The sequence below is a fragment of the Lepidochelys kempii genome, chromosome 3 (assembly GCF_965140265.1).
Source record: "Lepidochelys kempii isolate rLepKem1 chromosome 3, rLepKem1.hap2, whole genome shotgun sequence".
Taxonomy (NCBI): domain Eukaryota; kingdom Metazoa; phylum Chordata; order Testudines; family Cheloniidae; genus Lepidochelys; species Lepidochelys kempii.
The window spans coordinates 156,461,481-156,605,659 of NC_133258.1; the positions used below are offsets into that span (position 1 = coordinate 156,461,481).

Consider the following 144,179-nt stretch of genomic DNA (forward strand, 5'->3'; position numbering starts at 1 on the left):
GAGCCGCAGCGGTAGCTAAGCGATAAGCATCCCGCAGCTTTTCTTTTAGTCGGGATACATATTGCTGATGAGTTTCATAGCTATCTCCATCCTCTGATACACCAAAGCACAAGTCTATGGGTAATCTTGGTTCTCGCCCAAACATCAAGAGATATGGGGTGACTCCCGTAGCATCGTTCTTTGTGGCATTGTAGGCATGCACCAGAAATGCGACATGCTGGCTCCAGGTTGCCTTCTGCTCTGGTCGCAAAGTTCCCAACATATCTAATAGGGTTCGATTGAACCTCTCTGGCTGAGGATCACCTTGGGGGTGATAAGGCGTTGTCCTAGACTTTTTAATTCCTGCTATCTTCAGCACCTCCTTCAGAAGGTGACTCTCAAAATCCCGCCCCTGATCAGAGTGTATCCGAGCCGGGAATCCATAGACTGAGAAATATTTGTCCCACAATACTCGAGCAACGGTGGTGGCCCTCTGATCACGTGTGGGATATGCTTGTGCATACCGTGTAAAATGGTCAGTCACTACTAGAATGTTTCCAACATTCCTCTTGTCTACCTCTACAGACAAGAAATCAATGCATACCAACTCCAAAGGTTTGTTGCTGGTGATGTTCTTGAGATATGCAGCCCTCGTGGGCAGAGTTTTCCTTTGAACACATCGAGCGCAAGTCTCACATTTCCTGCGAACATCTTCAGCCATTCGGGGCCAATAGAACCTACTACGAATAAGTTCCAGGGTCCTCTCCATCCCTAAATGCCCAAAGTCATCATGCAGGGCCCTCATGGCCAGGGCTCTGTACTTTTTTTGGCAGTACTAGTTGTGCTCGTTGTTTTTGTAAAGGGTCAGTGGTCATTCGGTGTAGCACTCCCTGAATCAGTTTTAGTTTGGTCCATTCTCTCAATAGTAGTTTACCCTCCGGGTTAGGTGGGACAACCGCAGTTGGGCTTCGCCCCTCCCTTTTGGCAAGTAGTGTATCACGAATGTCAATATCTTGCCGCTGGGCTTCTTGCCAGTCAGCCGCATTGAGCATGGGCAAAGGAGATTGGTCTAATGCAATATAGTTCACCGAAGCAGAAGGCATGCATTCAGGGGGCAGGCCCAAAGCTTCTGCAACACATCCCTGAAAGTCTTCACGGGCCTCTGGCTCTCGGCGACTCACACTGCAAATAGCTCTCACTCCATCTGTGGGTATCACAGCAACTTCTGGAGCCTGCGGACGCCTGGACAATGCATCTGCATCTACATTGCTTCTCCCTGATCGGTACTGAATGCTGAACTCATAGCTAGCCAAGGCGGCCACCCATCTCTGCCCTGTAGCATCCAGCTTAGCACTTGTTAACACATAAGTCAGTGGATTGTTGTCTGTCCACACCTGGAACTGAGCACCATACAAGTAGTCTCGAAATTTCTCAGTGATGGCCCATTTCAAGGCCAAAAACTCCAGCTTGTGGGTGGGATAGTGAGTTTCACTATCAGACAATCCTCGGCTGGCAAAGGCTACAGGTTTACATTTGCCTTCCACTTCCTGGTACAGGACTGCTCCCAGACCCTCCAAACTGGCATCAGTATGCAGGATAAATGGTTTGCTTGGGTCAGCAAAAACTAGGACTGGAGCATGAGTTAGGCAAGTAATGATTTCTTGAAAAGCCCTTTCACATCTCTCATCCCGGACGAGCCCCCAAAAATGTAACCCTTCTGCCCGTCAGAGTTGGCAGCAACAAGGGCCGGGTTCAATATCTAGGGGTTCCATTCCAATAACACAATGCAAACTGGCTCGAGCCCCCACCCAGTGACCTGGGACAAATATATACCACCCCCGCTGGGCGCCTCCAAGAGGCAATACTTCCCCTCTCGCAAGCACATAGTCTGAGTGTAGCAAAAGTCTTTTAATAACAGAGAGAAACAATGTGGCATTATGTTGGGGAAACACCACCAACCAGATTCATAACACAACCCATGAGCAAAAACAACCCACCCCAGGCAAATTGGGGCATGCCCTTTTCCCTTTGGTTCTTGAGTCCAGCAACCCCAAAAGTCCAATGCCCCAAAAGTCTCTGTCCCTGGTCAGGGCAGCCCCAGAGTTCGAAAGTTTATCGGCGGAGCTTTACCTCCCAACCTGGGTGGAAATGGGACGGGGGTAAGAGGCACCTTACGTGATCTGAAGCTGACCGCCCCATAGCTCCATAGCGGCGCTCCGCTCCGCTCCGCCAGCCGCCCCACAAAACTCCTTCGCGCAGCTGCACTCCGCTCCACCAGCCGCCCCACGAACTCCTTCACTCAGCTGCGCTCCGCTCCGCCAGCCGCCCCACGAACTCCTTCGCTCAGCTCCACGGCCCACAAGCAGCTCCTGCCATCCACACACTGCTCCGTGTCGAACTGCTTCGCCAGCCGGCCCGCAAACTGCTCCACAATATATCTTCAGGCTCCCCCACTACTTAACACAACACTCAGTGATTTCAGCGCTTAGGTGAATTCAGCTTATAATAGGGGAGCCCCAGTGCTGGTGCACTGTCAGCCCAAAGTGAGCTCAGCAGCCTGTAACTAGACTTCTAATGAAATCAAAATTAGCTCTGATATTCCACAGTGGAGAGAGGAGGAAGTGCAATTAGCATGTAAGGCCCTCACCAAGGGGCCCATGCCACCAAGTATTAATACTTGTCCCCAGCCTCTCTCCATTCACACAGTTTTGGAACCCATGACCCTTGCCTAGCGAGTGCTACTTAGATGATGGTGAATCCCTCCATCGTAACAAAAGGCCACGTACAGTTCCAAGCACAGTTCCCATAATCAGGGTAATAACAATTTATTCTTCCTGCCCCAATAACAGAGACACTGGGGATCCCACAGCAGCCAAAGTGCTGCTATGGTCTCATTCTAGGCGTGGTGGGTGTGCCTATGCAAATGAGATCGGCCCCTGAAATTCTTTTCCACAACTTGCCACACCTCACCACCAGATGTCAGGGTGGAGCTCATCCTGACACTGCTTACACATCTATACAAAGAAATTTCTGTTGCAGAGAGAAAAGCCTGTTGGAGCTGAGGCAGAGCACCCCGGTGGGATGAGGCACCTCAAATGTGACCATGGACAGCTTTATTTTATCTTCCCTATATAGCCCCAGGATGAACACCTTTCTGGTCTCTTTTTACTTCTCTCTCTCTGGTAGAAGTGTAGTGAGACACATATCCTGCTCCGCCGGATGTGGTGAGACAAGAGGGGCTCACATCCTGTCCCTCAGAAGACCCCTTAGGATTGGCAGAAGCAGTGGTCCTCACCAAAGTGCCCACCTGTGGGAAAGCAGCCAGCTGGCATGCCCAGAAGGGCTTGGGCTGTGGCAGAGGCAGCTTCTCAGCCCAAAACTCACAGAGGTCCACTGGGGATGTCAAAGGCAGTGACTGGAGAATGGAGGGGTGGCTAGTGAACCTGTGAAAGTTGGCTGAGGCACAGTTCATCAGTGAATCACTCACGCAGACTCAGGCATTTCCCATAGCCCTAAAGAGTCTCTGCCAGGACCAGGCCTTTCTGAGTAGCTGCATCCTGTCACTAGAAAAGGGTCAGCCCTCCTCACAGGAGAGGAAGTAGTTGGGTTTGGAGTGTGGGAAGAGAAGCACCCAACATGACAGTGAGGATTCTTTGCCCAGGTTCCTATGCATCTTAGGTGTCCCTGCCCAAATCCTGTAGCTCCTTTAATAGCATGTATATTTCTAGCTGCGTTTCTACAATTCTTACTGCTCGATTAAAAAGGGGCAGTATTTTTTCACTGCCTCCTTTTAATGCACTGTTAGGAATAAAACCTGGGATATTATTCCCTTCCAGGTTTGGATTGTTGTATAATATCCCACAGGTGAAGGAAGCAAGCACTGTCCACACAGGCTGCAAAACACACTGAGATCCCATGCAACAGAAATGTAGTTTATTTATTAGATTCTCACTAGAGACAAGCATGAACCTCAGAGTTCAGATCTGTAGCCAATACTCCAGAAAGTCAGAGCATTCAGGGTCCATGTGTTGTGTTTTCATTCGTTATAGAATTGGGGATGAAGGCCGGGACAGGGACATTCAGATCTGGAGTTCCCTCAAGTATGGGGCTGTTCAGACTGGTCTTTCACGGTCACAGTCAATTCTTACTTATTTAATGATTTATGTTGATTGTTACTACTCTGTAATGACAGAGTGCCCTTCTGTTGATCAGAGCAACCCGGATAGTCTTCTAAACATTCACAAATAATCAACAGACATGTCAGTTATCCCAAATAAATTCAAAGCAAATACAAACCCAGCCCCAGCATAAACATAACCTCCACACTAGATGCAAACTACATCTTCATCCAAAAATGAACCTACCCAGCAGAAAAAAGGCCGGTGACATTAGAGATCAAACAGTTACAAAATGGTAATGCATCTGGTCTTGACAATATTTCATCAGACCTGCTGAAAAGTGGAGGCCTGGACTTAGTTCACTGGGTTCATAGCATTGTTTTAAAAGATTGGAAAGGGGGCTGTATCATCCCTTTTTTCAAAAAAAGGAGCATACTCAGCTTACTCAAGTTATAGGGGAATTACACTACTGACAGTCCCAAGGAAGGTGTTTATGATCATACTTCTGAACCAACTGAAATACTATCTCAACCCTAAAATGAGACAACCAGTGTGGTTTCTGTACAGGTTGTTCTACAATCCATGCTATATACACTGTGTGGAATGTTATTGAAAAACACTGGAGCAACAAGAATCATAGAATATCAGGGTTGGAAGGGACCCCAGAAGGTCATCTAGTCCAACCCCCTGCTCAAAGCAGGACCAATTCCCAGTTAAATCATCCCAGCCAGGGCTTTGTCAAGCCTGACCTTAAAAACCTCTAAGGAAGGAGATTCTACCACCTCCCTAGGTAACGCATTCCAGTGTTTCACCACCCTCTTAGTGAAAAAGTTTTTCCTAATATCCAATCTAAACCTTCCCCACTGCAACTTGAGACCATTACTCCTCGTTCTGTCATCTGCTACCATTGAGAACAGTCTAGAGCCATCCTCTTTGGAACCCCCTTTCAGGTAGTTGAAAGCAGCTATCAAATCCCCCCTCATTCTTCTCTTCTGCAGGCTAAACAAGCCCAGCTCCCTCAGCCTCTCCTCATAACTCATGTGTTCCAGTCCCCTAATCATTTTTGTTGCCCTTCGCTGGACTCTCTCCAATTTATCCACATCCTTCTTGAAGTGTGGGGCCCAAAACTGGACACAGTACTCCAGATGAGGCCTCACCAATGTCGAATAGAGGGGAACGATCACGTCCCTCGATCTGCTCGCTATGCCCCTACTTATACATCCCAAAATGCCATTGACCTTCTTGGCAACAAGGGCACACTGCTGACTCATATCCAGCTTCTCGTCCACTGTCACCCCTAGGTCCTTTTCCGCAGAACTGCTGCCTAGCCATTCAGTCCCTAGTCTGTAGCTGTGCATTGGGTTCTTCCGTCCTAAGTGCAGGACCCTGCACTTATCCTTATTGAACCTCATCAGATTTCTTTTGGCCCAATCCTCCAATTTGTCTAGGTCCTTCTGTATCCTATCCCTCCCCTCCAGCGTATCTACCACTCCTCCCAGTTTAGTATCATCCGCAAATTTGCTGAGAGTGCAATCCACACCATCCTCCAGATCATTTATGAAGATATTGAACAAAACCGGCCCCAGGACCGACCCTTGGGGTACTCCACTTGATACCGGCTGCCAACTAGATATGGAGCCATTGATCACTACCCGTTGAGCCCAACAATCTAGCCAGCTTTCTACCCACCTTGCAGTGCATTCATCCAGCCCATACTTCCTTAACTTGCTGACAAGAATACTGTGGGAGACCGTGTCAAAAGCTTTGCTAAAGTCAAGAAACAATACATCCACTGCTTTCCCTTCATCCACAGAGGAAGGTAACACTGCGTTTATAGACTCTGCAGCCACTTTTGACTCAGTATATTGATCAGCACAGTGGATACTGCTATTCCAGTTATGGGGTGCCTGACGACTGAGTGCACCGAGTGGAGGAATTGTGTTGTGGTACATTTAGCTGTGTGAAGGACAATGGTTGTCTTACAGACTGACTTTTAGTAGACTCAGGGGTACACCAGAGACGCATACTCTCATCTACGGTATTTAGCATTCTCCTAGACTAGCTGACGACAAAGGCGAAGGAAGCCAAAGAAGGAGGTGTGAAATTTAAGAATCATCTTTACAGGATCTTAAGTATGCAGATGATATTGACTTACTTGGAGAAACTACTGACCAACTACAGCTAATGCTGGAAGAGCTGCAAAAAAAAAAATGCAGAATCTATGGGCGTTCAGATCAGTGGTGACAAAAGCAAAGCAATGCATGCCTTCTATAAATTGGAAATGAATGACCTGCTGATGCTGCCTGTAGATGGAAATGACATTGAATGGGTGAATAGTTTTATCTATCTGGGTAGTTGGTTGACAGCAGGCAGTTCTATAATTGCAGAACTTACATGTTAATTCAGTCTTGCTTCAATGGCATTTCAGAGGCCTCTGTTTGGGCAGCAGGATGTCTATGTGACAACTAGGATACAACTGTTCAACATGATAGTGATAGCAACCCCGTTACATGGAGCAGAAGTATGGCTGTTAACCACAACAACTGAGGAGAGGAAACTAAACAGTTTTCAGTGTCAAAAGTGACGCTGTATTCTTAGCATTTGTTGGTTTGATTTTGTCACAAACAAGGAGATACCCAGAAGATCCTGGCTGCAGTCTAGCACCAGCTGAGAATAGCATAATTGCACTGACGGGGTTATGTCCCACAAGCAGAAGGAGGTATGCTTTCACAAAAGGTGCGTAGAGCTGAGGTTGAAGGAAGCAGAGCACGAAGATGACTATGAACGAGGTTAGAAGATGCAATTCTGAGGGATTTAAGAAGCCTAAACCCTCCCTTATTGTCGAAGGAAGAAGTCTTGCAAGGGACCTTTCCACTTAAAAGTTCATTCTATACACCACCACAGCTATATCATAGCCATCTGAATCTGCTGTCACACACAGCCTCTACCCAGTCCAACCCAACATCCTTACCCTCAAGGGCAGGGGAGAAGAGCTGGCTCCGGCCATGCATCCTGAGGACTAACATACTTAAACTATTATACACCAGGGGAAGTGAGCTTTGGAGGTCTGGAGCCCTCATAGAGAATGGCCTGCCAGCCAACCCGCAGTCATACCAATAAGGCTCCAGCTCGGACACCAATGCTGACCACAACTGTGGGGGTATGTCATTGGGAGAGAGGCCATTTCTCACATAGATAGGTCATCACAACCTGTTGTTTTGCATGTTCATATCTGGAGAGCTGCTACTTGAGAAGTTACACCCTTTGAATCATTCCTATTCAATTGTTTATCCAGAAAAACAGCACTTGACAGAGGAAAAGCCCTGAGGCACGGGGAGAGGAAGAGTGATTTTACAGCCCCAGCAAAAAGCTATTTACTTCCTAGATAAGTACAACTGGAAACATTTTATCTAATCCAAGGACAAAAAAGCTATTAGCTGTGTTTACTAAGCCTGAGATATGTTTCTTCAAAAAGCCTAGTATAGAGGTAAGTAGATAAAAGACAAAGAAATGCACGTACAACAATGAAAATTCTTATGCTACACATCTTTTTGTATTAACAACCTCTTTAAAAACCACATAGGCCAAGATTCTAAACAACCTAAAGTTTAGACTATAATTAGGCTCCAAAATCCATATTTAGGCACCTATATAGGTGCCTTGCATTCAAAAGTGCGAAATCCCCAGGGATGATATTCAAACACAAATGAAAGGAAAGGTGGTCTGTACATTTTTCATTGAAAGAGGAGGTGTTCTCAAGACACTCTCCCTATTAGGATGTGTTCCACACTATGACAAAGTTTGTGAGCTCCTGTACTAAGTCATTTCTGCTCAGTAAATTTTTTCTGAATATATCGTACTATTGGGACAGGAGGAAGTAAGTTTTACTGCTCGTCTGGGGAACTCAGTTAGAAAGGTCTCCAGTTAAGATGCTGACGGAGACCAACTCCAAAGGGTTCATGTGAGAATTATCAGAACACTGGACATGAGACATGCAGTGGAAGAGAAATAATATCCCCTGGGGGGATTACTGTATTTGAAAGGTCATGGTTGGAAGTGGCTACTTAAAGTGAATGGGATAAAGCCTCAGCTGCATTGAGTTCACATGGAGCTGGGGAAGGGAAGGTGGGTCTGAATATTCACTTTCTGAAAGTCTGAAGTGTGGGGAATTGGATCTGGAATACTACTTCGGACCCATATGAATAAAAAACCCTAAAAAACCCAAACCACTTAACCAAACCTTTAAAACCTCAACAAAGGTTCAGCTCATATTTTTAACACAAACAGATTTCCCAGGCTTAATGATAATATAAGATGAACAAACAATGTACAGAAACTTTGATCGCCACTCAGAGCTTTGAAAGTGATAACTGAGAAACTGGATGCTATTAATAGGTTTTCTTCTTTGTATTAGGCATGCACAATACAGTTTGCAGATAATACATAATTCAGTTGTGGAGATATCCATAATAGGCTTGACCATGGTGATGAGAACAATCCAAAATAGTCAAACAAATATAACAAAAGGTATTTAATATTGGGTAGTGAGCCAGTGCTGACTGTTCAGTCAGAAATATTACGCACACTCCAAACCCAAAGAATACATCGCACTCAGCCTCTAAAAATCAGGCCCCTTTAAGTGGTCTCATGTTGGGCATTTCAAAATTGAGATGCTCAAAAGTACTAGTCAGTCCTTTATGAAAATCTTAGCCGTTATATATTTTGATATACACATATATATTTTATACATATACACTATATATATATATACACACACATACACACATTCTTTGTGTTTGGAGCACACGGACACACACATTATTTTATATGTTAAGAGTTTAGCAGATGCTCTTCCAGAGAATTTTATATCTTCCTGTAGCCCTCCATATCTCACATTCTATACATACTGATTTCTATTGAATAACAAAGTCCGAAAAGGCTAAGACTGTATTTTTTAAAAGACACAGGGTCCCTGCTTCCTGGATCTGAATATGGAACAAAAACAGGATCGTAATTTACCATAGAGGACAATGAAAATATTATCAATGTGAATGTACACTGCAAGATAATACAAGCTATTTCCCTTGTCATTTCCCCCTTCCTCCACCCCTCTGCCACTACCCCTCCCTGGCAAAGGGCCACTCCTCCTGTTCATGGAAGGCTTGATGGCTATCTCAGACCATAAATTACTCAGAAACAGCCCCTTAAAGAAGCAATGACCCTAAAGTAACACTTCCACAAAGCAATAGAACTTCCTGCTGAGCTGATAAGAGTTTCCTGTTTTGAGGTTTTTTAAAATAATTGACTCTCTCAGACTTCTGAGAGATGACAGCAAGAGTCACCACTAGGTATTTTTCTCCCCACATTCCTTTCATGCCACATGTACTAATTTGGGTTTGTTAAGTCTCAATTAAGAATTGAGTCTAAATACCCAGACCACCAGGACAATTCAGGGAAGAGGTAAGAAGTTCTCGGTCCAGGTCCATCACGCATTCCAGTGAATGGATTTAGAATGTGGATGGCCTGTAGATCCTACCTTTATCACCTACTGATCTCTATAGCCTTAAGAGCCCAATTTTTTATTTCATAGAATCATAGAAATGTAGGCTGGGAAGGGACCTGAAGAGGTCATCTAGTCCATCCCCTGCACTCAGGCAGGAACTTCTAGGGTGAGGTTAAGCCCACCACTACTGTAACTGAAGAGTGACTGATACTGTGATAGTATTAGTTGTCTGTGCTATACAGGGCACAGTGATGAGGTGTTCACCCCACACCAACCCTGAAGGGTTTAAGGTGGCCCAGAAGAGGCCAATTAACCTTCACAGTTGAACTTGAAGGGAGGCCCAGGAATTTACAAATACTCATTGCTGATGAAGCCCAGCCAGGTAAGGAATATAAAGAGAGGAAGTTTGTAATAACAGGAGGAGCTGCAGGGGGAGAGTCCCCAGTCACTCTCTGAGAGCAGAGAAGTGGCAAGGGGGAAACCCGGGCAGGGGGAGAATAAGCCCTGGCATTCTAACCATGGAAGAAGGGTCAATCCCAGACAAGTTGTGGAGAATGAAAGCCTGAGATGGCAGGGTAGGAAGAAGCCAGGGAAACAGCAGCAAGGAAGGAGACCGTGTCGCCTTTCCCTGCTGATTACAGGGTCCCTTGGCTTGAACGCAGTTTAGTGGGGGGAGCTGGGTTCCCTGCCATCCACTGGGAAGCCACAGGACAGCCTGAGGCACCATCCAAACAGCTGGTCCAGCTAGACTTTGAAACCCCAGAAATGGGGACCATGTAGCAACTTAGCTGGAGGGCTGAGTCAGGAAGAGGCAGCACTGTGAATTACAGGAAGAGAGGCCACTTACAGTGATGGAGGTGACCATTGGAAGGGGGAGCCATATGGGAATTATCTACTTTGCCATGCCTGGCCAAGAGGAGACTTCTTACAGCGAGTGCACCCTGCCACAGGCACTCTCACAGCTAAGGATAGTAATGGTGATTTAGGCCACATAGACCACAAGATCACTTGGTACCAAAAATAACTTTGATGCAAGAAAGTCAGTGCGGAAACTATCTGTATCATAGGGGTCAACACTGGAATGATGGGTGTCAAGGGCATCGGGGTGCACAGATGTTAGTAACAAGAAGTCAGTGCCAGTTGAAGTGTGGATCTCGGCCTGTGACAGTACCATATGTGTTCAGAGACCAGGTTTTGTTAAGGTGTCAGAGGGACCCGATTTGGGCCATTACCATTTAGCTGAGTAGCCTGGAGACATATAAGCCTTCTTTAACTAAGTCCTGAGGAGGGTGACCTAGGCCTGTGCTTACTGTGGGAATGATGTTGCTTCCCACTCCTTTCAGATAACTGGGTGGAAGATGCTCTGCCAGTCTCAGTGGATGAAGGTGCCTCTGAAGAGCAGGCCTGAGAGCTGGGAGTTGAGTGGTAGCTCACAGAAACACTGACAGAGGAAGCCTGTTTAGGCCCAGTAGGCCCCTTCCTCTGGTTCTGAGGGGGCTCTTGTTGAGTGCTCCATGAGAAAAAGTTTAGGATTGGCCTCTCTTGCCTTCTGTGTCCTCATAGAGAAAGGGTGACAGATTGAGCATGTACTAGGGGTATAGGTACTTCACAGGAGGTGCATGTACCAAACACTGGGGACTTTGTTTCAGCCATAGCTCTGTACATTTGACAGTGGATTCTCATGTGGGGGGGGAAGACTGATGACCATCGGCACTGACATTCTCCTTTCATCCATATATACTGGCAGAGGGACAGCGCAAGCTTTACCTTGTGCCACCCTCCACTGCTATGCCTTACTGTTGGGAGTGAGGCCCCGCTATAGATGGAAGAAAGGAGGATCATTTCCATTGCCCATTGATTCCTTGCCCTCTATGCTGAGACTGAAAACCAGCTGCCAATTTGTGCACATGGTGGTTGTGGCTTTTGTAACGTGGACACTTCAGCAGCACTTGGGAGTGGACTGAGAGCATTCATTCAGTTCACACCTACTAGAGGAGAGACATCAGATAGTTGGCTATTTTTGGTCACTGCTGACCTGGCCCATATGCAGACTAGTAACCTAAGATGCAAGTTTTTGTTTGATGTTACCAATCCCGGAGTCACCCAGTTCTTTCAGTTTGTAAGATTGTCTAATATTTCTCTAAGTAGCATAAGGAGGCTGAAGCTACTGTAGGAAGCCCTTCCCATTCTGATACCCAGTCAAACCACCTGACTCAAAAGTTCCTTATTTGCCAGAGGACAGGCAAGAGATACTGTAACTGTGCCAGTTCAATTAAGGATATGTCTACACTGCAATAAAACACCACAGCTAGCCCAGGTCAGGCTTTGGGGCTATAAAATTGCTGTGTAGAAGTTCAGGCTCAGGCTGGAGCCCAGGCTCTGGCACCTTTCTGGGCCAGCCATAGGTGTTTTATTGCAATGTAGACATATCCTAAGATTTCTGATTTAGGTAGTGTACTATGCCTCAAATTCTGCCTTTCCAATTCTGGTTGATTTAAACATCTTCATGTCAGTAGGGGGCATTTAGTGTAGCCCTGCTTAAAAAAATAACCTTCTTCATAGCCATCTATCTATCTAAGGCTATGTCTACACTCAAACTGTTACAGTGTAGACCAGGGATCGGCAACCTTTGGCATGCGGCTCGTCAGGGAAATCTGCTGGCAGGCCAGGACGGTTTGTTTATCCGCAGCATTCGCAGGTTCGGCCGATCGCAGCTCCCACTGGCTGCAGTTCAACGTTCCAGGCCAATGGGGGCTGCGGGAAGCGGCGGCCAGCACATCCCTCGGCCCGCGCCACTTCCCGCTAGGGTGACCAGACAGCAAATGTGAAAAATTGGGAGGGGGGTGGGAGGGTAATAGGAGCCTATATAAGAAAAAGACCCCAAAATTGGGACTGTCCCTATAAAATTGGGACATCTGGTCACCCTACTTCCTGCAGCTCCCTTTGGTCTGGAGTGGTGGACCGCAGCCAGTGGGAGCTGTGATCAGCCAAACCTGCCAGCAGATTTCCCTGACGGGCCGCGTGCCAAAGGTTGCCGATCCTTGGTGTAGACCATATAATGACGGGAGGAGTTGTCCCATCACTGTAGTTAATCCATGTCCCCAAGGGGCAATAGTTATGCTGAACAAAAACTAACAGTGTCTACACCAGAGGTTAGGTTGGCTCAGCTACATTACTGAGGGGTGCAGATTTTTCATACCCCCGAGCAACATAGCTGGGTTGAGCTAACTTTTTAGTGTAAATCTAGCCTCAGGTATATCTATGGCCCAGCGAGCCTCTCACAATTTTTAAAGCATTTACTTCTCAACATCACTGTGAGGCAGTCTCAAACCCAAGTCTCCTAAGTCCTAGCCTAGTACCCTAACCACTGGACCATCCTCCTTCTCTTTGAATACATTGTTGTATATTGAGTTATTATTTAAATCAAAATAAATACTGGGGCAATGAGACTAAACCATTACATTTTAAAATAAACCCATTAAACGGTTATACATTAAAAGGTCCAAAGTCCATTTGAAATATAGTCCAGTGCTGGAAATGAGGTAAGAGTAGTTTCAGGTACTACACACATCCCTGAGTCCCCCAGCCAAGTTTTGTGGCGTTTATGTATCTATTTTCCTCCATGTTTTTCTCTCCCCAGATGTTATGTGAAAAACCTACAAAAGCAAAAAAAAAGCAGTTCTTTTGGCTATACAGGGGAAACAGTGAAATGGACTCCCAACAAAGCGCAGTCAAATGCACAAAGTAAACAAAATGTATGAAAAAGAAATGAAAAATATCTGATTTAGGGTTTACTTTAACCACAGAAGATTTAAAATATTTCAGACAGAAGCCTGATTTTTAAGTTGCTGGTGTCCCCCAAGGAAGTCTTAACACCCTTTTGACTAGTGCTTCTTTAAATCAGAAGGGATTAGACTTTGTTCTATTTCTCCTTTAAAATAAATTGTGAATTTTTGTATAGTGCATGACTAAGCAAGCAACTACTCACATGCTGTAGCTGCATAGCTGGGGCACTCTCATTTTCATTCATTTGGGAGAAGGCTTTCATTCTTCTCCATCCATGGGTCAGGCACATGGACTGGGTTTTCCTAGCAGGAGTCAAGTTCTTGCTTGCTCTGGTAACTGAAAGTTCCATATTTATGATGAAGTCACTTGGCCCATGCCTAATTCAAAGTATGAGGGGAAAATATGTAAAATGAACAATACCAATAAGTTGCAAAGTAAGTAGCTTAAAAGATCAGATAGTAATAGGGGCCTTTGTATTGTATCATCCACATCATTTGCAAATATAGATTTCCCCCTCAAGTGTAGCCAAAGAAACAGCTAGATGATTGGTAATTACAGAATTCAGGCTGTATCCCCACCCAATCAGAATTCATAATTTCTCTCTTTCTTCCCAAACCTGGTGTTCTATGCACTAGTGTCTAACCACACGGAGCTCTCTCTGTGCACCATAGCCTTCTTACTACGAAAACTTTTGATAGAGTTTAGTTGACCCAATCCCTCCCCATGTCATTTTCATTTGTTTCTGCATTTGCCTTTTCTAGTTAAAACTGCAAATACTCCAATGCAAGGAGAAAGGCTGCTCTCGTGACATTTCTGGCCATCTAGTTCTATGTCTCTATGTTCATCTATGTTCTATGTCTCACCTGAAATCTCACCACAAACCGTAGAATTTCCAGTCCAATTTAAGTTAAGGGAACAAGCTAAGCATCAGCCTGTACAGGATTGTTTATAAACACATATTAAACAGGTAGAATGAACGAGCTTCCAGATGAGAAGGTAGAGTCAAGATTTAGTAATGCATTAAAGAACAAAATAGAGCAAGCACATTGAGTTTAATAAATTAAAGCATTTGCCCACTATTACTTCAGCTGTGTTCTTTTTCCCCCTTATAAGTACAAAAAACAGTTAACAATTTGTTGGTTTAAACTTACATTAAGTTTTTAAGATCTTGTGGGATAAAGATAGTAAAGATGTCATCCATCAAGCCATTCCAGATAGACGAGACCTATGATCTGCTCTGGTTTCAACACAGTTATGCACTTACATAGACAACACATTCAGCTGGGCATCCAAACTTTTTGGTGCCTGTTGTTTATCAGATTTGAACCTTTTGTGATTCCCTCTCTACCCTGTTTTTCTGAGTCACTTCTTTGACTCATTACTTTCCTGGCTCTCTTAATGTAACTAATACCTACTTTGTTCTTACACTCACTTTCCTAAAACACCCACTCCTTTCTCTGCTTTAACTCCTTCTTTTAAACTGAGCTGTACTCATCAGTGTCATCTGTGTGGGAGACCCTTCCCCCACTTCTGCACCCAGTCAGCCAACTGTTCACAGTGTTAGCAAGTTTAAGCCATCTTTCATTCATGACTGAAAATCCTGTTTTACCACAAACAACCCGCATAGATGCCTTTAAAAACCCTTCTATATTCAAAAGTCATTTTAAAGTGATTTGTGCAGGGATCTCTAAAAAGAGATTATGTACAAATGGCATCTTGTAAGTCATTCAACATATTTGCCCCTTGGGTGACTGTAATCAGTCACATCTACTGACTTTAATGAGTAAGTTTTAGCTGCTTTTTGCTCTTAATAGCCCTGCAGAGCCAGCACAAATGAGAGAGAATGATCTGGGTTCACTTTGTTCTTCTGTCTGGTCAACAGAATTGTCTACTAAGTACCACTAGTTACACCTGAACAAACCCCAGGTGCTAATGAAATTGCACAAGTGTCACTGAGGGCTTAATATAGTCTGCAGAACTTTTGCTGCCAGTGACAGGCACAAAAGAAGGAAGGCCCAGATTCATAAATGGAATTAGTCGTTGCAACGCTGAGTATCCCGGCCTCTAAATTGTAAATGCCTAGAAAATCACAGGAACAACAGTGCACTCCAGAAAGGCAGGTTAGGTGCTGAGGCTCCCTATGCAAAGCATGGAGAGAGATACCTGTCTTAGAATGCAGTCCACAAAAGCCAGCATCCTAGGGGGACAGCCACCTACCATAACCATTGCAACACCCCCAAGTAAAGGAGTGTGTCCTTAGCCGCCCCCACCCCCTCGGACATAGGTGCTTAAGTCCACACTGCAGGGAGACACCTATCTCTGTTTAGGTTTCAGAGTAGCAGCCGTGTTAGTCTGTATCCACAAAAAAGAAAAAGGAGGACTTGTGGCACCTTAGAGACTAACCAATTTATTTGAGCATAAGCTTTCGTGAGCTACAGCTCACTTCATCGGATGTGTCTGATGAAGTGAGCTGTAGCTCATGAAAGCTTATGCTCAAATAAATTGGTTAGTCTCTAAGGTGCCACAAGTCCTCCTTTTCTATCTCTGTTTAGTCATCCATGAATGGGATCTCTGGCCCAATGACTGTTCCCTTATGGATAAATACACAGTCATTGGGTGTGTGTGTGTGTGTGTGAGAGAGAGAGAGAGAGAGAGACTTTGACTTTTAAAACACTTTTCATAAAATCAGTACAGCAACCCAGTAAAAACAAGAACATCAGTTACAAATCCAAAACAATTGCCCATCCCAAACAGTACGAAGTGCCTTTCCAATAGCCTACTGCTGAATAAATTGATCCAAATCACTTATAAGAGTAAAATATCTAAACTCCACATGAAGGTGTAAAACCAATAAAAATCTACAAAACCGAAGAAAACGGCAACCTCAGTAACAAATAATTTACATCGTCTACTCTTTAAAATGTCCGTCTTTGCTTGCCTCAAATAAAGTTTGCAAGGCACACCACTGATCTATTTGTGAACTTATATTTAACAGTAAAAATAAACACAGTATGAGAAAAATGAAGGGACAATAACTGGAAAATACCCTAAAATAAAATAAATCATGGCTGTAACCTGGAACAAGAAAGAAACATATGAAAAGCAGTTTCCTCCATGTCACAAAAAGGACATGACACCGACACCTCTGGAGTCAGATGATGCACAAACACATTCATGGCAATAGCTCCATGAAGAATTCTCTATTGGAGATCACCCATCCTCTTTGCAATCAGAGGCTTGCACACATAAGAACATAAGAACGGCCAAAGGTCCATCTAGTCCAGTATCCTGTCTTCTGACAGTGGCCAATGCCAGGTGCCCCACAGGGAATGAACGGAACAGGTAATCATCAAGTGATCCATCCCATCACCCATTCCCAGCTTCTGGCAAACACAGGATGGGGACACAGTACAGTTCACCTGGATGGATGGAGTCCGTCACCAGCAGCTGTCTCCTCCATATCATATCAGGATAACCAACAAGCATTTGAAAATGATGACTCTTTTACCACAAGCATATACAATGACTTATGGCCTAAGCTATGAAGAAGACCCATTAAGGGCAAGCAAGCTACAAGGCTTGTCAACATCCCAATCCTCAGCAGGAGCAACAGGCAAGAAGATAGAAACATTAATATATTCAGGAATGGCTCGCTCAAGGAGGCAACTGGCCAGTCTGGCAATACTGCCTCTAGGAAGGGCTGAGTCCACTTCTGATAAAAACCAACAAACCCTGCAAATGGAATGAAAACCAAGCTTGACAGCCAAGCTAGCCACTGAGACCCATGTAAAATTAGTAAAATCAATTAAACGAATCAGTTTCGTTACACCTGCTGCCATAAGGAAAGAGACAAGACTCCTCGAATCAAGACTACCAATCCTCACAGTAGAGTTATAAACAAGGAGTTGCAGCAAGCAGCCCTGGGAAATCCAGGCCCCTGTCCTGAAGCCTCAACTTCAAAAATCTCCAAGCATTAAAAGGAGTTTGATAAAAACTAAGTAACACCTCAAAATTGAGGCACCCCCGGTCCAACAAAAAAGAGCCCAATCAAAACCGAAATCCCCCACCTGCCGAAGAAAAGCAAAGGCCAGTTGCTTCCAAGGGACAGGCTCATCCACAGACAACAGGTGCTGCAGAAACAGTGACCGAAAAGTAACTCTGGTCAAAAGACCAATGAGACCTTGAGCTCCTTCCACAATGGGCAGATACAAGATACTTTGCCTCTGTCAACGATGCCCCCCCCTCCCCCGGAAAAAATTCACAAGAACCTTCTGAACTTTTTCTAAAAGAGTGGAGGGAGATCCAAAACAATACACTGATGCCACAACACAGAGGCAATTCAATTCTTAATGACTAACACCCACCCTTGGAAGGAGAGCCGAGGCAAACACCACTTCCACCTTTGCAACCTCCCCTCCAACATTTCCATAACTCCTCCCCCCCAATTCTGACCCAGTCCCGGCATAATTCCCAGTGTCCTAAAGCTCCACAATAGTCCCTGCCCCAGCAAAATCTCTTTGGCACTCAGTAAACTGGCACTGCGGTACACAGGATTACTCAATTAAACAGGCCGAATTAGGGTCACCTAGCACAGTGAAATGCTGAGCAGCTATTTACTGTCTGAATGATTTTGCGGGGTCGGGAAAGGAAAACATCTTCCAGCTTGTTCTGGAGCATCAAAACCCTAGAGTCTTTGCACACAGCTCATAGCCTGCAGCTTTAGACAAGGCCTTAGCCTCCCTTTAAAATCACAGCCTGGCCTCACTAGAATATCTCCAAGAAGAACCAGTAGTCATCAGCTGCCAACTGACAAATAGTAAGCTAAGGTGGTCTAGACCATCTTACAACATGGGCCTGGGTTCTTTTTCCCAGCTTGGCCACTGGCTGTCTGGGTGGGCTTAGAAAGTCATCATTGTCTACAATGGTGGGATTATGATGATGATAATAATGATACTTCCCCTCCTCACAGGGGTATGGGGTAGTTTCATTAATTCACTCTCATAAAGCACTTTGCGAATAGATGCTCAGAGGACAGGCACTACAGAAAGGCAAAATACCATAGCAGTGTTAATTTACAGTTCAATTCTTCTTGTAGTGCAGCACTGGTTGTTCATGGAGGACGGCACCAAGAATAAGCAGAATGGTTTAATTTTAGCACAACACTTAGACACAAGCACACGCACTTGCGTCTTTCTCCTGTATTTTTAATTCAAACATCAAGTAAAAATAGAATTTCCTGTTGTGCCGATAAGAAAATCCTGTTTTTGCTCCGTCTGGCTTGGGGAGCCGGCAGTTGCAGGGTTATTGATGGACTCTCCGAAGGGTGACAGTATTCAGGAGGGGATAGAATTGCATTTGTTTCTTGCATTGTTCATGATCTCCTTAAATATAACAAGCAGTACTACCCCAAAAGTAACTATAATGGGATTACAAATTTCCGGAACAATCTGTGCTTTGGAAAATCTCTCCCCTTAACTCCCATTGGCTGCAGTATTTTTAGTAGCAGGGTTTGTTTTTGCATTCCTCCCAGGTAAGTATTTGTGTGGGAAAAGAGAGAATCATGAGCTGCAAGTGGGCGCATCCTGCTTTTCAATATCAGTAATTAATATGGGGGAGGAAATATAAGCACAGAGGAACATTGTCTTTCTTTCCCACCCTTTCCGTTCCCCTGCACCACTGCTCCCAGACTCCTCAGTGGATGTGTGAGGCCAGGACAATCCCACAAGCTGGGTGCTGCCCCTCAATGCTATTCCATGTATCCACTGGAGAGCAATACGTGGCTCCCATCATCAGGGCTGAGTGTTTCCCTCTGTGCAGCACTGGCAGGTTTGTCACGGTGAGGAGCAAAAGATTGAACTTGAAGCCCAAATTCAGATCCATAATTCAGATCTTAAGTCTGGATCTCAAACTTAGATACCTAAATTTAGGCCACAAGCCTGTGGACACTGAGGCCCAGATTCACAAAGGTATTTGGGCTTCTAACTTCAATTAAAATGAATGGCAGTAAGGAGCCCAGGCACCTTTGTGGATCTGGGCCTGAGTAACTTCACACTGAGTAACTTCATGTGAGAGCAAAAAGTTACTCTAGTGTGTTAGCAGAACTGGGGTCCTGCTCAATTTAGATTCAAATCTTGACTCTCAGATTTAGCCCCAGAACTCAGATACCACACTTGGATCCAAAATGTGGATATAATAGGATCCAAAATTTGGGTGCAGAACTTGGGATCTTAAATCTGGATGCAGAAATCTGATACCAAATTAAGATCCTGAACTTGGATTCCCCCCACATGGGTATGAATTGTTGCCCAAACTTTGGTCAGGGTTTCAAAAGGAGCTCCATTAGGAAAAAATATCTATTGCATATTGCATTTTAGGATAGTCCACAGATTAATCAGTCGTCCCGTTTCATTTAGCGCCTAGCTATTTATGCAGCTAAACTCACAACTATTGCCTGCATGTATGATTTCATCATTAATCATAAGGGTCTCTTTCTGTCTCCTGCATTCTCTCCCTGCCCAGATTGTTCAGCCCCAGACTCTCACAATTTCATCGGTCTCCTATGCAGTCCTACTGGCTGGAAGGCCCGTCCAGCACAGTTCTTACATCTGTTTAATCTAATCTGCTGTTAGTGTTTCTGGGTTATAGCACTATATACAAATCTGAAAGATTTATAAACCAGTGTGATTTATAAATTGGAAAGGGGCACAAGCTCTTCAGCCAGTTGCGCAGCAGTCTTTACAGGATGGCATTCAGCAGGCTTGAGAAAACCATTTTCATTTTTAACACTGAACCAGGTCACGATGAGGAGCCAGGATTAGATATTTTCAAAAAGGATCAGAGACAATGGAGCTTCCTTGTCTAAATCACCTGTGGCTTATTAGGTAAATAACACAAAGAGAGAAGTTTCAGGTGTGGGAAACACCACTTGCCATGCCATTCAAAGATCCCTGGAAAAATACCAGAGACTGCTAGGTATGCAAGTACCTGAGTCTGCCATTTGACATGATGTCCAATGACTGCCATTTCTAGAACATTCCCAGAAGTGTGATGTTCAATTTCCTTAAAGGCACAGTCTCCATTACCACATATGGAAAACAAGGACATAGTAGCTATGGAATGTGATGCCTTTGTTTTTGATGTACTCCACCTTTAAACTCTAAGCACTCTGTCTGTGCACAGAGAAAGCAGCCATTTTGTCCTCCAACTTGTGGCAGCCACTTCCAAAGAAAACCCAGACACTATGCTCTCTCACATGAAGATTTTTTTTAGTGCTGTTGTTTTTTTTAATCTAAAAGAGAGCTATCTGGAGGGAAAGCATATGGCTGCCCTTCCTAAAGAGAAACATAACAAGAATTCTGGTGACAAGGATGGGGTGTAAAACAAGAAAGTGGCTATTGTCTCTGCAAACAGAATGTTTTAAATGCAGGACAGGAAACAAAGATCTCCCAATTTCAAAGCTCCAGCTACCACACAGTATAGGTGGTTAGGCATGGAAAGCTGTTATCTTCTTCAGTGGCTTGGGTGAAACAAGTTAGCTGTTCTCAGTCCAGATCCTTGCTGAACAGATAACCACATAGAAAAGCCACTAATAACATTAGAATTAACAATATAAGAAAGAAACATTTGCAAGTGATTGTTGCTATCAAGGATCTTTCACTCACAAGCCTCTGCTCACTACTGGGCATTTCTTCTGCTTGAATTTCCCTGCAGCCCCTGTTACCGGTGAGGTAATTGTCATAGCCAGTCTAAGAGCTAAGGAGAGGAGCCAGAAAAGCACAGAAATAGGTCATACATTTCTCAAGCCTCTAACAAGGAAACTTCTCTCAAGCCCTAGTAACCTCCTCATCTGCTCCTGGAGATGAATGGGAAAGGGCTGGTTTTTTTGCCTGGGGAAATGGAAGGTATATGTCTGGTTTTAAGCAGAAAACATTCTTGATTCTTATATGCTGCAGCTAAACTGTGAATGCTGAAATGCATCATAGGCAGTGATGGCTCAAACCTGCTTCTGCTGAAGTCAATGAGAGGGCCTGCTCCTGCTCTTACTGCTCGCATTAGTGATCACCCATATACACAAACACTGATTCTCCTCCAGCTTGCACTGGATTAAATCAGGAGCCTGTCCACTGAAGTCAACAGCACTACATTAGCGTCTGTGAGAAGAGAATCAGGTACAGTGGCTCAGGAATAAACCTGAGTTGAAAGCACTCTGCTGTAGAAACAATGTCCCTTGTGGGAAGATATGCTGTAAAAATGTTTCCATAGGACAATGCCAGAAATCTTGTTCCTGCCGTTTTGAATGTTGGGAAGAGGGAGAGAGAAGACAGAGATAAGAACAGCCTTTCATTAGCCCACTACCTCTGGGAGAAAATTCTGGGGTTCACAATAGAGCGTGGCAAGACAGAAAGACATTTTGTAAAGTTTCATGATGATCCAAACTTACCAATTCTCTGTTAATTGGCCAAACCAGAACAGACTCCAAAGACCCTAAAAGTTTGAGACCGTTTGCAGTTAGAACCATTTCCAGGGCTGAGCTTCCCCATTAGGGGCCTATCTCTACTAAATCTGTAGCATCTTTGTGTGTGTGTGTGTGTGTGTAATTTTCCAGATCCCCCTTATATATCAGTAGCACTTGCTACCAAAATTAAAAGATTTTATTCTAGCAATGAGACCAAGTAAATGGAAACTCTGAAATACCAACAGTGACATGGTGCTGTCAAATCTGACAGTAAAAAAATAAGACTTTGATCCTCCAAACATGTTATCACTGCGTTTTAATGTCTGTTCTTGTTATGCCAGTCACAAAACTAGGTTGGTTTCTATTATGAGTTTTCTAGGCAGATCCCCTACAATCCCATAATACAGTAACAGGTCATGAACTTGTATTGATAGATCTAGCAAGGCTGACTCACCTACTATGACACCAAAATGGAGCCCAATAAAGGCAGTCTGATAGGGACAAGGAAGAGGGGAGTGCTTCCCTTTTATTTTCAAACCTAAAAATAGGATCAGCCTTCAAAATTTGGGGTACAATTTCCAAAAGCACCTAAATGACAAAATAGGACTTGGGCTCCTAAGTGCCTAAGTTACTTTTGAAATTAAACGTAAGCTCCTAGGTCATTTGGGTGCTTTTAAAAATGCTGCCCTTGGTCTGTGCACGGTGTTCAGATCTAGGGCTTGGATTCAGGCTCATCTCCACTGAAATTGGGATTTTCAAAGACCGTCTGGGAGCTATATACTCATCTCCCACTGGAATTCAATGTGAGCTGGGTTGGTTACCTCACTCCCTTAGATGCCTCGAAAATCCCAGGATAAATAACTACAGAATGTAATAAGGCTAATTATCCCCCATCACCAGGTCTGTTCACAGGTTGTATCGGCGGCGCCGCCATGAGGGAGGATGCAGCAATTGTGTCTCTGAATGGATAATGCAACATATTATTATTGTTTAGCATCATAAATACACACACATCGCTTTCCAAGGTACACACAGAGAAAAGCCCCCGCCACAAAGATCAGTCTTTATTGAGGCAAATACAATGCCAGGAGATTTCAGTGACAGCATGGGAAAAATCTAGGGTCCTTGTGAGTGAGAAGAGTGGCATAGACAAAGCCTCCATAGACCATGCGGGATTCGAGGGGGGGGGGAGTAAGAGAGGGTGTACACTGGGCATAGGGAAGTGACAAGCTGGTTTAAGTGTAGCAAGCGGCATGGAAAGAAGAGCAATATCATGAATGAGAGAGGACAAAGGGAGCCATTATATATTCCCCTTACAGTAGTGCACTGTTTACTATGGTAGCAACACCCTTCTATGCAGCAAGGACCTGGAGGCAGCTTTGGGATGCGAAAATTTGTGATGAGCCGAGTCTCTGTCAACTAAACTAGATAGATAAATGATAGTGACTGATATATATATATATATATATATATATATATATATAGTTCCTTACATCCAAAGCTCCCAAAAATGGTCCTCACACTGGTTAATCAGAGTTTACACACACACAGAGCATATGCACATCTCTTCACCCACCTCTGAAATGAGCCATCTTTGAGGCTGACTGCAGCAGCAGCTTTTAAACTGCACAATAGCACAGGAGAGGCAATTAGGGTGGGTTGAGATTTTTCATTCACAACTTTTTTCAGCCAAAAATGGCTTTTGGGGGGGTCAGTTTCCACAGGAAATGTCTGATTTAAATGAAATGTGAGTGGGGGAGGGGGGAGGTTCACTAACAAAACAACCCAGCTTTTGTTTTCAAGGGAAACTGTAGCGACCTTGTGGCTAAGATGGAGTGGGGCTTCTGGCCAAGAAAAGGTACGCACAGGAATGGAGCAGGGAAACTCCCTTCTGACCCCGGGGTACCTGTGCCAGACCCCCAGGATCAAAGACACACACACACACACACACAATGAATACTAGGATGAATATACGAAAGGAAATATTTATTTACAGAGGGATGAATGGAGAAAAACAGGTGGGGGGAAGATAGAAGGAGCAGTAAAATGGGATTACATCCAACACAAAGACCCAGGGCCCAGTGGTACCACAATATAAAAGGATAATAGATGCACCTACTAATGTGCAAAGAAAAAGAAAATTAATTGAACCAAACTGAGGGACACAAAGAATAAGCAACAAGCTGACTTTTCAGATAGTGTTGTTGGCAGTTAGATAAATATTGCAGATTGTGTGGACTAACTGATCCAAGGCCTAATAACTCTGAACTTTGGAACTCAGGCTGGGTCTAGCTCTAAAATTCACTGCTGGACCTTATCTCTCTGATGGATCAGACCAAAACCGAAGATCAAAACACCTTTGAGCATTGGGGGTTCTCAGTTCTGGATCCAGAAGTGAATTTTCCAGGTTAAGCCCATGTCTCTTGGTGATGTTTAGGTGCTTCAGTGATTCAAGTAAAGTTGATCTTGAGATCCTGAAAGAGCAGAAGATGAGACATTGCAACCGCCTGATATTAGAGACGTGTGATATAAACTTGTGTGGGTCACACTGCCCTGTCTTTCTGCCTGCCTGCTCCATTCTTGTTGCTGATGGGTCCCTGGAATAGCATGGGAAACAGGTATTGGTTTTTGGTTTACTGTCAGTGTGTTCTGAAACAATGTCATTTACTGGGAGGGGAGGAAGGGGAAAGGGTGACTTCTTGGCACCACTGAGATTGATGATGGCAGGTTGGGTTACATTGTTTTTCCACTAGACTCAGAGCCTCCAGATTTCCTTGGATGTATTCAGAGGACTTTCATCCCACAAAAACATGCACTCAGAAGGGGGAAGGAGGTGGAAAGTGGGTGATGTCAAAGCTCAGATGATCCTATGCAGGCTTGTGGTCAAACTCTACCTTTCCTGCATGTTTGCCCCAATAACCTAATGTTGCTAACGGGGAAAAACAAGGTTTCATGGCTCTCCTCTTATTCGTTGTCATCTCGGGCTTGGCACTTAATGGGGGTTCAGGCCTGAAAGGCATAGGCACCGGCTCCGTGGGCACTCCAGGGCTGGAGCACCCACAGAAAAAAATTAGTGGGTGCTTAGCACCCCCCAGCAGCCAGCTCCTTCCCTCCCACCCAACGCCTCCCATCCACTGGCGATCCCGCCAATTAACTCCTCCCCCTTCCTCCCAGTGTCTCCCACCCACCACGATCAACTGTTTCGCTGCATGCAGGAGGTGCGGTGGGGAGAGGAGCGAGGGGTGCGCTCAGAGGAGGGGCGGAACTGGGTGGGAAGAGGTGGGGCGGGGGTGGGAAGAGGTGGGGCTGGGTGGGGGCTTGGAGGAAAGGGTGGTGTGGAGACGGGGCCTGGGGCGGAGCTGGAGCAGGAAATGGTGGGGCGGGAGGTGGGCTTGGGGGTAGGGAGTGGGTGTGGGCGGAGCAGGGGGTTGAGCATCCCTGGGGTCTGGAGAAAGCCTGCACCTGTGCTGAAATGTACATCCAATCAAATTCATCCCTGGTGTCTCTCCACTGAGATAAACACAGTTACATCAGGGCTGCCTTTGGCCAACTCTGTTTTTCTTACAGTTCTCATCCAAACAGAGGTAGATGTGTCATTTTCCTTTCACAGGACACTGTACAGCCTGATCCCAATGTAAACAACCCGGGCCTAACTACCAGGTTATTGTCTGGAAAAAAAGAAAAACAAACAGCCATTAAATCCTGTTCCCCCTTCCATTTCTGGTATGGCAAGTGGCAGAGATCAAAGACTCTAGTTTTCCCGAAAACATTATTTATCCAAATTACTCAGAACCTGGCTGGAAGGTAGATGTAGAGAAGGTGCAAGGGCTCATCACTGACTCGATCTAGTACCTATTTGATCTGTAAAATATGCAGCCATCCACCATCTCTGGGCATTTGGACAGTCACACAACAGTATCACCAAAAAGTGATAAATATCTACTTAAAAAAGAACTCATCTCATTCACACCGCTCCCTCAAGACTGACTAGGGCCTTGTGGTATGCCCTGAAGGGGAACACCCCCAGCTTGGCTAGAACAATTCCACAGCTGAGAGCTGCTTGCTGAGAAAGCCCCCGCTGTGTTAAGCAATGTACAGATAAGAAGAGAGAGTCCCTGGAATGGGGAGTTTATAGTCAAAATAGACAAGACAAAAGCAGTAGCATTAGCCCCATTTTTCAAAGGGAAAAGTGAAGCACAGAGGGGTTAAGTGAACTACCCCAAGGTCACCGAGGAAGTCTGTGACATACCTGGGAATTAAATGCAGCTATTCTGTGTCCTAATCCAGAGCCTTCACAGCAAGAATACCTCTCCTCTCAGGGTTTTTGGGGTCACACAATGCCTATTTACAATGACAGAGAGATTGTGCCATATTTATTGTAGTCAAATTGCACGTTTGTCGTCTTTTGAAAGATGTAGTAGTAATTTAAAATGCAGCATCTAGGAAAACCCCTGGTCTGCTTCCTATCTACAAATGGAGGGATCAGTGCAAAATAATTCTTGTAGAAGAAATTATCAGAGCCAAATTTTCCACCAGCCTCAGCTGCACCCTCCATGTGCCCACAAAAATGTCCGTGCACTGGGCAGCCAGGCACAAAAAAAGGGGATTTGCAACAAGGCAATTCCAAGTGTGGGTGCCCATGCAGTTTTTGCTTGTGCACCACAGTGGTCCTGGGCATAGGTGGCCACTTCCACTGCAGCTGGCAGAGTGAGAATGAAAAAACTGATCTACTGTAGAGTGATTCACCCCCAGCAGAGAGGGAGGCAGGATCACGAGTGGCAGTTAAGATCAATCCCATGCTTCTCTGATTTACTGTAAATGCTGTCTACACTTGGTCTTATTAACTGCGTTAGGGCCTGATCCAAAGCCCACTGAAGGCAATGGGAGTCTTTTCACTGACTTCACCGGGCTTTGAATCCGGCCCAAAGGGAGACTTTGTGCTCTGTGATGTTCCATGAGAATTTTGGCAGAACTGCCCTTGCGTTTTTTCCCCTTGTGCTGCATTCGTTCAGTAAGAGCAGGAGCTTGGCCAGGATGTTCCGACGACAATGTTTCAGACTCCCAGATTCTTTTCTCCTTGAAAATTGAATAAATAAAACAAAACTCTGGCTGCGGCTGACACTGAGGTACCTGGGGCTCTTTTTTATTGCTGATTCCCTTGGGTAAATCTTAGCTACATCGTGGTAAATCTGGAATAACCACAGGAGAGTCAATAACTTTACTCCAGCTTTAAATCAGTGAATTCAGCCCCTTGCGTACACTGAGCCGCAGTCCAATGTGTGGAAATGCCCATCTTTCATGCACTATTACAATTCCATGCATCAGGCTCCTGGTTGCCAAAAGTTACTTCCCAGTGTCAAACTGAAGAGACAATGGACCTGATTCAGTGCTCACCCCAGTTTTATACCAGCGTAAGTGGGATCAGAATTGGACTCAGTATCTTGTGGAAAAGCAGCCTTTCACTCGCTCGCTACTGGAAACAGTGGGCCAAATTCTGCTTTCAGTTTACCATGGTGTAAATGGAAAGTACCTCCATAAAGTCAGGGAAGTTACACCAGATTTGGGCCATTATAAATGAGAGCAGAACTTGACCCAGTGGGTTTAACTACCATCTAGTATTTCAAGCCAAAGGGGAGGTGGATGCTGCTAGACAGGAAAGGGCATCTACTCAGAGAAAGGCTGATACTGTTAACTAGAAAAAAGAAAAGGAGTACTTGTGGCACCTTAGAGACTAACCAATTTATTTGAGTATAAGCTTTCGTGAGCTACAGCTCACTTCATCGGATGCAAATAAATTGGTTAGTCTCTAAGGTGCCACAAGTACTCCTTTTCTTTTTGCGAATACAGACTAACATGGCTGCTACTCTGAAAACTGTTAACTAGAAGGCAGAAGGAGGAACACTTCTCCAGACTAGAAGGTTGTTACCATTAGCCAATGGAGGGGCAGTGCTCCTAGCCAGAGGGTAGGGGACACATGGTACTTCCAGCCAGAGAAGATGGCGAGGGAGGGAAGAGATCAGAACACCACCATACTGGGTAGGTTGAAGACAATCCTGTCCACTGCGCACCCCCGTTTCTATGAACACTCGGTGGAGTTAGCAGTCAGCTCACTGAACCAGGCCCTTGTCACCAGAACTGTGTTTCTCTGAGCTGTGTTCTGATTTACAGCGGAGTGCGTCTCAGTGAGAGATGAGAGCCTTTGATCAACTGCCATCCTGAGCCACTCGGCTGCCTCTCTTTCTCTTTTCCCACTTCAGATCCAGTTAGGTTGCATCTCTGCCTTTACTTGACTGTGGCCAAAGGCCAGGGAAAAGCAATAGCAAAGGCAGAATGTGTTCTGTCTTGACCCAGCTCTGCAGTGACATACACGGGTAACAGCCGCAGTCACAAAGCGCTGACTCAGGCCCTCAGGACGTACTTTCAGCTGCGGCCAACCACTATCGGAACAACACAACTTTCATTCAAACAGCTGCTCACTGCCCTGACAGAAAGGTCAGGGCCTGGGAAAAACCAAATGGCGGTGCCATGTAGGGAAAGAATCAGCCACGCACAGCAACTCTCTTAGTCTGGTTAACTCTACAATTTCTGTTTGTTCCGAAATTCACTGGGCAGCAAAATGCATGGCTACTGATAGGACCTATGTGATGGTAAGAGGGGTGCGTTGCATTTTTCACCGTCACAATTTTGGGATGACTGTTTCACACAAGTGCTGGAAAGATCATTACAATTATTTAACTATTATTTATATGACAGTAGAAAATTAGAAGCCCCCACCAAGCTCAGAGCCCCATTGTACTAGGCACTGTACATACACATGGTAAGAGACAGGGACAGCCCTGAAGAACTTACAATCTAAACAGACAAGGCAGACCAAGAGTGGGAGAAAGGTTGTGTTGTTATCCCCGTTTCACAGGTGGGACGTTGCAGCACAGAGAGAGTGAGGGCTTGTCTAGACAAAGTGCACAGCACGCTGGAGTATAAATCGACCGCACACTAGCCTGCCACGCATGAAATATCTGTGTGGACTCTGCTGCCCACAGTTCCCTAGTGCACTTTGATCTACTGCCGTCCCAAAGCAATGGAGGTCAATGCACACTAGGGAATTTTTAGTGCCTGGTAGCAGGGTCCACACAGTGGACAGTGAGTATGCAGCAGACTAGCGCAAGGTGGATTTACACTCCAGTTTACCACAAACTGTCAATTCATCTAGTCAAACCCTAAGGAATTTACCAAAGATCACACAGGAAGCCTGTGGCAGAGCAGAAACACGAAATATGAGGCTGTATGGTCCTGGACCTGTGAGACTCAGTCTGTATAAATGCTGCACTGGTGGTAGTTTAGGGAAGCACATCAACCAGCCTTGCACACCTTTACACAAACTGAACCTCCCCTTCACTTTGGTGCATGGATCACAAGAGAGAGATCAGGCCCTGACTCCGCCAGCAGATGCTTGAGGTTTGACGTTTCCTCTCCCTTCACTTCATTTTCACTTTCTTTTCTAGCAAGCTCTGAGAGCTCTTTGATTTAAACCTTCTCTGCTCTGCAAGAGCCTCAATCCAGCCAGCATTGCCTCAGATGAAAAACAGAGGGCCTGATCCTGCCATCAGTTTGTATGAAGAATTCCCATTGACTTCAATGGGAGTTCCACAGGGGGGGATTACCAATTAATTGGGTCACTCCCAAATCCCACCCCCCCACACACACACACAATATAAGGCTAAGGTGACAAGGTGGGACTCAGACATATTGTGTCATAAATCTGAGTTATTGTGCTGATTATTAGGTGTAGAGGGTTATTTCATAGTTAGCTCCATGGATCTAGCCTGTAATTATCTAAGTCCAAAATAGGATGGTAGTTTGGAAATGAGCCGAGTCTGAGAGAGATAAGTGTGTGGAGACCTAAACTAATCATTTACCACCTACCCTATTCCAGATCTTCATGGATCAGAAAATGTCAGGTCAGTAGATAACCACAGCCTAAAGGAGGAGGTAAACTAATGGCCAGCACAGGAGCAGACTTTTCCTTCCCATTAAAAATAGATGAGCAAGGAGAGGCAGAGAGCTAGATTTTCAGAATTAAGCATCCAGAAATTCACAGCACCTAGTCTGTGTGTGCAAGCACTTGTGGCTTCCTGTGTGCCTGTGCCCAGCACGTCTTACAAGTAATACAGTCGTACAGTCAACCACCTACATGGCCACAGTAATAATCCTCTTTAATAACCACAAGCAGCCAGGAGCTCAGGTTCATGTCTCAGAAGAAAGAAGGATGAGCCCCTTCTCTGTGGGGGAAGGTGGCAGCTTTGAAATAGTGCACAGCAACTCTATGCAGGGGGTCTGACAGGAGAACCCAATGGGAAGACGCAAAGTAGTTGGGAAATACAGCCAGGTAGGAGTCGATTCAAACAAATATCACACGTGCACAAAAACGGTGTTCAAAACCCCCCATTATTAAGGCTGCAAAGTCAAGCAATCAAAGTTAGGAAATGCCACAATGAAGGTTGTCCAAGCAACTTTGATTCACCCCTTGTGTGTATGCCTTATGATACTGTCTTTAATAATTACATGATCACATACATAAACAGGACTGGGACTCAATCAGTGCACAAGATGGACAAGTGCTCACTTAATGAGCTGTAGTAGGTTGTCATCCTGTATGTAAACCAGCATTAGCAGGGTATGAGCCATTCTGCCAGTGGGTTTCACAGATATTTGCTGATATTCCCAGTTCCCTCCACCTGAGCTCCTCAGCCCACTGTCACCAGTTTCCTGGCCCAGACAGTGCTAGTTCCCTCCTCCGAGCTCCTAATACAATCTATTTCCCCATCCCAGGCCTCCACTCATGCCCCCCAATGCCCATGTTCCCCATCCCCACTGTTTCCCAGTTACAATCTTCCTACCAGGCTCCTGTCGCAGCTTCCTGTCCCAGTCTCCTTGCCCAGCCAGTCCCAGTTCTTGCCCTGTACACCAACTCTTTGTCAGCTCAGTCTCCACTCCCCATCACCTCCTTCCCCGTGCCCCACTCGGTTCTCAGTCACAGTCTCCTTGTCCAGCCAATCCCAGTGTGGCAAAGTTATAAATCGCTGAAGGCAGGGTCTTACAATGGGAAGTATCTGGCAACCTTAATATTAGATGGCACTAACCAGCTCCACCTATCATTATGGGTTTTATTCTGTCCCAGAGTAAATCAGGATTAAAACTGCTGAAGTGAATGGATTACACCAGTGTGAATGGGAGGTGAACCAGGCCCTGTGTATTGTAACATTCATGCAATAAACCTACTTAGAGCACATTCTGAAGCATTGATATTTTGGACCAATTTCCAACTCCCAACAAACGACAGTGGGAGCTGAAAACTCGCACACCAGGCCTGAATTTAGCCAACCATGTCCAATTTGTTCCTCTGCTGTTACAATATGCCTCACTTACAAGAACTGCATTTCTTTATCTTCCCTGATAGTCGAGGCTGTGAGCCAACTGGTAACCAATGAGAATAAGCCCCATTGGGTACCCGGTTTTGTTCTAACGTACGTTGCAGATTCATAACTCCTAAAATGGGAGATGAGGGGGGGCATGACATGAATAGAAATGCAATGCGGGGGGGGAGGGTGTCTCATGTGGCTGAGTCTCAGCTGATTATGTTTATCACCATTAAGTATTAATGTTAATGCAGTCTATCTGAGTGGATGTGTTTAACGGCTTACATCGTAATTAAGCAAAGCCTCTCAATGTAGCGTCACTAATGGTATGAATCCACATTAAATTACCAGTAGTTCCCAGCATCTTGTCAAATCCGTTTATAATAGCCTTAGAAAATGACATTCTGAGCTGGCAAGAAGCCAGCCGGCCTGCATGGCAATCGTCAAGAATCTTGAGTGTTCATGGCCCTTTTTTAAAAAGCTTTACTGAACGCTTCCCCCCACCCTCCCCAACTCTGTTCCTGGGAGTATTAAAAGCAGCACCTTGACTCAGTCTGCCATATAAACATCCTGCTGCCCTCATACAACCTGATATTGTCTTCCGCCCAGGATGAGACGCTGAATAAGAAGTGACAATCACAGCTCCTGGCCGGAGGAAAACAGGAAGTGTCTGAGTTGTACAACCCTTTTAAACATTGTCCTACCTGTTTTACGCCTTGAATGAAATGTGAAATGTCTTTCCTTTCCCCTCTTATGTAACCATTTCTGCCCCAGGGAGATGATTCATCTAGCTATACTATTGCCCAAGGTTGCCCTGAGACTGCATAAGGCACTGGGCTTAGATGGAAGACATATTTGTGACTTGGACCAACCATGCTGCGGGTCTCTTAAAAACAAAATGATATTGGGCTAAAGGCCTTGCCCCCAGACACCGTTCTGATGGCCCCTGAGTGAAATGAGCTTGGCGGCATCAGGCCAGGTGCTAGTGGACAAGTGTCCACGTCTCCACCTGCTACTTTTGGTGCTGGAAATAAGCACAGAGAAAGGAGCTCAAAGAACGGACTAATTGCTCAGCACTGCAGCCTGGCTAACTCTCTCAGAAACAAAGTAGCTTCCCAAAGTCCCCTGAGTTTTGCCCATAGTGCCACGCTTCATTAAAGGGCTCCGCCCCCATTTGGTGGAGCCAGGCAGTAGAGAACCCAGGAATTTTGGTACCAGACTGTATCCTTTCTTGATACGGAAAAAGATTCTTCCCATTTAGAATGCCACTCTTGGAAGAGGGCTATTTATATATTGCCATTTCTTTGGAGTGACTGATGATACGAAGAACTTGGCAGCATTTTCTGCTCTAGAGCATTCAACAATTAGATCTCAAATCCCGGTTTCCAAGTGCTGGCCTCCCAAAAAGAAACAGGAGAAAAAATAGGTTTCCGATCTGCTCCTCCTTCAGGCAGCAGGGTAAAAATATCCCATGATGAATTGGATGGTATTTGCCATCACATAACAAAGCTCACATTCCCATAAACAGACACCAACACACTCTGCCCTCCTCCACCCACCCACAAGCCACAAAAGCCATTTTAAGGAGGATTCCGGTGTCCTTTGTCTGTTATACGCAGTGCAGAACAATAGCCCAGGATTTGCATATTCTTTGATTAAGGTCCCAGTCCCAAACAACAAAGCTTTGAAAAAATCTTGATGTGTAGGAGGAACTCTTGGGACCAAAAATGAGGGTGGTCATTGACACACAAAAATATCTTGGAATGGGGTTAGATGCCTATGAGCAAAACAGAATCTAGCCCAAATAGTTACCATGTAGGCATCTTTGGGGCCAAATCTGACAGTCCTCTCTCAGGCGAAGCTGCTGCGGCTTTTTCTTTTCAGGTAGGGACGTAGTGTTATCACATGCATTTCATTGGGAGTTTTGCCTAAGTCAGGGGTACAGGATGTAGCCCTTAATGAGGTGCATTGTAAGCTAAATCCCAGATGCACTATCCAGTATCAACCATTGTATGTTTGCAATGAACCACAGTGTGTGTGTACATTGTCCTTTCTTGGCTGAGTTAAATGCTGGCAGTGGATGCTGCATGGACACACTTTACGCCTGGAGTCCTCTAGTCATCTATTTGGAAGTTTTGGGGGGAGAGAGGGGAGCCGCTATGCGAGTTTTCCCCCATGCTGACCTCACAGTGCATCTCAACTGTGTCCTGGAGGGTCCACCTCAAGGGGTGCTCATGCAGTCTCCAGGCCCCACTCAGTCCATGGCCGCTGTGCTAAGTCAACAAACCAGGAGGCCTGTTGTGGGAATTATGCTGTTTACGTGGACCATCAGGCTCATTTTATACAGGCCACTGAAGAGATTCAGATGGGAACACCCTTCAGGTCCCATTGGCCTGGGTGGGACCCAAGCCCCTGACCTAGGTAGTGACACCACGTTGTCCTGTTAATCACTTTTTGAGGGGCCTTGAAATTCATCCCTGCCCCAGCGCTAAGGCCAGCACTGGGACCTGGAGGTGGTGACTTGCACCTCCACTATTCAAGGGCTTCTCAGTGGGGGGAAGGGGCAGTTCTTCCCCTGGTGTGGATCAGAGCTGTCCTAACTTGTACACTTAGCTGGAATAGCCCCTATGAGCCTTGCATGAGTGGTAAACTGCCAGGGTGCAGGATTGCCCCGGCCACGCGACTTCCTTGCCCCAGCCTGCTCCCTACATGACCCTAGCCTACTGTAGGGTGCCCCAGGCACTGCAGGCTCCTGAGGCGGGCTCTGCACTTGTCCCTGGGAGTGGGCGGTTAGCATTACTGTCCCTATTTGCACTGGCTGTGCTGGTGCATATCAGCCTCAGCACAGAGGTCAACTCCCCCCTTTGCTGCAAACCAGCCAGACTTCAGAAGCATTCATTTTGAACACCATAATCTGAACCCTCATGTGCCAAGAGTTTGCTGTCCCCAGCACGCTTGCTGCCAGAAACAGATGCCGTGAAACCGGTGCCAGACTTGCAGAATCTGTCTGTGGGCATCACTGGTAAATCATAGGGACCCGTGATGGAAAAGACCTACAAGGCCATGTAGTCTAGCTCTGCTAGTCCAGCATATTCACAAGCCATGAGAGGGGACAGGACTGGAGCACACGGTGCTCCAACGATTCACTCATTGGCCTTATAGCTCCTGGGAAGCAGAGCATTGCTAACCAGCAGATGTTAGAGCAACCCTTGGGCTGTTCAAACTGTTGCAGGGGCTAGGTCAGCCACTGGTCAGACCCAAGAGCAGGGCAGGAAGAAAAGGACTCAAAGTCATCTCTTTGGTGGCTGTTAGTTCTTCAGCTCAGGCATGGCTGGGGCTTGAGCCCTGTGTCTCCATGTTACTGGTCTGTGTGAGGACAGGGTTGTTTAGCGGTAAGATCGTATTGTTCAAGTCCATCTGAGAGGCAGAAGGATCAGGTTGGCAGAGTGCTATTGCCAGCATCTAACTGTCACACAATAGCTGCTCCTCACTGCCCCAGCACCTGCCAGCAGAAAACACACACAAAAACCTCCCATCCGCATTTAGGTTCAACCTATTGGCAACCTCTAGTGGCCATAGTGCAAAACTACTGGCAGGGTTTTGCTGAATCAAACAGAGCTTTTTGAAATACTTTTATTGAGCTAGATTAACAAACATGAATCTGAATTTGTGTCATAATCCTGTTGGTGAGAGCTGAGACATTTACTCAGCAGAAACAATAAAGCCCCTCACTGAACTCAGTCAGCTCTTTTGATTCACAGCATAATGCTGCTTATCATCTCTTTGGGGCTTTTTCACTGTACATCAAGCCTGGAATACACATTAGATATAGTTTGTTTCTCGTGTTTCGATTTAGGCTGCCAACGTTTTATATACATCGCTTTCTTGAAATGAATGAACAAAGGTGGAATATACTTATTTTTCAGCCAGAGACTGTCTCTTCACTTTTATCTTATGATTTTACCCTGGTCAGCCCTGATAAAAAATATATTACCCTGTTTCATAGCAGCAGCTCAATTGTAACCCTGCTTGGAATGGAAGAGTTTGGGTTAGGCCTGTAATATGAGAGCATTTTTATAATAAAGGCGGAGGTGCCATCCAGGTTCCAGTGACAAATGCGTAATAGAGGGAATTCTCCTCACGCTCTTCTGGCCCGTCTATTTATTAAACGTTTGCTACTGATTAACAAGAGGTGTTATGTAGCCTACAGGATAGCACACTGGGCTGGGACTCAGGACACCTGGGCTCTATTGCTGGCTCTGAAACTGACCTGCTGAGTGACTTTGGGCACATCACTTCACTATTCCGTGCCTCACTTTCCCCACCTGTAAAATGGGGATAACTATAGTGACCTCTCTTGTAAATTGCTTCAAGCTCTATGGAGGAAATGTGCTTGATATTGTTATTTCCCCTTCATTTGATTCCAGGCCTCATCCTCTTCTGCAGCATGGAGAAAATAGTTTGTTTCTGTTACCTTCAGGACTGGATCGTTCTCTTGCTGTACACTGAAGGTTTTATTCCTTACCATGGCTTTGCAACTGGATGCAAAGTTCCATGCCTGTCCTCCACTAGAAAGCAAGCAAAGGAGCCCACACTGCTGCAGCCTGGGTAATCTAGTCCCTTTGAGGTCCAAACCCAGGTGCTATTCAAACTGCATGTCTGTGAGCAGTGGGTATAATATTAGCCCACTGCTTCCCTGCATGCCCTGCTGAAAGTTCACCTGTGACTCTGGCCTCTTCAGCACTGTCCTCTGTTGAATTTGTCAGTGCAAGTGCCGGGGGCATGCACAGGGGTGATGAGCTGTACTGTATGGGCAGGGATGCTCAGTCCTTGCCTTAAAATGAGGCCCTGACATTAAGGGGTGCTCACTGCCTGGCTTCCTCTGTAGCACTAACATACTGTCACGAAAGAATGTTGCCAATGACATTTCTCAGCAAGTGCATGAGATTACCATCTGAACCTCATGAGCTCATTGAGACCCAGCTGGCTCCTACACCCACCGCCATTACTACAACAGCATCTAACCTACACATTTATTTATATTGCAGCAGGAAAGGGGCTGTGTTATAAATAACCACATTCTGTTCTCTGTTCTCCAGCAGGCACACAGAAGAATATGCAATGATTTCTCATGTCTGGAGCCCCCTCTGGTGGAAATATAGAGCTTAACTGCCTGTGGAAATTACAAGGAAACTAAGGTGCCACAAGTACTCCTTTTCTTTTTGCGAATACAGACTAACACGGCTGTTACTCTGAAAGGAAACTTATAAGAGCCAAGATAGGGAAGGTTCGGTGCAGGTTCTGTGCAGCTATCATGAATGTTCACCATTCCTTCACAGGAGACCAGGGCAAGCAAAATGCCCTATGGGCTTTCAGCTTCATATTCCTATGAGGTTCTTGTGTAACAAAACACTTGTACACACACACACACACACACACACACAAAATCCCTCCCACAGACTTACTACCAAGCTGCTTAATTCCATAACAGCCACACAACCCATGCACGCTAATCAATACAAAGGATGTTTTGCTATCAGTCTAGAGCTCCCTCCCTCCCTTCTCTGGCTGTTAGAAAGTAGCCCTTTTTTCCTGTCTTTAAGTAGCATGGACTCATTGGGTACAGAGGCTAACTAAGCTAAGCTGCAACTAATTCCTTCCCATGGAAGAGTGCCTCCCTGAGCTGAAAACTTGCCAGCATGGCTGGGCCTCTCCCAGGAGGCGACATGGCTGCAGGGCTGTATGCCATGGATGGAAGCCCCTGGCGAGGAGCACGTCTCAGCATTAAGAGAAGGTTAAACAATTCTGATTTTACAGCCTTTGTTAACATAAAGATTCATCAGGCACCATCAAATTGGGCCAGAGCTAATCATAGAATCACAGAATCATAGGACTGGAAGGGACCTCGAGAGGACATCTAGTCCAGTCCCCTGCACTCATGGCAGGACTAAGTATTATCTAGACCATCTCTGACAGATGTTTGTCCAACCTGCTCTTAATAATCTCCCATGACAGAGTTTCCTCAACCTCCCTAGGCAATTTATTCCAGTGCTTAACCACCCTGACAGTTAAGAAGTTTTTCTTAATGTCCAACCTATACCGCCCTTGCTGCAATTTAAACCCATTGCTTCTTGTCCTACCCTCAGAGGGTAAGGAGAATCCTGGAGAATTCTGGTTGAGAACCGCCACTCTAGATGCCACAATAGGACAAATAATGATAACATCACTAAGTGAAAAACAAAACAAAAGCTATTGAGCAGAGTGTCTCAGAATAATCCCATATGGGGGACCAGGCAGGGCCCTCCTCGCCAGTCAGACCCTCAACTTCCCTTAGGAATTACGAGGTCACTTCCTTGGTCTGATGGCAATACATCTGCTAATATTATTATTCATTATTTTTATTACCAGAGTGCTTAGGCGCCCTAGTCAGAGACCAGGACCCCACTGTGCTAGGCAATGTACAAACAGAGCAAAAAGACAATCCAGGGGCAAAGAGTTTACAGCCTACATAGAAGACAAGAGACAGCAGCCGGCTACAGGTAGACACGGGTAGGAGACTCCACTGTGTAACCTTCCTGTGGGAATTGTTTCCCCCCAGAGGTTTCTCTAACACTGGGGATGGCTATCGGTGAGCTGCGCGGTTGGACAAACAGTACTTTAACCCTGCTCCTGAGTAAACACACAGAGAAATATTCTCTTGCCTTTAGGTCGGGCACATGCCTGCTCTTTGCTGTCGTTGTCAGCTGCTGGGGCAGCTCAGAGATGCCCAAGACGCGTTTCCTCCTCCGCCTGCTCACCTTGGCTCTGCTCTGCTGCCTTTCCCTCTTGTGGTGGGGGCATCTTCTCAGGAGTCACCCTCCCCAGCAAAGAGGTAATGTTTGCCTGTTCACGGTGATGCAGGACAGGTCAGAAAAGCTTTGAACATTATTTTCTATTGTCCTTTAACACCCCAGTCTACCCAGTTTGGTGGTGACTGAAATTCATTACCAGCCGGCAGCTCTTTTATGGCTTATGTGAAATGAACTGGTGATTTCCTGTCCAGTTCTCAGTGGACAAATGTCCACATCAGGAAAGACACCCCCCACCCCTGGCACCATTGGCCCCCTTGTCATCAGCAGAGATGCCAAGGACTGACTAGGCCACAGAGACTGAGCTACCCCCTTCCAGCCCTGTGCTTCAGGAGCCTGATTCTTTGTTGCACTCCTCCTTGTACAGTCATTTATACCAGTACATGGTGAGAGCAGTGTGGGGATCAAACACTAGCATTCCTGTACAGTCACATTGAAAACCCACTTTGCACTGAGGTAGATGACTGCACACGGTGGAGGAGGGTGGAGGATCAGGCTCCGTAGCTTCTGGTCAGATGGAGGAATATTGGTGGGACAGTGCAGGAGGGTGGGGAAAAGGTTGCACTTCTGTATTTCATACCTGATCAGTGGATGAAGAGATGAATTCTTTCTTCCTGAGCTGTCAGTCCAGCACTAAATTCAACAGACACCATCCATTTGAAATGTAGTCAGTCAAAAGAAGTTACAAATAGTTCCAGATACCAGTGGTGTCCCTGAATCCCTCGCTCCCTGTCTTTCCAATGTGTCATTCCTAGTTTTAAAGTGTTTTCACTTCCTTGTTGCTGTATGATAGATCTGCCCAAACAACAGTGGAAATGGGAAAACTATCCAACTACCCAGGGGAAACTGATTATCCCCTAAGAGCTGCCAGATGCATATAGGAACGACTGATAAAATAGAGACCAAGTCTTTTTCTCTAATCTCTTTTAGCTAGAATAGACATATGAGTAGGGCTACTGGTTTTGGGGGGCAGTTATTAATGTCATTGTTCAGGCTTTATTTTTAGCAATTTTTGAGTTGTATGTAGCTGTCCAAAAATCAGAGAGGGTTGAGGCTTTCTCTTTGTGTATACTGTAATGAGTAGTGTATATTGTAGACATTATATGTAGTACATACTTGTAATGAGTAATCTCTTTGTAATGTTCCCTAGTGTGCTTTAACGTAGTATTGTTACTGTTTCAAACAGCACTATGTCAAATCTCAGTAGGAAACCTTTAGTGCACAACAGCAGAGTCTACATGAGCCAAATAATACACAACGCGGTCATGTGCTGTAGAAATTACACCCCTAGGGTTCATATGATTGCTCTGTGTAGATAAGCCCTTAGATAAAAATAACCATTTCTGGTGGTTTTCCAGTGTTTATTGGATAAACACCAATTTCTTCCCTTCTTTCTTTTTTAAATGACATGTGTTCTATCAATGTTTATTGGTTAAAACTGAAAAATCAGAAGCCTTCCATATGAGTCACCTGTAACAGTACTAAGGAAAACACATACCTAGCATTCCAACATTAATGTGAGTTTTAAGCTGACAGACTCCCATTCATTTTAGAAATCAAATTAGAAAAAGAAAGCAGTGAAATTGAAATTTGCCAAATTAAAAGCAATCATCACAAAAAAGGACTGGGCAGTTGCTTTTTTAAAAAAATGATTGCGGTAATATTTTCAAAAGTGCCTAAGTGACATAGGAGCATAAGTCATTTGGCGGGTGGGCGGAATTTAGGAGCCTAAGTTGTTTTGTTTTGTTTTTTAATGACAAGCTCCTAAGCCACTTTTGGAAATGTTACCCCTAGTCGTTAATTAGTATCTCGTGATTTAACAAACCTTTGATAGCTCCTGAGTCCATAATGTGTTCTGATGTTATTAATCATCAACTCAAAAGAGGCTATCAGGGGCGGCTATGTTCTAACTCACAAATCAATTTACTATTCCTATGGTTTTTATAAAGTTTCTTATTATTTTTGCTAGTTATTAAACCCATCTCAACTAAAACTTGGAGTCCTTACACAGGCAAAACTTCTTTAGGCCAAATCCGGATTCTTACTCATGTTGACACTTAAGATAGGCTAAGAAAGATTTTAAGGCTTGCCTAGGAGCAGGATTCCCACAATGCTTTACAGTTAAGATAAAAGATGTCTGATGAAGTATGGAGTTTTCTTCTTCAAGCTTATGTCTACCCAACTCTGTAAGCGTCTACACTAAAATGTCTCTTCCGCCAGTGTAAGTCGCTCACTACACCGACTTAATAACTCCACCTCCATGAGCGGTGTAGCGCTTAAGTCAATGTAGTTAGGTCAATTCAGTGTCCACGGAGATACTGTGTTGCTTCCATTGCCTGTCACACACTGTAGTGTAGAATTCTGCAGCGCTGGTCTGGGTGGAGAATGTTGCCCTAGGTTTCCTTATGTAGCTGTCTTGTGGGAATAACGCCCCATATCCAAATGCTGTTTTGCAGGTGATCTGGAAGCAGAGATGAAGGATGATTTACCTTTGACGTTTGACACCCTCCTCCATGTTCAACAGCTCAGGAAAAAGACACTGAGATCCTTCTGCAGCAAAACTGCTAAAGTCACCAAGCTTCCAGCCAGCCAGCAACAAGCAGCTGAGATGCTTTCAAGGATTGCAGTGAGCACCAAGCTGGATTTCCTGTACTGCCAAGTACCAGCAATTGGGCTGGAAAGCTGGGAATGGCTTTTGGAGGTGCTAGAGGAGAAAGAAGCTGTGACACTAGAGGTGGCAGTTCGCCAGCCCCAACATCATGGTCTACAGAAGCGACTCAGTGAGTTCAACCTGACAGCAATGGAGGCTATGCTGAGATTCTACACCAAAGTGCTGTTCGTCAGGGACCCTTTCCAGAGACTCATCTCTGCTTTCATGCATGGACTGGCAGATGGCCTAACTTTCAAAGAGTTCATCCAGAGCATTTTAAACAGAGGACCCCAGAATGCCAGCATGGAGTGGAAGCCACTGGTCAGCCTGTGCCGGCCATGCCTCATCCAGTATGACTATGTGATGATGTTTGGCTTCCTCAACAGAGAGGTGCATCACCTAATGCGTCGCATGGGGTTGCCAATGGATGTCCACCTGCCCGAGTTCACAGACTCCCAGATCTGGAGCACTTATAGCTGGTTATCAGAGCAGTTACTCAGTGAGCTGTCACTCAAAGAAAGGAGGCAGCTGGCCCACTTCTATCGCTGGGACTTTGCTGCCTTCCGGTTTTCTAGCAGTTTGCTTTGGGATCTCCCCAGTACTGAAGGAAGCAGATAATTACTCTGGCTCGGACAACAATTACAGAGAGTAGCCATCCAATGACAGTTCTCAAATATGTTAAGGGCTGTTATAAAGAAGGCGGTGATCAATTGTTCTCCCTGTCCACTGAAGGTAGGACAAGAAGTAATGGGCTTAGTCTGCAGGGAAGGAGATTTAGGTTAGATATTAGGAAAAACTTTCTAACAATTAAGGTAGTTAATGTCTGGAATAGGCTTCGAAGGGAGGTAGTGGAACCCCCCATCACTGGAGGTTTTTAAAACCAGGTTGGACAAATACCTGTGAGGGATGGTCTAGGTTTACTTGGTTCTGTCTCAGCGCAGGGGGCTGGACGTAATGACCACTCAAGCTCCCTTCCAGCCCTACATTTCTTTGATTCTGTTATTCTAAATGCAAATGCTTCGCAGTACAAGCTAATCACCAGCCGGGGTCAGGAGCCTGCAGAATAAGCAAAACAACTCGTTCTATGAGAGAAAAAAAGGGAGAGGCAACATTTGAACTGTGAGGCCCTCTGTGGGGAAAATGCGGACCGTGTTCCCATTCCTGGCATGTCCTGAAGGCAGCCTTGCACTAACCATAGCTCTGCTCTCTCTGTTCTACCATTACCCGTTTCCATTTTCATGGGCTCATATCCCTGCTGCTGCATTGGCTGGCCCAGAGAGACATGCTCCTCAAGGTGGCACAGTGGCTGCTCTCCCTAGAAGCTCTGGAAAGCATTGTGTGTCCTTTCATGGGTCTGGGCTTAATGGGCAAAATCTCAGAGAGCAGGGTCTGTAAGCACTCGCCATTTCACTCTGCTAGGTTACAGGTGCATTGCGCAGATGAACGACAGTTAGTGATACATTACTGTACACTCTGCCTTGTCTCAGCCATCTTGACATGTTGAGATGAATCAAGCATCAGCGCTTACCTTAAGAAATGCTTTTCATAACAACACAGCTAAGTGCTACTGTAAACCTCTCACTGCATAATGTGCACTTCTTGATTGAACATGAAAAGCAGTGGCTCTTATGCTGTCTTTAAAAGAGTGTGACCTCTCTCCAAAAGTCCTGCAATGCAGGTTACCATATGGTGCTGGAGCTACATGGATATTTATGCTCATTATTGGCTCAAAGAAGAAGAACTTGTAACAAGTGTGTGGCTGCCCATATGAAAACATGATCTGCTAAACTACAGCAGTGCAGCATGGGGAACTTTTTCTGCTTGTGAGGTTCTGAATGCCCTCAACTGCTTCTGAGGTCAATGGGCTATTGTGTAGTTTAATTAATAAATGTGTCAACCACTGAGCTTTTTAAATGGACGGTGCTATAAGAAGCACAAAAAGGTGAGGCTGTGTGGCCTAGTGGATAGGGCACATGCCTAGTACTCAGGAGACCTGATTACTATTCCTAGCTCTGCCTCTGACCTGCTGGATGATTGTGCTTCAGTTTCTCATCTGTGAAATGGGGATAATCTTACTGACTCCTTTGTAGAGTGCTTTGAGATCTATTGTTGAAAAATGCTATATATGAGCTTGGTATTAGTAAGATGGCATTACAAAGCTGTTAAAATGTCCATTATTAATGCACTAACGTCTAGAATAACATTTATATGTGTTTTTAGTCTGCGATAATGTCCAGTTAATGCAGAAATTCATACACATTCATGTGACAAAGGTACCAACAACAACAGTGCTAATTAAAAGAATATATGCGGTGTTGTGGTTGGATCAGTCCCAGGGTATCAGTGCAAATATTTGTAATCAAAAATAATATAAAGTGAGCACTGCATACTTTGAATTCTGTGTTGTAATAGAAATCAATATATTTGAAAATTTAGAAAAACATCCAAAAATATTTAATACATTTCAATAGGTATATTGTTGTTTGAACACTGTGATTAATTGCAATTAATTTTTTTAATTGTTTTGAATTAATCGCATGAGTTAACTGCAGTTAATCAACAGCCTGAGTAAATTTCCTTTTTTTCCAGACAGTCTATATGACAGCCTGTGACATACCAAGGTACAGTCCAGACTAATGTGTGGCTGTGTCACCCCCTGCCCTGCAACTTTGGGTGCCTTACCATGGCTTGCTGACATAGCTCCCACTTGGGCCACTCGTAAACAGCCTTCCAGCATGAAAGCCACACCCTGAGTATCTCTGTGCAACTACAGCCTGGCAGCCACGCTTGGATTACACTCTGGTTCTCGCCAGCCTTGGTAATATTGCAGGGTGACCCCAACATACATTTCTGTGGGGGGAAATCTAAGACTGGAGGTATGTCCAGCCCTCTCCTGCAAGTTATATGAAGTCTGTTATTTCTTGAAAAGGAATAATATGTCAACTTATTATTTCAAAAAGTTAGACACTTCCATTTAAACACACTGGATCAGATAAAACAATGAAACAAGTTTATTAACTATAAAGACATTTGAAGTGAATACAAAATTTTAAGTGAGACACAGAAGTCAGAAATGGTTACAAGAAAAATAAAGATAAAATGCAACTCGTGCCTAACTTAACACACTATATTAAATTCAAAGCAAAGTTTTCTCACCACATGCCTTCAACAGTCTTACTTGCCAAGCTTCTTAGGTCAGGAACCCTCTTCTCAGAGTCCAGAGAATGCTTCCTTTGTTGCTTCAAGTGCAGTGAATGTGATGGGCAGGGAGAGAGATCGGAGTGTTTGTCCCTTGTTTTTCTAGTTTCAGTCCCTCTCTGGAAAAACATTTCCAGCTGGGTACCAGGAGACAAAAAGTCTATGTGGAAGGATGTTCTTGCTGCTTTTTCCTCACCTATTTAAGCTTCCTTTGTTTCCATTCCTGCTTACTGTTTATTGCTTAAATGCAAATTAAGTAGAGTACACATTCCTTTGTTTAAGACAGGCCTGTTTGCCAATCTCAGTTTGGAACATATGTTAATAACACTATACAGCGAAATCTTACAGCTTCACAAACAATTTTGCCTTACTTATTTTATCAGGATGATACTGATCAGGAAATTATGAGTTTTCAAATAATACTTAGAAGGCATATTTTGTTCAAAAATTATTACAACAGTGGGTAGTGTGTGAACACAGAGGTATATTCTGTCACACAGCCACAACGTTTTGAGCTGAATTTTAGACATAAATGTTTTAAAATGCCTAACCTAAAAACTTGGTAAATTGGGTGCAAGCAAACAATATGCTTTTTGATACACATAAATGTAAATGTATATATCTAGGAACAAAAAAAATGTAGGATATAGCTACCGAATGGGCGATTCTAATCTGGGAAGCAGTGACCCTGAAAAAGATTTGGGGGTCATGGTGGATAATCAGCTAAAAATGGGCTCCCAACATGGCGTTGTGGCCAAAAAAGCTAATGCCATCCTGGATACATAAACAGGGAAATCTTGTGTAGGAGTAGAGAGGTTATTTTACCTCTCTATTTGGCACTGGTGTGACCGCTACTAGAATACTGTCCCCAGTTCTGGCGTCCACAATTCAAAAAGATTGCTGATAAATTGGAAAGGGTTCAGAGAAGAGCCACAGGAATGATTTGAAAATGTGCATTATAGTGAAACTCAGTGAACTCAATTTAGTTTAACAAAGAGAAGTTATGGGTAACTTGATTACAGTCTGTAAGTACCTACATGGGGAACAAATATTTATTAATGGGCTCTGCGATCTAGTAGAGAAAGGTAAAACACAATCCAATAGCTGCAAATTGAAGCTAGATAAATTCAGACTGGAAATAAGGCATAAATTCTTGACAGAAAGGATAATGAACCACTGGAACGAACAATTTACCAAAGGTCGTGGTGGATTCTCCATCACTGACAATTTTTAAATCAAGATTGGATGTTTTTCTAAAAGCTCCTCTGCTCTAGGAATCATTTTGGGAAAGTTCTATGGCCTGTGTTATATAGGAAGTCAGACTAGATGATCACAATGGTCTTTTTTGGCTTTGGAATCTATGAATTAACCAGTGCAGCCATTTAAATGTCATAAAACAGAGGCCAAATTCCAACCAGATGTAAGTGAGCAACACTCCATTTAAGTCAACCAAGTAAAATCTGCTTACACCAGCTCTGGCTAGCAACTTCAAAATGCATCAAGGAAAAAAGGCCATTTTGACTGGATTTAGCACATCCAAGTCCTCCCCAGTTTTTCACATCTCAGAGTTTTATAATCATACTTAAAAAAAATGCTTTTACAAACAAGCTTGTTGTAAACATTTCTTTGATCCTTGCAGCGAACTTAAATGAACCTTGTAAGTTTTTCAATTACACAGACAGCAAAGCCATCATCTTACTCTTCATTTACATTTTCATCCCAGCAATAACCTGCCAGCAATACCCCTTCCTCATGGAAATGATGATTCCACAATTGAATTATGGAGCTTCATGAATCAGTGGATGAGACACATGAATACAGATTTGTTTTCTGCTACAGTGTTTTTCTTTTTGGACCCCTGGGATAAAACCAGCTTCATGAGCAGACCTTGTTCCTTCAACTTCCCTTTTATACCCTCACAGACCATGGCTTAAAAGTCCCTGGTTTGGCAGATGGACACTGTAAAAAATGAATACAAAAAGTTAAATTGACTGATGGCAGCAACAAACTGGAAGCATACACTGAATTTTTAATGCAGGCAGACTGACCAGATTGTTACCATTTGTGGTAGGTGGGCTTCGTACTGTTAAATATCTAAGCTTAGAATCCCCATCAGACAGAATACAGGATCTGTACCACATGTAACTAGCAATAAGAGAACTGCAACAGTTCTGGTTCAGAGGCCAGATGACAAATATGCTGGGCATAATCCTGATATCCTTACACAGAGCTAGATGCTGCTCATCTCATTCACAAGACAAGTAGTAAGTCACAAGCAAGGCAAGAAGGCTTCGGCCCATTGTCTTTGCCCTTAATTACAATGGGGTTTATATCGGAGTAATGACCAATGCCCCAGTCTTGCAACTGACTGCACATGGACAGATGCCTGCACAGAACCCCATTAAAGTCAACGGGGCTCCACTGGGATTCAGGGTCCACCTGCATACACTCCTACTGACTGTAATGGAGCACTGCAAGGAAGCAGGGTCAACACAGGCAGAGACAGATGCAGGATCAGGGCCTGTATGACGACTTCAGGGTAGGCCCACAGATGATCAGAAGACTGGAGAGGTCATGATATTCAGTGATGGTCATCAAAGCAGAAAGCACAAACACAGGCCTTAGCGGTACTCCTCCTTTCCAGTATGGAGACCAACACTGTTAATGATAGACTTGCTAGATGCATTAATGTTTGGGAGGCAGTCAGAAATAAGGGTGAGGAGCACCAGGGAGATGCCAATGAATCATTTAATCTATGCCTTTGCATTACAGTAAGATGGAATGCAGGTCCTCAAAGAATCAATCCTGAAGCACTTGCATGAGAGGAAAGTGATCAGGAACAGCCAGCATGGATTCACCAAGGGAAGGTCATGCCTGACTAATCTAATCGCCTTTTATGATGAGATTACTGGTTCTGTGGATGAAGGGAAAGCAGTGGATGTATTGTTTCTTGACTTTAGCAAAGCTTTTGACACGGTCTCCCATAGTATTCTTGTCAGCAAGTTAAGGAAGTATGGGCTGGATGAATGCACTATAAGGTGGGTAGAAAGCTGGCTAAATTGTCGGGCTCAACGGGTAGTGATCAATGGCTCCATGTCTAGTTGGCAGCCGGTATCAAGTGGAGTGCCCCAAGGGTCGGTCCTGGGGCCGGTTTTATTCAATATCTTCATAAATGATCTGGAGGATGGTGTGGATTGCACTCTCAGCAAATTTGCGGATGATACTAAACTGGGAGGAGTGGTAGATATGCTGGAGGGGAGGGATAGGATACAGAAGGACCTAGACCAATTGGAAGATTGGGCCAAAAGGAATCTGATGAGGTTCAATAAGGATAAGTGCAGGGTCCTGCACTTAGGACAGAAGAACCCAATGCACAGCTACAGACTAGGGACCGAATGGCTAGGCAGCAGTTCTGCAGAAAAGGACCTAGGGGTGACAGTGGACGAGAAGCTGGATATGAGTCAGCAGTGTGCCCTTGTTGCCAAGAAGGCCAATGGCATTTTGGGATGTATAAGTAGGGGCATAGCGAGCAGATCGAGGGACGTGATCGTTCCCCTCTATTCGACATTGGTGAGGCCTCATCTGGAGTACTGTGTCCAGTTTTGGGCCCCACACTTCAAGAAGGATGTGGATAAATTGGAGAGAGTCCAGCGAAGGGCAACAAAAATGATTAGGGGACTGGAACACATGAGTTATGAGGAGAGGCTGAGGGAGCTGGGATTGTTTAGCCTGCAGAAGAGAAGAATGAGGGGGGATTTGATAGCTGCTTTCAACTACCTGAAAGGGGGTTCCAAAGAGGATGGCTCTAGACTGTTCTCAATGGTAGCAGATGACAGAACGAGGAGTAATGGTCTCAAGTTGCAGTGGGGGAGGTTTAGATTGGATATTAGGAAAAACTTTTTCACTAAGAGGGTGGTGAAACACTGGAATGCGTTACCTAGGGAGGTGGTAGAATCTCCTTCCTTAGAGGTTTTTAAGGTCAGGCTTGACAAAGCCCTGGCTGGGATGATTTAACTGGGAATTGGTCCTGCTTTGAGCAGGGGGTTGGACTAGATGACCTTCTGGGGTCCCTTCCAACCCTGATATTCTATGATTCTATGATTCTATGGAGTCCCTGGTAGTTGCCCTATTCGCATTGGTTAATAGAGCCTGGGAGCAAGCTAAAGTTGAGACACTGTTGCAACTTGTTCTATCCTGAACCCGCATTTTATTAATTAGATCAGAGAGAGAGCTGTGTAGAGAGATGGCTTCTAAGTTTGTTAGATTGCTGTTTTGAGCTCTGTTACTCTGAGGAAACTTTCTCTCTGTTTAATAACAGCAGTGTATTCTTCTGAGAAGGAAATCCAAGTGGCTGCTTTATGATTCTTCAGTATAAAGAATTTCCTCTCAACCATATAATGCAGATAAATAGAAGGAAGAGTTATGGGAGCCTTTCCCCCAGTCTCCAGGTTCAGCTCATGCAATATGGTCTAACAACAAGATTATTCAATTAGAGAGACCAGGTGGATGAGGTAATATCTTTTACTGGACCAGCTTCTGTCGATAAGAGAGACTAGCTCTTGAGCCACACAGAGCTCTTCTTCCGGTCTGGGAAAGGTAATCCCAGGGTCACAGCAAAATGAAAGATGGAAAAGATAGTTCAGCATAAGTAGTTAGCACACATTGTAAAAGGGACCATTCAAGGTAGAGTGGCCCCTTAACACCTCTGCAGTCATAGGACAAAAAGAGGTTAATGGGTTACAGATCCTTGTAAGGAGGCATAAATCCAGTGTCTGTAATCCATGATTAGAGTAGTTTCTCACTAACAGAAGTCGGTCCAATAAAAGATATTACCGGACCCACATTGGCTCTCTAATATCCTGGGACCAACACGGCTACAACTACACTGCATACAAGATTCTTCAATACCTTCTGTATCTTGTGCTCAATGCTGAGCTTTTACTTAATAGGAAATCCAAACCCTGGTATGAAAGATGGTATGTATACATTACACACTTTAAAATTGGACCACTCGTCTTATCATTACTTTAAATTAAAAACTAAAATATTTCTAAAAATCTAATTTATTTTTAACGGTTTATGCTGTATATTTTTCACACTTCACTCATTATAGACGGTGTGCAGTGTAGTTGTAGCTGTGTTTGTCCCAGGGGATTGGAGAGCAAGGTGGATGGGGTAATATCTTTTATTAGACCAACTTCTGTTGGAGAGAGAGAGACAAGCTTTCGAGCCCTATAGAACTGAGGAAGAGCTGTGTGCGTCTCAAAAGTTTGTCTCTCTCAATCACCAACAAAACCTGGCCCAATACAAGGTATTACCTCACCCACCTTGTCTCTTGTATAGACTGGTCAGTTTCACTTCCTGCTTAAAGCCAGGGTCAATACTGAGCTCTGTTGCACTTGGGGTGACCAGATAGCAAGTGTAAAAATATCGGGGCAGGGAGTGGGGGGTAATAGGTGCCTATATAAGAAAAAGCCCTCCAAATCGGGACTGTCCGTAAAAAAATCGGGACATCTGGTCACCCTAGTTGCATTAACAATATGATGTAGGGGTTGGGTTTCCAGGACAGCGGAAAAATGTGTACATTAAGGAGATAAAACCTGCACTCATTGACAAGGCTTCTGTCCATACTAAATTTTGCAATGTCTGTTCCCTGCCATGAAATTTTATTTTGTGGGTGAAGGGTATCCTGAATTAGGCTGATAATGTCCCTTTAATATACTAAAGTCACAATACCACATTGTATAGAGCACTTCTTTGGAAGCTCTCCATAAGCAGCTGATGTTTGGATTTGCATCTTTCTTTCAATAGCATCAAACCATCGAACAAAATAGAAAGCTGCTATCTCTATTAAATGTCCTAATCTGATCACATGATCTGCTCCACAAAATGACTCATCTACCACCTGGGACGGAATGGTGTTGTTGAATTGGATCGTGGAACATTATGAAGCCGAGAGAGCCTAAATACTGTACCAATTTGGTGAACATGTCGATGCAGGCATTGCGGATCCTCTCCGGGGTGGCAGGGCTGTCTAGTCTGAATGGCCCTTTCAGGCCAGATTCTGCCCTTGCAGCGAAGATGGCATCTTTAATGGCATAAAACACAGAGGCAGACAGGAACAGGGGAGGCTCACCCACAGCCTGGACAGATAGAACACAAGAGAGAATCAGACTGACCCCAAACAGACTCCTCCTAGTCTGGATTGGGGGACCATTGGAGGGAGAGGAGGAGCAGAAGCTAGCAGAGGTCATTAGCTGTTCATCTTACTCTTGACTTCCTTCTTTTGTAGGTTTCGACCTTCTTTCCTGCTAACAGCATGAGTACATGATCATGATTAATATAGCCTTACTGATTTGCAAACACATTTTCCTGGGGTCAGGGAAAAGGAGATGAATTGGGAGACAGACAACGTAAAAACAAATATTTAGATGATGTTCTGAGGTCTCTTTTTGTGCCCCCTTGAACTGAAAGTAAACTGGACACTCTTTGAGCCTGTGCTAGGGTCATATGTCAAGCTGCATACTGCTCAGTCCTAGCAATATGACCAGCTAAAGAGAACAGAGACGATCTGCAATGGCAACAGCTGAAAAACATTCACAGTACATTATTAACCCCTTATGGTGAGGGACCCTGCAACCCCAAAGGAAAAACAGCACTCTGCAACCAATGGGGAAAAAGATAATGGAATTACAACAAATCTGTGGGAGTAACTCTTTTGTAAATCTGTAGCTTCACAGTGGTTTCTGTGCTGCATACCACAATTGCTCAGAGCTTTCAGAGTAACAGGAGGCATAGAATTCAGAAAACCTGCTCTGAAAGCACAGGCTACTTGAGCTAAAGAAGAATCATTATTAGTGTTAACAGTATAGGGTTTAGGACACAGGTGAGCAGTTCAGACTCTCTCCAGTACAGGGCAGCGGTGATAATGTATTAGCCATTTCACCATTAAATCTTTTAATATGGGTATTATCATTCATATTAACGATTACTGGTAGAAGGAATGCTAACAAACTGATTATAAAACGAACAGCTAATCAAAATGCTCTGATCTCTTCAAAGCCAGATACACCATTAACCTCCTCATTACTGTAAATGTGGTCTCTTTGCACAACACTTATCAAATACAGCTTCCGCGGAAATAAGGATTAGTAGACGGCATGTGGATGCCAGGAGGATACCTTGGATGAATAAATCGCTTTGCTGTTTGGACAGTCCCGGAGAAGAGAGACATAGAATTCTGTTGGGATGTCTCCAAACGCTGGGATCTTGTACATTCCAGGCCCTCGGGTATACAAGTCTCCTTCAGGGGAATACCGCAACTCCTCCAGGGTAAAGAGCCCAAGGCCTTGGATAAATCCTCCCTCTATCTACAGAAGAAAGAAAGACTAGGTCACATTCTTCTTTGTGCTCCTTCACACAAAAAAGCAATGACCATTCCAAATGGCACGGTCCTGGCCAAATTCCCACATGGATAATTACATTCTGTGTCCTTACATTCCACTTGCATTTTTAATTGGATATGGTGTTCTCCTTCTGTCCCTGCCCTATATTTGCTGTGTACTGTGGCTGTGCCCCACCCAAGAAGTGGCTGCATTTCAGTGGTGGGTGGAGCAATTCCTCTATATCACAAACTGATATATGTAAAGTGATTTGGAATCTTTTTTGATAAAAAATACTATATGCAGTAAATGTAAGATACCATGTTTCTTATGCAGTAAATAAAAATCAAGACCCATAAATGGCAAGCTAGCGATTTCTTCCTAAAAGCTGTTATTGCAGGCCTTTAGCCGTTTAGTGAATCCAATGGTAATTCAAAGATTTAGTGCAAACAAAGCCATCTGAGAAGCTGAAGGTGACAAAAGATTTCTCTGAAAACAAGTTTTACTCATTTTATGTATTTCAAAATAAAACCTACCACTTGCTACACACTGCATATTCCTGCATCATCAGCACAAGCAGAGATACTTGTACATATTTGCCCATTTCTCTGGGTAACTCTGTGGTGGTTTGCACACAGTAGCAATCAGGTAGGCTGAAAGATACTCAGCCATTGCTTAGACACTATAATGATGGGAGCTGTAGAATAAACGATAGTAGATTGGGTCGCTAGAGGGCAAATTTTTCACAAGCATCTAAGTCTCATTGAAAGTCAATGGGACTTAGGTACTTTTGGAAAAATTTGTCCAGAGAATAGAGAGATGAGATAGCAAATACCCTAGAAGAACAAAAGGAAAAGGAGGACTTGTGGCACCTTAGAAACTAACAAATTTATTTGAGCATAAGCTTTCGTGAGCTACAGCTCACTTCATCAGATGCATCCACTGCATGCATCCGGTGAAGTGAGCTGTAGCTCACGAAAGCTTATGCTCAAATAAATTGGTTAGTCTTTAAGGTGCCACAAGTACTCCTTTTCTTTTTGCGGATACAGACTAACACGGCTGCTACTCTGAAACCTGTCATTCTAGAAGAACAGGCTCTGAATGCAAAAGGGTAATCATAAATTCACAACTCATTCCAAAGAAAAAGGTCAGAAGAGGAGAAAAAAGAGCTGCTTGTAAATACACTAGAACTGTCTTTTAGGGGCAATTCCCACTCTCTGTGCCAACCCCAAATACCAGTACATGGAGATTTGATGCAGGGGTGTAATAATCCCTGCATGTCTTGTGCTCCCTTCTTCCCAAAGGCTGCATATATTTGTGGATCGATCAGCCATGTCCCCTGGCCATCTATCACCTGTCCCCTAGCCTGTGCTACCCCCAAATCCTCCTTGTGTGGCAGTACTGAAGGAGGCCCCTTGGAGCAGGCTTCAGTTATCCTGCCCCCTTCTTATGCATTCAGGGCCCAGGATGACTGTGGAGACAGTAAGCAGGATTTTCCCCACTGGGATTTTTGTTCCACAAACAGACTTCACTCTAAGTAGAGATTTCTTTCTAACCGGGATAGCAACCTGTACCTCGTGATGCACTGGGATCACTTGAGACTTTCATCCAACTTCATCATAAATGGAGTTTCACTCTATCCCAGTCCACTATTACTGGGAGAATACCACTGCATTCAGTAGTGCAGTGTGTGCAAACTTCCGCAGCTCCCGGCCTCTGGTGGTGGGGGTACCTCTCAGCTCAGAACCGTGGGGGAGAGGGAAACCCTAGCTCACCAAGCTCCCAGAGCTCTCAGCCAGGCCCCCGCAGCAAACTTCCAGTCATTCAGCCTCCAGAATAAGTAGTAGTAAAAGACGGACAGGTCACGGGAAATAAAGAAAAATTCATGGAAGCCTTCTCTGACTTTTACTAAAAATATTCATCACAAAATGAGGAGCTGCTAGACAGCAGCAGGGGCCTGGCTGAGAGCTCTGAAAGCTTGGTGAGCTAGGGTTCCCCTCTCCGGCACAGTTCTGAGCTGAGAGGACCCCCCACCACCAGAGGCTGGGAGCTGCGCGGTCCCTCTCACCCACAGCTGCTTGGAGCCCCCAGCACCTGTGGCAGCAAGGAGCTCTGGGGGTCCCCCGCCTCCTGCAACAGCCAGGAGCTGCATGGTGCCCCCTGCTACCCATGGGGGCCAGGAGCTCCAGGGTCCCCCAGCACCTGGGAGCTCTGGGGGTCCCCTGCCGGGACCGGCAGCTGCAGAGTATGCCACTGCCCATGGCAGCTGGGAGCTGCAGGGTACCCACACCACCTCGGAGCTAGGGGGCTCCACTGCCTTGGGTGGCGGGGATACCCTGCAGCTCCTGGCCACCCTGGGCAGTGATGGGACTCTGCAGCTCCCAGCCACCTGCGGGCTGAATTCATGGAGGTCTTCGGAAGTCCCAGATTTCATGACTTCCACAAACTCCATGATAAAATCATAGCCTTACTCATTACTGCTAGTTACTGAAAAGTGTTACTGTGTGTTTGTTCCTGTACAAAAGACAGAGGAAAATACGGTCCCTGCCCAGGGAGCTCACAAGCTAAACTATTAATGTAGGTTTTAATACATCATCTCCCAGCACCACTTGGGTACCTGAGCACCTTGGGCACTCATCCTGCAATCCTTACCAATGTAAGTACTCTTTACTCACACAAAACACTCCCATTAACCTTGACTGGACTACACACTGGGGTAAAAGCTGCAGCATTGGGGCTTAAATCAGCCATCATACATTACAGACACAAAACATGCCAGATGAGGATCCAATCTTAAAGCAGTGCAAATCTTCTCTCCTCCCAAACTCAGTATGCTTGCTTTCTCTGAATTCATTCCTTACTTGGGCTGAGGTACAGAAAAAACATCAGTGTGGTGATAACTGAAGGCCACATAGGAGCCTTAATAAACAATACCAAACAAGAGGATATTTCCCTGCGCCCAACCCTGTGTCTATTCGGTTATTTCTCATCAGCCAGCCCAATATGCTTCTCTGTTTAAGAACTGCAGTGCTATATTTGCAAAGATACAGCCCATAGAGAAGAAAAGGAGAGGTGGTCTAAAGTGGCCCACAGCAGCATAATTTCCTGACCAAACAAAATGTGGTTGAATTGGTGATAGTAATGCTTACCTGTCCTATATCTATGGCTGGGTTCAGGCTGGTGCCAACATCCATTACTATGTCTGTGCGAAGGTTCTGAAAGTTACCAGAAGTAAAGAATAAATAAGCACAGAGAATAACTGAAATTGGGCCACTGTGACTTTATACTTCTTAGTTAATATATCCAATACTATCCACATTTTGGCCAGCATTCCTGTTTTCACACATATATATGTATGGTATCTAAAGACTTCTCACTCCCCATGGGTCATATATTAAACAAAGCTGATTGTTGTCTTTAAACTTAATATTGAGCCTGAAACCAAATTCAGCCCTGGGGTAACTCAAATGAAGGCAATCAATTTTTCTCAGAGATCTGTTCGACCCATTATCCAGGTTGCCGGTGATCTGTGCTTTTTATCAGAACATAACAAATGAAATCAATGTCATGTCCAGGCAAGCATTTTTTAATAAAAATTTCCCAGCCCTACTTTTAATGAGTAACTCAATTCTCTAACCAATTTATTTGAGCATGAGCTTTCGTGAGCTACAGCTCACTTCATCGGCTGTTACTCTGAAACCTGTCAATTCTCTAATCTTTTACTGCTGCTTTGTGCTTACATAGTGCTGGCACCTTTGATTTAACAACCTCAAATGGTTTTGCAAGGCTCATAATACACTTGTGAGGTACATAATTATTAATATATTATACCAGCTTTACATATGGTTACATTAAGGAACAGAAAAGCTAAGAAATTTGCTCTGGGCCACAGTGAGTCAATGGCATAGCTGGAAAGAGATTAACTCCCAGTCTTTGATCTAACCACTAGACAATGCTTTCTTCACCTTAACTACAGAGGGTTTTTTAATCATCTACCCCACTCACCTTATGGTCACCTGTCAGGCAGTCTATCTCAACCTCAGAGCAAGCAACCCCATAAGAGAAGTAGTTGAAAGGATTTCCTTCATTTTTCTCATAGTCATACGAAAGGTCAGGAATTCTTAACAGAAAGAAAACAAAACGTCTGATTGCATTCATAAGATTTTCTTATACTTCACCCATTTTTCCTCTGTGTAGACTAGATACGCAGAAAGTAAAAAAATAAAGAAATCCAAGGCTATCTTGCACTTGATAAACGTAGTAAGACTCCTTGAAGAATTTTTATCCATCTTAACTAATCTATCACTTGTTTCTCTGGAACATAAACATTTATAATGCCCATATACAGTCCCAATCCCAGGAGTCCAATATTAAATACTTTATGCAAGGCATAAAATTGTGCATATCCCAGAACTAGTTAAATTCTGTGCTGACGTGAAATGGAGCCAGAGAGTAAGACTGAGTTATGGAGCGATTCATTTTTTTGAAGTAGTTCACAGCAAATCCTGTGTTACGCAGCTGAGACTGTTTATGTAAATACTGGTGTTTTGTTAAACACCAACGAAGCCACTTGGCTCAGAGACAAATGCATTTCAAAGATGCGGTAGAAACTGGCTCACATCATGAATTCCAGTCCCATAGTATCTATTCTCAATATCCAGTTTAATGTTTTGTGATGAGTCCTATGCCTTTTATAATGATGGCGTTGGGTTTGCCTCTGACAGTAAGGCTGATTGATGGGAGAAATGTTTCATTTTAGAGCTTCACAAGAACCAGCACAAAAAAGAAGCGTGAGAATGAAATTGAAAACAATGGAATCAGCTCATGTACTGGAGGCCAGAATGTGGCTTTATTTAATTGACTGCCTCTAATACCATTCTGAAAGCAACGATGATCCCTTTGGAGGTTTTCCTAAGGGGCAAATCGTGATCCCTTCTCCACTGGGGATGGAAAACCTAAAAGGCAGTGACAAATCAGGCAGTTCTAATCTTAAGGAAAGGCAGAAAGCTGGGAGCCAAGTGCCACGCAGACCCCTGGGTCAGATTCACTTACATCTCTTTAAATCTGAACTAACTCCACTGAAGTCAGAGTTACTCCAGGTTTATAATAGTGAAAATGAGATCTGAATGTGGCCCCACACTTGTCTCAGAGCTGTGCTCCACCAATGACTCATCTTCCCTAGCTCAGGAGCATGTTTGAGAGTAGAGGTGTGGCTGATGGATGGGCTGCTGCAAGCATCCCTCAGCTGACTTTCGCCATGTAGGCCAGGGCATGCAGCTGCTGAGATGGCTACTGCAGCCTTCACCAGCCATAATAGCTGCAGAACAGCTTCGTGGCCTGAGAGGAGAGTAATTATTCACCCAGTAATCACCATGGAATGCTCCTGCACATAGACTATGTAACTAGGCAAAAATATTACTGCACTACCCCAGCTTTAATACTCACCTATAAAATCCTGTGGCTGACAGACTAACACAGTTAATGTAGGCTGCTCCCACCTGATAAAATAAGCAGGTTTTTTAAAAGTTAGTATTATTAAACTAATTTTTGTTCAATAACCTTCTGAGAATGCATCCTGAGGAAGCCCATGGCCACATACTCAATAGAGGATGACATTCACAGTAGAGCGGAGTGAATAACTGATTTTTTGGGAGCCAAACATCTTGCAATTTCTTGATTTTCTCATCTTCCTTGAAAGGTCTGCACCATAGTAAAAATAACCTCAAGCACAGGAGTCTTGGAACTTGGAATCTGGCTGGGAGATTAACACACAGAGGTATTTCAATTTGAGTAGTCCTTGACAATACAATAGGTGTGAGGTCTTTTTTAGGAGTGGTGGGTGAAATTCTGTGGCCTGCATTGTGCAGGAGGTCAGACTAGATGATCATAATGGTCCCTTCTGACCTAAATATCTATGAATCTATGAATACAATGCAAGGTGTGCCCACTCTTCAGATGTTGGAGTAAGGGAACTCTTGTCCCCACTGAGGATGGTTGAAAAGTGTCCTGGAAGTTTTACAAAGAAGTCTTCTCTTTTTCCACAGAAACACTTTTCTGTGAGCAGAGATTTCATTCTCATCAGGATTGCAATCTGACCATTGAGATACAATGGAACCATTTGGGATTTTTCTCTTAACTTCATTAGAGATTAGACTTCAGTATGCCCAAATTAGTTATAAGCAGGTTCCTGTGAGGGGAAATCTCCCTTGTAAAACCACAAGTGGAAGCTAGATGTCACCCCCTTTTGAGTTCACCCCTCTCCAGTATCCTTTTCCTCCCAAGCTAAGTTGCTGCACTGTCTATCCCAGAGCCTCCTGGAACCTTTCCTACAGGATGAGCAGGGATAGCGGATTTGTCTACATGTTTGATTTACCAACAAAATAATTCTCTGAACAGCCCACATCTAACCTGTACCAGGTACACCTCTACCCCAATATAACGCGGTCCTCGGGAGCCAAAAAATTCTAACCGCATTATAGGTGAAACCGCGTTATATCAAACTTGCTTTGGCCTTGAGCATTTCCGTTATGAATAGTTACTTCCTGCCCTCTAATAACTGACCCCTCAGAACCCCCGACCCATCCAACCCTTCCGCTTCTTGTCCCCTGACTACCCCCTCCAGAGACCCCCCTGCCCCTAACCACCCCTCCCAAGACCCCACCCCCTATCTAAGCCCCCTGCTCCTTGTCCTCTTACCGCCCCCTCAAGAGACCCCCCCCATCCCTCATCACCCCTAGGACTCCACCCCCTACCCAACCCCCCTGCTCCTTGTCCCCTGACTGACCCGATCCCATCCACATCCCCATCCCCTGACAGGCCCCCCGGGACTCCCACGCCCTATCCAATGCCCCCATTCCCCACCCCTAGAACCTCCGAACCATCCAAACCCCGCTGCTCCCTGTCCCCTGACCACCCCCCAAGACCCTCTGCCCTTATCCAACCCCTTGGCCCTGGCCTGGCACCCTTAACAGGCCACTCAGAGCAGCGTGTCAGACCCAGACACACTGATCTGCCGGAGTGCACAGCCCCGCCCTTCAGAGCACTGCTTTACCGCGTTATTTCGGGTTGCATTATATCAGGGTAGAGGTGTATAAACAACTTACCCAGTCCTTCCAGGATCCTTTGGGGTTTGAATGTTTGAATGGCTTTAGCCTTTCTAAAATAGTCTCACACGCTCTCTAAAAAACAAAACAAAATAAAGAGCACTTGAAAAACTTGAAGTAGGCCTTGAAAATATGAGTTTATTACACAATCATTCACAGTTACCCTCTGCCTAAATCAATGTTGTCCTTAGGACACTGACATATCATTAAATGGACAAGGTTCAGTAATTGGGAGAGCTGATCATAAAGGCGTAGTTTGATTGGGAAATAAAAGGATTCTAAAGCTGATTGGTAAAGGGAGATCCCAGTGATGGCTCATAGCCAAGCCAGTTCTAAGTGTGGGAAAGCAGGGTGGCCGCCCGGAGCACAGACTTGCAGGGGGCACTGTACTGCAGTGGCCTACCATTTTGGCTCAGCTGCGATTGGTTGGCTGTGGTGGTGCTTTTGTTTTGTTTTTTGGCTCAGCCACTGTGGGCAGGGGTGCCAAAAATGTTTTCCATCCTGGCAGGCAAAATGGCTAAGTCCACTCCTGGTATAGGGTCTTGTGAGTCATGACACACAATATTGGATGGATTCTAGTTTATAAAGAAAACTTTGCCTATTTTAACCCCTTCCAGGCCACCTGAAAATATCTAGCAAGGCGAGCTTGTAGCAACATGAAAATAATTCACCATGCCTTCGTGCAATTCCCTGTCCTGTGCAGCATGCCTGTAGATTTGATGCCAATTCCATGTAGTCCCCAACCCATCTACATATTATACTTAACAGTGTACCATGCTTGCGGTTAATACAACAGACATTACTAGGAAGCTATTAATTTAAATGGCTGCCTTTCTTCAATTTACTAATTGGCAATGGACTGAACATGAGAGTTTCATAAAAACCTTGAAATAAATATGGTCATTCATTAGCTGTGGCATCCTAATAATTGTGGCCATCACAAGGAAGTATGAGGTATCACGTGCTTATTATTTCCTTTTCAAGGACACTGGGCATCCCATATCTTTTTAAAGAAACATGTAGACAGCATGTTTTTCTGTTCTGGAGCCCTAGACTATCAGATAGAGGTTTGAGTTATGCAATTGCCTTACAAGGACAGCCATCCCATTAAGGTCTGTGCTGACAGAAGCAGCTGTTGCAGAGGTATTTGGGACCGTATTAGTGCTGGTCTCACTGAGGTGAATGCTGGTGGTGGGGATTCCCAGAGTTCTGCTGGCAACCTGCAGAGCAACAAAAAAATGACTGTTTGGTGTACATATTTGTGAGGCATGCCATTCCCTATCCACAATATCCATGCTGCAACCTTCTCTTCTCTCCCATCCCAAGTTTCACCTCTTTGGGTTATTTGGTGTTAGAGTTAGCTCTAGGTTTGTCATGGTCAAGCATGAGAACTTGTGTGTTTGTCAAATGTCCTTACAACCATTTCATTATTCAGACTTTTTTTTTTTTTTTGCCAGCCCAAGATTCAACAACTGTAGAAGATAGAGAGGAAAAAGTTCCAGTACATCACACAATCCATCTTCTTGCCAATGTAAGAAGTTGTGTCACATCTAGCTTTAAATGCCTCCAAACAATCGGGGCATATGCTACTTGTACATATAAAATATGGAACAATATATGCAGCAAGTGCCCTTTAATTGCTATAACATTTATTGCAGTTATTGTTTCTGTAACCTTCCAGAATTTAAGTCCATCTTGGGTATGGGCACTCCTAAGCTCTTACTGCAATTTTCCAATGGCACTGCAAATTTCAAACTCAAAAACATTACAATCTACTTGTCACTCTAACTGTTTAAATGAGCCATTGTGCAAAAGCTTCTAGTTATCAGAAGATGATGCTTGCTGCAGTACTGACCTGCATAAACAGGTCACAATGACTTCCAGATAACTGGCTTTATATATGTCATATAGCATCACAGACTAGGTTATGGGAAATCCTGGTGAGAAGGAGGGATGGAAGAGCCCGGAAGTTTGGGGTAAAAAGTTTCTAAACATCTCTGTGTTGGACATGAAATAAAACCTTAACATGTTCTACGAGTCTTAGGGTGAAATCTTGGCTCCATTGAAGTCAGTGAAAGTTTTGCCATTGACTTCAATGGAGAGAGGATTTCACCCACAGAATTCTAGAACCCATTAAGTTCTAAAATGTTCGGAATTATGGGTTTCAGATTCTCGCATCTCTAGCAAAGCCTTTTAAAAAAAATTAAGCCAGATTCTGATCTTGCTTATCCCAGTGTAAATCGAGAGTAACTCCATCAACATCCGTGGAATTCCTCCAAATTCACATTGCCGTGAAATCAACATCTATCTTTATTAAAAGTTTTAACAAGATATGTCAAATACAAAAAACAAAGAGAAATATTAGTTTAAATATAATGTGAAAATTACAGTTTTATAGGATCAGAAAGAAAAAATGTAGCTTCTTCTCGCAATAAAGAGTACAACCTTATTAATAGTGCATAGTCTGCACGGCTACATTAAACTGAACATATTAGTGTACACCAGTGTGTATAGATAATGCAGATTATAATCTTCACTTCCTATTACACCATCATTTTAGAAATCTAGCACTGGTGCTGATGCAATGAGGGTGATTATTAGAATTTAGGACCCTATATAAACCTACGAGCCATTACAGCAGCTCCCTTACTGCCTGTTGAAAAGAATATTAGGGAAGTGAGATTGGAATTTATTTTAAAAAAGGTCTCATGCTGATGTGTCTAAACTCATCATTACCTGGATCATCTTGGTGTGAAGTCCTTGACCCATCTCAGTCCCACCATGTGTAAGCAGCACTGAACCATCTGTATACACATGTACCAGAGCCCCAGCCTACAACAGGGATTATTAAAAAGATAGAGGGTCACCAATTAAGCGAGTAAATTACCTGGCAGATTTCAGTTCCAGGGCACACAAATAAAAGCAGACTTTGGGACTAGCCTAAAGAGGCAAATCTGGTATAGAAGCTATCAGAGACAAACTCAGGGGATCATGCTCCTCTTTGTATAACTCTCTGAGGCCAACAGTATTCACGCTCATAATGAATTTGGTCCATGATCATCGGTATAACTAGGCTCAAATTACAGAATAAAAAAAACAGCCACAGTTTTCAGCTATAGGAGCTGGATAAGCCAATCTGAACCTGCTGTTAGTTGCTTGTGAAACAGAGGAGCATTCTCTCATCCAAACCTAACAATGTCACCCAAAACCCAACTAGCCCAAGATATGTATGGACAATAATGATTACTGAATTTCAACAAAGCCAGCATACTTCATACTGCTATTATTTTTGAGGAGATTGGGGGTGGAGGGGCATGAAACTGGGCTGTGTCATGGGGTCTTCTCGATATATGTAAACCAGTAACTGTGGCATATAATGTCTGCATTGGTTTTGAAAGATGCATGTCATTTCTCCACTGGGGACTTTCAGAGAAGGACTAAACCATTTTGATACACAAGGAGAACCTGGACTGGTGAGCATAACATCTAGTTAATCTCCCGCAAAGATTAATGAGACTTGCAGACCTGATTCAAAAAGGAAAGAGTGAAGCTGATCCCAAACTTTGTAGGAATAATGGCTATCCCCCTCTTCTTCCAGCGATTCTGTCTGGAAGAACAAAGCACCGTTAGTACTCCTTCAGCTCTCAGTCAGGCATTCATCCTAAATAGGACACTGTGCTTTCCTCTAATTCAGTAAAGACAAGTGCAAACTATTACACTTAGGAAGGAAAAAAATCAAACACAACTACAAAATGGGAAATAATTGGTGTGGCAATAGTATTGCTGAAAAGGCTCTGGGGGTTACAGTGGATCACAAATTTAATATGAGTCAACATTGTGGTGCAATTGGGGAAAAGGCTGATATTCTGGGATGCATTAACAGGACTGTCATACATAAGGTTGCTTGGCATCCGGTTTTGGACCAGAACACCCAGTCGAAAAAGGATCCTGGTGGCTCCAGTCAGCACCGCTGACCAGCCCATTAAATGTCTGGTCAGCGATGCAGGAGGGCTAAGGCAGGCTCCCTGCCTGCCCTGGTTCTGCACAGCTCCCAGAAGTGGCTGGCATATCTCTGAGGCCCCTAGGCGGAGGGGTGATCAGGGAAGCTCCGCGCGCTGCCCCCACCCCCGGTGCCAGCTCCACAGCTCCTACTGGCCAGGAACCACGGCCAATGGGAGCTGCAGGGGTGGCACTTGTGGGCGCGTGTGGAGCCAGAGCAGGCAGGGAGCCGCCTTAGCTCTGCTGCACCACTGACTGGGAGCTGCCTGAGGTAAGCACCACCTGGCTGGAGCCTGCGCCCCGATCCCCCTCCCGCACCCCAAGCCCCTGCCCCAGCCCTGCATCCCCTCCTGTGCCCTAACTCCCTCGCACATCCCAACCCCCTTCCCCAGCCCTGAGCCCCCTAATCCATGGCCCTACCCCAGAGCCCACACCCCCAGACAGAGCCCTCACCCCGTCCTGCACCCCAACTCCCTGCCCCAGCCCAGTGAAAGTGAGTGAGGGTGGGGGAAAGCGAGTGACAGCAGGAGGGGTGAAATGGAGTGAATGGGGGTGCAGCCTCTGAGAAGGGACAGGGCAGGGCCTCTGAGAAGGGGCAGGGTGTTCGGGTTTGTGCAATTCGGAAGTTGGCAACGTAAACCGTACTTAAGTCACAGGAGCTTATTGTCCCATTTTAGGCAGCACTGGTGAGGCCTCATCCTAGAGTATTATGTCCAGTTTGGGACACCACACTAAGAAAGATGTCGGCAAATTGGAGAGAGTTCAGAGGACAGCTACAAAAATATTAAGAGATTTCAAAAACGTGACGTGTGAGGAAAGGCTGAAAAAATTGGGCATGTTTAGCTTAAAGATGAGAAGGCTGAGGGGGGACCTCATAACTGTCTTCAAATATGTAAAAGGCAGTTTATAAAGAGAACAATGACCAACTGTTCTTCATGTTCACCAAGGCAGGACAAAAAGCAATCTGCTTAATTTGCAGTGAGGGAGATTTAGTTTAGATCAGCAGTTCTCAAACTATGGGGCGGGTCTCCCAAGGGAGGCACAGGAATGTGTCAAGGGAGGCACAAGCTGTGTGTTTGTTTAAACAAAGCAGAGGTCTAGCTGTCAGCCCTGGGTGGCTGGAACTCATGCTGAAGGGCCGTGCACACCCGGGAGGTGGGGATAAAGGGGACAGACGGAGCTCCCCCACCCGGGCTTGAGCTCTCCTTCCCACACCCCCAATCCCACACCAAGAGGCAGTCCAGGCTTAGGATCAGGCTCTCTTTCCCCTCCCCTTCCCACACTAGGAGGCAGCAGGGCTCTGGCTGTCAGCCCCAGGGTTGCAGCAGCAGTGCTGAAGTAAGGGTGGCGATGGGGTGCTAAGTCTGCTATGAAAAGTGATGACAAATATCACTTTTCACATTGCTTCCCTTACTTCTGCACCCTTACTTCTAAGTCTGCTGTGAAAGGGATATTGACAGATCTATATTGCCACCCTTACTTCTACACCGCTGCAGGCATGGAGCAGCCGTCAGAGCTGATTACCCAGCCAGCAGCCCCTGCTCTCCACTCTGCCTTTAGAGCTGGGTAGCTGTATATGTCCTTGGCGGGGGCAGGGCACATAAATGACTACAGACACAAAGACAGGGGGAGCTGATCAACTAAGATTGAGAACCATTGGTTTAGATATTAGGAAAAGCTTTCTAACTCTAAGGATAGTTAGGTACTGGAATAGGTTACCTAGGGAGGTTGTGAAATCCCCGTCATGGGAGGTTTTTAAGAACAGGTTAGACAAACATCTGTCAGAGATACCCTACATATACTTAATCCAGCCTCAGTGCAGGGGGATAGGCTAGATGACTCTCAAGGTCTGCCATGACAATTGGTCTAGAACTTTAGCTTGCTTATAAATTTACCATGGAAAGTAGGTCAAGTTATTTTCAAGAAGGAATGTTACAAACAGATGCAAAAGAACCAGACAGAGACTAAATCAGTCCAAACAAAAAGCCACATTGATATAATCCAAGGGCTGTTGAAATTATGCTTGTTAAAAAACAAATGATGTGGAGCTACAAGTTAATGAACCAAAATTGGTGTGTCAGATATTAGGCCTAATGGATGGACAAAATAATAAGGGGATGGGCTATTCCACCCATTACACCCTTTTGGATCCTTAAAGGAAAAGATTTTGGGGGCGGGGGAAAGAAAATACAGAAAGAGCAGATGTAAAGGAAGATCTGATGGAAGCTACTGAAGTGAGTTTCACCATCCTAGCTCCCACCCCCACTATCGCCTTCGCCTTCCTAATCATGAGGGATGTCCTTACCAGATCAGGCCAGAGAGAGAGAGCCAAACAACACCAAAGAAATGATTGTCTGCTTTGATGAGCATTTGGCGATGAATAAGCCAAATAAAGAAGGCAAAAAGGCAGCATGAAACCCAGCAAAAAATTGCTTTCATGTGCAGCTGAAATACTATGCAAAGTATAGGTCTGATATACCCCTCCTCTACCTCCTTACCCCTACAAAAGTGTAAAGCATTAGGCCAAATTAATCCCTGGTGCAAGTCAATAGGATGACCTTGACCACTATAGTACTAAGAGTCCTTCCCACAATGGGACTGAAGAGACTTCAAGAAAAGAAAAGGAAAAAAAAGCCACATCTTTACACGAATTTGACTCTAAATCACCCAGGTTACCAATTGGACTTTACTGCCTGGTATCCCGGCAAAGAGTTAAACACCTACCTATTGAATTCATCAATGAGTTTCCTTCTGGCCTCATACTTAGAGTTCACTAGACACTCTTCCCAGCATCTCCGCAAAGTGAACTCTTCAAGCTTTTGGTTAAAATGGGTCAGGTCTCCTTCATTGTAAAGATTCAGCTTTCGCACCTTCCCAAAGAAGGAAACATTGATAGGGCTTATTAAGAATAATGAAATCAGTGTTTTAGTACAAGAGTTTTTAATTGAACAATATCAAGAACAAATTGGACTTTAGTTGTTCCTCCTCCTTTTCTGGCTCCACTGAACAATATGTTGAAAGTCCATGACTAGTCATAAGAAAACCTTGTGACAAGAATTTAGAGTGGGATTTTCAAGAAAGTCTAAGTGTAACGGGGCTCCTTCCCCCACTGGGCTGAGAAAGTCAAACAGAGACATTGGTGCAATGCTCACCTGGTGCTTTTATTTACAGGTTGTGTTCCCACCACTTTTCCATCATACACATAGTCCCCTTCTTACAGTTCACCAGCAGGAGAGAGGGGCCAAGCTATCTCTGTCTGCTTCCCCTCACTGCCTTTCCTCTAGTGTAGCTTACAGCCTGTCCAGCTCCTCCCCTGGCTTCTTTCCCCTGGGGCTTTTATCCAGCCCCAGCCTGGTGAGGCAACAGCTGTTCCAGCTTTCCCAATCCAGGGCCAAGTGATCTAACCAGCTCCAATTCACCTCCTTTAATTGGAGCTGGAGTGACGGAGGGTTGGCTACGCAGTTTTCTGCTTAGCACCCTGTCACACGAAGGGATATAGAAACTCAAATTCCTTTTGGTGGGATTTGGGTACCTAATTACCTTAGGTCCCTTTGAAAATCCAAGCCTTAAAGCTGATGTTACAGAATGAGACACAACTGAAATGACAAAAGAAATTCAGGGAGGCAGAAGATAATGATCCAGATCGCAATTTGGCCTATTGACTTCAACAGGCACAGAATTGGGACCCTGATTAGGACTGGCAAAAACAAATGGAGATTTCCTGTGCTTAATATCCAGCTGTAGTTGTGCGTCAAATTCCCAAGACTTAGCTAATATGCTGCACTATACTGTTTCAATTGATTTGTACCTGCTCTGCTGGCAGACCACACGTCAGGATAACGTCACTCATCCAGCACTCAACAACCATCATTCCCTGGGGACCTCCAAAGCCACGGAAAGCTGTGTTGGAGGACAAGTTAGTCTTGCAAACTGTACCCACGCCTTTGATGTTGGGGATGTTGTAAGAGTTATCCATGTGAAACAAAGCTCTGTCCATAACCTGATAAAAAAGAATTACAAAACAGAGGAGGGTGTGGGGGGTGAGAATCACTTATTAACATAAATCCCATGTCAGATTTTACACGTCTTGCTAAAGCAGTGATGTGATGCAATAAGGTGGCAAGGGCTAATTTACAAAAGGAGGACTGCTTTCTGTATGAGTCCCTGGGATGCAAATCACCCCAGAGGAAGGCAGTGACGGAAGCAAGGCCAGGCTCCAACCCGGACTGCATTGGCACATGGAGTTGGCTGGCCCCAGAAGGAGGAGCTTGCTGCAGCTTCCCAAAGGACAGCGCAGAATTGACACACACGCTGTGCTCCACGGAGCTCTAGGAGGCATTGTGACTCCTGAAGCAAAGCCCTTCTGAAAGCTCCTCCTGGGATGGTGCTGCTGCACATTGGTCCCTACTCTGGACTGCAGCTAAATGCCATAATCCAGCCCTTAAATAGGCACTAGTTGTGGGCCTGACTTTGCCACCCTTATGCAGGTTGAGTAGTATGTTACCGCGCAAGTAGCCTTGCTGGCTTCAGTGTGAGTAAGGGAAGCAGAATCTGGGCCCGTGAGAGTGAGGATTACTACATGAGTAAGGTTTCAGAGTAGCAGCCGTGTTAGTCTGTACCTGCAAAAAGAACAGGAGGACTTGTGGCACCTTAGAGACTAACCAATTTATTTGAGCATAAGTTTTCGTGAGTTACAGCTCACTTCATCAGATGCTTATGCTCAAATAAATTGGTTAGTCTCTAAAGTGCCACAAGTCCTCCTGTTCTTTTTACATGAGTAAGGGTGGTCGATGGGACTGTACACAGTAGTGTTTGCAGGATCAGATCCCTTCCCCTCCTTCCTAGTTTTGTACAGCACCAAGCACACTGCCAGCACTAGGGTGAGGTTTTCAAAAGCTCTCAGCATAGGTGCAACTCAGCTCCCACTCAAGTCCAGGGGAGTTCTACCATTGACTTCAACCAGAACAGCGTGAGGCCAATGCTAAGCACTTTTAAAAATCCCACCCTAATTTAATCACAAAAGACCCTTAATGGGCAATGAGCTAATCTCTGCGCTCCCATACAGCATGCCCACCCAGCTCAAGATGAGCATAATGGGAGCAACTCTGATGTAATCCAGGGCAAAATGGGTCCCACATACAAAATGCAGGTCACTAAGAACCTATCTCCAAAATTGTGTTTAAAACTGTCAAAAAGCTACTGCAGCTCTAAAGCTCCATTACTGTACATTTTTACATTTCGTACCATCTAATGTGTTTAAACTAAGTGTATAGAACGAGTGAATCTCTTTTGGCAATATGTTGTTTAACTATTTGTAATTATTGAACAGATAAAATCATGTCCAAATGTTAGTCCGTGGTTGCAGAGTGCTTTGAAAACAAAGCACCTATAAGCACTAATGACAGGTTTCAGAGTAACAGCCGTGTTAGTCAGTATTTGCAAAAAGAAAAGGAGTACTTGTGGCACCTTAGAGACTAACCAATTTATTTGAGCATGAGCTTTCATGAGCTACAGCTCACTTCATCAGATGCATACCGTGGAAACTGCAGCAGACTTTATATACACACAGAGATCATGAGTCACGCAATCACAGACATGAAGGTCGCTATCTTAAAACAAAAAAACTTCAAATCCAGACTCCAGCGAGAAACTGCTGAATTGGAATTCATTTGCAAATTGGATACTATTAATTTAGGCTTAAATAGAGACTGGGAGTGGCTAAGTCATTATGCAAGGTAGCCTATTTCCCCTTGTTTTTTCCTACCCCCCCCCCCTGACGTTCTGGTTAAACTTGGATTTAAACTTGGAGAGTGGTCAGTTTGGATGAGCTATTGCCAGCAGGAGAGTGAGTTTGTGTGTGTGTGTGTGTGTGTGTCCGGGAAAGAAAAAAAAAAAGGTGGGGGGGTGAGAAAGCCTGGATTTGTGCTGGACATGGCCCACCTTGATTACCATGCACATTGTAGGGAGAGTGGTCACTTTGGATGAGCTATTACCAGCAGCAGAGTGAGTTTGCGTGTGTATGGAGGTGGGGGGGTGAGAAAGCCTGGATTTGTGCTGGAAATGGCCCACCTTGATTATCATGCACATTATAGGGAGAGTGGTCACTTTGGATGAGCTATTACCAGCAGGATGGTGAGTTTGTGTGTGTGGTTTTTGGAGGGGGGTGAGGGGGTGAGAGAACCTGGATTTGTGCAGGAAATGGCCCACCTTGATTATCATACACATTGTGTAGAGAGTTGTCACTTTGGATGGGCTATTACCAGCAGGAGAGTGAGTTTGTGTGTGGGGAGGTGGAGGGTGAGAAAACCTGGATTTGTGCTGGAAATGGCCCAACTTGATGATCACTTTAGATAAGCTATTACCAGCAGGACAGTGGGGTGGGAGGAGGTATTGTTTCATGATCTCTGTGTGTATATAAAGTCTGCTGCAGTTTCCACGGTATGCATCCGATGAAGTGAGCTGTAGCTCACGAAAGCTCATGCTCAAATAAATTGGTTAGTCTCTAAGGTGCCACAAGTACTCCTTTTCTATAAGCACTAAGTATTACTATCAATAGCAAATAAAGACATGCAATGGTCATTTATTTCATTTATCTAGTAACTATGACTTTAAGAACTACATTGCTATACTGATGATAGAGCATCCATATTGCACTGTGCAACAAATCTACTGCCACCATTTGTGTTCATCTGTCTTATACAGTAAACTTTCCTGAAGTCTCTTGCAAAGTCTGAATTCTTACAGATGTAGTGAGGATTGTGTACCATGTGCCATGGCAGTCTCTGTTGGAGCTGGCTCAGTTATTGGTATGGCACAATGGGCCCATTCTGTCTTCAGTTACAATGGAGAACAAAATGAGTGAGTGTTGCTGGGGACAGCTGAAAATTGAATGCAACTCTGAAATGAAATGTGGCAGGCCTCAGTCTCCAAGACAAGCTTCTTTCCCAACATTTCTGTCAGGTCAGTTTCTCTAGTTAACAGCCAGGACATTTTTTCCTACTTACGGCCAGAGAAAGATCTTCAGAGTTGCCCCCGTTGCTGTAGTAGGACACCTCCAAACTATTGATCTTGCCATTCTTCATGAAGCCGACCTGTGAAAAACAGTCCCTTCAGGTTTATCCTCACTAGTTGCTTAAGTCCATACAACCCTTCCTACTGACATCTTGACAAGAAGATATCACTCCTCAGGTAGAGAAGACAAAATGTCATAGAAATAACTTTGTTCCAAAAAAAACCCCCAACCCTGAATGGCCCTCATGTTGATAAAAGGTGGCAGCTTGTCAGCCCTGGTGGGTGATGTCTTCTGCTTAGTCACAGAACAACTACATCATGGGCAGTACCAGTGGAGGCTTCTCTCACAAGGGGTCCCGTCAATGAGCCTCAACCTTCCCCCAGAAGGAACACCTCTTGAGTGAGTATCGTTCATTCATGGTGGCCAAACCTTCTTTTTTTCCCCCAAAGAAAAGTCAAATATAAAGAGAAGCTCCATGAGGTTTTGAGAAGGCATGAGGTAACAGAACTTTACATAGAACAATAACAAATTCATGGCCATCTAAAGAGCGTTACATTTGTCAATATGCCACATGCTGTAGTTGCAGTGGAGACAGAAATTAGATACTTCTGCTCCAAAAGCTCAGGCTTGCACTTCTTCAGCTAAAGGAGAATATCAGTTAGGTGTCAGCAGTTTAGGGAATATGACCCAGGTGAGCCTCTCTGATTCTATCCAGTACAGGTCAGTGACATACACACTAGCTAATTCATTACAATACCTAACTGCTCAGTTACACTTGTTAACGTGACATTATCTAGATAATACATGTATATTTTTTCACAATGTCTGTGTACCTTATAGCATCCCAAAAAGGGGTGTCTCCCGCCAGTAATCAGCATATCCTCATCTCGATCCAGCATGCATCGTACAGGGTGACCAGTCCTGTTAAAGGATACGTTGATCATGTTGAGTCTGAAACTTGCTACCTTCTTGGCACAGGGAAAGACTTCTCTCTTTTTGTATGATTTTTCATTACAACTAAGCTGCAGATTGGCAGTGGCTGCTTGAGCTAGCAAGTAAATTACCTGGATTATTCTCTTTCCTCTCAAGCAATTAGCATTATGGATGGGCAGGAGAGGCCAAGATCTGTCTTCTTATAGAGTGGGATTTGGTGTTTTATATTCTTGCAACAGTGCCTAGATACTAGGGCTTCTTGGAAACATGGATACTAATCATTAAGTAATTCATCATTAATTAACATCCTCTAGCGAGCTTAATTATGTAATGGTGCTGAGCGTAACTAGCCTTCTGTTTGACAGCCTGAATTTAGCCTGGTTTTAGTTGTTTAGTTACTTAAGTGAGTTTACATTTCATCCCTTAGGAGGAAGAGTTGTTTTCCCTTGTCTAATGAGCCTTCTGCCTTTCATCTGCTTTTTCTGAGGTTTCAGAGTAGAAACATCCAGGAATATGAAATACTTTATGTGGCTTACAGAGGGCAGAGGAAAAACAAATAAATTGTTTTATTGATTCCTGAGAAAAGGCAAGAGTTTCTCCACCACAGCAACTGTCCCCAGTGGACTCCATCAAAGTTACTGCTGCCGTGCAGTATCCACGCAGTATCCTTGGCAGAGTGCATCCCCGCTTTATGACAGGTTGTACACACAACTCTCACTTCAAAGTACATATTCAGTTACAAAAATGGAAACTGTACAGTTAGAGATGGGCCCCCATCAAAGCTCCAGAAACAAAAACCTTACATTTGGGGTTTGTTTGAAATCATGATCCAAATTTCACAAATGGCCAGGCTCTTTATGATGGGCTGAACCAAAACCCCAGGTCCAAACGCCCCTGAATTTTGGGGCATTTGACATTCGGGTTCAGTATTCTGTAGATTGGGCCCATCTCTAAGTACAATCAAAATGTCAGCGGGTACACAGAAAGAGCAGGCAGCGGTGGTGCAGGATTAGTAATATCAGCGAGAATTAGGGTGGGGAACTGGTTGTCATATCCCTGTTGGTACACAGTGTAGCTGAGGTGAGGTTTGTGCTGGGTTCTGAAAGCGGCTGGGGAATCAGTGAAGTGAAAGAAGGGAACCAAGCATTTCAGATAAAGTAGCTACATGGAAACACAGAAGGATCAACAATGTGGCTTTATTTCCTTCAGGTTCCCTCAGTTGATGTTAGAGATGGCTGTCATCCTGCTGCTCTGCCCACCCTATTCACATGTATTAACAAACCATTCGAGAGCTGCATCTGCTTGAAAGCCGTTAAAACTTCCCTTTCCAGCTGAGGATCCCATCAGTGACCTACCCCAGGGATTCTCAACCCTGTTAAAAGCCTTTGGGAGTAAGAAGCTGAGAAAGATTCTGGTCCAGGAAGCAAGTGCTTCAGCACCAGTCCTGAATCAAAAGCACTCCGACCTCCCTCATCTTGTTAAAAAGGACAATGGTATGTGATCCCTGGGTCTATGCCGTAGGTGGCAAAGGAGCCCACCTCTCAACAGCAAAACTTACTTGAATGCAGCCACAGCTACTGCTGTTGACAAAAGAATATTTCTGGACTCCTTGCCTCCAAAACCTCCTCCCAATCTCTTCACTCGAACTAAAATTCGATTCGCTGGGACCCCTAATGCATTGGCAACACATTCCTAAAGGGAAAAGGAAATAGGTTAGTCATGCAGGCAGCAGTGAGGGCACTTGGGAGCTAGAAACAAAAACAGCCTCAGTCTTAACTTTCTCTCTCCTATGTCTTTAGCATCAACATAGGTGCTCAGACACTGTGGTCATGGGGGGAGGGTCATACAAGAAGACTGATGGATAAATAGATAAGACAAAGCTTCCAGACAAGTTTGCACACCATCTCCACTTGCAGAAAAGGCTCTGTGTTTTTCAGGCAGGAAGCTTGTAATCAAGGAACTGGAATCGAAAGTCATCTGCTTGCTAGGTTCCTTACCTATTAATAGAGTCTTTTTACCAACTTAAGAAGGAACAGAAGAATTGTCATGCTGGATCAGACCAGCAAGTCCACCTCGCCCAGTACCCTGTCTCCAACACTGGCCAGGGCCAGAAGCTTCTGAGGAAGGGGTAAGAGCCCTGCAGAAGGCAGATGTGGGATAATCTATCCTCCACAAAGAGACCAAGATGAGACCTAATAGTTAGAGATAGGCCCAAGATCTGAAGCATGAGGTTTAATATCCCTTCCAAAAGTTTTACCGTAATTAATGATAACTATGGATATTCCCAATAGCCATATAAAAGTCCATTCTCTTTTTGGAGTGATTGTAGAGCTCATTGGAGGCACATTATTGTTCTTCAGTCTTCAAGGTTTTAATTTATCCACAAGAATACAAAAGCACAGGCAGAGCCTTTGCAAGCTCACCCACATTTCCCTGCTTGGTCTGAAGTAAGGTGACCAGATGTCCCAAATTTATAGGGACAGTCCCGATATTTGGGACTTTGTCTTATATAGGTGCCTATTACTCCTCATCCCCTGTCCCGATTTTTCATACTTGCTGTCTGGCCATCCTATTCTGAAAGGATCACCCCTACAGAGGAAAGGATCGTTCCGGTTAATTGGGTTTTATATCACCCCCATCTCTGTAGTGAAATTCAACCTCTGTGCCCATTCAACCCTTGGCCTCTCTGCTGAGATAGCCAACAACTAATGCAGGGGTGGGCAAACTTTTTGGCCTGAGGGAAACATCGGGGTATGGAAATTGTATGGCAAGCCATGAATGCTCAAGAAATTGGGGTTACGGCTGTGGGAGGGGGGAGGGGCTCCAGCTGGAGGTGCGGGCTTTAGGGTGGGGCTTGGGATGAGGGGTTTGGGGGTGCAGGAAGGGGCTCCAGGCTGGGACCAATGGGTTTAGAGGGCTGGAGGGGATCAGAATAGGGCAGGCTGTTGGGGCACAAGGGGGGGAGGTGAGGGCTCTGGCTGGGGAGTATGGGCTCTGGGCTGGGGATGAGGGGCTTGGGGTACAAGAGGTGGCTCTGGGCTGGGATCAAAGGGTTCAGAGGGCAGGAGGGGGATCAGGGCTATGGCAGGTTATTGGGGTTCGGGGGGGGGCTCAGGGGTGCAGGCTCCGGGTCACGCTTACCGCAAGCAGCTCCCGGAAGCATGTTCTCCCTCCATCTCCGAGACGTGGTAAACCCCCGACCCTGCTCCCTGTCGGGAGCTAAGGGCTGGATCAAAAGGTCTGATGGGCCAGATGTGGCCCGTGGGCCATAGTTTGCCCACCCCTGGACTACTGCAAGCTAAAATGGAAGGGTTTTTTGCAACATGAACACTTGCCATCAGGAACTGGATTACCACTGGTGACCTAAATGTAAAAGACTTTATAGCCTAGTCCCATCTCTCTGAGCCAGCTTTCTATTTTCACACAAGAGAAATCTAGCATCTATTGCAGATGTACAGTTTATCCCAGTCTAATAGGAGTGATCTCCATAGCACCAAATTCACCATGGACAGATGGGTCAATAAAAGAAGTTACCTGTGTCTTCATTGGATTCTGGGTGGACACAAACAGTTCCATCTCTCCATCTTCACCTTTAGGCACGGCAATGGTGCAGTGAGTCTCCAGATAAAAGTGTTCCTGCCCACCAATGTACATTTCCCCTACAGAACCAATGAAAAGGTGTGAAGAAACATGCAGGCCCATTGCTGCTACAGGGCTGTTTGCAGCTCTGTCCCCTTTCTGGTCTCTCTGAGTGTACCCCCTCAAGTGGTAGGCCTCATGTCTTTATCTGTTTTGGGGTGGAATGTCACAAGTCTCACACTATTGGACCAGGTTATGGGTACAACAACCCATCTATGACTGCTTATTACCCTGCAGGTTCAACTGGACACCTGTGTTTCTTTCCTTCGGGAGCCAGTGACCAGTGATATATAGTGAGCAAACACCCTTCTTAAAACCACCAGTAGGAACAAAGCATTAGGGAAATGGAATATTAAAACAACAAGCAAGTCTACACACATGGCTACCTTAGCTATGGTCCTACCATCCCACGACGGCTACCCAAGGCAGACACCAGACAGCAGGTTCCTGTGTCTGATTCTCCCTTCACCTTTGGGAGAATGTCCTTTTAAAACCCTGCCAGAGTTCTTTGTTTTCCTGTGTTTGGCAGGCCGTGGCTATTCCGGGTCAAACTAGTTCCAGTGGCTGGCTGGAGGCTGAGGCAGGCATTCCAGCTAACACTTCTGGCACTGTCCCTGAACAGCTCTTAAGTGTTTGCTGATAAGTGGCTATTCTTCTCCTTCCTGCCTATATTCCAGAGAGGCCCCTTTTGAGTTAAATCAAGATATTCATACAGACCCCAATAACTAGGTGTGATGGGGTGTCCACCCCACACATGACTTGAAGGGGTTACGGTAGCCAGGTGGGCCAATTAACTCCCCAGGCTGCACCTGGAGGAGGAGTCAGGGAGCAGGGATTGATTAAATGAGGCTCAGGAACTGTAGGGGACTGTATAAAGTCCCGGAGCTGAGAGCAGAATGGGGCTCCAGGGAAGTAGTCTGCAGTCACTCCCTGGGAGAAAGGAGGTGTGTGGGGGGAGCAGAGATAGGTAGCCTACAGTTCCTCCCTGGGAGTAGGGAGTTTGGGCTGCCACACCCAGAGAAGGAGGAGAGCCAGAAAGATAGGAGAGGCTCAGGAGAAAGGCAGCAAGATATAGGATATCAGCAGCCAAGCTCTGCCCAGAGAGGGCCCCAGAGTTGGAACCTGGAGTAGAGGACAGGCCTGGGTTCCCCTGTCAGTCACTGAGGAAGTGGCACACTCCAGATGGCAGAGAGCGGACAGCCTGGGACAGTTTGCCTTGAAAGACTTTGGTACACCAGAAGGGGAGGATCATAGTGACCTGACTGGAAAGCCGAGTCATGAAAAGGAAGCTGCAGCTTCTGGAGTGAGAGGGGCCATAGGATGAGAGAAGAAGATGAGTGGAAAGACCACCATAGGAAGGTTCAGCACCTGGATAGAGCTAATCCCCAGAGCAGCCAGGAGGAGGCGCCCTAGTGGTGAGTGCACCCCGTGACATGAGGCCAATATATAATATTAATAAATTACTACAGGACAGCTCCATATTTGTCACAAGAACTTTTAAAAGGGACTATGTCCCCATTTTCAAAAGGGATTTAGGCACTTAGAAGCCTAAATCCATTGATTTTCAAGGAGACACAGGCTCCTGAGGCCTTATCTACATGGAGAAACAGACTGGAATAAACTGTTCCGGAATAGTTCCTTGTGTGGGCACTCTATTTCTGAATAAAAGTTGCTAAGTGAAGTAATTAATTAGCCGATAATTAAGTGACTTTTATTCCAAAATAGTGTTCACACAGGGATCTGTTCCAGTCAATTTCTCCAGGTGAACAAAGCCAATGTGTCTAAGTCACTTTAGAAAATTTGACATCGGAACTTTTGAAAGTTTTACCCATTGTCTATTTACACAAAGTTATTTTCAGTAAAATGAAACCTTGTGCCCAGTCCAACAAGCCTTATTCACATGATAAAATCTTACTCATGCAATTGCTTCTCTTGATTTCAATGGGATTTCTCACGTGAAGGTTGCAGGCTAAGAAGCTATATCTGCTCAAAAAATAGAGTTGATATATTTGTGCTCACCTTCCACAACGTGATCGGATTCTTCAAATCCGTTCTGGACATCTCCTTTCTCAATCTTCTTTGGAGACTTATAAAAGGATTGTTTCTCAATAGCTTCCTGGGAAAACATAGTTACACATTAAAGTTTCCTGGAAAGACAGTAGATCAAAATATTTCAACTAGAGTGGCATCAGTACTTTTCTCTAATTCAAGAGGAAGTTTGTGGGACAAAGCCAGGAAAACTGGCTTGAGACTTATTAAATTTTTAATTGTAAAGGCCTGTTGATATCTGAGTTAAGGCTCGTCGAAAATTTTCCATCTAAATTGTCTTTTGACAGAAAATTGGGTTTCAACAAAAAATTGTGACATGTCTACTTTCTGTGGAAAATTGTATTTTTTTGTTTGTTTGTGTTTTGGCCAAAAATAGGAGTTGTCATTTGCTCATCATGTTCCCATTATTTTCTGTGGGCTGAGATCCCCGGCTGGACTATATTCCCTATAATGCATCACAGACAGGGACCCCGTGATGCATATCTTTCCCTCAGCAAGACAGGGAGACAGTGATGCATTATGGGAGATATAGTCCCATGAGGGATCCCAGCTCATGAAGAGAATAGGGCCATAAGAAGCAAATTACAACTCCCATTTTCAGCCTAAATATTTTGTTTTTTATTTTTTTCAGTGCTTTCATTTTTGTCAAAAAATTCCATTTGGAAAAAAACTGTTTTGACCAGCTCTAATCTGGGCCCTTAAATGATCTGACATTTTCATACCAAAGGTCGCATCAGTTATCTGATAGCCTCCAAAAATGAACAACTTTCAAAAATACAGTTTGTGAATTCACAAGGTAACTTCCTCATAAAATACTCCAAAAACAAGAAGAGCTACATTCAAGCAGTGTCAATGAAAGATATCTATATATCTATCCGCTTTATGCCTGTACAGTCAGATAAACCCATTTCATGTGACAAGTCACATGGACATGCAGTACTGATCATTACAAAATTCACTAGAATCCCATGGTAACTTTAAATCCTTAGAATTCTTATTTAAGTCTTATAAGTACTGTTAGCAACAGTTAGTTTCTCTTATCCAGTGGTGATTTATGATTCAATATTGACATTTGCTTGTATCATCAGAAACACATGCTATGGTCATGAATTGTTTATACACAGAATTCTTCTGCTTTGGAAACTAGCTAACTGAATGTATTTTCATGGGTTTGTCCTCAATGTGTCAACAGAAATGTCTAAAGTAAGTTTCAAGGGCCATTTTCTTAATTTCATTAGTCTTAGAAAAAAGGCAAAATGTTCTGCAAAGTCTCACATAGAGTTAATACGGTAAGGTAGTTAGAGGGCTCCATTTTCCTCTCACACCACTGCACATTAGGAGTAACCCCAATGAAGTCTCACCTGTCTAAAGCAGGTGTGCAATCTGAATCAGGCCCGGAATATTGAAAATGAGCCAAATTCTGTACTGATATACCCCTGGTACAAACCTAGCGACTTCACACTGACTGCGATCTTTTACAGAACTTGGACCACTGCCTTCATATTAGACAATATGGTATGTACTGAAGCAGTGGTTCCCAAACTTGTTCCGCTGCTTGTGCAGGGAAAGCCGCTGCCGGGCCGGGCCGGTTTGTTTACCTGCCGTATTGGCAGGTTTGGCCGACTGCAGCTCCCACTGGCCGCGGTTCACTGCTCCAGGCCAATGGGAGCTGCTGGAAGCGGCCGCCAGTACCTCCCTCGGCCCGCGCCGCTTCCAGCAGCTCCCATTGGCCTGGAGCAGCAAACCGTGGCCACTGGCCAAACGTGCCAACGCGGCAGGTAAACAAACTGGCCTCGCCCAGCAAGGGCTTTCCCTGCACAAGCAGCGGAACAAGTTTGGGAACTACTGTACTAGAGTATTCCTAGAATACTCAAGGAGCTGACTGAGGAGATATCTGAGCCATTAGCAATTATCTTGGAAAAATCATGGAAGATGGAAGAGATTCCAGAGGACTAGAAAAGAGCGAATATAGTGTCCATCTATAAAAAGGGGAATAAGGGCAACCTGGGGAATTACAGACCAGTCAGCTTAACTTCTGTACCCGCAAAGACAATGGAGAAAATAATTAAGCAATCAATTTGCAAACACCTAGAAGATAATAAGGTAATAAGTAACAGTCAGCATGGATTTGTCAAGAGCAAATTGTGTCAAACCAACCTAATAGCTGTCTTTGAGAGGGTAACAAGCCTTGTGGATGGGGGGAAGCTGTAGATGTGGTATATCTTGACTTTAGTAAGGCTTTTGATACTGTCTCACATGACCGTCTCAAAAACAAACTAGGGAAATACAAGGTGGGTGATAACTTCTCTCTGGAACAGTTTTCCAGCCAGCTATCAGTGGTTGACAGTCAAGCTGGAAAGGCATAGCGAGTGGGGTCCTGTGGGGCTCAGTTCTGGGTCCAGTTCTGTTCAATATCTTCATTGACGATTTAGATGATGGCATAGAGAGTACACTTATAAAGTTTGCAGATGATCCCAAGTTGGGAGGGGCTGCAAGTACTTTAAAATTCAAAATGATTTGGACAAACTGGAGAAATGGCCTGAAGTAAATAGGATGAAATTCAATAAGGACAAATGCAAACTATTCCATTTAGGAAGAAACAATCAATTGCACACATACAAAATGGGAAATGTCTGCCTAGGAAGGAGTATTATGGAGAGGGATTTGGGGGTCATAGTGGATCATAAGCTACACAAGAGTCAATAGTGCAACTCTTTTGCAAAAAAAGCAAACCATCATTCTGGGATGTATTAGCGGGAGTGTTATAAGCAAGACACAAGAATTAATTCTTCTGCTTTACTCTGTGCTCATAAGACCTCAACTCGAGTCCAGTTCTGGGTGCCAGATTTCAGGAAAGATGCAGACAAATTGGAGAAAGTCCAGAGAAGAACAACACAATTTTTAAAGGTCTAGAAAACATGACCTATGAGGGAACATTGAAAAAAAATTGGGTTTGTTTAGTCTGGAAGAGAGAAGACTGAGGGGGGACATAACAGTTTTCAAGTACATAAAAGGCTGCTACAAGGAGAAGGGAGGTAAATTGTTCTTGTTAACCTTTGAGGATAGGACAAGAAGCAATGGGCTTAAATTGCAGCAAGAGAGGTTTAGGTTGGACATTAGGAAAAACTTCCTAACGGTCAGGGTAGCTAAGCATGGGAATAAATTGCCTAGGAAGGTTGTGGAATTTCCATCATTGGAAATTTTTAAGAGTAGGTTAGACAAACACCTGTCAGGGATGGTTTAGATAACACTTAGTTCTGTCATGAGTGCAGGGTGCTGGACTAGTTGGCCTCTCAAGGTCCCTTCCAGTCCTATGATTCCATTCCCAACCAATATAATATCAGAGCTTTATTTTGTTTTATTTAGGCTCTTCTACCACACCCATCAGGGTTGAGCTATGTCACAAATGCTAAAAACATGAGTGACTTAATACACAACAACAACAAGAATCCAATTAGCCATATTCAGGAAAACAGGACTGAAGCGGGCATTATGGGGTCTTAGGCTGACTAACCATATGATCAAATCTGAGCCATCCTACCTGAATGGTGACAATAGGTGTGAGGTCTTCGTATTTGATCTTTACAGCTTTAGCAGCTCTTCGAGAATGTTCATGTGTGTCTGCAACCACTCCACCAATGACATGGCCAATACAAGTGACCTATGCATAAAAAGTGATTCTAATACTCACTGTAATAAATCACTGAAAGGCTCACATTGATTTCTTTTTGTGCATCATATTTTTTGAGCAAATCAATTAAAACCAGCTTCAAGTACAATGAGAAATATTCTGATATTCAAGCACAGTGAGAAATATTTATCTACACTGGTGTAAATCCAGCTTAATGATTTGTTGCCACCAACCTGGGGCTTAAGAGTCACCCACACAGGGGGAAGTCAGTAAATACTCATATCCCCTTGCGTGACAACATGGCACCTTCTGTTACCGGTAACAGGACGAGTTTGGGGGCGAGTTTGTTGCAGCTGTCTGCAGGGCGAGTTTGTTGCAGCTGTCTGCAGTTTAAAGAAGAACATTCAGGGGCAGAACTCCTGGCCCCACCAAAGTTAATGTCAAAACTGCCACTGACATCAACAGAGTCAAGATTTCACTCCACATATTGTGGAGAACTTCCCCAGAAGTAGTTAACCCCACAATTTCCTGGCCTTTTATACTCCATACAGACAACTTTTTAAAAAAGGATAAGAAACTACATACCGTGTTATCAGCAAAAACAAGTTCATCATTAGCAACCCCAGTGACATTACTCCCAGGAATATCCTTAGCAGAGATGAAACACACAAAACCGGGGACACTCTGGGCTTCAGTTGTATCTATAGAACTAAACAAGTGAGGAACACCAACAGCAGAGAATTATTATTTTTCTTGTACATGGCACTATAAATTTACATGGCATATTAAAGATTCTACAGGGCCTGATTTTCTGCCCTGACTCTCTTGCCCTCTGTCCAGTCATTCACAGGTGTGCAGGGCAGGTGTAGAATGATGCCAGATCAGAATGGTAACACTTTGTACCCCTTTAGCATAGGTGTAAATGGCTACACAAGGGGCAAGGCAGTGAAGAATTATGCCCACAGAATCCAGGGGTCAGGATGGTCAAACACTCAGACTGGCTGGTTGTTCTCAATGTTAAGAAATTAGTAGTCCATAAAGGAATATATTTAGATCCTTTTACAATATGCTACTCTGAGAGATAAGCATCTCACTCACTACTACATGAATCGTTAACCAATAAGAGAATGCATAAACAAAATATCTGAGTTAGTTAGATAAATAGATATACACAGAGAAAGCTCCTTGTAATGGGTTGGTTGGGGCCATTTTTCGGCTCGCTTGTACACCATTTACACTTGTCTGTAAGTGTGATTACAATTTAAAATCCTGTAAACCAACAGTCTGATGAAATGGTTTTTTTAGTGACCACTGACAATGACATTTAGCTAAAACTTTTTTCTATAGAATTCTGTTTTCAGCTACAGCCAGTCAAAGGTGTTTCAGTCATCAATGAACTCTTAGTACACCAATATTTTCCAGACGGCCAGACAAATGCACGCTAAGGAGGATGGGAATGTCTATTATTATGGTTAATACAGGAAATAACCATTAAATACTCATGTAATGGTTTTAATATATTAATTTCAAAGTGCTTTCTAAAAGGTAGGTACACACTATTATCTTTGTTTACAGAGGGGAACTGAAGCACAGAGATGTGGCATGACTTGCCTAAGTTCACACAAGAAACAGAATCCAGGTTTCTTGACTTCCAGTCTGATGCCTAACCACTGAATTAATCTACTTCCCCAGACAATACTGTAATATACGTCTTTCAGATAAGACATAACATTGTTTCGGCCTTCCGATCATTATGGTTCTTAAAGATCCCATGGCACTTTTTGCAAGAGATAGATTGTGGTTTGATGTGATGGCCTACTAGCCAGTTATATTCTGCCTACCTAAATTGCCCTCCCAGCTGCTATGTCACTCTCTAGGTATGACTAATAGTGCCAGGACTAATCTCTGTGTATGAAACCTGGGATTCCTCTGGGACAAATGATGTGACATAAACATAATAAATAGATCTATTTATCAACCACTGAGAAGCAACCACTTCTGAGGAGAAACAGGGCCGGTGGTCTGGACGATGCTTGAGTCCTAAGAGTTCACAGTACACAGTACAAATGCCAGTGCACAGAAAGGGCACTTACATAATTTTGGCATGGGCTTTCGTGCTGGTGACCAGCGTTAAGTAGCGTTCGTTTTCATAGCAAGGCATGTCATCACAATAGACAGCCTCTCCACATGCCTGTTTGGCTGCTGAAAGGTGCACCACGGGCCGTCCCACCATATCTTCCACAGACTGTCCTGCAGGCACTTCCTGTAGCAAAACACACACTAGGTATCCTTGCTCCTACCATAGGGTAACCAGATGTTGAGGTGGCGGGGGGGGGGGGGGGTTAGGGGAAGGCATCTCCTATGACAGTGATGAGGGAGGTAGGAAGTAGCTGGAGTGGGGAAAGGGAAAGTAAATATGGGTGAGTGAGTATGAGAGTGGAACAGGAAGATGCTGTGACAGAAAAAGAGGTGGGGCAGAGAAATTCGGCTTAAAGACAACTCTAAGCTAAGGAGAAGAGAAGGTTTGAAGTGTTCTTTGACATGACCCAACAGCTTGAAGGGAGGGCTAGCATGGGAGAGTACAAATTTAAAAGCATATTCCCCTCTCTCTGCTGAGCAGAACTGGCAGTGAGTGGTGGGTTAATGTTAGCAGGCAGGGGGTGTTTGTGGATATGAGGACAGAGGTAGAAGGGAGCCAGCCCAAGAGCTTTGGGAAGCAGAAGCACAGTTTTGAATTGAATTTGGAACTGGATGGGTAGCCAGTAAATTTGACAAGGATGGGGGGGACGATGGAGCTGAACAGAAAGAGCTCTCTAGCTGCAGCCTGCTGGGAGTCATACACTTAGACAATCAGGTTTCTGGGAACCTAGAGGAGAAAACATCATAGTACTCCAGTAAGGAAGTGCTTCAAGCATCAATAAAGATCTCAACTGTGACATAATCCAGGCAAGGACAAATGCTGGCCATGCTCAGGAGGTGAAATAGAATACAGTGAGTCTGGACTCATGGAGGAGGCAAGCCTGGATTGTGTGCATATCGCTACTTACTTGGAAGAGTTGGACATTGGCAACAGGATCTTTACGAAACAACTCAGTGGCACTCACGTATTTGGAGGGGACCAACTCTTCAAGGTTATTCTGCCAAAAACATGTTAAAAAATGACCATCCCTTTTATCTGTTTTCTATTTCCCTTCTCTTATGTCTCCCAGGTAGCCTCTGGCCTCTTCCTCTTTTTCACCTAACTTTCACCCCAGACTGTGCAATTTCACATCTAACGTGGTTCAGCCTGCCGATGTAACCCAGCAGTTCAGTGGTGTGATATGTCCCCTTTACAGGCTGGTCCACATAAAGGAGTTAGACAACAGGTACTTTAGCTCAGGCAGTAGACGCTCATGCTCTTAGCAGAGAAGGTCCAGGGTTCAATCCCCAGTAGGCTCATCCATCTTTGTACAATGCAAGAGGCAATGTTGTCACAGGCCCCTCTGGACAGCAACAGCTCTGACAACAGTGTGAGGAGAGAGCGGAAACTTAGGCGCCTGCTTGTCAGCTACAGAGCTGAGCCCACTGTAGGAGAAGTGAGGGTGCATAGGCCAGGGTTGATCTAATGGATCTGCAGTGCAGATACTCTGATCTCTACCCTACACAGAAGAAGCAGCAGCAGCAGCCACAGCAGCTATTACAACACAGAGTGGCTTGGCAGAATGGATTCCTTCTGCACCCTCTCCTCAGCACAGGGCCTGTGCATTGAAAACAGCACTTTTCACAATGTGCTGAGAATCTGCCCACTCTGTCTGGGTTCAGTTCTACCGTGGAGTCTTTTATTTCACCCCCTCTATTCCAACCCCAGCAAGGGGAGAGCAGCACTCACATTCCCACTGGGTGACTTGTTTAATTTCTGAAGCACTATCAGATAAAATTTAAAGAAGAAACTGAGGGTGAGCGTGCGTCGGAAATCCACCATCCCACCGGGAGCTGAAGGAGACAGGTTCATCTCATCTGCCAACAGGCGGCAGGCTTCCTGCAGCAGCTTTTCATTCCATTCTCTGCACAGGAACAAATAAATAAATAACAATAATAATATGGAGCACTTCCCTAGCACTCTACTTTGTCAAAACATTTGCCAGACATTCACTAACTAATCCTTCCAACACCTCAGCATGACATCCTCACAAACAATGACAAATCTCTGTCTCATTTCTCATGCCTTACCCCTAGCATAACTGGGAGTTCTGTTTTAGTAAGGAGAAAGTAAGAGATGATGCAACTGTGCAGTGCTCTGCAACTGCATAATTGAGACCATTTCTCCATAGTACCTTCTCTGCTTCTGCTCTCTAAAACACTCCCCTGGTAGCCACCGTAGCAATCGTATAATCAACAACAATAACATTCCAACAGAATTCAGAGTAGCAGCCGTGTTAGTCTGTATTCGCAAAAAGAAAAGGAGGACTTGTGGCATCTTAGAGACTAACAAATGTATTTGAGCATAAGCTTTCGTGAGCTACAGCTCACTTCATCGGATGCATTCAGTGGAAAATACAGTGGGGAGATTTATATACATAGAGAACATGAAACAATGGGTGTTACCATACACACTGTAACCAGAGTGATCACTTAATGTGAGCTATTACCAGCAGGAGAGCAGGGGGGGAAAAAACCTTTTGTAGTGATAATCAAGGTGGGCCATTTCCAGCAGTTGACAAGAACATCTGAGGACCAGTTGGGGGTGGGGCGGGGGGGAATAAACATGGGGAAATAGTTTTTACTTTGTGTAATGACCCATCCACTCCCAGTCTCTATTCAAGCCTAAGTTAATTGTATCCAGCTTGCAAATTAATTCCAATTCAGCAGTCTCTCACTGGAGTCTGTTTTTGAAGGTTTTTTGTTGAAGTATTGCCACTTTTAGGTCTGTAATCGAGTGACCAAAGAGATTGAAGTGTTCTCCAACTGGTTTTTGAATGTTATAAATCTTGACGTCTGATTTGTGTCCATTTATTCTTTTACATAGAGACTGTCCAGTTTGATCAATGTACATGGCAGAGGAGCATTGCTGGCACATGATGGCATATATCACATTGGTAGATGTGCAGGTGAACGAGCCTCTGATGGTGTGGCTGATGTGATTAGGCCCTATGATGGTGTTCCTTGAATAGATACGTGGACACAGTTGGCAACGGGCTTTGTTGCAATGATAGGTTCCTGGGTTAGTGGTTCTGTTGTGTGGTGTGTGGTTGCTCGTGAGTATTTGCTTCAGGTTGGGGGGCTGTCTGTAAGCAAGGACTGGCCTGTCTTGCAAGATCTGTGAGAGTGATGGGTCGTCCTTCAGGATAGGTTGTAGATCCTTGATGATGCATTGGAGAGGTTTTAGTTGGGGGCTGAAGGTGATGGCTAGGGGCGTTCTGTTATTTTTTTTGTTGGGCCTGTCCTGTAGTAGGTGACTTCTGGGTACTCTTCTGGTTCTGTCAATCTGTTTCTTCACTTCAGCAGGTGGGTACTGTAGTTGTAAGAATGCTTGATAGAGATCTTGTAGGTGTTTGTCTCTGCCTGAGGGGTTGGAGCAAATGCGGTTGAATCATAGAGCTTGGCTGTAGACAATGGATCATGTGGTGTGGTCTGGATGAAAGCTGGAGGCATGTAAGTAGGAATAGCTGTCAGTAAGTTTCCGGTATAGGGTGGTGTTTATGTGACTATCACTTATTAGCATTGTAGTGTCCAGGAAGTGGATCTCTTGTGTGGACTGGTCCAGGCTGAGGTTGATGGTGGGATGGAAATTGTTGAAATCATGGTGGAATTCCTCAAGGGCTTCTTTTCCATGGGTCCAGATGATGAAGATGACATCAATGTAGCGCAAGTAGAGTAGGGGCATTAGGGGACGAGAGCTGAGGAAGCGTTGTTCTAAGTCAGCCATAAAAACGTTGGCATACTGTGGGGCCATGCGGGTACTCATCGCAGTGCCGCTGATTTGAAGGTATACATTGTCCCCAAATGTGAAATAGTTATGGGTGAGGACAAAGTCACAAAGTTCAGCCACCAGGTTTGCCGTGACATTATCGGGGATACTGTTCCTGACGGCTTGTAGTCCATCTTTGTGTGGAATGTTGGTGTAGAGGGCTTCTACATCCACAGTGGCCAGGATGGTGTTTTCTGGAAGATCACCCATGGATTGTAGTTTCCTCAGGAAGTCAGTGGCGTCTCGAAGATAGCTGGGAGTGCTGGTAGCGTAGGGCCTGAGGAGGGAGTCTACATAGCCAGACAATCCTGCTGTCAGGGTGCCAGTGCCTGGGATGATGGGGCGTCCAGGATTTCCAGGTTTATGGATCTTGGGTAGCAGACAGAATACCCCAGGTCGGGGCTCCAGGGGTGCGTCTGTGCGAATTTGTTCTTGTGCTTTTTCAGGGAGTTTCTTGAGCAGATGGTGTAGTTTTTTTTGGTAAACCTCAGTGGGATCAGAGGGTAATGGCTTGTAGAAAGTGGTGTTGGAGAGCTGCCGAGCAGCCTCTTGTTCATATTCTGACCTATTCATGATGACGACAGCACCTCCTTTGTCAGCCTTTTTGATTATGATGTCAGAGTTGTTTCTGAGGCTGTGGATGGCATTGCGTTCTGCATGGCTGAGGTTATGGGGCAAGTGATGCTGCTTTTCCACAATTTCAGCCCGTGCCTGTCAGCAGAAGCACTCTATGTAGAAGTCCAGTCTGTTGTTCTGACATTCAGGAGCAGTCCACCCAGAATCCTTCTTTTTGTAGTCTTGGTAGGAAGCTCTCTATGGGTTAGTATGCTGTTCAGAGGTGTGTTGGAAATATTCCTTGAGTCGATGTTTTTTCCATAAGAAGATGCTGAGTCAATGAAATTGAAAAGTTCCTCCCGGAAATGTAACGATTTCATCAACATTTAGGAATTATCAAAACGTTTCATTTCAACTTTGTTTTGATTATATATGATATAAAAGTCCAAATGATAAATTGAAAAGGGAATTTTCGGAATATTTCGTTTCTCTAAAAATTCTGAAATTTCTGCTTTTCGTCATGATTCAGGACTAAATAAAATTTGAAAATCTCGGAATTTCTCAGAGGACAAGAATTCTATTTTTGACCAGCTCAATCAATATATTCAAACAAACAGTGGCAGATCTAAAACATGACTATGGCTTAATGAAATAGCATCAGTGACAGACTCCACAGTTCTTTGAGGGTGCTTTAATCCTTGCAAGGAGTACTGGAAATCACACGAGATCATGAAGGGGTCTGGATAAGGTTAGACAAGCCCCCAGATCTATGCAGGGTTTTTTCCAAACTTCGCACTCTTCTGTCCCTTGTTTTTCATGACCTCTTACATATACCATAAGTGAGGATTCAGAAAATTTGGTCTGCTACTATAAAAATAACCCTTTAAAATGAACACTGTTGCACTAAGAGGCCTTTCTGTGCTAAAAAGATCAGATTATGATTCTCCTACCTGCCGATAAGATCCTGGCAAGTTTTTTCTGCCAGTACAGTTGTGGGAGCCATTCCTCCATAGGTCAGCTTAATCTCCTGGACTCGGTTGCTACCTTCATGAAACAGGACTCTCATTCCACAGGTCACTATAGCAATGTCATCCTCCCGACGGGAAGCCTGCTTGAAGGCTGAGAAATACTCACGCTAGAGGAAAGGAAAGAATTTGTTCTCAACCTGGGTCACAAGCAAGGGCAGAAGAATGTGGACAGCTGAGTAATCTATCTCTGTGACAAGGCTACCCAAGAGAATCCCAGATGGAGAGCTGACTTTGCATTCTGAATGAGGAATCATGCTTCAGACAAGACCATTTTTCACATGATTCAAAGCTGGGTGTTAGGCCAGCTAAGAAAGGTCCAGTCCATCAGGTGCTGTTATGAAGTCACTCATTCTTCCTGGGAAGGTTTGAAAACTGTTGGGGACTATTCTTTTGATCCTGTCCTCTCTCTTCTCTAGCTTTGGGAAAGAAATGAATGACTATGGATTTTCACACTACAGCTATATGAGTAACTGATTTTTTGGTTCACTGGCCAAACCAAAAAATATTTTTAAAAAATTGTTTGAATTTTTTTGGCAAACCAATAAGTTGAAAAAATGTTGTGTGTCCAAACAAAATGTTTCATGCAGAACTAAACATTTCATTTTGTTTTTGAGGATTTTCACCTTTTAAAAGCATGAAGTAAAAGTAAAACAGATTTCTAAATGATGAGTCATTTCTATTCAAAACAATCAAACCATTTCAACAGAAAACGTCAAAATGAAATGCTTTGAGTTTTTGGTGAAATTTTTAAACTATTTTTTGAGCAAAACAATTTGGCAATTTCAACATGAATTCACGAAATGTTTGGGTCACCACCTCTGCATTTTTTCGAGAAAAAATGTTCCAGAGGGAAAAGGTTCACCCAGCTCTATTTCCCTCTCTCAACAATTCCATCATTTTCTCATGTTAATTAAATACAGGCCTGATTTAAAAAAAAAATAGATCCAAATAACACAGATCTGGGGAGTCCTTGAAATTTTAACTCAAAGACAGAACTAAATTTCACACCAGCTGTAAAATGGGTCAGACTAAGAACAAGGATCCAAAGACCTCCTAACTTGTTCGTTCAGTTTGTTCTCCGGCGGGGTTTTATCCCATCTAGTTTATGTCTCCAGGAATGGGGATTCCAACATTCCTTTTACTTTTAAAAAATATCTCAGGCAGTTCTCTTCAGCAGATCCTAGTATCTGGCATGGACTCCCTGTATCTCTCCAACTTATTGGCTCTTTGCCTCATTCCAAAATATTCCTCTTCTTTTCTCTCTTGCTTCTATCGCTTAATTTCTGTCTACTCCTTATAACTAACTGCTCAAAGTTTTTCACCATACAAGCCAAATTTTCAGCAACACTCCATTAATGAATTTACAAAAACTGCAGGTGGATCAAAATGTGCACTCAAAAGCCAACATGAATTTGTGTAAAACTGGCAATTATATGTGCAATTGCTGAATTGCTGAGCTAAACGCAGATTAAGGGAAATCAGCTAAACATCTGGGGCCAGAACCTAAGGCTATGTCTACACTACCACTTATGTTGGCAAAAGTTATATCACTCAGGGGTGTGAATATTACACACACACACACACGAGTGACATAAATTACACTGGCACGTGGGCTAGTGTGCACAGCACTATGGCAGTGGGAGAGCTTCTACTGCTGCTTGTTGTGGGTGGATTTATTATGCCAACGGGAGAGCTCTCCCCAGTCAGCATAGAGTGGCTACACGAGAGATCTTGCAGAGGCACAGCTGCCTCAGTACAGCTGTGCCACTGTAAGCTCTCTAGTGTAGACATACCTTAGTTAGTGTAAATCAGTATAGCTCCAGGGGCACAAGGGAACCCAATCCCTGCTTGACTGGGACTGCTGATGTGTGGCTACAACTTACTCCTAACTAAAAGGTCAGCATGCAGCTAAACTTGTCCAAACTGCACACAGAGGATGGCATTTGATGGAATAAGGGAGTCGATGGGCAAGGGGTTTGTGACTTTGTTCTGCCCAGTGCAGAGGACCTTGCTGAGCACTTGACTCACATCCATGCTGGAGCATAACAACCACCTCGCATTCCTGCTGTGCACCATGAGTGCACTAGCAGGAACCTTTTCTTTTTCAGAATATTTTCTTCAGGGCACAAATAGCTGCCACATTCAACGCACACCAGTTCACCTGCAACTAATGATGCTCAATGTGTACAAATAATACCAGCTTCAACTAGCTGATTGGGAGGGCCTTAGTTCATATTGGACCTAGTCTTTCCCTGCTATACAGGGTATGAGAAACTCCCACTGAAATTACTGGTTTCCAGCAGTAAGCAAAGAATCAGTCCCTTTATGTCACTCTTTTCAGTAGTTTGCTGTAAAGAGTGTTCAGTGATGATATATATGCAAGACACTGAGCAGTAGCAAGTTCTGGTCAGTTAATTATCCCCCCAGCAGCAGCAGCCAGAAGTGATCCCTCTATTGTTTCTAATGAGTGCATTCTCTCAAGAGCCTGGTTTTGTACATTGCGAGCTCATTACTGGAAGTGCACAGCTGAAGCTTTCATGTCACATCCTCCATGCATCTTTCCATACACGGCCCTAATTAGTGGGCAGCCAGCAGATAATATGAAAGCAGCATGTATTGGTGCCCTGCTTGCCAACGCACCTCATTCTGCCAATTTGTTTGTTATGCTAATTAACTAGCAAAGAAGAGGAAATTCAGCCTCTGCCCTCACTTTGCATTTCAATGGAGCTTTCCAGTAATGAAATGACAGTGAGAGGTTGACACTCAGCAAATCTCCTGCAGACTCCATATCTGAGGCTGTGCCTTCACTACCCAAAAGGTGTGTTTTTTACAGTGAGATACCTAACACAAGCTAAACAAGGCACCTGCAGCTTACCCCACCATGTACCTACACAAGGTCAACACTATGCTCCCCCAACACACAGCTGACTTTGGCTAGCTATGCTATGGTAAAACTACCATGCCTTGTCTCCACTAAGATTTTACAGTAGGCTAGCTAACTTGCATTAGTCATCTGTCAGTAAAAACACATCTTTTTGACTGCGAGCAGTAAAGACAAAGGGAGAAGGGGTTTTCCTAGTAGCATCAAGAGTTACAGATGCAAATCAAACTACCTTTTTCTTTCCCCTCCCCCAAGTGTCAGATGGCAGCATCCCCAGCTTACATCACATTAACAATGCCAACTCAATGGACAAAGTGTAATAGCCAATGTTCACATTTTCAGGGACATCACTGCCATGTGAACTTCTTCCACCACCCAACACCACCTCCGTCAATCTTCACAAAAGAGGGAGGCCAGTGGAGATGTCCAGTAATAACATTACAATTAGAGGACACTAATGTGAGAGATGAAGGAGGGGTTGGTTGTCATCCTTTGAATTTTCTCCTGCTGGGTAAACCCGTTTACATCATGAAGCTGAGGATACAGAGCAAAACTCAAGATGAAAAGATCCCAAAGTGCAGGTGTACAAACCAGAGGGATCAGCATTCACCATCAAAATGCCATCTCTACGGGATAAAACAACAGTGTAACAAAACTACAGCAACACTGAACAACAGTGAAGATTGCTGAACACGGGGCTTGAAATCTCTATTTTGTTATAACAGCTGTACACAGGTGTGACACCAGTGAAATCAACAGAATTACACCAGTATAAAACTGGTGTGACACAATGGAAAATCAGACCCTTCATACTGGCACTGTGCTAAACCAGCCTTTCTTTATCTTGGTTTACCAATTGCCAAAAATTGTGATCCCGGAACACCTTGACTGCCACTTAGAAGAGGGAAAATCCTCCTACCGTATAGATTTGTCCATCCATTGAAAAACTTTAGTCTTGCTGAGCTGATCTCCATAAGCCAAAGTTCAGTCAAGAGTTCATGATATGCCAAGAGTTCAAAAGTAGCTTTGGGTTTCAAGGTCAGATGGTGACCATCTAGCATGACCTACAGGTCATGTCAATTAAGAACATAAGAACGGCTATACTGGATCAGATCAAAGGTCCATCTAGCCTTGTATCCCGTCTTCCAACAGTGGCCAATGCCAGGTGCCCCAGAGGGAATTAACAGAGCAGGTAATCATCAAGTGATCCATCCACTCCCATTCCCAGTTTCTGGCAAACAGAGGCTAGGGACGCCATTGACGGACCTATCCTCCATGAACTTATCTAGTTCTTTTTTGAACCCTGTTATAGTCTTGGCCTCATGTATGACTATGTATGACTCATTATTGATAATGCTAGATAGAGCCTTTTACCTCTGTATAATGACAGGTTTCAGAGTAGCAGCCATGTTAGTCGGTATCCACAAAAAGAAAAGGAGTACCTGTGGCACCTTAGAGACTAACAAATTTATTTGAGCATAAGCTTTCCGTGAGCATCCGATGAAGTGAACTGTAGCTCATGAAAGCTTATGCTCAAATAAATTTGTTAGTCTCTAAGGTGCCTCAAGTACTCCTTTTCTTTTTACCTCTGTGTGACTTGTTAAAATTAAACCAGGCCAGTAGTGAACAGATCTGATCATTGTTCAGTCTAAAGTGAGTTTCATGGCTTCAGTCCAGGTCCCAGCAGAATAAAGTCCACATTGCAAAAACCACCATCCTGATCAGCCTCTCTGTTTACAGTCTCAGCAAACAGGCCAAGGACTGTATGGACACAGAGATTGCACTACCTTCTTATCCCTAGAGACTAACTTTTCAGCGCACACTCAAGAAACATAGATCCATAGATTCCATGGCCAGAAGGGACCACGGTGATCATATAGTTTGACCTCCTGTATAGCATAGCCATAGAACTAACTTCCCCAAAACAATTCCTATAGCAAAAGCATCCAATCTCGATTTAAAAATTGTCAGTGATGGAGAATCCACCACAATCCTTGGTAAATTGTTCCAATGGTTAATTACAATAGAACTGCATGGGGAAGTTTGCAGTGCCACCAGCTTCACTGTGATCAATACGGAACTTGAATCTGCAGGAATGTTAAACTAGCACCTTCTGACAGATCTAAACTCACTTGGGAGGAAAAAAAGCCCCAAAACACTCAGGTGAAATGTTCTGCTGAACTGATTACTTCCTGTACAAGTTAAATGCCTGCATTTGGTAGGCTCTTCTCTCTGTTTTCAGCTGTGTATTTCTCCATAATGCCTGCTTCCCCATGTCAGCCCTACTCTTATTATAGAGGAATGGCTCAGAACTTCACTGGTCAACCAATCAATGCTCTGGTACTTTACCTCTCCAGTTGTCATCCTGCTCCTTATGGAGATGGAACTGAACCACAACACCCATCACAGTGCAAGCAGAATTGTTTTTGACAATTAACTAGCAGTGAAGAGTCCAAAAAACAGCTGTAGTGGGGAACTGGCTGAAGATAACAAGTCCAGTTTGCGACTTTCTTGGGGAAATACCTTGTTAGACTAGCCAAAACACTGGGTAGAAAAGCCTTTCAGCTTCTCCCACTCACGTCTTTACCCACCTCCTAGAAAATCACCAGAAAGAAGTAGAGATGTTCATTACATTTAAAATTTATTTTAAAAAATTGTATTGTCAGATAGCTTCAGAGGAAAATATTCTCAACTGTTGCAGTTAAAAATATTCCATTAATTTCCATTGGCTTGTTTTTATCTGATGTGGAACCACCCACATCTCTTGATAGCCTAAAAGGTTAAGTACGTGGAGAAGATCTATATGTGTCTGGTGGACAGACACTAGAAGAGACTTAAATAATGTTTGGAGTCCCTCATCTGGTGGCATATTACCATAGCCAAAATGAATACAGAACACTTGTGATCCAGAGGGGGGCAGCCATTCTAAAAATGACCTTCCTTCTAGCTGACCTAATTAAGCACATCTCTGCTGGAATTAAGGGCTAATTAAGCACATCTCTGCTGGAAGTCAGTCTTCAAGGAAAGGTTAGTTTAGATTAGAAGCATTAGACATTTTGGGTCCCCTATAGGGTAACACCAGCTCAGCTTTACACAGCCATTAGACTATTGTTAATTCCAGCACCTCACCTTCCTAGAGTAAGGCATCTCAATGGAGAGTAATATCTCCTTAGGCTTTAGCATTGTCTTTCTGTAACCAGTAAAGAAGTTTTCATCCATCCTTATAGTCCTTCTGCCCTCTGTAGAACAAGTTGAGGAAAGAGAAACAAATGGTTGGGCAAGTATATCAGGCAATAGTCTCCCATTTCATCCAGGTAAAGAATTATTATCAGGCACATAGAGAGGACTTTGTAGTTACATAAACTAAATTTGATTTGATCTGATCTCCGTTATTTTTCCTCTTAATTTCTAACTCTTTTTAGCCAAATTCTGAACTACTTCCTCAAGTTCAGCTCAGTCCTTACACAGGCACAACTCCCACTGACTTCCATGGGAGTTTTGCCTGCATAAGGACTGAGTTAAACAGGAAATAAAGATTTTGGGATATGTCCCTTTGATCTTAATTCATTCCAAACACCCAAGTGAATCAGTTTCCAACATCCCAATTAGGGATATGCGAATAAATGATTTTTCAGTTTGCTGGCAATTCCAAAACATTGAAAAAAACCATCATCTTTCAAAACACAATTTTTTTTCAAAATCTTCAGCAAGTCAAAAAGCATGTCAAATAATACCAATTAATCATTTTGTTTCAATTTCAATTTCAAGCATTTTTGGAAGGGGTATTAGTGGGATTCCTTTGAACATCTGCCATAACAAAGGCAAAAGGGATTCTTTATTGAGACTGTTGAACATAGATAGACCTTGTGGTTCTCCCTGGCTCTTTAGCACCCAGAAAGACTAAAACAGAGTCCCTAATGTTACATGCAGGGTTTTTTCCCCTGTGTTCTGGCCTGAACTAAGCAGTCAAGGGAAAGGACTGCTGATTACCCTATATCCCACACTGCCATTTTGAACTTTGAGTAAACTTACCTTTTGACGCCAAAGTCAATTTGCTGCCACATGCCATAAAGACAGGGTTGAGATCGGAAATTGGACTAGCAGTCATTATATTTCCCCCAAGAGCCTGAAATAAAGTAAACCAAATACATGGATTAGAAGACAGCTGGGAAGGTATGGCTAGTGCTACTTTACTATCACTGATTCATATGTAACCCTAAAGCTTATCTAGATTCAGGTTTGTTTTGCTACCGTGACAATTTTAGGGCCTTTATTCAGTTCCAATGATGAACATGCAAAACCCACAGAGCCAGTATCAATCCTAACCAATCCTAAGGCATTTGACTGAAATGGTTTTCAAGGATGGTCCTTATCTGTACATAAAAAATGCCTCACGCTCTAATCATTCATGATAATGGTTCCAAAATTGAAATATTGGAGCCATGATGAAGGGCCTGATCCTGCAAGGTGCAGAGCACCTCCTGAGAAATGCTCAATGGCTCAGTTCCTACTGACTGTGCTGGGAACTGAGGGCACTTATAACCTTGCAGAATAAGGCCTCGTGTCAGGTTTTTCAGCCTGCTTTAAAAGTGATTTTTCTTCTTCAACATGTCTCTGGCCTCAAAAAAACATAGCCCTCAATAACTTGCAAAGCACAGAGGAGTAGGATCAATAGATGCTCACATTCTTGGTTAGCCCTAAAAGCAGGGCTTGAACTGCGGTTTGCAGAGGACAGGGAAGATGCACCCTCTAAGCATCAAGGCAGTATCAGCTTCCACACTCAGCACTGAGTAGGATGACCATGTTAGTGTCGCATTGAGGTATGACAGGCCATTCCAACCCACCTCTGCCCATCTCTCATCTTCCTTACAGAGTCAAAACACTCTGGGCATAGGTAGATTCAGACCAGGAAAAAGCTACATCAGTTCTGCTTTTCAGCACCCAAAGAGCACCTGGGCCCAGGTACGGCCAGTGTCATTCAGGCAGCCCTGTCGTAACACCACTCCAGAGAAGCCCCTGTTGAGGGCTGCCTTCTGAAGCAGTAGCAGAGACTGTAGAAGACGGAGTCTCTTTTGCTTACAGAAGAATTATGGGGTTAATGCTATGAGGCTTCCTGGTCAGGCTTTTGTTTTAATGACCCTTTGCAGTTATGGATCCACCATAAATGCTTCTTTGTTAAATGACTCCTCATTTCCAGGCTGCTCTAGAGTTTTCCCATTTGCCTGGTAATAGTAATGAATGCAGCAGATTCCTTCTGCTTTTCCTTGGTGAGCTGCCCATGTCATATAGCAGTGGCTCTCAACCTTTCCAGACTACTGTACCCCTTTCAGGAGTCTGATTTGTCTTGCGTACCCCCAAGTTTCACCTCACTTAGAAAGTACTTGCTTACAAAATCAGACATAAAAATACAAAAGTGTCACAGCACACTATTGCTGAAACATTGCTTACTTTCTGATTTTACCATATAATTATAAAATAAATCAACTGGAATATAAATACTGTACTTACATTCAGTGTATAGTATATTGAGCCGTATAAACAAGTCGTTGTATGAAATTTTAGTTTGTACTGACTTCACTACAGTTTTTTATGTAGCCTGTTGTAAAACTAGGCAAATATCTAGATGAGTTGATGTACCCCTTCAAAGACTTCTGAGTACCCCAGGGGCATCCCTTGTTGAGAACCACTGTCATATAGCAACCTAAGACGACACAAGACAAAATAGTCTACAGCCTTCACGGGCCTGCAGTAGAATTTTATTGGAAAAAAATCCACAAGAAAGGGACAAAATGTCTTTCAAATAGGGGCACAATGTCTTTCAGATGTCCCAGCGTAATAAGAGGAGCACGAGGCATGTGATACTGGCAGGGTCAATTACTCAATCTGAGTTTTCTTCATTGAAGTTTCTTGCCCCTCCCTCCCACATTAGCTCACTAGCTTTCCCCCCAGTCACTTACTGCAACGTTTTTGATCTGCGGGCCTGCAAACCACCGCAGCTGTTCTAGAACAGCCCGGAACAATTCCGTTTTGCAGGAAGGAAGTTCAGCCACAGCTTTTTTCAGCACCACTTCTACAAAGCTCAGGGTGCAGGCAGCACCAAAGGTAATACCTACAAGGGGAGACCACCAGAATTTTTACCAACAACCAAGGTGTACATCTCCCAGGAAGACAGTTACACCGGGGCACTTGCAGAGGAAGGTGCATGAGGCACTGTATTGTTCCCATAAATTTTTTTTTTCGTTCATTCGTTCACTAATATACCATTTTCCGGTTGAAAATGTTCGACCGCTTCTCCTGACCGAACATGCACTAAACGGCAGAGTCCACCCACAACAGGCAAACGCACAAACTGCCCCCACCAATTAGGAACCACCCACAACTATACCAACCGCCACGCTTATGCCAGCACTTATTGGGAGACGAAACGCGTCTGGGAATTGCTCATGAGCTAAAGAACCTTTCCCTCATAGGTTGCCAGTGTGACACACAGGTTGTTCCTATCTCACAGGGGCCCCTATCTGAGATGAGTCTGGTGGATTTAAATTGCAACTCTCACAGAATAAACTGAACACTATGCTTTATATGGGTTGGTACACTCAACAAAGAGGTGAAGAACTGCATTGGACCATGGATACTGAATTACTTCTAGAGTGTGTCTACACTGCAACGTAAGCCCAGGCCTGAGCCTGGATTCAAGTCTAACCCCCTTGCGACTACACTGCAATTGTACTAACTCACGGCTCAGACCCATGGTCTCAGGATTCTTCAGGGCTGGAGGATCCATGCTCAAGTTATGTCGGGACCCAGAGTCCAAGCCCTATTGCCCCACTTGACTCGGGTCCTGGGAGTCAGCCAGATGTATCCCACAATTCCATGGGACAATTTCCTTACTCCTCTTTATCCCAAAAATCTGCCATTCACTCTATTGGAAATGGAAGCCACCCCGCCTTTGCAAGTGGCAGACACTCAGGTCAGCGTTAACCCATTGTATTCTGATCACCAACCTGCAAGCACACTATCAGAGCGCCTCCTGGGTTTGCAAAGGAGCACAAACTGATCACGCCTTTTGCAAAGCGAGCTGATTCCTGCTAATGTGCAGGGTGGGCAGCAAACTTTCCCACAGGGCACCGTGGTCCTAGGACTAGAGCATCCATATTTGGGGGTGGGGGGAAGGAGAGGGAGCGCTAGGGACTCTGGAATATGGTTATTTTGACTTGGGTCTGCACCCTGCAGGGTGGATGCCAGAGCCCTAGATTTGAGCATGGGTTAGAAAAGTCTACAACGTAGATGCTCAAGCCCAAGGTTCCCTAAATCTGCGCTTACATTGCAGCATAGACGTATCCCTAGAGGTTGAGTCATACTGGCAGGGCATACTGGCATACTGCTTCTGCCAGCCAGATAAGTTCAGGACTTCATTCACATGGGCTATCAAACCACTGCCTTATAAGCACAATTTTTTAAAATGAAAGATTGTGGTAACTTGCAAATTATTTGTTAATATGCAAATTAACCCATAAATTTGCATAAACCACCTCACATGGAACTGCTATGAAATTTCTAATATTTTTCCCAGTAATGACCATTCCTGGCCCTTACTACTATGTGTTTCCACATCTTTACAACATCTGGGCATTGTGAAATCTTTGTATTGAAATTTAACTCAGATCTGCCTTCCCCCCCATCTAGTCCCAGTAAAGGGGAAACAATTCAACTAATTAATCTCAAAATAATGATGAGCGGCTAACGTGTGCTTCCCTTACTCATGCAACTTGTCCTATTGATTTCAGTGGGACTCCTAGCATGAATAAGCTGAACAGATCTGGCCTCAGAAAAGGTGATGGGAATAAAAGAAGGGGGCCCTTCATCCTAATCAAAGCAGTTCTAGTTTCTCTGTTTTTTGGGGACGTGCACCTAGCCCCTCCCTTGTACTTTTCCCAAAGACCACACTGACTGCATAGCATTATGGAATACTCATTACCTACCCTCCTCGGTGTGCTGAACAAAGGTCATTTCAGGGATCCAAGCTGGTGCTATTATCACTGGATACAGCATGTTCTTTAACTTCATCTCAATACCTCAAGGAAAAACAAGACTCTCTGAGTTAGATGCTTCTCAGGGAAAACACAGCATTATTGTGTAACAAAGATCAGTGACCACATCTTATACCGGTTATGTAACAGCTTAAAGAGTTCCTGAAGAAGGGTCACATTTATCACTGGCCAATGGTGGTATTTGCATAATGAAATTTTAGGGCTAGAATTCATGAGATGTCCCTCCAATCTGCAATACCCACCAACCTCTTCCCCTGTGAAGGAGCTCCCAGACTGCATGCGGACATTACTGACTCATTGCTATCATCATGTTAGGCTGAATAGCACTTGAGTGGGAAAATAGGATGAGATATCAGGAGGGGAATTGTTCATAAAATCAGACTGGCTTTGCAAATCTCTCTCTCCCTCTCCACCCCCTGCAAAAAAAAAAAAAAAAAAAAGTTTGAGAGCACTGCAAACCCTCACATCCCAAGAGGTTTGCCCAGTCCCTGGACAACTTCAGGCAAATGGCTGAAAGTTTCATTACTGGATTCACCTAAGTACATTTTCAGTGCCTTTCTTCCCTTCCTGCAAAAACCAGAGCAGGCTGTTATGTATCTGTGTACCTCTTCTTGTCAATAACCCATTAATAACTGGCACCAAGTTAGAACGAAAGGCCCACCGATCTGAATTAGCACTTATTTAGCTTGCTCCAACAAACAGGACACAAGGATGTTCATGAGACTGATCCATGTGGGAAGAAATAAAATCCTCCCTGACATGCCCTTCAGAAACCACTCCCACAGGGGTTTAACTCTGGCAGTTTTAAGGAAGTCCAAACTGGTTTTGCATTATGCTTGGGAAAACCTTTCTGTGGATAACTTTAGCAACTGCTGAAACTGAACCTCAGCTGTTCCTCTTACCAACTTCTGTGTTCCCTACAACGAGCTTAGCCTTGGGGTACTGAGCCTTGAGCGCCAGCAGCTCCTCGAGTGTCGTGGGCTGTATCCACATCACACGCTCGCCTTTGAAGCACAGCTGTTCCTGGGGTTTGTCTTTCTGCATCTAAGAAAATAAAATGGGATGGACTCAGACTGTAAAATGCTTCCATCAAGAATCCCTGCCCCAGCTTTCTTTTTGCCAATTCTCCTCATCGCATGACTGCTGCTTATTAGGAAGAGGAAACTAGCTAGGAGTCAGCCCAATGTCGCTGCCCTCCAGTAACACGGGAACTTCTTACAAATGAAACAGAGGGAGCTGGTGTTGGCATAAACAAACTCAGTGTGACCCTCATGAAGGGAGCACCAGCGCACTGGATAATGTTGGGTTGGGTCTGGGGGAGCTGCCAGCAGCTGTGGAACTAACAACTGAGTTTTAAGGGTGATTTGTTAAATGTATAGGAGGCAGAGAACACACCCACCTCGTGGACCCAACCCTGGGCTATGATCACTGTGCAGGGCATCTGCTGGTAGAAAGTCTGCCCAGCCTGGGATAGCAGGGTCACAAGCCTCCATAACTGTTCCTTCATAGGGAGGTGCGGGATGATCGGAGAGAAAGCTAGAGCAGCTCTGAAAGTGAGTAGTGCTGACTGGAAATGGCTTGGCTCAGGCTGCTGGGGGATGCACTGATTCCACTTATCCTGTGTATCCCATGGAAAGCCTCTTCTGGCAGGGCTCTTATGTGAAAGACTGGAATGCTACTGCCTGCTCCAGGTCAGCAAGTGATTCTTATTTTATTGGTGTCTGTCTTTTACACTGTAAGCTCCTTGGGGCAAGAGGTCACTCAAATCCCATGTTATAGAATCAGGCCAATGAGCTGAATTCATTGCTGCATGAATCCACCTACCAGCAACTCTGGAGGGAAGATAGGCTCCTGTGTGGGATCCAAAGGATGGAATTCAGCCGGGTTGAACAAGATGGAGGATACCATTGCCTGTTAAACAAAGCAAATTTCTGTTAGAGAAATTTCTTTTCTCAAAACAAGAGGACTTAACTCTGTCTACATGTAACTCTGGTTCATTTTTCCTTTCTGACACAATGCTTTTCAATATTTCGTTAAATGATGAACAGTACAACTAATAGAGTGGAATGACGCAGACTGATGAATTAAACAATGGCCCAGTTCTTGAGCTCCCCACTTATATTTATCTGTCCTTAGCAGGAGTTTGCCTGGCTAAACACACAGGGTTTTATTCCAGTCTCACTTATAGCAATGTTAGACTGGGATAATTGAACAGAATCAATGGTAGATTTGCCTGAGCACGGATCAAATAAAAGCAAAGTGAGGCCTGGTCAGGGTGTGAAAAATCCACACTCTGAACAGTGCTGTTAAGCTGGCCTGTGTCCCTGTGTAGACAGTGCTAGGTCGACAAAAAATTCTTCCATCGACCTAGCTACCGCCTCTCGGGGAGGTGGATTACATATGCTGAAGGGAGAGCCCTCCCATTGGCATAGGTAGTGTCTACACTGAAGTGCTAAAGCAGTGCTGCTAGAGCATTTTAAGTATAGACAAGCCCATAGTCTGAGGTGCTTTGTCTGAATAAAATCAGAGTAAAGATTCAGGCTTTGGCACGTACAAAACAAAAGTTAAATTACAAAACACTAACAAAGGATAGTGAAAAGAAAGAAGAGGAGAAAAAATAAAGGTGTGGCAAGGCCTTACTGCATTGTCTTCTTTCTCGTTCATGCAGCAACCTGTGTCATTGACTTTTCCACCACAACAGCCTCCATCCTTTCCAGCCATACAGCAGCCTGGGCCATTGATTCCTTTCCCACAGCAACTCCAGTCCTACACAGGCAAAAAACTGCTTAGAGAAAAACCCGGAGATTTCAAGCAAGCTAAATAGGTTTCATCCACTTGCAAAAGCAATTGGTCCCCCATTTATAATTTCTATCATAGGAACAGAGGAATTGGAAATGGAAGATGCCAAATAATTAGGTCTCTCCCTTTCAGTGGGTCTGAATGGCCCCTTACAGCGTATTCTATGCCGTTTAGTTTTAAATATCCCAAGTAGTGGCACTTCCATCACTTCCTTAGGGATAGGTCAGTGGTTTGAGCATTAGCTTGCTAAACCCAGGGTTGTGAGTTCAATCCTTGAGGGGGCCATTTAGGGATCTGGGGCAAAAATTTGGGATTGGTCCTGCTTTGAGCAGGAGGTTGGACTAGATGATCTCCTGAGGTCCCTTCCAACCCTGATAGCCTATGAGATTGCTCCAGTGTCTGATGGGTTTCACAACTACCTATAATTTCATCCTTTACACCGAATAATATACACATGCACCACGCTAAATCATTGCTTTATGTCCTGGTGTTCACTACCCATCTGAGGAACGCCCATAATACCAATCAATGTAGTATATAGGTGCTTCATTTCTCCATGCAACCCCCCCGGGAGGAGACTTTTTTTAAAATGATAAGTAAAAAGTGTATGGCTGTGCTTAATGCCCCACCCCACCTGGGTGTTGGGTGTTGGGGGGAGGGGTCTATTCAGCGCTAACATTTCAGCTTAACACCACTGTCATTTTAGTTTTGCAGTTCAATTCTCATGAAAGTAATTACCCAACCGGACTCTGCAGTTGTATGTCCCTCGTCATGCACCGTAGTTAGGCACCTTTCTATACCTACACATACCCGGGTGATCTGGGAACTGCTTTGTTTTGTGGGATGCTCTATTTTTAAGAGCCTTAGCAAAAGCACTGTTAAAAGAGGCCTGCTTACTGGTGACCTGACATGGGACCACTGCACTGAGCACTCTAGTTATTAAAGCAACTGAGCAACTGCCATTAACGAGTAGGTCTCATCATGTTATCAGTATGTAACATATGTACTAACAGGATCCAGGGCTCTGTTTAGGATTGGTTGGGGAGTGGCGGGGGGGAGGGGGGATGCTGGTTGGCAAATGTATTCCCTTTTTCTCCCAGTCCAACAGTGTATTTTATCAACAGTTGAGCAAGTCAGCCTGCTGAATGCCTTGCAGAAATTTGTAATGTTATATGAGGCCACTTACTTTAGCAAATGTCCTGTACCCCTGCAGAATGGGTCTGTATCCTGTACAGCGACACAAGTTTCCTGCATGGCCAGTGCAAAGGGATAAAGGTTAAGAGTCATTCAGTCAAGAATTTCTGTGCACACAGAGGCTGATTTTGTGAGTGTTTTTCCCCACAATAACCAGCTCAGCATTAGACAGAGCTGATCAGAAAATGGGGGGAAGTGAAATTTTGAGAATATTTCTGCACAAAATTCCCCACTCTCTTTTTTATGTAGAAATTCAAAATCGCAATGAAAATTTTCACAGACATTTCAAAAATTTCCAACTATCTCTATTTAGTATTCAGCTGCCTTGATTGCATGTGTTTAATCTCAACATGCCGATTATCTAATGTCTGGAGCAACACAGAGCTCATTTCTCTTCCGTGGCTGACCTCTCTTCAGCAGGGGTGGCCACTGTACTGCTGGTCACAACTCCCTGATTCAGCACGAGCCCAATCCCAGCCGCAGCCTTAGTTAAAGCAGCCAAGGGACTGCGCTAACCTACACAAGAGGAGAACTGGCATAACGGAGTTTTGCTCCTCCACATCCCCAACCCTGGGCACACCCCTATATGTGGGGCTGCTGGTTGGGTCAGAAGCAAGATCTGTCATCTCCATTGGCTCTATGCCAGCAAGGAGTTTCCCCCACCCACCAGAAGGTGATTTATTTAGTTTGTAAGCTCTTTATGGCAGAGACCACCCTTTTGTTCTGTGTTTGCACAGCAACTAGCACCATGGGGCTCTGGTATATGACTGGGGCTCCTATGCACTATGGTAATGCAGATAATTCACAACAACAATGGGAATTCTCCACTGTCTATTTCCGGACAGAATCTGTTCATTTCACACCCATGAGCAATGTACTGTGAACAGCTCATTCTGGACAATCCAGGTCTTACTTTGATAGTAACTGGCCAGTTTTAAAGCAATCAGGTTAGGTGCACTCTGTCCCACTTGGGGAGGGAAATGTAGCCCCGAAAAAGCACAAGATGCATGCCTGCAGATCTGTTTTGGAATAGGCATTACCTTGGAAATTCTCTTCGATCTCCTCCATGTTTGGTTGAGGTCTGTTGCGAAGTAATGTATACATGGACATGACAATGCCAGGAGTGCAAAAGCCACACTGCGATCCATGGCTTTTTGCTATTCTCTCCTGAGAGGAAAAAGTGACCAAAACACAAACAGATCTTGTTAGCAGCACTACACTGATTTCCTGACCTCACTAGTCAGTGCTTCCTCACGTCTCTGGGCAGACCCTCCCAAAGGACTTAGGGCTTGTCTACACTTACCGGGGGATCAACACGCAGCGATTGATCCATCAGCAGCCGATTTAGCACTCTCCCATCGACTCCTGTGCTCCACTGGATCAAGAAGAGTAAGGGGAGTCCATGGGAGAGCGTCTCCCATCGACATCATTTAGTGTGGACTCTGCGTTAAGTATATCTAAGCTACGTCAACCTGAGTTACGTTATTCACTTAACTCAAACTGCGTAGCTTAGATCGACTTTTCCCTGTAGTGTAGACAAGACCTTAGTCCATTCAGATTGGTTTCAAACAGACTCACGAGAACTCATACTGCAAAATTGGGATCTAGATTTCAAAAAAAACCCCTAAATCTTGGCCTACTGAAATTGATGGGCGTTTTGCCATAGAATTCTTTGGGGCCAGGATTTCACCCCAGGAGTATCTGAGTCCCTGGGTTTCCATTTGCTCCATCATAAAGATAGGGGCTATTGGTCAGAATCAGATGTGCCTTTGGATTTCAAACCCTTTTCCCTCAAAGCTTAAGTGCTTGGATTCTGCGGGGTGGGGAGGTGGTAGGGAAAGGAACAAGCTCTATCCAATTGGACCCACCCAATCTCCATCCATCTCACTTTAGGTCTAAGTGTTCTCTCTTTATGGTTTACCATCATGGAAAGAATCTATACAAACTGCTAGATATGTGCAGAGGAAAACTTAATTTCCATCTCAAGGGCAGCATCTCTAGCAAAGATGAAACAACTAGTGACTCCAAACACTGCAATGTAGTATTACCAGTGTATAATAGTAACACGTTGCATTTCTCTCACAACTTCCAGAACCCTTTGGAAACATTACTAAATTAATCCCCAGCAATGCCCCTGTGAGGGGGATAAATGATAATATCCGAATGTTATAGGTAGAGAAACTGAGGCACACAGAGTTCCTGACTAAGGTCATCCAGGAAGGCCAAGGCAGAGCCAAGAATAGAACTTAGATTTCCTAACTCCCAGTCAGGGCCCCACAGAGGTTTCAAGGAGCCCAGAAAGGACAAAATCTGAAACTGAGGCCCCCAGCCCTTCCAAAGTATTACTATAGAGATGAAAGAGGTTAAAGAAGACGAGAGGGGATGGCAGGTAAGAGAGGGCCCAGGTCTGTAGTGTTGCTGTCCACCCCATGAGGATGGTGGCGGTTCTGCCTGCATGCAGCCAAGGAGCCGCTTCCAGTCCTGCCTCTCCCTGAGCTCTGGCCCCAGTTGGAGCTCTGCCAGTTGGAGTGGTATTCCCAACCCCCGACCATACTCCTACCTCTGGGCTCTCAGCATGGTGGGTTGCCTCAGGTCTGGTTCAATGATGCCAACACCAGCAACAGTGGGATGTGGACCCAGCTGGGGCAGGGGAGTCACTTTTCACACTATGGATGGTGGGCGCCAAGCAGGAGTAGCACTGCAACCCCATGCACCAGGTCACAATACCTCTCACTCAGATTTGCCGCAGCCACCCACCCATCATTTTGGGGGGCCCTTGGGAAAACTGCACTTTTTGTTCTACCTAGGCCCTGCACAGCCCTGCTCCCAGTCCTGTGCTTTAGCCACAAAATCACTCCTGGTGTAGGACTTGGATCAATACAACGTTGCAGGGCCAAAGCAAGAACACTAGCAGTGTAGCTGGAATGAGACCTAATATCATGTTTGCTTATAACAGAGAGTTACAATGTAGACATGTGCTTAGGTGCCATTCCCACTACGAGCAAAGTCTGCGCATGCGGTCTAAGGTGAAACCCACACCCTCCGGGCTTTGGCTTTATTAACAAGGAAAGTAAGAACAACACAAGCTAAACCTCAGCCCAAGTATTCCTCCCAGGGTAGGCTGTTCCAAGAGTTCCTCCAGTAGAAGCTGTCTGTCCCAGGTCGTACTGCCCAAGGAGCTGTTCCCACCTCCCTTATATCCAGGGCAGAGTTAACAAGCCATGCGTGCTCCCCAGGGGTCAGCAGAAAGCAGTAACTTACCAGGTGTTAGAGCCCTATGCTAACAGGGTGAGTCCGCAAAATATGCCTGCCACAGGTTACATTGTCTTAAGACTTAACGGCAGAGACAGCTCACCTGGACAGGATGCAACCTTGTCTTTGTGCTCCCTATGCCTTCAACAGTAGTCACTGCTACGCGATGCAATGCGCAGATGGGGAACAGACAAGCATTTACAGAGTAGTGGCTAGTACCGTAAGTTAAGGTCATTCGTTTGTAAAATCATTTGCCAGCGGTGCTCAGCAAATCATAGGTTTGCCTGCTTTGCAGCCTCTGATATATACAGTTACAATTCCAGGCAGCCTGGTTATGATAAGCAAATGGGCTAAAAAAAGGTAATGTTGCCTGTGACAAAACACTGGAGTCATGACAGCTCCACTCAGACAAGGCAGAGTCCTAATGAAGTCTGACACCCTCAGGGACATATCTAGACCTTCTTCATTGGATGGGAAGGGCCAAGTGGAAATTTCCAAATGCACCCTTTGTTGCTTAATGCACCTCTGAAAGGAACTCAGATGCCATGGTGATGGGTGTAGCGTTCAAACCTAAATTAGACAGAACAGACTGGACATACTTATTAACAACCAGCCAAATCCTGCAGCCCAAACTCAAGCAAAACTCCCAGTGACTTCACCTGAGCAAGAACTGCAGGATTTGGTCCAGGGCTAACAGCACTAATTCTTCTCAAAGCACTTATAAACATTAAACTAACTAATTAGTCCTCACAACGTCTCTGTAGGTAGTTTAAATGAGTATACAGCAAATAGGGAAACAGAGGCAGAGATGTCAAATGACTTGCCCACGCGACATGTGAAAGCTGGGAATAATAACTGTGGAGTTCCTGGCTTCCAGCCCTGAGCTCAGACACACCTCTTGTAGGTGGTGAACAAAGTGAAAATGTCTCTGATAAAAGATTAAATCAAACAATGTAGCCAGAACTTTCCCCATAATTAACTCTCCTGATCTCTGCAGCCTTTGTAGCCCCAAAAATAAATTACATAAATGAATATTCTGGCTGCTAGGGGACAGAATGATTGAAGAGATTTATTAATGAGAACCATACTTTTTCTTTTCTTGGTCAGCCTTTGACCTCATTAGAGATGTTCACCAACCCACGGTAAAATACCCATGGCATTTTCACTATATGAAGCTTCTGCCATTCTCGACAGAAAGAATAATCAGTGTTTTACTTCTTCTTGGTTTGATTTCATTGTTTAGCTCCACAAACGATCAAGAACTGAGAATGACATAATTCCATGTGCCAAACAGAAATAACTTTTTTGCAGATTAAATGGATATCTGCAGATACAGTGGATATCGACAGGCACACAGCAGCAAGATGATTCCAGAAATGTAATAGTGATAAAGATCCTAGCAGGGTAATTGTTATTTTACTCTTTCCAGGGCAAATGCGGGGCTGCATTGCAACAGGAGAATGCTACATTAGGGTTATAAAGGTTACCATATCAGGAAACACCATCTAAGCTGACATCTGGTCTGTCACAAGAGCCTGTGCACATGCTTCAAGACAAGATGTAAAATCTTCATAAGCATTGTACAATATCATTAGAGGAAATAACTTCTTGTATCTGCTGAGTTTACGTCCTAAATTGTGGATTGAGGCTTTGGCAGAACCGTAATGTTATATAACAACATTTATTTAATCATAAGCAGTGCTGCATCCCTGGATTCATGACTATTTTCATTTCCATCTCAGTTTACAGGTTCAGCTTGCAAAGGATACACGATTTTCTTCTGGGAGTTGTCAAACTTGGATATCATAACAGTGCAAGCACCACATCCACCTTCTCCACAGCCTAGCTTGGTTCCAGGTAGCCCCACTGAGAGAACAAGCGCTAAGGAAAATACAGAAGCATAGCAATAGCCCTGGCAAATGTACAGCCCACAACCCTTTTACAGCCAAAGTTTTCCAAAGGTTCTGGCTGAAAACTGAGTTCATAATTTTCTTCACACTTTCCCTTATCAACAACTTAGTTTTTACAGAAGCAAAGCCTCAACTACTGATGTGAAGACTACAGGACGGACACACAAAGATCTGACCATAAGCAGTTAAGTACCCAATACGCTTATTAGAGCTGGTTAAAATTTTCTGAATCTTGACGTTTTTCAACAATTTTTCAAATTTTGACCCAAAAAAACAGGAAGGGGGAGGAAATACTGCTGAACATTTTTTTTGCAGTGTCGTTGTATTCATATTGGTCCCAAGATATGAGAGAGACAAGGAACGTGAAGTAATATAGTTTACTGGACCAACATCTATGGGTGGAAGGTACAAGGTTTAGAGCTACACAAAGCTCTTCTTCAGATCTGGGGAAGGAAATCAGAGTATCTGAGCTAGACACAAGTTGGGACTGACTGTTAAGCATAAGGGGTACACGTTGTAGGCAGCCACTTGAAATGGAGTGGGCAATAAGAATTAGACTGTTATTCAAAAGGGGTTTGAAGTGGACTATAGCAGATTAGCAGGCAGGTGTGTTACAAATTGTTGTAATGAGCCATGAAACCAGCATCTCTGTCAAGTCCATCATTTTTAATGTCTTGTTATGAATTTAAGTTCCGAGGCTCACCTTCTGAAGGTGTTGTGCAGGTTTCCTTTGAGGACAAGTATTGAAAGTTCAGGTATGGAGTGATCGGTTTGTAAAAAATGCTTACCCAAGGGTGATACAGTGTTTTTGGTTTTTATCATTTTTCTGTGTAAGTTCATTCAAGAGTGTAGTGATTGGCTGGTTTCACCCACAGATTTGTTATGAGGCATTTAGTGCACTGGATGAGATACACCACATGTTGCAATAAGCATGTGTAGGACCCATAGATCTGGAAAGGTGTGTTGTGGGGTGTACTGGTCATTGCAGCAGTGGAGATATGTCTGCAGGTTTTGCATCTATTGTTCTGGCAGGGTCTGGTGCCGCTTTGAGTTGGCGGGTCCTGGTCTGTGGTTCTGATGATGAGCTTGACAAGGTTTGTGGAGTTGTTTGAAGGCCAAAAGAGTGGGTTCAGGAAAGATTTGTTTCAGGATGTGGTCCCCATCAAATATGGGTTGTAGTAGTTTGATGATACCCCATATGGGTTCCAGTGTGAGGCAATAGATGATAACTAGGGATTTCCGGTCAGTGTGGGGGGCAGGGGTCTGTACTGAAGCAGATTCTATGGGGGTATATGTTTCTGTACCTGCATCTGAGATTTTGACACCAATACAAACATGTGGAACAAGTAAGTGAGCAAAAAGGTAGGTGCTGGTACACACAAAAACATATAACTTCAGAAAACTAAGTCAGCAAAAACATAGGTAGCCAATTTTAGTCAGACAGATTTAGAGCCCAATTTTCAAAATTTGTTTCTGATGGTCAAATTCAGGAGTCTGTAGAAACAACTTAACTAAAAAGAGTTGATGAAAACAGAAGTTCTCTCCTGTAAGTGCAATAGCTATGGAGATTCATGGATAACAACAGGAATTAAAGAAAGTCCCTGATTCAGCAGGGTACTTGAGCATGTGTCTAACTTTTGAGTAGTCTCATTGAGGTTGTCTACTCCATAAATCCATCACCATCAGTTTATTGCACATACAGAAAGATGAATATACATGAGCAAATACGTCACACGTACAAAGAAAAGTACATGAGTGCATGCAGGAAAATAAAGGAGTTCTTATTTCCTGGGGATGTATTACCTTTTCTTGGGGACCTCTCTTGCAAAGGGGCAGCCATAGCCAAGGGAAGTCCCCAGTAGCATGGTTCTAATGGAGCCCAAAGGAAGGAGGTGCTGGGAGCTGGAACCAGTAGAGAGGCACAGGGGGATCTACCAGGTGCATCGGCTGGCCCCATGAGCTCATCTACAGGGGTGGAGAGCATCTCCTATATCTCACAACAAGATGATACGGGAGGAAACTACCAGACTATTCTAGTGGTGATTTTCTCCTTCCAATCAGTTCTTGCTCAGGTTGAATTTCACCCTGCGTATATTGGATCCTCCTAGTAGTCTTAACTCAGGGCGCAGTCCCATAAGCCCTTTGTACACTGAAATCCCTTTGACCTCAACAAGAGTTTTTTGCACAGAGAGAACATGTAGCATCAAACCCAGGAAAAATGCCCACTGAACCCCAGAAACATATTAGGGCTTTTCATATCATCCACAAATCATCTGCGTTTATCTGAGGAATGTCAGAAGACAAACTTTTGCAAGCTTCTAGGATGAGAGGTGCTGTGTCAAAATCATATATTATTATTTATAATTATTTATCATTGTTTACAGTGAACTTGATCGGGCACTGCAGAGGAAGACAGAACTGATTTTCAAGGAGAAACCGCCTTTGTTTGCAGTAAATATATGGCCATGCTGAGATAATCAATTTAGGCTTGCTCCTCCACTGTTGAAGTCCATGGCAAATTGACTTCAATGAGAGCAGGCTTGGGCCCTTTCATACTAATGTCATTGAGGTTCCCACTGGAATTGACATGAAACTGATTATCTCTGCACAACCATGTGTCCACTATAGCAGAACACAGCTTGTTCATGGAAATCCATCAAGGCATAATCTAAGGGTTTTCTCTTCCAATGTCACATCGGTTTTATCAGGATGTGGGTGAAAAGCTTCCCAAGGAGCCAGAATTCACCATGCAGATTTTCCATAAACTCTGGATTTGTAAGAAAACAACAGAACCAGGAGCTTTCCCTACAGAATATGATCATCCCAAACATTAAATTATTTGAATTACACATTAACAAGCTCAAACACCTAGGACCAAATGACAGGTTTCAGAGTAACAGCCGTGTTAGTCTGTATTCGCAAAAAGAAAAGGAGTACTTGTGGCACCTTAGAGACTATTGTCTCATATTCTCTGTGTATATATAAAGTCTGCTGCAGTTTCCACGGTATGCATCCGATGAAGTGAGCTGTAGCTCACGAAAGCTCATGCTCAAATAAATTGGTTAGTCTCTAAGGTGCCACAAGTACTCCTTTTCTTTTTAGGACCAAATGGTGACTCTTCATGAACAGCAGTGCATGGAGATAGAGAGAGGACACAGCAGCCTTCTTCCCCACTCCTTTGTGCACCCATGCTGCATCCAGACAGAACGCTGCTGTTAGCGCTCCCTGAGCACAAGCGGGCGAGTGCCCCACACCCAAAAACGAACATGGCTAAAGTCCTCCTTCCTCCTCCAAACCCTGTGCACCCACCAGAACATGGCAGCAAGACTGGGGTAAGTACGAACTACACCTTTGTAAAGGGACATAGGGTCTAAGTTGGGAATCTCTTTGCATCGATGGTTTTCATGTATTGAAACAGAAATGGAAACAGCCTTAATTTGTCAGCGAGGAAATTGCTACGCAGTTTATATGTGACTAGAAATGAACTGTTCTCTCAATTTTATGGGCTCTTTTTTGTTCAATTCTCTCTCCCCGTCATATCTTGAATCACTAGCAACTATCGGAGGCCTCCCTTCCAAGTACTAGCTAGATTTGATGCTGCTTAACTTTGATGAGCTGATGAACTCACCGTCCAAAATAATACCAATCTGCATACGGCTCTCACCCCCAAACACGTTGTCTGGTTAGGTTTGATAGCAACAGCTAACAACGGCAAAATGCCATAACCATTTGAAACCATATACAGTTCTTCCTGACATTGGATACATTTTCGCCGTAGGTAGGTCAGTAAAGTTGTTTCTGGGTCCACATTTTTTTCCAACACCTGAAAGAAGAGAAAAGTATTGTAAAACATATAATCAAGATTTATATATCTAAAGAGACAGACATACAGACTCTGAAGATGAACTTCAGTCCTGGTGCGACTCCGTTCACATCAACAGCATTATACCAATGAACTTTATCCCTTTCCCCACTGCCTGTCACTTTTAAAATCTGCTTATATAGCACAATAGAGGTCAGGAAAGTGAAGCATCCCAGAAACAGGGTTAGCAGCAGATTAAGGCCTCGTTTATACTACACAGTTTTGTCAAAAAAAGGCAGCTTTTGTCAAGAAAACTAGTGGAGGTGAACACACTGATTTAACTCTCCTCTCTCTCAAAATAAAACCACTTCAATGAGAGGCACAGAGCTTTTTGCAACAGAGGGCTTGGCTACACTTGTGAGTTACAGTGCAATAAAGGAGCCCCGGGTGCACTAGCTCACTACCAGGCCACACTGGCAAGGCACGTAGAGCGCTCTGACTCCGCAGCTACAGCGCTGCTGGGTACTCCACCTCAGCAAGTGGAATAACATTTGCTGCACCCCCGCTGGAGCGCAGCAGCGCCAGTGTGAACGAGGTGTTGCATTACTGCGCTCTGATTGACCTCCAGAAATGTCCCATAATCCCCTTAAGTCAAGTGGCCACTCTTGTCATTGTTTTGAACTCGCTGTAGGAATGCAGATATGCCCTTTCAAAGCTCCGTTTCTGACAGCTGGCTGCTTATCTGCTCTGGGACAAAGGAACCATTACTGAGGAATGCTGCTTGCTTTGAGTGAGTGAGAGAGAGAGAGGGGTGCGGGGTGGGGGGAGGTGGGAGGGAAGGGAGGCCTGCTGCTGTCTGAACTTACAAGACAGCAAGCTGACACACTCTCAGCCTCCCAAAAACCCACTCCCACCCCACCCCCCCGCATTTGAAAAGCACGTTGCAACCACTTGCATGCTGGGATAGCTATCATAATGCATTGGTCTTTGTGGCCACACCAGTGCGCTTCCAGCTGAGAGAGTAAACACTCGGCAGAGTTTTCCCTGCTGCGGTCCCTGAAGGCTAGTTTAACTCCCAGCGCTCTACAACTGCAAGTGAAGCCATGCCCATAGTTACAATGACGCAATGTCAGTGTAAACACTGCATTCTTTACATCGCCGTAACTGGGCTCTGGGAGATATCCTGCAATGCCCACCATGACTTCTCTGCTCACTGTTCTGAACTCCATGGCCCTGCCGCCAGCTACGCAGACACGTGCCCCACCCCTTTCAAAGCCCCAGGAAGTTTTGAAATTGCTCAGCACAGAGAGCTCACATAGCTACTGCCTAGCTGAGCATGCTGGCTCCCTGGCAGCAAACACACTCCTGCCTGGACTACATGGGAGGGGGTGGATCTCCTGGGTTTGTGGGCAGAGGAAGCTGTGGGAGAACTCGGAGGTAATCACAGATTCAAAACATTAACATGGAATCCTGCTCTCCCCGGCAGCAGGCAGACAGGGTGGGCTGATGCTGGGGGTGGGAGGAGAGACTGCTGTGCTGTGTAGAGCCAGGGAGGGAGGCGGGGGCTGATGTCGGGGTGTCCCCCTCACCCTGCCGGTGTACTGGTCTCCACTGAGCTGGGGTGGGAGTTCAGGGGAGCGCCTGTCTGTGCACCAGCTTCTGCCTCACTCGCCCAACATGCACACTGTCTCTCTCACACACACACACTCCCTCAACAAACACACACACTTATGTGGGCTTCTTGTGTTAGTGTTCAGTAACGTCCGTTTGGTCATATTACTGAGTGCTACTTTAAGAAGTGATTTAAACTGTGTCACTTTTCGGGTACACACAGCAATCATTACAAGGTTCATAGCACGGTGCAAACAAACAATGTCAGGCTCAGCACACTACAGCAACACACTTTACTGTGGTTCCATGTTAATGTGCTCCTTCAAGACATCCCTCGGCCAAATAGCCCCCCATTGAGCTCCTCTTATAGACTTGTGTTCATAACACAAAGCACAAAACCAAACAGCAGTGCAGGATCCATCGTTTCTGACAGAGACGGCTCGGTTGCAGGTTGAAAAGTGGCTGGCAACCTAAAAGGATGCCCATGGAACAATGGGATTGAGAAACCATCATGTGACCTTGCCCTTGCTCCCATGAGGCATTGAAATCCCTTTCCAAAACACCCTCTGGCCAGTTGCACAGTGGGATTGCTACCCACGGTGCACTGCTCTCTGTGTCAACACAAGAGCTGCTACTGTGGACTGCTCTGCTGACACAAGAAGCATAGTGTGGACATACAGCAGCAGTTTAATTACAGCGGTAGCTGTATATCGATGTAACTTAAGTAGACTTAACTTCGTAATGTAGACATAGACTAAGGAGGGACAAAGCACTTGGCATCTTGGAGTTTAGTCCATTATCTCTCCTGCAGAAGCCCTGATCCAAACACCATGTTCTAATAGGTTTGGTCGTATGTAAACAAATTCTGTTAGTGATGTGAGACCCTCAAGAAGTTCAGAGGTTTGGTTCATATGAGCAAAGAACTATTAAGTGATCCAAAGTTCAGGATTGCCTGGATCAGGATTTTGGTTCATGCCCATCTCTAATACTGAGTTAACTAATACTCACTTAAACCTAAATGCTGACCTTAGAAAGTTATTTATTACAGTAAAATGTTTAATTCTTGCTAGATGTTATTTATTAAGGTAACAAGCTATTTAATTCTTGTTGGATCTGGAGATACAACCTAAGATTCAGCACTGATTCTGACTTGACATGAAGCTTATCTGGCACCTTTTTTAAATGTTTTATTAATAGTTGTGACATTAATACCCATCTCGAACCTGGAAATGGCTGGTTTTGGTGTGGCGGAATCTTAATCTGCGCAATTTCAGTCAACTCAGTCTTGATTGTTGGTAATGTTGTTTACTGTTACCTATTTTATTAGATTTAAAACTCGGGTTTACTTGAACCTTCCCCTTGTGGTCAGAAATCAAAGTTTTGTATTTGTTTTCTTCTGGCCTGCCGGGTTTGTTTTGCTCCGTCAGTATTAACAGAGTACTAAGGCACATTTCCAGTAAAATTGCGTAATAGGATGTGTTAATGTGTTCTTGACTCTTACAATGTAGGAGTCCTAAGTACAGTCGTTACAGTTTACTTAAGATAATCTCTCTCAGTTTTGAAAGTCTGATTGAAGCAAAGAGCACTTTTATAACCTTTCCTCCCTCCCCAAGATAAGATAATTTATCACCCTCTGTACTTTGAGCTTTTTTTCTCATAAGACCTACATTTTTATAATTGGCTGATTAAAGTGCTACTGCAAAATGTAGCTGGGAAGTGGTTACATATACAGCTCATAAAACAGATAATTTGCCAGGCAAATGGACTCTGGCACTCCTCATTATTCAAATCTTTACAAATATAATATTTTCAAGTGACTGGCATCACAGAGGTATTTGCAGCATTCCTTTGGAAGTATATTAAGCGTGGGGATTACCATCAGAGGTGAAAGTAAGCCAGTACGGCATACCGGTAAGGAAGTGGCTGCCGGTACACAGCCAACTGTACTGGCAGGGCTGCTGATGAGGGCGGAGGGGAGGTCAAAAGGGGCAGCTGCCCTGGGACCCAGGGCTCCCGGCAGCAGTGGGAGCCTCTGGCCCTTTAAATCACCACCAGAGCCCCAGGACTCCCAGCCACCACCGCCACTACCCCAGGGCTCCGGCAGCAATTTAAAGGGCCTGAGGCTCTGGCAGTGATTTAAAGGGCCAGGGGCTCCCAGCCACCGCTACTGCCCCAGCACCCAAAGCCCCGAGCCCTTTAAATCGCCCCCTGAGCCCCAGGCGGCCTGGGCCGGGCAGCACTAAAGGGCTGGCTGGGGGAGTCTGGTCCCAGCCCCGCCCCTTCTGCCAGAGGCCCTGCTCCTTCTGGGGGCCCAGAGTCTCCCCCCACTTTGCCCAAGACCCTGGCCGCCCTTTGTACCCGGTAAGTCCGTTAAGTTACTTTCACCCCTGATTATCATACGTATCTCAGTAATGTTGGCTACTTTCAAGGACAAAGTTGCAAACTTTGTAATGGCATTAGTGTGAAGGTACACATGAGCCTGGTTTGTGCAGGTGATCTGGGAAAGTAGAGAAACATACTTGCGAAGTCAGATTTTCGTTAACATGCTGCTGAGCCTTTCGGGTTATGCTGGGACCAAATTTAAACAGTAAGATGCACAAAATTGGTTCATATTGTAACATACTCATTCGATCATTTTTAAAAGCCTACGGTAGTGCAAAATTAAGTTGTAATCACATAAAAGTCCAGAATTTCAGAGTTCAGGTTCCCACAGCTAATCAGGCCTCTCAAGCCTATTTTGTCACACAATGCTAGTTATAATAGCTGGATGTATACGCCAACATACCTGGCTCTGAATTTCCTGACTTTTGTGGGATTCTAATTCTAGAGTCTTCACTACAACAATCTCAAGGAAGGGGCTGGCTTCTTACGACCTTGATTTGTTTTTTTAAATAAGCATTCAATCAAAAAGGCACCTACATTCCAGCATGCTCTGTCCCACACTCCCACTAAGCAATTGCTGAAACTGACGGGTGAAATTCACCCCCTTCTCCCCCGCCACACACACACACACACCCACACCCCCAAGTAAACAGGCTGCAAGTCTTTGTGTGAGAACTGCTCTGGTGAGTAGGGGCATAGAATCCCCTCTCCCAACCTGAGGGCAGTATTCATGGCTGCATTGCATCCCCCTGCATGGCTGCCACTCTCTCCTCCCATGGCTAATGGCTTCCATTCCACCTGCAGTAAATGGTACCTCATTATGTGTTTATTTCAGTAACGAGAAGCAGTTCCCTACTTCAGATCCTTCTGAGAATTACTATTTTCAAATCACACTATCGTCAAGCACAGCAAAATTCACATCCCTGTTTGTGGTCTATGTACATGCCCGGCCTGGCCCTTTCAAGCAAAGCTCTTTTTGAGCTATCCAGACATAAAAAATAAGCCACTGGCCAATTTTCTTCATGCTTCAATAAACCCCAAATGGCCAAATAGGTTTTCTTGAGATTTTCCTAAAAATATGCAATTGTGGACCAAGAATAAACACAAGAAGTCTCATCACCAAATGGCCATTACTTGGGAAGTTGTAAATGGCTGAAAATATGGGCTTAGGCCCTGATTCAGCAAAGCCTTAAGATACCAGTTATTCAACAAAGCACTGAAGCATGTGTGTAAGTTCCACAAAAGTTAAATCATTGCCAAGTTGGCGCCTTGGAATGGAAGCGGCTCCTTATCATTGGAGCAAATACATAACGTGCTGGGCACCCTCACCACACCTCCTTTTCAAGTCAAGAGACCAGATTCACCTCTTACTCCTATCGTTGTAAAGCAGCACGAACACCATTGTAGTAAATGGCGTTGCCTGCATGTAAAACTTGCAGGAGGAATATTGGGCCTACTGGGAGTTTTGGGTGCTCAGTGCCACTCGGAATCAAGCCCAGGGCTTGAATAAGACCACACACCTGTGTAAGTCAGGAGTGACTTCACTGCATTCAATAGAGTCCCCTGGGGTAAAACTACTGTGCGATCAGAACAAGGCCCCACTTGTTGGCCCTGCCTTATGACACTGCTGTGAACACTGTTAATCTATCTAACTACATGATTTATTATTTATTATTGTTTATTATTTATTATTGTTATTTTTTGTCCTCCCTCGGGTCTTCCTCCAACTGTTCGTTAGGCTCATTTGTATCATCTCTAATTGACTTTTAAATTCTTTGGGTGGAAATAATGTCTATTTATGTGTTGCTCAGTGTGTAGCATTATAGGACCCCAATTCATTCTGTCTGTCCGCTTAGGTACTCGACCCTTCAAATACGATCTGAGTACCTCACACTTCTATTCCTGCACAGTGCAAAATGAAATAATCCCCATTGATTTCAGGATCGACCCCTTACAATTACAGTTCCAATAGGCAATGGAAGAGGAGTGCCACCAACCAAGTTCTCTGCTGACTCGGTCCTTCTGCTGTGTTAGGTCTTGACACTTGCATAAGCAGCCTCAAGCTCAGCCCCTATTTCCAACCAGAGAACTAAAGAATGGTGTCTGCCAGAACACTCTACACCAAACCTCTGCTCTCCTCAGACGTTGGGTAGGCTCAGATCCAAACGTCATGGCTCAGCACACTCTTTGTAAGAGGTACAGACCAGAGCTCTTGACTTCAAACATCCCTGAAATCTCAGGAAAGTTTGGATCCAAATCCAGATTGGGAATCAAACTCACAACTCAGTCCCATCTCTAGCTGGAATAGGGTCATATCCTGCCCTCATGCACAGCAGATGGCCAAGCTGATTAACTCCACACCGCACAGCCTTGTTTGGTGAAAACTGGGATGGTAGGAATCCTGCTCCCAGAATGCAGAACAGCAGCACAGTCACTATGGCAGCCTCTGAACCAAGAAACCATACACCATGTTCTCTCCTCGGGAAAGAAAGGCCAGTGAATCGGTGTACTGATTCTCTGGCCCAGCCCCAACTCCTGCTCTACTCTTGAGCAGCATGCAAGGAATCTCCATAGATCTGTGCTCCACAATGCACAGGGAGTGCACACCTGGACATGACTTCCCACCATGCTCGTCTCTGGGCAGTAGAACTGCACTGGTCTCATGGTATCAACGGCCATAAAAATAGGGGCAGGGTTTGCCCCACATTGAACACGGACATAGGTAAATTCTATTGAGAGTGCAGTAGAGTGGCAGTCCTGACTGGTTTCAGTGCCTTGCAGGATGCAGACCACAATCCTGGTTAGCGTTAAACCTCTTCAGAGTGAGGGGATGCTGTGAAAAACGGAATTCACTGTTCAAAGGCTTCCACTGTGTGCAGGAATCACACCACCCACCTTTGAAAGGTGTTCCAAAACTTCCTCTCTACTGACACCTCAATCTGGGACTGTTCGTAAGATTTGTCATCTAAAAAGAATGGCTCAGGTGTGGGAACCTCTCTCATATTCTCTGCAGTGAAGACCAATGCAAAGAATTCATTTAGTTTTCTCTGCAACAGCCTTGTACTCCTTGAGTGCTGCTTTTAGCACCTTGACCATCCAGTGGCCCTACTGATTGGAAAGCTTCCTGCTTTTGATGTACTTAAAACATTTTTGCTATTAGTTTTTGTGTGTTTTGCTAGTTTGCTTTACAAATAGGTTTGTTTGTTTGTGGCCAACCTAATTATATGTTTACATTTGACTTGCCAGAGTTTATGCTTCTTTCTATTTTCCTCAGTAGGATTTGACTTCCAATTTTTAAAGGATGTATTTTGCTTCTAACCATCTCTTTTACTTTGCTGTTTAGCCATCGTGGCATTTTTTGTTCTCTTACTGGTTTTTTATACAATTAGTTTGAGTCTCTATTATATTGTTCTTTTTTAATTTCCATTTAATAGTGTCTTCATTTTTGTGTAGTTTCCGTATTTGAAGTTAAATGTTACTGTGGTAGGTGGGTTTCACTGGAATCACCGCCGCACCTCCCCTCCCCGCCCGGATGTTAAATTTAATTATATGGTTGCTATTACCAAGCAGTTCAGCTATGTTTACTTTTTGGACCAGATCCTGTAATCCATTTAGGAATAAATCTAGAATTGTCTCTCCCCTTGTTGGTTCCAGGATCAGCTGCTCCAAGAAGCAGTCATTAATGGCATATAGAAATTTTATCTCTGCACCCTGTCCTGAGGTGACATGTACCCAGTCAATATGGGGATAGTTGAAACCCCCCCATTATTACTGGGTTTTCTGTTTTTGTAGCTGCTGTAATCTCCCTGAGCATTTCACAGTCACAGTCACCGTCCTGGGCAGGTGGTCAGTAATATAGCCCTACTGCTATACTTTTATTATTCAAGCATGAAATTTCTATCCACAGAGCTATTACGATACATCCCAACCTTCAAAGGTCGTTGTTACTGCTACTGCTGCTCTGTTAGAAAACTTCAGTGGAAGAGAATATGATAAAGTGACTGATTAACACAGCCAGGATCCAAGAACAAAGAGAATAAAAAGTTGGAATCTCTCTTACCTTTTGGCCGTTCACAAAGAAAATCAGCTGATCAGTTGTCCTTTCTGAAGCCATCCTGTGCACTGCCCAAATTCACTCTAGAGATCACAGAGCAGGCCTACACACCATAAGAAAGTAAGCACTACTGGCATCAAGACACGCAACGTGTGTCAGACTTAGGAATGTTTGACCGTATTTCCACCCCCAAGTTATATAAGAATTGATCTGGAGGTGTGCCAGCTGCAAGTGGCTAGTGCTTCTGCAGCAGTAATGATAGAACAGGAGAAGTTGAAAGAACAAAGTGACCTGCCCCCCTGATATAGCACTAGATTAATTTGAGAAGTTATTTAATTGCATTTCCATTCTGAAAGACACGGCCGAGCCTGATGCACCCAAAAATCTGGCTCTATTAGAGCTTACAGAATTAACAGCATTTTGCTTTTGAGCTCCACGTAGTTTTTCCAACTGTTTATCACTGCACTGAACCAAGAACACTTGTGATTTTTTTATACTTGCCCTTTCCAACAACAACCAGCCTCAGCATCAATAACTTTATAAGATACTTTCCTGTCAAAACAGTGAGGACTTCCTCTCTTAATTTTCACCTGATATACAGAGATCAGTAAGCAGAGTCACTGTGAGATTATTTCGTCATTTTTCTGCTTACGATTTGTAACACTCCAGTGCTTTCCACATGAAAGGAAATAAACATTTAAAAAAACACACACACACACACACTCTGCATGCTTCTAAAGGACTACAGATAACTAGGTCCTTATGCCCAATCCAGCAGTGCATTTAAGCACCTGTGACTTTAAGCATGTAAGTAGCCACAAAGAGGGCAATGGGGCAACTCACATGCTTAAAATCACAAGTGTTTAAACGTTTTGAGGGATCAAGAGCTCGGCATAATGTTCTCATTTGGGCTCCGAGTGCTTAGTTTGTTGTATCCTTACCTCATGTAGATCTGGCATGTGGCATGACAGCAAACGACAAGGAAACGGTCAATTCTCTGGGAACGAATTTGTGTTCCCGTTTCTTGATTTTGCTTTTTCCCCAGTTTCTCTGTTATGCAACTTTCAATTCTCCTGGGCTTTAATCCTGGCTTCTCACTGGCTGTTCCAGAGCATTCCACAAAGCCCTCCACCAAGGCATGGCAAACTTGTGCTGCTGTGCATTTCTTTACCTAATGCATCATCATCTTAATTTCTGGATCCATGCGAATTACTCTGTAGGTGCCAACACAGTTCCAAAAACTGAAGAACAGAAAAATGGTCACAGTGTAGTGACTAATCTTATTTGCTCTCCTCCGCTTTCTGTAACTTTTCCTTTCTTCGGTTCCTTTCTTTATAGGCAGTCACTTCCAAGCACCAGTTTTACTGGTATTAACTGCCTTTAGCTTTTTTAAAATACCTGGGAAAGAGCCACCTTTAGCTCTGTTTTCCAAACTGCTCTGACCAGCTCAAGCAATTTTAAAACTGAAACCAAGAAACTAAAACCAACTGCCACACCCAGAAGCAGCCTCATTTTGATTACTCTCTGCCAGACTATCAGGGCAGCCACCAGCAGTGCATGTATTATTTTACGAGCACTTGTTTGTTTGTTTTCTGCACTCTACCTCCCTGGCTACACAGTAGGAAAGTTTAGGACAATATGTGTCAGCAATGGGTTCAGCATTGACTCAGCAGCACCAGTGGTGAGCTGGAGCCGGTTCGCACTGGTTTGCTGGAACCGGTTGTTAAAGTTAGAAGCCCTTTTCGAACCGGTTGTCCCACGAGGGTTCTAAAAGGGCTTCTAAATTTAACCACTGGCCAAAAGGGCCGCCATAGGCGCTGTCTCCGTGGGTGCTCCGGGGCTGGAGCACCCACAGGGAAAATTTGGTGGGTGCAGAGCACCCAGCGGCAGCTCCCCGCCCCATCCTGCGCCCGGCCCCAGCTCACCTCCGCTCTGCCTCTGCGTCCTCCCCTGAACGCGCCGCCCCGCTATCCTTCTCCGCCCCCCCACAGGCTTCCCGCTAATCAGCTGTTTGCCTGGTGTTGCCGGCACCCAGTGCCGAGAGGCTGAACAACAGCTTGAGTGGTTCGTTACCCGGTGTGCTACACCCAATAATCACAACGGGGTGGAGAAGCAGAAAAGTTTATTTGCAGCTGCAAAAAGGTACAGGGAGAATAAAATCTCAAATCCTGCACACAGAGCAGGAAGTTACACAGGCTTTTATACATCCTTTTTCCCAGCATACTTATCCAATAGCAAGCTGCCCCAAGTATTCATATAGCCAGCCAATCCAGTTCCCAGCTAGTTCCCTGATTCTCTGTATCATTTGTTAAACTATACATAAAGCTGCTTTATTCAGCATTGTTCTTCCATATCTGCCCTGTGTGGCCTTGCTTAATTTCAGGCAGTCTGACTCGGCAACATATTGTTGCAGATTCTCAGCATAACTGCTGTGTGTGCCTCCAGGCGGGGGGGCCAAGGACACTTGGGCCTAGCACGCAGAGCTGCTGCGAGTGCCTCCAGGCAGGAGGGGGGGGCCAAGGACACCTGGGCCTAGTGCGAGGGGGCTTCATTGACACTCGTGGTCTTCCATCCCCTCGAGTTACCCAGTGGCCATGCCGCAGTGTCCCCAACAGCGGGAAGCCAGGGGGCTGAGAAGCAGGCGGCGGCTTCGTGTTCAGGCCCAGGCAAGGAGAGGTGAGCTGGGGCAGGGGGGGCGCGAGGAGGGCCGCCCGAGCCGCAGCAGGTAACTCGGGGGACGCGTAGGGGAGCCTCTCCCCACCCCAGCTCACCTCCATCTCCCTGGGCCTGAGCGCGAAGCCACCGCTTGCTTCTCAGCCCTCCCCGGCTTCCCGTGCGAACAGCTAATTCGCAGGAAGCCGGGTGGGAGGGACGAAGAAGCAGAGCGGGGCGGCGTGTTCAGGGGCGGAGTAGGAGGCAGAGGTGGAGTGGACGTGAGCTGGGGCCGGGCGTGGGGCGGAGAGCTGCCAGTGTGTGCTCTGCACCCACCAAAATTTCCCCATGGGTGCTCCAGCCCCGAAGCACACATGGAGTCGGTGCCTAAGGCGCCACTTTTGATGTGATCAGTGGGGGGAGTGGCCGCTCCCCCTGCTCCCCCCTAGTTTCACTACCCAGCCCCTAGGAGCCAGAGGGACCTGCCAGATGCTTCCCGGGAGCTGCCCCAGGTAAGCAACGCCAGGACTCCCCACCTCACCCCCCGGCAGGTCCCTCTGGCTCTTAGGGGTGGGGTGGGCACCCACTACAGTAACCCACGAGACCCTCCTGCCCAGTTCTGGGGGCAGTCAGGGGACAGGGGAGGGGGGTGGATCAGGCAGGGGTTCCGGGGTGGTGGGGCGTCAAGGAATGCAGGGGTTTGGATGAGGCAGGAGTCCCGGGGCGGGGGTGGGTCACGACCCCCTTGTGGGATGAGGAGGGAACCGGTTGTCAAGATTTTGGCAGCTCATCACAGAGCAGGACATTGTGTAAGTGTCAGTGTAGCCCAGGGCAAACAGCGTTCAGCCCCTTTTCAGAGACCTTTGAAGACTTGCTCAAGCAGGTTTCATGGAATGGGGCTGAACACTGCTTGGCCTGGTCTAAATTTGCAGTTAATGCATGTGCATCATTCTGAATAGGTGCTGAAAGCACTGTTGAGACCAGTTTCCTTGCATCCCTTATTCTGCTGCACAGTAGTGTTAGATGGGCCACAATATTTTTTTCCCTCAAGGCAATTCTTTTTCCAGGAAATTGTTACCTTGGTCGATATATCTGTGTGGTCACATACAAATACAATATCCTAATGTAATAAAGGATCATCCTCGAATTCAGTGTAATGTTTTAAAATTGGCTTGTAATATTGCAAGTAACAAGTCATAACAAAAGGAAATGTATTAGAGCAATCTTAAAATTACTATAAACATGTAAAAAGAAAAGGAGGACTTGTGGCACCTTAGAGGCTAACAAATTTATTTGAGCATATGCTTTCGTGAGCTACAGCTCACTTCATCTGAATGCATCCGATGAAGTGAGCTGTAGCTCACAAAAGCTTATGCTCAAATAAATTTGTTAGTCCCTAAGGTGCCACAAGTCCTCCTTTTCTTTTTGCAGATACAGACTAACACAACTGCTACTCTGAAACCTATAAACATGTAGAATACTAATTTAATGATCAAGCATATTTCAGTTTCCTAATCCTTTTTTTCCCTAATGCAAAATGTTCTTTCTATGTTCAAAGAACACTGACAATTTAATGTGTAAATCACATGTTGCTTAAGTAATGCCAGGCTCTGTACTGAATATTTTTGGGTCATGCCCATTGGTAAGGGTGCAACCAGCTTTTCATTATAAGGCTTATTTTTTCTCTGTCTACTTTATCCATCTATATAGCTCTGGACCTCGTCACTGTAGTATCTGTGTACCACACAAACATTAATATACTTATCCTCCAGTCACCCTGTTGATGCAGGGCAGTGCTCTTATCTCCATTTTACAAGTGGGGAACTCAGGCATAAAGGAAGACATTTTCAAGAGCCCCTAAATGATTTAGGAGCACATGGAACTTGTTCCCCTAATTCTCTTAGGTGTTTTTGAAAATCCCACCCAAGGATGCTGACTGTTGTATGAATTTAAATGGGACAAATGGGCCCAAGAAGTCAGTGCTGTTATCATGATCCAGTCGCTGTTCAACATTAAACAGTTTTAAACGAGGTTTGGGATAAAGATACAGATACAGAAAAGAAGGAAAAACAGTTAAAGCATTTGAAATGTTAAGTATTAAATAAGGGTTTCATTTAAACATTCTCTGTTCCCTTTAGCTGGAGAGAGTTTTTAAAACAGTGGTTCTCAAACCTTTGTACTGGTGACCCCTTTCACATAGCAAGCCTCTGAGTGTGATCCCCCCCTTATAAATTAAAAACACTTTTTAATATATTTAACACCATTATAAATGCTGGAGGCAAAGCAGGGGTCGGGGTTGAGGCTGACAACTCATGACCCCTGATGTAATAACCTCGTGATCCCCTGAGGGGTCCTGACCCCCAGTTTGAGAACCCCTGTTTTAAAAGGAATAAAAACCTGGTTGATAGTCTCTTAGATGGTATTAACTCATTTTATGAGAAAAGAGGAAAATTAGTTGACACGATCTGGAACTGTCATTGTTCCTGTTAATGCCCTCCACCCCTCCATTTTCTAGAAGACGAACATACACAAAAGGAGAAGAGAAAGAACAGCAAAGGTAGAATATGAAGCTTCTGTCTCTGGTGTTGACTCTCACTTGCAACCTCAGTGCCAGAAAAATAGACACAGCATAAAATTTTATCAGCTAATCTGAGATCTGGTGAATTTGTACGAGCATCAGGTTGTTTAGGGCATTGCTTTTAGCTGCCTCCTTCACATCACAGGCTTATAGTAGTGTTGCAAAATATGCAGTCTTGGCCAGCTAAACCAGGCTCTTATTAAACAGAAAGAAAAATGGCAGAGATAGGGAAGAGATAAGATAAAGTAGGGAGGGGAAAGGACACTTTTGGGGGGTAGGGGAAAAGAGAAAGTCTTACATCCGAGGTGGTGTTTGGGATTCAGCCAGAGCTGATGGAGGTGGCGATGCTACTTCTCTGACCTGGTCTGGTCAGGACATCTCTCAGGATCAAGATGATGAAGGCCTGGAATTCCAGGAGACTGTGGCCATGATGGTGAAGCTCACTCCAGCAGCCAGTTTTTTCTTAACATCCCATTCGTTGAGGATTCCGAAAGGGTGTGAAAGGTAGAATTGCCCATCCCTTCATTATTTTGTCCACCAATTACTCAATCTCTCACACCCCTGTCATAAATATAAAGGGAAGGGTAAACCCCTTTGAAATCCCTCCTGGCCAGGGGAAAGCTCCTCTCACCTGTAAAGGGTTAAGAAGCTAAAGGTAACCTCGCTGGCACCTGACCAAAATGACCAATGAGGAGACAAGATACTTTCAAAAGCTGGGAGGAGGGAGAGAAACAAAGGGTTTGTGTGTCTGTCTGTAGTCGTCTTGGCCAGGGACAGAACAGGAATGGAGCCTTAGAACTTTTAGTAAGTAATCTAGCTAGGTATGTGTTAGATTATGATTTCTTTAAATGGCTGAGAAAAGAATTGTGCTGAATAGAATAACTATTTCTGTCTGTGTATCTTTTTTGTAACTTAAGGTTTTGCCTAGAGGGGTTCTCTATGTTTTTGAATCTAATTACCCTGTAAGATATCTACCATCCTGATTTTACAGGGGGGATTTCTTTATTTCTATTTACTTCTATTTTTTATTAAAAGTCTTCTTGTAAAACACTGAATGCTTTTTCATTGTTCTCAGATCCAAGGGTTTGGGTCTGTGGTCACCTATGCAAATTGGTGAGGCTTTTTATCCAACATTTCCCAGGAAAGGGGGGGTGCAAGTGTTGGGAGGATTGTTCATTGTTCTTAAGATCCAAGGGTCTGGATCTGTAGTCGCCTAAGCAAATTGGTGAGGCTTTTTACCAAACCTTGTCCAGGAAGTGGGGTGCAAGGTTTTGGGAAGTATTTTGGGGGGAAGGACGCGTCCAAACAGCTCTTCCCCAGTAACCAGTATTAGTTTGGTGGTGGTAGCGGCCATTCCAAGGATAACGGGGGTAATATTTTGTACCTTGGGGAAGTTTTGACCTAAGCTGGTAAAGATAAGCTTAGGAGGTTTTTCATGCAGGTCCCCACATCTGTACCCTAGAGTTCAGAGTGGGGGAGGAACCTTGACATGGTGGCACAGTGGTGGGATTAACCTGAAATCATTTTGAGATCCAGTTGAGATTTTTTGAACTAGAAATACAGATTTTAAAAAGGAATTTTTAGGAAGTCCAGAAGGCAGCTTTGAAACTGAAAGCAGCTTGGTTTCTCTCTGCTTTGTGGCCAAGCAGAGACAAAAGGGGATTATCTTGTGAATTGCAGGTTTCATTTGCCTGGAGGCAGGGTACTTAACTCCTGCAGGGAAATTCACAGTCTTCCAACCCAGAGGTTTGTTTTTTTTTTCTTTTCTTCCTAAAAGTAAATAGGGGGTGTGTGCTCTACCCATTTGCCTGGAGACAAAAGTGGCAGGGTTTTTTTTAGGATTTTGATTTTTTTTTTGTTTTGTTTTACAAGGAGCACAGGTTTGAAAAGAAATTTTTTTTTCTTTGGGCTGGGTAAGCAGGTTCCCAAGTAGTTCGAGGTTTTTTGCTTTAATTTGGGCCCAGAGCAGAGACAAGGGAATTGTCTTTTTCTGTAGGCTGACAATCACTATCAGAGAATAGGTATTCTATTCCAGCACAGCAAAAAATTACAGCCAAGTTTTGTTTGTTTATTTCTAAACCTCGGGTGTAAAGTTAGTTAAAAACAGAGAGGTTAGAATGGCCAAATCCTCGGCTCGACTACAGCTGGAATTAGCCAAATTTCAGGCTGAGGAAAAACAAAGGGAACATGAAAGACAGATAGAACTCATGCGGCTGGAGAAGGAGGTACAGGAGGCTGCCCACAAGAGGGAAATGGAGGCGAGGAAGCATGTGGAGGAGATGGAGAGAATAAAGGCCCAGCAGAACATACCAACAAACCCTAACAATCCTTCTCCAGGTACCACTTCCCATCCCAGAAAGTTCCCCACCTACAAGGCAGGTGATGATACCGAGGCCTTCTTAGAAAACTTCGAAAGGGCCTGCCTTGGGTACAACATCTCTACTGACCAATACATGGTAGAGCTGAGGCCGCAGCTCAGTGGACCCTTAGCTGAGGTGGCAGCTGAAATGCCTAGAGAACACATGAACAAGTATGAACTGTTTAAATCCAAGGCGAGAGTCAGAATGGGGATAACACCCGAGCAGTCTTGTCGGAGGTTCCGAGCCCTAAGGTGGAAACCAGACATGTCATTTACCCGACATGCCTACCACATTGTGAAACATTGGGATGCCTGGATATCAGGAGCAAGTGTTGAATCTCCAGTAAATTTGCCCTTCCTAATGCAAATGGAACAATTCTTAGAGGGTGTTCCTGAGGAAATAGAAAGATACATCCTAGATGGGAAACCCAAAACTGTAATCGAGGCAGGAGAGATTGGAGCCAGATGGGTGGAGGTGGCAGAGAAGAAGAAAACTGGTCGCAGTTGGAGCGGAGACCAGAAGGGACCACCCCAGACCACACCCTATTACCGGGGGCCGCCCAAAGCCCCACCTACCTCCCAAAGAACCCTCCAGACCCCTTATCGTCCCACCACCCCGTTCTCCAGCAACCCTCCTCGTCCCAGTGACCCGTCAGCTGGACGATGTTTTAAGTGTAACGAGCTGGGGCATGTAAAGGCCAACTGCCCCAAGAACCCCAACAGATTACAGTTCATTGCACCGGAATCACACCAGAGGTCCACAGGCCCAGATACCTCCCAGATACCCTTGGAGCGGAGGGAAACTGTGAGTGTGGGCGGGAAGAAGGTCACCGCGTGGAGGGACACCGGAGCACAAGTGTCAGCTATCCATGCTTCCTTAGTGGACCCCAATTTAATCAACCCAGAGATCCAAGTGACGATTCAACCCTTCAAGTCCAACTCTTTCAATTTGCCTACAGCCAAGTTGCCTGTCCAGTACAAGGGCTGGTCAGGAATGTGGACTTTTGCAGTCTATGATGATTATCCCATCCCCATGCTGTTGGGGGAAGACTTGGCCAATCATGTGAAGCAGGCCAAGAGGGTGGGAATGGTCACCCGCAACCAGGCTAAACAAGCCGTGAGGCCTAGCTCTGTTCCGGAAACTTCTATCAGGACCCAGTCAGAGGTGATGGACCTGGACCCCAGGCCAATGTCTGCAACAGCAGTAGTGGATCCAGTCCCAGAGACCCAGACGGAACCAGTCCCAGAACCGGAACCAGCCGAACAACCAACACCAGACCCCGTGTCAGCACTGAATCCAGTACTTGCAACCTCAACACCAGAGGGCCCCACCGAACCTGAACTGGCAGCAGCCGATAACCCTACACAAGAGGCTCAGCCGGAGCCTGAATCCCAACATAGTGCACCAGCGGAGAGCGGTTCACAGTCAACAGAAACAGCTCCATCCCCTATATCGCTTCCAGAGGGACCAAGCCTAGGTCCACAATCCCATGAGGAACTGATGTCTCCAGCATCAAGGGAACAGTTCCAGACCGAACAGGAAGCAGATGAAAGCCTCCAGAGAGCTTGGACGGCGGCACGGAGCAACCCACCGCCTCTCAGCTCTTCTAATCGATCCAGGTTTGTTGTAGAAAGAGGACTTTTATACAAGGAAACTCTTTCTGGGGGACACCAGGAAGACTGGCATCCTCAGAGACAGTTGGTAGTTCCAACTAAATACCGGGCCAAGCTCTTGAGCTTAGCCCATGATCACCCTAGTGGCCATGCTGGGGTGAACAGGACCAAAGACCGTTTGGGGGGGTCATTCCACTGGGAGGGAATGGGCAAGGATGTTTCTACCTATGTCCAGTCTTGTGAGGTGTGCCAAAGAGTGGGAAAACCCCAAGACCAGGTCAAAGCTCCTCTCCAGCCACTCCCCATCATTGAAGTTCCATTTCAGCGAGTAGCTGTGGATATTCTGGGTCCTTTTCCGAAAAAGACACCCAGAGGAAAGCAGTACATACTGACTTTCATGGATTTTGCCACCCGATGGCCGGAAGCAGTAGCTCTAAGCAACACCAGGGCTAAAAGTGTGTGCCAGGCACTAGCAGACATTTTTGCCAGGGTAGGTTGGCCCTCCGACATCCTCACAGATGCAGGGACTAATTTCCTGGCAGGAACTATGAAAAACCTTTGGGAAGCTCATGGGGTAAATCACTTGGTTGCCACTCCTTACCATCATCAAACAAATGGCATGGTGGAGAAGTTTAATGGAACTTTGGGGGCCATGATACGTAAATTCGTAAATGAGCACTCCAATGATTGGGACCTAGTATTGCAGCAGTTGCTCTTTGCCTACAGAGCTGTACCACATCCCAGTTTAGGGTTTTCCCCATTTGAACTTGTATATGGCCGTGAGGTTAAGGGGCCATTGCAGTTGGTGAAGCAGCAATGGGAGGGATTTACACCTTCTCCAGGAACTAACATTCTGGACTTTGTAACCAACCTACAAAACACCCTCCGAACCTCTTTAGCCCTTGCTAGAGAAAACTTACAGGATGCTCAAAAAGAGCAAAAAGCCTGGTATGATAAACATGCCAGAGAGCGTTCCTTCAAAGTAGGAGACCAGGTCATGGTCTTAAAGGCGCTCCAGGCCCATAAAATGGAAGCATCGTGGGAAGGGCCATTCGTGGTCCAGGAGCGCCTGGGAGCTGTTAATTATCTCATAGCATTCCCCACCTCCAACCGAAAGCCTAAGGTGTACCATATTAATTCTCTAAAGCCCTTTTATTCCAGAGAATTAAAGGTTTGTCAGTTTACAGCCCAGGGAGGAGACGACGCTGAGTGGCCTGAAGGTGTTTACTACGAAGGGAAATGTGCTGGTGGTGTGGAAGAGGTGAACCTCTCCATGACCCTTGGGCGTATGCAGCGACAGCAGATCCAGGAGCTGTGCACTAGCTACGCGCCAACGTTCTCAGCCACCCCAGGACTGACTGAACGGGCATACCACTCCATTGACACAGGTAATGCTCACCCAATTAGGGTCCACCCTTACCGGGTGTCTCCTCAAGCTAAAACTGCTATAGAACGGGAGATCCAGGATATGTTACAGATGGGTGTAATCCGCCCCTCTGAAAGTGCATGGGCATCTCCAGTGGTTCTAGTTCCCAAACCAGATGGGGAAATACGTTTTTGCGTGGACTACCGTAAGCTAAATGCTGTAACTCGCCCAGACAACTATCCCATGCCACGCACAGATGAACTATTAGAGAAACTGGGAAGGGCCCAGTTCATCTCTACCTTGGACTTAACCAAGGGGTACTGGCAGGTACCGCTAGATGAATCTGCCAAGGAAAGGTCAGCCTTCATCACACATCTCGGGCTGTATGAATTTAATGTACTCCCTTTCGGGCTGCGAAATGCACCCGCCACTTTCCAAAGACTTGTAGATGGTCTCCTAGCGGGATTAGGAGAATATGCAGTCGCCTACCTTGACGATGTGGCCATATTTTCGGATTCCTGGGCAGACCACCTGGAACATCTACAAAAAGTCCTTGAGCGCATAAGGGAGGCAGGACTAACTGTTAAGGCTAAGAAGTGTCAAATAGGCCTAAACAGAGTGACTTACCTTGGACACCAGGTGGGTCAAGGAACTATCAGCCCCCTACAGGCCAAAGTGGATGCTATCCAAAAGTGGCCTGTCCCAAAGTCAAAGAAACAGGTTCAATCCTTCTTAGGCTTGGCCGGTTATTACAGACGATTTGTACCGCACTACAGCCAAATCGCTGCCCCACTGACAGACCTAACCAAAAAGAAACAGCCAAATGCTGTTCAGTGAACCGGAAGGTGTCAGAAGGCCTTTAACAAGCTTAAAGCGACACTCATGTCTGACCCTGTACTAAGGGCCCCAGACTTTGACAAACCGTTCCTAGTAACCACAGATGCATCCGAGCGTGGTGTGGGAGCAGTTTTAATGCAGAAAGAACCTGATCAAGAATTCCACCCTGTAGTGTTTCTCAGCAAAAAACTGTCTGAGAGGGAAAGCAACTGGTCAGTCACTGAAAAAGAATGTTATGCCATTGTCTACGCTCTGGAAAAGCTACGCCCATATGTTTGGGGACGGCGTTTCCACCTGCAAACCGACCATGCTGCACTAAAGTGGCTTCACACCGTCAAAGAAACTAACAGAAAACTTCTTCGGTGGAGTTTAGCTCTCCAAGATTTTGATTTCGACATCCAACACATCTCAGGAGCTTCTAACAAAGTGGCTGATGCACTCTCCCGTGAAAGTTTCCCAGAATCAACTGGTTAAAATCGTCCTTGAGATGTGGAAAATATTGTTAGTCTTTATGTACTTGGTAGTATATTTAGAGATGCATGTGTCTTATTAACTCTGTTTTCCTAGAGCTCCAGGAAGAAATCCCAGCCAGTGTTTCACCCTAGCTGAGATTTGGGGGGCGTGTCATAAATATAAAGGGAAGGGTAAACCCCTTTGAAATCCCTCCTGGCCAGGGGAAAGCTCCTCTCACCTGTAAAGGGTTAAGAAGCTAAAGGTAACCTCGCTGGCACCTGACCAAAATGACCAATGAGGAGACAAGATACTTTCAAAAGCTGGGAGGAGGGAGAGAAACAAAGGGTTTGTGTGTCTGTCTGTAGTCGTCTTGGCCAGGGACAGAACAGGAATGGAGCCTTAGAACTTTTAGTAAGTAATCTAGCTAGGTATGTGTTAGATTATGATTTCTTTAAATGGCTGAGAAAAGAATTGTGCTGAATAGAATAACTATTTCTGTCTGTGTATCTTTTTTGTAACTTAAGGTTTTGCCTAGAGGGGTTCTCTATGTTTTTGAATCTAATTACCCTGTAAGATATCTACCATCCTGATTTTACAGGGGGGATTTCTTTATTTCTATTTACTTCTATTTTTTATTAAAAGTCTTCTTGTAAAACACTGAATGCTTTTTCATTGTTCTCAGATCCAAGGGTTTGGGTCTGTGGTCACCTATGCAAATTGGTGAGGCTTTTTATCCAACATTTCCCAGGAAAGGGGGGGTGCAAGTGTTGGGAGGATTGTTCATTGTTCTTAAGATCCAAGGGTCTGGATCTGTAGTCGCCTAAGCAAATTGGTGAGGCTTTTTACCAAACCTTGTCCAGGAAGTGGGGTGCAAGGTTTTGGGAAGTATTTTGGGGGGAAGGACGCGTCCAAACAGCTCTTCCCCAGTAACCAGTATTAGTTTGGTGGTGGTAGCGGCCATTCCAAGGATAACGGGGGTAATATTTTGTACCTTGGGGAAGTTTTGACCTAAGCTGGTAAAGATAAGCTTAGGAGGTTTTTCATGCAGGTCCCCACATCTGTACCCTAGAGTTCAGAGTGGGGGAGGAACCTTGACAACCCCCGTTTTGGTTCATTGCTTTCTGGTCCTCTGCTCCTTTTGTTTACTAGTCACAGTCTTAACATAGTGCTTGAGTTATATCCGTAGGCCTTTTTGTCTGTACCATTCAGTCTATCTCACTTTTGTAATTGTTTCCATCAACATTTGTTGTGATAGGCTATTGTGACATCCATGAACTTTCACTCACTTCTTACAGTTGAGTTCACAATTAGGATAAATTTGTAGGCCCAATTAACACAACAGGCCCAGACCCTCAAAGGTATTTAGGGACCTAACTCCCACTGACTGCAGCTGACTTGCAGTCAGTGGAAGTTATGTGCCTAAATCCCTTTGAGGACCTGGGCTCATATGACTTGCCAAAGGCCACACATGGATCCTGTGGCAAGATAAGGAACTGAACCAAGAATTCTTAAGTCCCGTATCAGTGGTTTAACCACACGACCATCCCCCTCTAACTTTAACAACAACAAAAGGCATCCCTTTGGTATAAAAACCCTCATGTTTAACCTCAGGTTATAAGAGAAGTTTGAGTGTCAGAAGCAAATTGGTTAGTGGCCACACTATTTTCGTAGGGCACTGAAAGTGTAACTAGTTTCTGACTGGTAAAAAGTGTCCTTTTGTCCACTCATAACTCAGAAGTGGGTTGATTTTATGAGTTCACATTTCCCACACACTCGCGACTCCTTACATCACTAGTGCAGAGGGGAGTTTGAAATAAACTGAATCTAAAATCAAAAAAATTGTGGAAGGTTTTTTGCAGTCTGACTGGTTTATCCTGTGGATCTAGCAAGTGCAGTGAATTAATCATCCAATTCTTTAGGCGATTACTATTGCTGATTATATGTATAGTGCGGTTATAGGGTGCACTTACCAGCAGAAGGCCCTCCTCGTGTCAGGATGCAGAGTTTCTGGGACTCTTCCTTTCCAGCAGTCCCCTGGGTCCTGGTTCTGCAATGGTCTGCTGCCTCTGTGGCTTAGCCCTCCAGCAAGATCAGGTTTCAGTCCAGACCTGAGGTTAGAGAAAACAAAGTAAATCTCAATTCAAAATAGCCACTGACCATTGAAGTCCATAATATAAACACTAATCCTTCATACAGACCCAAAGCCAGGAAAGGGTTACTTGGGTTAAGGCAGGGAGAGCCTGCCTTTCCAATCCTGGCTTCATCCAGATCTGGCCCTTATCAAAGCAGCCAACCCCTTTTTTCTAGCCTGCTGGGCTCTGATTGGCCTCTGCCTGCTCCTGGCCTTTCTAGATGCTAGAGGATCAACTCTAGCTGATTCTGCCTGCCGCTGAGCATGGGAAGCCTCCCTAGGCACCCCTCTGGAGGCCTGACCTGGCTGCTCTTCCCTTCGTAGCCTTTTTTATTATTATTTAAAGTAAATTTAGTTGTTGTATTACAACATCCATGGGTTCAGCTCTGGCGGCTACAGAGGGATTCAACAGAATTACCTGTGCTTGTTTTACATTTACAGCTCATAGGAACACATGAAGCCATGGGCAAGTAACACATATAATCACAAGAACAAGATCCATTATCTTTTATCCATTTTATTAAAGTTACCAACAAAGTTATGAATGTTACAACATATACAAATCCTAGATATATCCATGCACCCATTATTACTACAGACATACTCACATCCTAGAGTTAGGGACTGATGGGTTTCTCATGGATTGATCATCAACAGAGGGATTGTGCCTGCTGGAGTTTTCGTGCAGGAAGCTCGATTTTCCCACTCTGGGCAGCAAATGCCTAGTAGACCCCATTGCAAGTGCCATAAAAGTGCAGAACTATAAGGAGACACAGTTCCCACCCTAAGGCATTTATCATCTACATTGGGCAAACACATGGAAGGATAACAACAGTTAACAAACAGATGGAAGAGGAAACAGAGGGTGTCAGGGTTCCCCCTCCACTCTGAACTCTGGGGTACAGATGTGGGGACCTGCATGAAAGACCCCCTAAGCTTATTTCTACCAACTTAGGTTAAAATTTCCCCAAGGCACAAATCCTTTCCTTGTCCTTGGACGGTATTGCTGCCACCACCAAGTGATTTAGATAAAAATCAAGGAAAAGGGGCAACTTGGAGTCCCTGTTTCCCCAAAATATTCCCCCAAGTCCCTTCACCCCCTTTCTTGGGGAGGCTTGAGAATAATATATTAATCAATTGGTTACAAAGTGAGCACAGACCAAATCCCTGGGTTTTTAGGACACTGAAAATCAATCAGGTTCTTAAAAGAATAATTTTATTTTAAAAAAAAAGTAAAAGAATCACACCTGCAAAATCAGGATGGATGGAAGGTAACTTTACAGGGTAAATAAAAAGATTTAAAACACAGAGGATTCCCCTCTAGGCTTAGCTTCAAAGTTACAAAAAACAGGAATAAAACTCCCTCTTAGGATAGGGAAAATTCACAAGCTAAAACATAAGAGAATCTAACGCATTTCCTTGCCTTTACTTACAATTTTTATAATCTTAGATGCTAATTTCAGGTAGGTTTTTAGGAGATGTTTTTTTCCTGCCTGGTCCCTCTCTCATCCAGAGAGAGAACAAACAAAGAGAGCACAAACAAAACCTCCCCCCTCCCACCCCAGATTTGAAAGTATCTTCTTTTCTTATTGGTCCTTTTGGTCAGGTGCCAACCAGGTTATTTGAGCTTCTTAACCCCTTACAGGTAAAGGAGGGATTTTATGATATCCTTAGCTGTATGTTTATGACAGAGGGAAAGGGTTACAACAAATAAAGGTGATGACGTTTGGGTTTTTTATAGTGTCTTTGCAGCTTGTTCCAATTTTGCTGTCATTGGAAATAGGGGAAGTGAGTATGTGTGGAGAGCTCTGGAGAGCAGATTAGTGATGGAAGACTCAGTTAAAGAAGTGGCTTCTGAGCGCAGATTTGAAGGAAAGTAATGTAGATTGGTGCTCTAGAAGAAGGAAGCTGTGAAAAAAAGGCATGAAAGGCACTAATGAGAGGGAGAGGAGAAGAGAAAAAGAGCATTTCCTAGAAGCGGTCAGACTTTGGTATAGTCAAATCTCTTTGGGAAATAGATTCCACAACTGGACACCCTTGATGGAGAATGCCTTTTTTCAGGTCTCAGTGCTTACATGTTAACCAAAGATACATCTAGAATGGTGGCTGAGCATGGGTCCAAGCACATGGCTGTACCAGAATCCCCCTACCTTCCACATCTCAACCTCAGAAACAAAGGTTTCAGGGTGTGTCCAGGACAAGAACGCTAGGATGTCTGAGGGCTGAACATGCCTCTGGCTGTGGCACAGGCCCATACTCATGCCCATGTGTAGTGTGGAAGGGGTAAGGGGCATGTACTGTGTCCTGAGTTCAGTAGTCCTCCAGCCCCATTCCTATGCTGTACTGGACTTTCTTCTTCCTGACCCTTTTGTGATCTGCAAGGGCCCCTGTCCCCCCATTCTCACTGGTAGTAGCAACCTGCACTGACCACATCAGAGCAATTTTCCACTGCGCTCTTTTCACCAGTACATATGAGCATATAAAATGCTCCAAAAGCAGCCGCCTAATCTGCTGAGCACACCTGGGTGCTCATCAATATGTGGTCGGAGGACACCGTCCTCCATGACTTCTCCTGCAGCACCAGGAACTTACACCTGTATCAGGAAGTTTCAAAGGAATGCAGTGAGCATTGTACTCGGGCCCAGTGCCAGGAACTACAGCACCTCAGGATCTGGTACTGGGGGCAAAAGACTCCAGCTGTCACTCCTGGATGGGTCCTCCAACATGCCCATTCTTCAAGGAGCTGGACCTTGTGCTCTCCAGGGCTATCAGTACTGAGCCTGAAGTGATACACATCCCCCTCCTCAGTCTCACCATCCAACACAATGCCCATGAAGACCAAAAGATGGAGATAGAGGGGCCCACAGAGGAAGAGGAACACATTATGCCCATACTTCTACTCAGAGGAGCTGGTTCAGCAAGCCCCTCCTGACAAGCCAGAGGAGGACCCCGAGACTCAGCAGAAACCAGACCCCAAGGCTGATAAGTTAAAATCCCACACTCATTGCCAACATCCCCTCCCTCTTTGTCTGGGACTGCATGAAGGACTGGAAGGCCACCCCCAACCCAATGGTCCCCAACCAATACATAAGTGTAGATGCAACATTTTATTGAATTTCCACAAACCACTATAAAGCTTTTGTCAGAAGCCTATAAAAAATAAAAGGAAAGCAGCATTTTTCATCTGCATAGGAAAGTTTCAAAGCTGTATTAAGTTAATGTTCAGATATAAACTTTTGAAAGAACAACCATAATGTTTTGTTCAGAGTTACAAACATTTCAGAGTTACAAACAACCTCCATTCCTGAGGTGTTCATATCTCTGAGGTTCTACTATATCAGCAAACTATCATATTGTCCCTGGGTCTGTGCGTTTGTCTGCCAACAGGCTGACAGTGACGGTGGGAGTGGAAAGGTCCAGTTTGGTTCTCCAAAGTTACAGCTGTTTTCCGCTTCTTTCAAGATCACAGACATTGACAACAGTAACCCTCCCCCCTAAACACACACACACACAAGGGAGTCGCAAAGAAGGGTAGGTGCAGTTCAATAGCAGGGCTGGTTACGTACAAGAAGGAGAAGGGGAATCTTTGCTTCTCCAAGGAATGCGACACAGTCACAGTACAAGTGTTTTCAAGCATTCCATGCCCTGGTGTCCGGAGCCTCCCTGCTTGGAGCCATGCTGTACACTCCAGGAGAAAGGGGGGTGGGTGAGGGATCCACTCCAGCAATTGCAAAAACACAATGCTGTGTCCCTTTGCAGCAGGGAGCCGAGTGGCTTGTGGTCTTGATCAGAAAGTTCAAGGAACAACGTGACGTGACTTTCTTTTCCCGTTCCTTTCTCTGCTTTTCACTGGATGAAGGGGTCAGATTTCCTGACGCTGCAGGAGATGGTTTGGGGATGGGTGGGCATTTGCAATGGTTAGCTTTTCCCACTCCACGCAGGCTCTGTATTCTGGTTTACAATATAGTCTATCGCCATTCAAATTGCCCGCCAGTCCCATAAGCATATGTCAGCAATTTTCTGGTGTAGGAGAAACCCCTGTTGGCTCTTAATGTTCAACAGCAGCACAAATGTGCTCAGTCCACCTTCACAGCTCACTAAACCCCTCCATTCTGTGATACGTAAGGGGTGGCAAGTAGCACAAACATCTCTCTGGCATAGAATGTCAGATCCACACCACAGGACTGGAAGTTTCTAATTTAGTGCTTTCAAAACTGCTATGTTCTCCCACTGATGGCCAGCCTTAAAAGAAGAAATTGAGAACCGTTAATGTTGCACCTGAATTAAATGTGCACTCAGCCCAATCACACACGATTTTAGACAATGTTTTTAAAAAAAACACATTTGTTCATGCTACCTACCATTTTTAGCAGTGCTTCTTTCTGCAAAAGTTGTCGGAGGACCAAGGATAATGAAGCAATCTCATTCCTGAAATGCTGAGAAGAATCAATATTGTGGCCTTTAACAGCAAAGTTATACTATGGCAAGGCGGATTTCTTACCCACTTTCCAAGGAAAGATAAAATACGATGCTGCTCTTGTGACTGAACTGGCAGGAGCAGCAGCCCAGGGATAATAGGGGCAGACAGAGGAGGACACTGGTGGACCTGCTCATTGGGATCAATGGAAGGAGTCAGGAGCACTATGAGGGAAAGGGAAGAATGGGCTATGAAGTGGAAGGAACAGGCTGTGCAGCGGGAGGAATGTTTTTCCTGAAGGCCAGAGGCATTAATGATCTGGCTCCTGGAGCAGGATGTGTGGTTTGGTGAACAGGAGCTTGCCAACAGGGAGCGTGCCCTGTTGTAGTCCCTGATACAAATGGTAGTGGGTTGGATTTGGGTCTCACCTGCCACAACAGCCTCTGCCGGTATCCAGGAACTGGCACCTCCTCCTCCAGTTATTCCTTCTCCTCCATCTGCAGCCCACCATGCTCCTGAGGCTTCAGGACTCCAGACATAATACCCTGCACTGGCACCCAAAACCCCTCCCAGGGTGAGCCCTGTGACCATGCAGGAGGGGAACAATAAGCCCAAGACTCTGCCTGAAGGCCAGCATGTGTCTGGCCCCAAACCCCACACAGAAGGCATCCCCATTTGTCCCCCGGAATGTTTTCCTCAGTTGTTCCCTCCTTGTCCGAGGGGGTGGGGTGGAAGATCAAGGCCAAGGAGACGGAGTTACTACATGTAGCTGTTTCAACAGTAGTTTCATTTGGGCTGCGGTGACAAGGTACATTTTTCCCCCCTTTGGTTTTGGCCCCACCAATTGGTGCCTTGAGTTGTGTAATGCTCCAGGGCGGAAAACTGAACAGTCCTCGCTGTCCCTCCTAGAACCCAGCACTCCAAACCCTTCTGTCGAGGTATATGTGAATATAAATATGACAGAGACATGCTGAAAGTGCAATGTGCATGGAAATAACAGATCGGTTTATTAACTGATGGGAGTGGGGGGGAGAAGAAAGAGTGGATACACTTCCCTATGGAAAAAGAAAAGGAGTACTTGTGGCACCTTAGAGACTAACCAATTTATTTGAGTATAAGCTTTCGTGAGCTACAGCTCACTTCCCTATGGGTTTGACAAAACAGAGAACAGGGAAAGCAAAGTGAAGTAACTGTGCTGTCACATGTTGAACAGAGCCAAAATGTCACCTCCTCCCCCCCATCCCCCAGAGAACCATGACCACCTGTAACCACAGGGTTACTCATGTTAACAGTCATAAGCGCCCTTATCCCCCCACCCCAATCATAGTCACCAGAAATCAGTTGTAAAAGCCCCTCCTAACCCCTTCATCCATTATTCTCAAGGTCCTTCAATTCCCTCCCTAAACTGTGGGCTGGCTAACAGTTGTGAAGGTGAACACAAAACAAAAGAACAATAAGCGCAGACACCCTGCGCAGAGCAATCACAAACCAGAGGGTGCCATACTTTCAGAGGTGCCCTGCCCCAATTATCCTTAATGTGCCATTACTTAAATGACCAGCTAATGACCGTCGAACAAAATCTGTGCATTCAGACCCAAGAGTCAGGATGTTCCCTCTTGTGTTTTACTGCGTCTGCACGAGGTGTGGTGTTTTGTTTGGGACCAGGCTGAGGTCATCCCCTGCCTGCCCCCATTCCAAAATGTAGGCACAAATTGAATCCTTGATTTCCCTGGCCTGCTGTGATCCAGAGCCAGTATGAATGTTCACTAAATCAGGCTGTCTGGAAAAGGCTTTGCAAGCCAGTCCTGTCGTGTGACCACTCTGTCCTGAAATACTCACCTTTAGTCTCACAAATGTTAGGAAGGGCACAGCATAATAATGCAGATAGCATTGGTCACATTGGCATCCAACTGGATGCGTAGGCATCACCAATGAGCCTTCCACTGTCCAAAGGCACACTCCACTACTATCAGCCAGCTGCTTAGTTTGAAGTTGAATTCCCGTTTGTTGTGTCGTTGATATGAGGATAGGGTTTCATTAGCCTGGATAGGAGTAGGTATGAAGAGTCCTCCAGAATAACCGTCAGCACACAGATACCATATAAAACCTTGTAGTTTCTGAGGAATAAAATTGCTTCCTCTCCATTAAGTAGAGTCCCTATCTCCTCAGCACCCTGGTGTCATGAACTTTTCCTGAGTGCCTTGCGTTAATGTTCATAAACCGCCCTTTGTGATTTACTAAGCCTTGAAGAATAAGTGAGTAGTAACTTTTTCAATTGAAATACTGGGTCTTTGTGATTGGCAAAGTATGGGGATGTGGGTGCCATCAATGGCTCCCATGCAGTTCAGAAACCCCTTTCTCTGGAACTCAACTATCATTTCCAGAACTTTGATGATGGCAGCCACTATGGTTAGATAAGAGTGTTGATAGCTTCACAAACCGGCACCACCACAACCCCAACAATGGATTTTCCCAGGACCCCATCCCAAAGTGGTTTGCAACAGACTGGTAGCTGTCCAGCATTGCCAGCTTCCAGAAGGCAATAGCCACCCACTTATGGGTCTATGGAAGTGAGTGTTCTGCCGATTGAGGGCTGGAGCCAGCTCCTCACGGAGTTTCAGGAACATCTGCTTCCTTGTTCTGAAGTTCTGCAGCCACTGGTTATCTTCCCAGGTTTCCAAGAAAGTTTTCTTTCAGAAAACTAACAAGTAGCAGACAGTTTTTATCAGACTTGCAAAAAAATCAGAGATATTTTCTCTTTCTATTTGGTTTCTCAGATGAAAATTTAAAAATTTTGGGGTAGGCAAATAACGTCCTTATATTTAAGTTCACCAGACTGTGTAGAGAATGAGTCATTACGCACTGTAAACAACTTTTTGATTATCAGTGCCTTCTCTATCATTTGCATAAAAATATTGCTCAAGTCTCTGAGTGTATGTTGCAAAATCTTCCTCTTTTTCATTAAATTAGACCCTGTCCATATGGCCAAGTGCAGAGAAGTTAGATAAAAACATAAAATAGTCTTTCTGGAAGGTTGCAGTGAAACACTACTTTATTTCTTAGAATACCACACCAAAACCAAAACAAAGAGAGAGAGAGAGACAAGGCAGCTATTCCTTAAGCCTTTCACAACGCAATCCTTGGCTTCCGAGCCATAGTCTTTCCCTCTGTATAGGCAATGAGACAATTGTCCGTTGCTCACTGCTTCGACCTATTTCTTCTACCATCACCGAGATCATTTTGTCTCATTTCTAAAGTGAATGTTTAAAGAGGCTTCACTGTTATTATGATGATGTTATTATTATCACAGGAAGCCCATGAGAAGGCACTAGTTTCTCTTGATTCCGGCTTTGTGCTGACACATGCTTTCTCTCCCAAAGAGAATGGTGGCCAAAGTGGTTTCCTTAGTACAGAGGTTCTCAGACTGTGGTCCGTGGACCACCAGTGGTCCGCAAGCTCCATTCAGGTGATCCGCGGATAGTTCCCTCTAAGGTGCACACCTGGGCAGCTGCACACAAGAGAATGAAGAGCCACCAACCTAATTAGTGGAGCCGCCCAGGTGTGGGTCCACTAATTAGGTGCCTGCACCCTGGAGAAGACGCACATGTAAGGTGAGGTGGTGACCTTAGGGGGAATAAGGGGTAGGTGGGAGGGAGCAGTGGGGTGAGAAGAGGGGGTGGGGGGAATTCAAGACGTGCAGGGCTGCGGCAGCCAGAGAAAGAGGCAACTTTCCCCAGCTCCAAGGCTGTGGCTACCAGGGAGAGATGGCCCTCCTTCCCAGCCCCAGCTCGGGGGCTGCTATGGTGGGGGAGAGAGGGCACATCCATCACATTAGAAAGGTAAGCCTACTGATATTAAAATATGAATTGTATTTATTATGTTTTATTTGTAGAACAAAAGAACTTTAATTATTATTAAGTTTTTTTATATGGCACTTTTATCCAAAGCGCTTTACAATAGTTAGCTAACGGTACAAACAACATTTGGAAAAATCATTAAGTGGTCCACTGAGACCCTCAGCAATGTTCAAGTGGTCCATGAAAAAAAAAGTTTGAGAACCACTGCCATAGTACATGGCCAGTTGCTTTCAGTTTCCTCTCTCAAAAGAGAGTGCTTGCCACAGAAAGACTTGTACTGTATTCCTTTCCTAGCTCTCCTCAACCTCCTCTCTCTCTACCTTCCCTATCACTAGCCACCCTGTCACTCAGGCCTGTTACCTGCCTCTTCTCCCTTCATAATATTTCTGAGAACCAGCCTTTTCTGTCTATTCACAACATTAAAACACTTGTCCAGATACTTATCAGCCCCCATCTTGACTACTGCAATCTCTGCCTCCGTGAAACCCACACTGATCCCACATAACTGTCAATTCACTGACCTCCCATTCCCCTACCCTGTCTGTCCTAAACAAACCTCCTTAGGCCTCTGTGAGTAACCCACACAGAGCACAGTTCTTCAGTTAACAGGGGGGTGAGGGGGCACTGTGCAGGCTTGCCCTCCTGCGCAGCAACACCACACTGGTTCTGATATCTGGCCTCCATGAAGGTTTGGGTAGATTTTATCCATTAGACGATGAAATCCAGAAGGGTTTAGCTTTCTTAGCTTGTCAACACTTGAAACACTACAGCAGCGCAGCTGTAATGCTTCAGTGTAGACTCTACCTATGCCAACAGGATTGATTCTCCCATTAGTATAGATAATCCACCTCCCCGTGAGACAGTAGCTCGGTCGACAGAAGAATTCTTCGATCCGCCTAGCGCTGTCTACAACAGGTGTTAGGCCGGCTTAACTACGTCGCTCAGTGGTGTGAATATTTCACACCCCTGAGCGATGTAGCTGGGTCGACCTAACTTTTTAGTGTAAACCAGACCTTAGAGTCATGCTTCATATGATAAGGGGATCATATTCTATTTGGCATTCCAACAGAGACTGGATGCCCTCTCAAGAAAGTTGCCAATAATTAGAGGAGTGATATAACATCTATGCAGCAGTAGTTTATAATTTACTGCCTTAAAAGTTGCCAGTCTATCTCTGCAAGTTCTTCCCCAGTCCTGTGTATCTAACGCTGGTCTAAAATAAATGGGAATAAGATACGGAGTATTCTGGCAGCTACTTTAGACTGCACATTTTAAGACAAGGCAGGAAAGTACATGCAGCCTCTTCCACTGGATCCAACCAATATATATATGTGCTGTCAAACTTTTTGACCACATTGATCCCTGTTCAGAAACAGTTATACAAACAGTCTGTGCAGTGCCTCATTTTTTATTGTTTTAGTCAAAGAATCCAAACATCACTCTACCTGCTGCCGCATAAAGCTTTAGTGCCTGAGACAAAGGCCTTATAAACATGACACACAAGTATGGAGTTTTCATTTCACTATTAAATTCTTGTAGCTTCTCCTTTCACCAGGTATCTGTTTCCCAGAGCTTGTCTTCAGCATCTTCCTCTGTTATCTTTACACCGTTTATGCACAAAAATGTATAGTTAGTAGGTTTTTTAAATTAATGATAAAGAGAACTGATGACTGCACAAACTTTTGTTTGCGTAAGCAGTAATAAAGAGACTGTCACATAGACAAGAGAGGAAAATACAGCAGGGTTGAGCTGGAACCTCAAACCTAAAAGCCTTCAGATCCCACTGAATCCTTGGATCCAAACCTACCTTTGCAGCTTTGGTTCAGGTTGGATCTGAATCAGGAAAGCACCTATAGTTCATTTCCAGTTTGATTGTAATCAACATTGGCTCACAGTTGTTATTATGATAACGTGCTTGGCCCCGTACAAGATGCAAAGATAATGTCAGTTCTTGCCCTAGACAGCTTGCAATTTAAAATAAAATCCTCAGAAGACAAAATGCACTGGGAGACCCAGAGGAGGGATGACCTTCTGTTTTGTCAAGTCAAATGGATTAAAATAAAATAGTTTAAAGAAAAAAAACAAGCTAGTCTATTTTCCCTGACTAAGCTGAGGGATACGAAGAAAGTAAACAAACATCATAAATCATGAAGATAAAATTCATTTGAAAAAAATCAATGTATTTTCTGGAATAAGAGTATCCACACAGGGGCTTATACTGAACTATTGTGTAAATAACTATTCTGGAATAGCTATTTTGGTACATTTCCAGGCTCAGACAAGCCCAAAGACCCTTACTAGTATGCCTGTGTGTCCCATCTTTACTGCATCATGTAGTGGTGAAGAGTTGCAATTAACACAGTCACTCCAATCAAAAGGAGCTGCTATACCTAGAGACAAACAAGTGTCCTGGCTTGAAATACAGCTCTTTGCAATTTTGTGTAGGATTTCAAGTGGATCTCTTTGTGTGTGGTGCAAGAGACTGTCTCCATCAAAGCACTAGTAAAAAAAGATAACGAAAACCTCACAATTATCTGAGATGAGGAATGATTTTAACCTCACCTATTTGGGCTTTTTCCATCACATTTCATAGCTTATACAATCAGACTAATGTTCATGCCAGTGCCAAGTTTCTAAGCTCTGATAAGAAATCAGAGGTTCTCTGTTACAAAAGGCAAAATCCTCCCTGATGCTTTAGCCACAGAGACATCAGTGGGAGTTTGCATGTGAAAAGACGGCAGAACATTC

At 44.7% G+C, this 144,179-nt stretch overlaps 2 protein-coding genes across 6 annotated transcripts; one reads left to right on the forward strand and one right to left on the reverse strand.

The window, feature by feature from the left end:
- Positions 1-37,875: 37,875 nt before the first annotated feature.
- On the forward strand, positions 37,876-41,373 carry LOC140908824 (carbohydrate sulfotransferase 9-like). The gene is made up of 2 exons (XM_073336699.1): positions 37,876-37,885; positions 40,562-41,373. Exons 1-2 carry the CDS (start codon positions 37,876-37,878, stop codon positions 41,371-41,373), a joined length of 822 nt encoding a protein of 273 aa, XP_073192800.1.
- Positions 41,374-43,743: 2,370 nt separating this feature from the next.
- On the reverse strand, positions 43,744-121,147 carry XDH (xanthine dehydrogenase). 5 transcript variants are annotated; one of them, XM_073338670.1, is made up of 38 exons: positions 121,093-121,147; positions 120,109-120,408; positions 119,174-119,270; positions 111,084-111,141; positions 107,178-107,274; positions 105,512-105,620; positions 103,197-103,323; positions 102,149-102,210; positions 100,804-100,929; positions 99,988-100,074; positions 99,066-99,207; positions 98,095-98,187; positions 96,070-96,221; positions 94,145-94,238; positions 93,242-93,351; positions 87,154-87,338; positions 83,570-83,744; positions 82,749-82,838; positions 81,795-81,964; positions 80,287-80,410; positions 79,612-79,731; positions 76,041-76,137; positions 73,917-74,041; positions 71,941-72,074; positions 70,283-70,370; positions 69,442-69,528; positions 66,246-66,437; positions 65,162-65,307; positions 61,964-62,045; positions 61,175-61,270; positions 59,530-59,658; positions 58,439-58,513; positions 56,781-56,833; positions 55,341-55,455; positions 54,485-54,550; positions 51,135-51,323; positions 49,929-50,096; positions 43,744-45,912 (listed from the first exon to the last, which is right to left on the reverse strand). In XM_073338670.1, the coding sequence occupies exons 3-38, from the start codon at positions 119,225-119,227 to the stop codon at positions 45,862-45,864; spliced, it is 4,068 nt and encodes a 1,355-aa protein (XP_073194771.1). In that variant the 5' UTR covers positions 119,228-119,270; positions 120,109-120,408; positions 121,093-121,147; the 3' UTR covers positions 43,744-45,861. The 5 variants fall into 5 exon arrangements, with proteins under 5 accessions (XP_073194771.1, XP_073194773.1, XP_073194774.1 ...); XM_073338672.1 differs by lacking the exons at positions 119,174-119,270; positions 121,093-121,147 and having other exon boundaries at positions 120,109-120,783; XM_073338673.1 differs by lacking the exons at positions 49,929-50,096; positions 121,093-121,147 and having other exon boundaries at positions 120,109-120,782.
- Positions 121,148-144,179: the final 23,032 nt, after the last annotated feature.

Bases quoted from the DNA above. Each gene is read 5' to 3' on its own strand.
- XDH (XM_073338670.1), bottom strand. From the start codon at position 119,227: ATGGCTTCAGAAAGGACAACTGATCAGCTGATTTTCTTTGTGAACGGC. The intron at 69,529-70,282 runs GTACACAGACAT...TGTTTTTCACAG, and splicing joins CCTTTTTGGGATGCTATAAG to GTCGGCTTCATGAAGAATGG. The intron at 59,659-61,174 runs GTAATGATGAGT...GTTGCTCTGCAG, and splicing joins TTCACACCAAGATGATCCAG to GTTGCCAGCAGAACTCTGGG.